Raw genomic sequence first — 144,179 nt, forward strand, 5'->3', positions numbered from 1 at the left:
ATGGGAGAGACTCACCTGGTGGCTTTGAGTTGGTCCCAAGTCTCTCAATATCTCCTCTTCTTGAATCCTGAGTCCTGGAGCAACATGAAATGCAGCCACCCTCTAGTCAGCCATCTTGAAACCTTGATTCTTGATTCTACTTCTGCTGCAGAAGTCTTGTTAAGGAAGTCAGGTTCTAAACTAACATGATGAAGATTTGGGCCTACTTTTACTTTTGTTAATATGCAGGGTCTCTGGTCTATTCCTAGGTCCTTGATCCACTTTGAGTTGAGTTTAGTACACAGTGAGAGATAGAGATTTAATTTTATTTTGCTCCATATGGATTTCTAGTTTTCCCAGCATCATTTGTTGAACAGGCTGTTGTTTCTACAATTTATGTTTTTGACACCTTTGTCTAATATGAGATAACTGTATTTATGTGGGTTTGTCTCCGTGTCTTCTATTCTGCACCATTGGTCTACCTGTCTATTTTGATGCCAATACTATCCCTTTTTTGTTAATATAGATCTGTAGTATAGTTTACGGTCTGGGATTGTGATGCCTCCTGCTTCACTCTTCTTGCTACGTATTGCTTTGGCTAGTCTAGGTCTCTTATTTTTCCAAATGAATTTCAAAATTGCTTTCTCTATTTCTATGAGAGAAGACAATGGGAGTTTAATTGGAATTGCATTGACTCTATAGAACACTTGGTTGCATGGCCATTTTGACAGTATTAATTCTGCCTATCCAAGCGCATGGGAGATCTTTCCATCTTCTAAGGTTTTCACTAATTTCTTTCTTTAGTGTTCCATAGTTTTCGTTGGAACACTATGGAAGAGTAGAGGTCTTCCACTTCTTTTATTAGATTTAGTCCCAAGTATTTTATTTTTGTTGAGGCTATTGTGAATGTGGGGTAGTTTTCCTAATTTCTCTTGCAGTGGACTCATCACTGATGTATAGAAATACATCAGACTTATGGGTATAGATTTTATATCCTGCTACTTTGCTAAATTCATTTATGAGTTGTAGAAGTTTTCTGGTGGACTTTTTTGGATCTTCTAAATATAGAATTGTGTTCTTGGCAAAAAGTGATAGTTTGAGTTCTTCTCGTATGTATCCTTTTAGTTTCTTTGGTCTGTCTAATTGCTCTGGCTAGAGTTTCAAGGGCTATGTTGAATAAAAGCAGTGAAAGAGGACATCCCTGTCTTGTTCCAGTTTTTAGGGGGAATGCTTTCAATTTTCTCCATTTAGAATGATGTTGGCCTTGGGCTTAGCATAGATAGTTTTTACAATGTTGAGGTATGGTCCTACTATCCCTAGTTTTTCTAGTGTTTTGAACATAAACTGGAGCTATATTTTGTCAAGTGCCTTCTCTGTGTCTCTTGAGATAATTATATGACTCTTTAAGTATGTTGATGTGGTGAATTATGTTTATTGATTTCTATATATTGAACCAAACTTGCATCCTGGGGATGACCCCTAGTTAATGATGGTGTACTATCTTTTTAATACATTTTTTATGCAGTTTGCCAGAATTTTGTGAAGAATTTTTGCATCTGTGTTCATCAGGGATATTGGTCTGAATTTTTCATTCCTCAACATGTCTTTATCTGGTTTTGGTATCATGATATTGGCTTCAAAGAGAAGTTTGGTAGGGTTCCCTCCTTTTCTATTTCATGGACTATTTTGAGGAGTAGTAGTATTAGTTCTTCTTTGTAGGTCTCGTAGAACTTGGTTGGGAATCCATCTGGTCCTGGACTTTTCTTTGTTGGTAAGCTTTTGATGGTGCTTTGTATTTCAATGCTTGAAAATGATGTGTTTAAATTGTGTATGTCTTCCTGATTCAGTTTGGGTAGTTCATATGACACTAGAAATTTGTCAATGTCTTCAAGGTTTTCTCTTTTGTTGAAGTACAAATATTCTAAATAGTTTCTAATTATCTTCTGTATTTCAGTGGTGCTGACATGATATTTTCTTTTTCATCATGAATTTTAGTAATTTGAGTTTTCTCTCTCCTCTTCATTAGTGTGGCTAGGGGTTTATCAATTTTATTTACAGTTTCAAAACACCAACTTTTTGTCAATTTTTTCAATTGTTTCTTTTGTTTCAATATCATTGATTTCAGCTCTGATTTTAATTATTTCTTCTCTCCTACTATGTTTGGTGTTGATTTGTTCTTCTTTTTCTAGCACTTTGTTAGGTCATTTATTTGTTGACTTTTAAATATTTTCTGAATGGGTTCAATGCAATGAACTTTCCTCTTAGCACTACCTTCATAGTGTCCCAGAGTTGTGACATGTTGTATCAGTATTCTCATTTATCTCTAAATTTTTTTAATCTCCTCCTGGATGTCTTCTGTTATCCATGCATCATTCAATAGTGCATTATTTAGTCTCCTGGTGTTGAAGTAGTTTCCTTTTTTATTTTATAATTGATTTCTAATTTTATTCCATTATTATCTGATGGAATGCAGGGTAGTACCTCTATTTTTTGGTATTCGCTGAGAGTTTTTTTGTGGCATAACATATGTTCTAATTTGGAATAGGATCTATGTGTTGCTAAGAGAAAAGTATATTTGCTTGTTGATGGATGGAATATTCTATATATGTCTGTTAAGTCTAAGTTATTGATTTATTGTTGAGTTCTATAGTTTTTTTGTCTAGTTTGTTTTTAGAAGATCTATCCAATGTTGAGAGTGTTAAATTCACCCAGTATTATTGTGTTGTGTGTGGTCTATTTGAGTCTTGAAATTGAAAAATCTTTGTTTGATGTATATAGATGCTCCATTGTTTGAGGAATAAATATTTATGATTATTATGTCTTATTGATGTCTGATTCTCTTACATGAAATGTAAAGGAAACATCCTTTCTTATCCCTTCTAACTTTGGTTTGAAGTCCACTTTGTCTGATATGAGGATGGAAACCCCTTCTTTTTTACCCAGTCCATGAGAATGATATGTTTTTTCCCATCCTTTCACTTTTGGTCTAGATGTCTTTTCCTGTGAGATGGGTTTCTTGAAGGTAGCATATTGTTGAGTCTTTTTTTCTTTTTAAATTCTATCTGCCAGTCTATGTCTTCTGATTAATGTGTTCATACTGTTAACATTCAGGGTTACTATTGAGATATGATTTGTATTTTCAGTCATTTTGGTTTATTTTTTGTTTTTAACATGACTTGGTATCTCCTTTGATGGGCTTTTCCTTTAGTGTACTTCCCTCCTTTGCTGTCTTTGTTCATTTTCATTTCTTCCTCATGGAATATTTTGCTGAGAATGTTCTGAGTGCAGGCTTTCTATTTGTAAATTCTTTTAGCTTTTGTTTACCATGGAAGGTGTTTATTTCCTTATCAAATATGAAACTTAATCTTGCTGGATATAAGATTCTTGGTTGGCATTAATTTTCTTTCAGAGCTTGATATATGTTGTTCCAGGACCTCCTGGCTTTGAGGGTCTGAGTTGAGGAATCTGCTGAGATTCAAATTGGTCTCCCCCTATATGTAATCTGATGCTTTACTCATACAGTCTTTAAAATTCTATATTTTGTACTGTAGGCATTTTCATTATCATGAGCCTTGGTGTGGGTCTATTATAACTTTGTATATTTGATGTCCTATATGCCTCTCATATTTGATTTTCCATTTCATTCTTCAAGTTTGGAACATTTTCTAATGTTACTTTTTAAAATATTGTGCATTCCTTTGGTTTTGTTTCTGTGCCTTCCTCTACCCTAATAATTCTTAAATTTGGTCTTTTCATGTTATCCCATATTTCTTGGAGTTTCTGTTTATGGTGCCATCTGCACTGTGTGGTTGACTTTATTTTCAAGATTATGTATTTTGTCTTCATTGCCTCTGGTTTTGTCTTCCAAGTGGTCTAGTCTATTTATGATGCTTTCTATTGAGTTTTTACTTCTGTTTATTGTTTATTTCCTTCATTTCAAGGATTTCTGGTTTTTTTTTTCAGAATCTCTATTTCTTTATTGAAGTAATCTTTTGCTTCCTGCATTTGCTCTCATAGTTCTTTATTGAAGTGATCTTTTGTTACCTGCATTTGCTCTCTCATATCATCCTTTACTTTCCAAATCATTTTAATTATGTACATTCTGAACTCTTTCTCTGACATTTCTTCTACTGTGCTGTCAATGGATTCTATTATTGTAGCCTCTTGGTTTGTTTGGGGCACTTTCTTTTTTTTTATGTTGTTCCTGTGTCTTCTCCTCTACCAGTGTGGATCCAAAGAATCTAGTTTCTACCCTATAGATTTATAGTGTCCCTGCAGGTTTCTAATACCTTGCCTTTAAGAGGAAGATAAGTGTTAACAGCACCCAATGCAAACAATATGCAGCCTTAAATAGCTCCTATTAAGAAGTTTACAGTTTTGTCACAATAAACAGAAATGATATGTTTGGTTATTATCTACAATACAAACAGTAGGTTGACAATAATGTCTACAGCTTCTAATGGTGGACAAAGAGAGAACAGTATGGTGTATGGTGTGATGTTTATGGCGTAGGAGGGACTCTCCGGTGTAATGAAGCCTGGAGGGACCTTGGTGATGGTCTTCCAGGTCCTGGCTAGATGGAAGCAGCCATGTTTGTAGTTGGCAGTGGCAGCATCAAACCTGTAGGTACCTTGGTGTTTATATTTGTTTTTCCCAGAAAACTTGAAAATTTCATGATTGGTGTGGCTCTACAACATTATTTTATATTGCAGTGGAAAGAATTTTCTGTATTTCTGATAGGGCAGGTCTAATGATCTTTTTGAGTATTTGTATATCTTGAGAGTCCATTTTTTTCATTCTCGAATGATAGTTTTGCTGAATACGTTATTTGTGCTAGGTAATTTTTGTCTTTCAGCCCTTTGACTGTATTTCTCATTCCATTCTGGATTGCAAGGTTTCTACTGAGAAATCCACTGATAATCATGCAAGGCAACCCTCATAGATGATACACCACTTTTTTCCTGCTGCTCAAAAGGTTCTCTTTATGGTTTTTGAAACTTTAGATATAATGCTCTTCATTTTTTATGTCTTCATTTTTATCCCATTTGGGGATCATTAAGCTTCATAAATTTTATATATGTTTCATTCTTAATGTTTCTAATTTGTCAATCTTTATTTCTTATTGAATTCTTTAGGTCTGAATTTCTGCTTGCTCCTATTTGCTATTTTCATCTCTGTGTTCATATTCTCACTTTACTGATTTAATTCAGTTTTTCTGTTTTCTGTAGGCTCATGAAACATTTTCAAATGGTGATTTAAGAGTTCTGCAGTTAATTCATAAATCTCTGTTTTGAAATAGTAAATTACTATGGCTTTATTTTGTCCCTTTGATTTAGCCATTTTCCATTTTTCTCTATATGCTGTATAGTCTCATTTAGATTTGTCCATTTAAAACTCAACCAACAATAGATTAGCAAAGTCATTGTGGAAAAGAGTACAAAAGTTAGTAAATTAAAATGGAGTGATCATAGAACCCAATAATTCATCTAAAGGAAGTATATTGAACACTTAAAGCACTAAAAGCAATGTAAGTTTACACTGTATTTTAAACTGATAAAGCATTCACTTCTATTCCATATGAAAATTCTGTCTTCATATTTCCTCTGAATATTACATTATTGATATCACAGCTCTTTTTATATTGTATAAACATTAGCAGGGTTCTAAGATGCTTTTTATTCTTTCATATTTCAAATTTTACATAACCAAAGGAGATAAAATCAATATATTGAGGAGATATTCCAATCACCATGGTCAGTGAAGCATTGTTTATATTAGTCAAAGTACGGAACATCTTAAGAGCCCATCAATGAATGAATAAATTTAAAAATATGGGAGTTTTATATATATGTGTATATAGTTTGTGTGTGCATATGTGTGTATACATATAAACATATACAATGAATTATTATTTATCCATATAAATTAAAATCTTGTCTTTTAAAGCAATAATGGTTAACATATAGGATTTTACATTATGTGATATAAGGTAGACACAGAAAGCCATTTACTATGTTTCACATGTAAAATCTGAAAAAGTTTAACACAAATGTAGAGTGAAATGACACTCACTATGGCCTCATTTGTTGGAGTGTAGGAATAATGGTCAAGGACTACAAAATTTGAATTTCACATGCATAAGAAGGTAAGAGTCCTTATAGCATGAGAATATTTACAATTGTTCTACTCATAAAAGCTAATATAATAGATAAAAATGTACAAGAATGATAATTATGTCCAATAATTTACATATTATTTAGCTGTATATAGTCATTGCATTGCAAATATATACTTTAAAAATTCTTATGTATGTGGCAAACACAAAATTTAATTTTTCAATGAAATCAATCAATAAATAACAATAAAAAAGTTTAAAAATTTTTTAAGACTGTTATTTGTCCCAATCACTGTATTGGCTGCATCCAGGCATTACTGACAGCATTCAGATATGCTAGAGACTATTGAAATCCCTCAAATCTGTTTTCAGGATATCTTCTCTGCATTGTCTTTGCATTCCTTAGTTTTAAAAGATTGCTTATATTTTATATATCTGTGGAAAAATGTTGTCCTTGTATTTACTACTCTATCTCATCCTACTGATATCCCTACTATCTAATTACATTCATCATATTTACCAAATGTATTTACCTGAATCTTGTGAGATAATTTAGTATTTTTATTTCTTTCAGTTTTATCTTCTGATTGTACTGAAGGCTTTTCAGCAAATCAAGGTGTAAAGTATTTATTACAAAAAGGGACAAAATGAAGATTTGGAAATTGCAGCCTCGAAAATTTACCCAAAAATGGGAAAGTGTGGGTGAGTGTGATGATCAGAGAGTTTAATGGAAACAACAAATGTATGCCAACAATCCTTGCAAAATACTTAACTATAAACAAAGAACGAGAACATATAACATATAAGAAAAAACTCAATATGTGCTAGTCACTTTTGAAGAACCATGCATTTCTATATGCAAATATCCACAGAAATTTTTTAAATACAACTTTTCTCTTAAAGAAAAATTGGAAAACATAAAAAGAGGTTTAGATCATGTTTCAGTTAACAAATTGAACAATTTCAAATGAAACATTGAGTTAAAGTTTCACTCAAATTTTTTTAAGTACAGGAGATTTAAAAGTAAAGGACATTTCTATGTTTCATAAATTTGAGAGTTCCTTTACAAAAAGTTTATTATTCTGTAATCAACAGATAATTCCTCTCTATGCCAAAATATGTAATACTATTGCATGTGGTAAATTACACATTATTGCCTAATCAAAATGCAGATATAGATATTTGTATTTATTTGTATATATATATATATATATTTGTATATATATATAAAATGAAGGTATGAATACTTGTAGCAAAGTCTGTAGCCACAATAAATACTGGTGTATATATATGGTGTAGAAGCATATGAATGCAATGTAACTCATAACAACTTTTACCATGACTTAGATTCTCATAAACATCAGTATACTTATTTTCAAGACCTCCTTTGCAATTAAAAGAAAATGTGGAAAAGTCTTTCTCAATGTTCAAAACATAACATCCACCAAATATATATATATTCAAGACAAGCCTTGCAAACCTAAAGAATGTGTATACCTTAAGCCTTACTCAACATTGCAAAATTATTACTCGAGAGAAAACCTACAAATGTAAACAGTATGTTCCAGTCTTTGAGAATTATTCAGGCCTTGATAAACACCAGAGAGTTCATACTGAATGTGTCAGAGTTTTTAGTCAAATTTCAAATCTTAAACAACATCAAAAAATTTATACTGGAGAGATACCCTACAGATAGAAACAATGTGTCAGAACCTTTAAGAATAGTTCAGCCCTTTCTAAACACCAGAGAATTCATACTGGAGAAAAACCCTACAAGTGTAATGAATGTGGCAAAACTTTTAATCAAAACCCAAGCCTTAGCATCAGAGAATTCATAGTGGAGAGAAATCCTACAAATGTAAAGAATGTGACAAAGCTTTTAGTCAGATTTCAAGTCTTAAACAACATCAAAGAATTCATAGTGGAGAGAGACCCTACAGATGTAAACAATGTGTCAAAACCTTTAAGGATTGTTCAGTTCTTTCTGAACATCAGAAAATTCATATGGGAGAAAAATCCTACAACTGTAAAGAATGTGGCAAAGCTTTCAATCAAATCCCAAGTCTTATTCAGCATCAGAGAATTCATACTGGAGAGAGACCCTACACATGTAAACTATGTGTCAAAACCTTTAAGGATTGTTCAGCTCTTTCTAAAGACCAGAGAATTCATACTGGAGAAAAACCCTATAAGTGTAAAGAATGTGGCAATGCTTTTAATCAAATCCCAAGTCTTATTCAGCATCAGAGAATTCATACTGGAGAGAGACCCTACAGATGTAAACAATGTGTTAAAACCTTTAAAGACTGTGCAGCCCTTGCTACACACCACAGAATTCATACAGGAGAGACACTCTACAAATGTGAAAAATGTGGCAAAGCTTTTAATCAAAGTTCAAACCTTAAAAAACATCAAAGAGTTCATACTGGAATAAGGCCCTACAAATGTAAACAATGTGGTAAAACTTTTAAGCAAACCTCAGCCTTTACTCAACATCAGAGAATTCATACTGGTGAGAAACTGTACATACGTAAACAATGTGTTAAAACATTTAAGGGTCACTCAGCCCTTTCTAAACATCAGAGAATTCATACTGAAGAGAGACCTTACAAGTGTAAAAAATGTAACAAGGCTTTTAATCAAATTTCAACTTACTCAACATAAGAGAACTCATACTAGAGAAAGACCTTACAAATTTAAACAATATTAAAACCTTTAAGGATTGTTCAACACTATCTAAGCACCAAAGAATTCATAGTTGAGAGAAATGCCACAAAGTAAAAATTGTGGCAAAAATTTTAACAATTAATCAAGCTTTATTCAACACCAGAAAATTCATAGTTCAGAGAAGCCCTTAAAATATAAAGAATATGGTAAAGACTGTATTCAAATTTTAAACCTTCTCCAACATCAGGTAATGGATCCTATATAGAAATCTCATGTGTAATGAATGAAAAGAAAATTTTCTGAAGTGTACACCTCAGAGAACAGCAAAAATATTTATGCTATAGGAAAAAATATAGTTTTTAAGGGTGTATCAAATAATTTATCTGTACATTATATACATGTACAAGTGTTACTGATGGAAAATCCTGTAGACAATGTAGCAATAGCTTTAAATTTTCATTAAGGTTTGCTGGTCATCATTATTTGATATGGTATAAATTTTACAAATATGGAGTATAGTGCAGATAGCTCATCTCAGAAGAGATATAGATTCATTATAAATTCAAGCTTAATAACCTTATTCTTGAAGCCTGGAGAACAAAATTCTTACATCTTGTATGACTTAGCATCATGTCAGAAGAATAAAGTTCATTCCTGAAATTCTTTAGTCTGCATTGTTTCCAGTGACTTTACAGTGAATATTGGAATATATTCTTCTGATTATACATAATTTTTTACTAAGTATAAGTCAGTGTTTTCTATTATGTAACACTTTGTATCTTGAAGGATAGATTATTCTATTTCACATAAGGCTATAGTTAATGGTACTATACTATTAGGTAGATTAGAAGTAAGATCACTATTAATCCTTTTCCCCAGTGTTAAAAAATTTCAAATTATTTGGAGAACTGTTACCATGTTATATTTTTATTTCTTCACCATTGTGTAGTTACTGAGAGATTGATAGTTCTTAGGTGTTATAGGAACATGGTGGTAAGCCCCAGATTTCTAAATTTCATATTCTAAAATTTTACTGTACATTGTTTTTCACAGGCCACCATTTTGGGCCTACAAAATATGAAAAATAAATAAATATATTAATAAAATCCCAAACCAGACTTTGGTTGTGATTTACATAGACTGAAATATATATTTATATAGTTTTTGGTTCTTTTATTATACATGACAAGATTCAATTTTATATATTTAAACAATCATGGAATATATGTTCTAGTTTGGACCCCATTCTTATGAATGTACATGATGGTGAGATTCACTATAGTGTATTCATACAAGTACATATGAAAATTATAAAATATACATTTTTTTAGTGCTAGGTATTGAAACTGAGGATGCTCTACCACTGAGTTACAGACCCAAGCCTTTTTATTTTGCAACAGATTCTAGCTAAGTTGACGAGACTGAGCCACAAAGTTGTAGTCCTCTGGCCTAAGCCTCCTGTGTCACTGAGATTACAGGCATGCAACTAAATTCCTTGTGAAATATACAAGTATTACAATCTGGTGAAAACTTAGGGTTAATTGAACTATGGGTGTAATAAATGTCATGCATGCATATGTGTATATGTGTTATCTGCATGCATGTTTGCATATATATATATATATATATATAGTGCTGGGGATCAAACCCAGGGCCTTGTGCTTACAAGGCAAGCACTCTACTGACTGAGCTATCTCCCCACCCCCTATGCATCTATATATTGAGAAGAAAAGAGATTTGAACTGAAAAAATTTTTAAATTGCTAATAATTTATGAGAAAACTAATAAACTAATGAAAAGTCTACTTTATGGACATTGAACTTATTCCTACCTCAGTTCCTTGTTTAAAATCTCACTATCCCAATTTTGTCATTTTTTACTTGCTTCTTACTCATGTAAGTTCTAATATATGACTTATTCATTGAAAGTATTATTTATGACTTCATAAGAATGACTTTTATGACATTATGTATTCAGATATTGACTTGTAGATACAATTCTGCAATGAGAATATTGATACATTTTACATTAGTAGTATATTACATTATTTCCTTCTGAATGGGAAAACATTAATTTTTTATTTATAATGATATGTGATATCACAAAATTTAAAAAATTTTCTAAGCCAATTCATTCAGGTGAAAACTGGGTAGACCAGTTCTCATGAGACTGTCTTGACATTTGTATAGAGGGGAAAGTTGTGAAAAAAAATTGCTAGGAATACAATAGACTCTCCATAATTATGAGCAAAATATTCTTATTAAAATGAGGTTGATGTTTCATATAAGAGAATTAACTATTGAAGTAAAGAAATTATGTTTTTTTCTGTGTTTAAAAAATCTATATTTTTTATTGTAAACAAATGGGATACATGTTGTTTCTCTGTTTGTACATGGCGTAAAGGCCATTTGTGTAATCATAAATTTACATAGGGTAATGTTGTTTGATTCATTCTGTTATTTTTCCCTTCCCCCCACCTCTCCCACCCCTCTTTTCCCTTTATACAGTCCTTCCTTCCTCCATTCTTGCCCCCCTCCCTAACCCTAACTCTAACCCTAACACTAACCCCTCCCAAGAAATTATTTTAATTCTGCATATGATGCAAGGACATTTCTTCCAGAACTATATGAATTACTCATTCTAAATTTAGGAAGAAGAATATTTTTATTTTATAATTATCTCATTTCTCATTGACTTCAGATTTGTCTTCAGTTATGTAGGCATCACAGCAATTATCCTTCATGGGTTATGTTTTAGTTCTTCATTTCTTAATTTTCTATACATTTCATGTCATACAGGAATTTTTTATCTCTGGTGAATTGTTTGGAATTTAATGTGAAGATAAATGTTGTTTTGGTAATATGTTTGGAGGTTTTGCTCTAGTTTATTTTATGTATAATTAATATTTTGTGTGAATTCACAAAATATGTATATATTATGAATTAATATTATCAGTTCAAATATCATTTCTATTTTTTCTTTGCCTGTGGTTGCTTTTATTCTTTCTTTTTTATTTTATTTTATTTATTTTTTAAATTTTTTACAGACTGCATTTTGATTCATTTTATACAAATGGGGTATATCATTTCATTTCTATGGTTATGCATGATGTATATTTCTTGTGAGAACATTCAGAATACTTTTTTCTATCTACTGTGGGGAGTTTTCCATGTCCCGCATGGATGAGGAGAAGAGTTTCTGTCAGAGGATGATGGTGCTGGCGATCAATTACTAATAAACTTACCTAATCAATAAACTCAAGAGTCAATACTCTTTTCAAATGGAAGGGGATGTGACAGATTGGGCCATACTAGATCTGGCCTCCAACAAGATGGAGGACCCCACCTTCACCTTTATTTATAGTTACATAGGTAAAGGGGCCCAGACTGGGAGGGGCTTTGGTGAGGAACAGGATGGGGTGGAGTTAGGGAAGTCATTTTCTTAGAGAATTAGCATTTCCTCAGGGGTGAGCCACCTCTGTACAGGGCCACTTACTCCCTGGCTGTCTGAAACAGTCTCTCATGACTGCCAGTTCCTGGGAGTCAGACCTCTGTATCCCATGGCTCAGCCAAGCCTGATTCGGCTAAGCATGGATGGCTCCCTGTATATTCCCCTTTTCCTCTTTTTAGAAACACAAATGATGGGCAGCTACTCTGAGGTTCCAGATCTTGGTTCTGAGAGCTGCTTCGAGATCCTGGATCTTGGTTCTGAGGGTATGGCAACATATTATCTTGATACAAAAAAGAATTAGAAGCAAACATGTCATTACAATAATATACCATTCAATTTAGGAAATATTTGATCAGCTAGAGATGCAGAGTCCATGAGATTAATTCTGCTTTCTGGAATATCCTGGATGTGGCAATGTGATTTTATAAGATCCAGGTTATTATTATTGATATGTCAAATATCCATTAGATGATTCCTAATTATCTCTTAGTCCCATTGGAAAGTGTGATATTTAGTTGTAGCAATACAGACATGCTTTCAGTCATTATGGCATTTAAGCCTTTGTTCAAATCAGAGAGTAAAAAGCTCATCACTGATATTTATAATAGCTGTTAAAGTATTTAATTTGATCTCAATCATTTTATTAATAACTTTCAGAGACCATAGCATCTTGACAGAGTAGATATAGATATAATGCATGTGGGAAGAGATAGAAACCTAAAAGAATACATTAAAATATATAGGACCCAAATTAGCAAATCAGAAATAACTGTTAGAATATAAATTGAATTACTCATCTTTCTAATGAAATATTAATCAAGTTTTTGGATTCTAATTTGGTATTTATTACATTCTTACCAGCAGTGCAAAGTAATATCCAAACAATAGAGTAATAGTCAGAAGCACATGGAGTTTCAAAAATCAGAATGATTATATATCTAATCTTATTTTGTATTCTGAAAATAGTTTTAAATAATTCAATTATTTGCCTAGTTTCTTAGACCTTCCATTATATAAAAAATTTAGTTTAAATATGGTTGCTTGTAAATTATTTTCAAGAAGAAGTAAAAACAAAATATTTTTAGTGGCAATGTTGCCACGTTAGGCCTTTCTGGCTTTGAAACTTCTAGAGGAAGATATTTTGATATAACTGTCTTTTATCAATTTTTGAAGATCAATCCAAAAACATATCCACCACCTTTAGAGATAAAGGTAGTATTGACAAGACATTTGTATATTTCATTCATTTAGGAAAGGTGCCAGATTCTATTGCAGAACAATTAAGGCAGTAAGATGTTGGTGAGTATGTCATAGAAATGATAGACTTTTTATGAGAAAGTCCCATCCTAATAACTGTTTGAACATATAATCTTAAATTCCATGGGCCAGTATAATTGTCTGGCCTAGGTATTCCTTATGTTGTCTTTTCCTCAAAGGTTACCTTTAGACAACCAGAGTGTCTACCAGGGGACCAGCATATAGATAAATTTCCACTGTAGCCAGTATAATTAAATCCAGTCACATGGAAGGTGTAATGTGAGTATCTGTGAAACCTCCCATCATATGACTATCATCAATAAGTACTGGGATTGATTCTCCAGCCTACATTGCTGGGTGTATTAAAGGTTAATCCAGGAAATGGCCCATCAGATTTCCCATGTATTTCACTTACCTGAGAGCTCAATAGAGCTCATACAAATATTTTGGTTGGAGATTTAAGATCTCATTATTGTAAAATCTGGTGCATTTTATTACTCAATGTGTCACTCAGCAGTGGTTAGACTCCTAATATAATTTTTAGAAAATTTTTTGAAATTAAGTAGGTTCACATAGGGTTCTGTTTTCCCCTTTTTATTGTTTTTTAATTGTAGAAAAATATTGATAGAAACTGGAGTATTATTGGCCTTAAATTGTAGACAATGCCCTAGCATTGTACAAGTATTCAAACCATAAGAAGTGACAATAAATATTTCTATTTGACCAGGAAAATTAATAAAATTTACCTATTGTTAAAGTCAATGTTGTTGAGTTGAAGAAGGCATTACAGTAAAATAAGGCCTAGTTTTTAACCAAATATGTTTTTATTTTGTCTCTAGTAGTGGGCTGAGTTACAAAGTTATAAAATGGAGTCAGTACAGACATAGAAAAATCAGTCTCATGACCTGTTTATTCTATAGGTAATGACTTTACTATTTTACATTAACTTATTAGAATTCAGGATAGTGATTCAATAAGTTATTTTAAAAGTCTTAGAATTTATGTCATTGATCTATCAATCATATTCTAAGGGATGTATGCAAAGATAATCTTTATGCATAAAGATATAGTTGTATGAATATCTTCAATAACCTTGGTTTTAAGGTAGCAAAAATAATCCAAATGTCCAATATAGGGTTTTGGATAAATAAAGTGTATGATAAAAAAAATCTGGCATTAAAAGTAATGTAAAAGAATATTTATTATGTGCAATCTAAATCTTACTAGCTTTAAAATTAACAATATGATTCTATGTGTATAAAATAGGTATATCCCCTGGCTCATTTATGGAAAGCAATTTAGAAAGTTATTTACTAAATGTTAATAATAGTTGCTTATGGATGATAGAACCTCAAAAGAGTCTTATATGTACTTAAATTTTTCTAAGTGGGTTTCCTGACAAAATTCAAGTAAGTTACTTAATCTTGAAACCATCTTTAGCCTCTTATCTGAATATTATTTCATAAAACCTCCATATATAATTATTTGGATTAATAAAAATTAGGTAGCATAATTCAGTATCACATCTGAAACATGAAACAGATAAGTCAAGAGAACTTCCATCCCCTCTTGGGGAAAGGTGTAAAAATATTTCTATATCTCGTATGTTAACCTTTAAATAAGCCAGTATCTCCTGAATGTCACTAGGAATATAGTTTACTTCTTAGTGTAGAGAGTAACATAAAAATTGTATAACATGTTTATTTAATTTTAAAATATTAAATGACATAATTTTTAAATTAATTTGTTATTATTATATAAGTTTTTAAGTAAACATTATTGAAAAAGCTTTAGTTTGGAGAGCATTGACTTAGTAAAATGTTCCTTCAAATCTTATATTTTAAAGACTTCTTTATCTAGAAAACTAGGATACAACTAGCATAATAAGTCAGCACTGATTACAATAGTTAATTAAAATATAGTCATTGATATTTTATATTAATCAAATTTGACTTTTAAAGAGAAATTTGGAATATAAGGTGGTATTTTTAAAATAAGTTATTGTTTCATCAAATTGTATAAGTTATAATTTCTTTGAAATTAGATTTTTAAATAATAAAAAGTCAACAGACATAAGAAATTATTTTATTGGAATGAGAGATTAATGTTTTAGGTACTTCCTTTTTCTTCTACCCTTAAGTTAGAAGGTCTAATTAATAGGGGTTTGTGAAAAGATCTTATCCATATTTGTAGATAGCCTTTATGATAGAAACAGTAGATTTTAAAGAATAAAAAGCTTTAAATAATCTTAGCTGATTGTGTTAATTATATAAAGTCAATTTAATTATATATAAGCCTTTTGAAAATTATTTTGTACAAATTTTGTTTTAATTTATTCAAATATGTTACAGTCTTCTATTTTACCAGGTGAAAAAAAAATTTTTTAGACCCTTATATATCACATCTGATAGTTTAAGTCCTAGCATCTTGGTTCTCAATGAGAACAAAGAAAATAAAGGAATTTTAAACCTTCTTTATATTAATCAGTTTGCAAATACATCTAATGTTTAAATATTTTTTAGTTAAGAGTATCTGATGTTTTTATATTTAGTAGACATTTTTGTATCCAGTGATGATCTGTTAGCATTTCATCCTTGTAAATCATTAAGTATAATAATAATTATACTTAATTATTATACCTATAACAAAAATTTGTATAATTAATCCCATTTACCTCAAATTAGATTTCTTTATTCTTAACTGCAAAAGTCAAGACATCAAACAAATGTAGATATTAATATTAGTCATCTCTTTCCTGTTGAAGAAAACTGTTTGAAACAAGAGATATAGGGATTAGCAATTTTATTATTTATTTGACCACCTAGAAAAATGTGAGTTTATAAAGAAACCTTTTTATTTTTAGTTGTTCACACAATATAAATTAAACTTTACTAATTTACATGAATTAAAGGTATATGTATCCATTTTTAAATTTTAATTCATGAGTTCTCATCTATAGGCCAATTTTGAAATCATGTACATGATATATGGATGCACACATATAGACAGACAATATAATACGCACATAACACAAAAGCAAAGACCTTGTAGCTTTTTATAGGTGAATCTCCATTGTAATGTACCAGATGTTCAAAAACTCTAGTTGAATAAAAATAGGGCTGATCAGAAAAACATTAAAATTATGAGCTCAAAAATAGAGAATTTAAGGAAAACACAAGAGTTCTGGAAAAAATGATATGGACATTAATTATTTTAGTAAAGCACCATACAATTTACTTTTTGCTTATATTAGCCAAAGTTCAGGTAAAAAATATTTTTTTCCCTTTTTTTTGGCAGGGGAGGGGGTCAGTGTCTAAGACTTGTCTTCTGCTGAGTCTGCAGTCTTCTTCCATTTACATCTCAATGTGAGCCTTGACTGAGATTTGGAAGGAGCTGAAGGAAATTATTGGTCTGAACAGAAACTTCATGCCTAGGGTATTTTAATTATTTTTTTTCCAGTTGGTAATCACACAAGTTTGGATGTCAAAGAAAATTATGAGACCTTATTTTATTTTATTTTATTTATTTTATTTTTCCCAGAAAATTGTTACTCAGGAAAGTAGAAGACTAACTAAGTAGAAGATTAAGATTTAATTTGCCTTTTCTTCTGTAGAATTAAGAAGAATTAGCATTCAAGTGCAGCAAACCAAGGGGAGGGTCTAGAAATAAGCCCATGAAAACCATGCAGATCTGCCATGTTTTCTCCAAATTCTTTACAGTTTGGAGCTAGGTGGGTCACTGGAGCAGGACTGTTGAAATGCAAATTACAGAGGTCCCATGCTAACTCATCTTCCTCTGACTCTGAATGCTCTCCAGTCTTTTACATAGAGATCCTGTCCCCATTCTCCAGTATCACTTTGTGTAAGGGAACCTGCCTAGAGCTAACTTCAATTTTCGAAAAATTTTTTTTTTTACTTAACACATTCCCAGAAGACAAAGATGTCCTTGAGGATTAATATTCCTGACTCTTAGATCTAAATATCTTAACAGCATTTCTAAGTCCTGTGATCAAATCTTCTGAAGTCTGTTAATCAATATCTTGGTCCAAGTACAAGGAAATTTTCCTCAGAAAATGATGGACAAACTTCCTGAATTGCCTTTAAGAACAATATGAGCTCTTGTACATAGTGTCCCTTCTGTTTTAAGATAGTTTTCAAGATATCTAAGTAACTTTTCCTCCCTTAAGTTAGAGATTTTCCCTGAATTCCTGATTAGGATCTTTTCTTCCCAGGATTCTAAACTTTGGCACCTAACTCACCCAAGTTGGGTCTCAGTCTTGAACAAAGTCACACAGTGAAGCTTCACAGCACTGCAGGAGAGAGATGCAGGCAGACCTGTGAGATTAAAAATGACCAGGTCTGCTGGAAGTTATGTTCTTTCCACTGAATTTTTATTCTGGCTAAGTATTGAATGTGACAGAATAGATTTGTGTTTTTATTTCTCTCTCTAGAGTTGAATTCCCCAGGCTTAATATCACACAATAAAAAATTCCTTTCTCTTCCTATTAATAAGCTATTCACATGCACATGTTTCTAGGAGAAAGGACCAGACACCTGCCTTAATTTCTTTCTTCTAAAATCCTCTCGAACTCTCTGTGTTTTGGGCACCAACTGTGGGGGATTTTTCTCATCCCACATGGATGAGGGGAAGAGTTTCCGTCAGAGAATGATGCTTGTGATCAATTAACTACTAATAAACTTAACTAATCAATAAACACAAGTCAATACTCTTTTCAAATGGAAGGGGGTGTGACAGATTGGGCTATACCAGATCTGGCCTCCAGCAAAATGGAGGACCCCACCACCTTTATTTATAGTTACATAGGTAAAAGGATGAGGAACAGGATGGGATGGAGTTAGGGAAACCATTTGCTTAGAGAATTAGCATTTCCTCAGGGGTAAACAAGATCTGTATAGGGCCACCTATCCACTGGCTGTCTGAAACAGTCTGTCATGACTGCCAGTTCCTGGGAGTCAGACCTCAGTATCCCATTGCTCAGTCAAGCCTGATTCTGCTAAACATGAATGGCTCCCCACATACTGCCTTATAATATCAATACATTATTTTTTTTCTGAATAAGTAGAGAGAGGATCCCTATTCCCATCCCAAAAGCAGAAGGATATTATTTACAGTAGGGAGAAGGGTGGGTCTGAAGGCTCCAAACCAGTATTATTAAAGGACTGGACTTCTCATTTGGGTTAGTTGTTTTCTATTTGTCCTGCTTGCTTTTCCTCCCCCACCATTTAATGTTCTGACCTGTCCTGCTCTGTGCCCAGGAGGCTGGACTTTCCCAAACACATTTCCCTTGTTTACCTGCTGACCGTATTCTAGGTGGGTTTGGCCAACAAGCGGCAGTGGCAGGACAGGAGAAAGAGATTGAGGTAGTCTTTTCCTGTGTTTACTCTGCTTTCCTGGCAGCAGCTGGGCCCTACCATAAGGATGGTCTGCTGAATTCTTTCTCCAGACCTGATTCAGCTCTCATAGGTGCTTTGGGTGGTGATGATTTCTCACTATTCTAGTTGAGTCTGTGGGTGCCTTGTTTCCCAAATGCTGCCCTCCCCTCCACTACAAGTCCTTTCACTAATCTTTCTGTCTGGAGCATCTGCAGTAAATGTCTTTATTGCCAATTGGCATCACAATATCCAAAGCCAAGACCAGGAGCTTTCTAAGCAAAGGCTTAACAGTCTTTGCTTAGTAAGCAAGACTTCCTAAGACACCCGTGGCCCAAGCCCTGCCTTAGGGGTTGATGGTAAAAGCAGTCTGGAGAAGAAAACTCCAGGTCTCTTTTCTGAAACTACTCACAGTCAAGTGTTGTGGTTGATCTTCATTTTAGAAATTTAAGAAATAAGTTTGATACATCTACTGATAATACATTATTAACTACTGTCACCCTAGGATGTAATAAAACACTAGAACTGCCAGCATTACGGAACATTCTCAGCAAAATATTCCATGAGGAAGAGATGAAAAACAAACAAGCAAATCAGCAAAGGGAGAAATTATCCTAAAAGAATTGTCAAATAAAGGAAGAACCAAGTGGTGTCAAATAAATAAATGAATAAATAAATAAATAAATAAAATAAATGAACCAAATGACTGGGAATACAAATAATATCTCAATAATAACCCTGAATGTTAGTGGCCTGAATTCATCAATCAAAAGATATAGACTGGCAGATTGGATTAAAAAGAAAGATCCAAAAATATGTTGCCTGCAAGAGACTCACCTCACAGAAAAAGATACCCACAGACTAAAGGTGAAAGGATGGGAAAAAACATACCATGCACACGGACACAGCAAAAAAGCTGGAGTATCCACCTTCATTTCAGATAATATGGACTTCAAACCAAAACTGATCAGAAGGAATAAAGAAGGACATTACATACTGCTTAAGGGAAGCATAAATCAGCAAGACATAAAAATCATAAACATCTATGCCCCAATCAGTGGCTCATCCATGTATGTCAAACAAATCCTTCTCAATTTCAGAAACCAAATAGACCATAACACAATAAGACTAGGTAATTTTAACACACCTCTCTCACCACTGGACAGCTCTTCCAAACAAAAATTGAACAAAGAAACCATAGATCTCAATAACACAATCAATAATTTAGACTTAAAAGACATTTATAGAGTATACCATCCAATCAAGAGCAAATACACTTTCTTCTCAGCAGCATATGGATCCTTTTCTAAAATAGACCATATACTATGCCACAAAGCTAATGTTAGCAAATACAAGAAGATAGACATACTACCTTGTATTCTATCAGGTCATAATGGATTGAAGTTAGAAATAAATGAAAGAGTAAAAAAAAAGAAACCACTCCAACACCTGGAGATTAAACAATATGCTATCATGTGGTGAATGGATAACAGAAGATATTAGGAAGGAAATTTAAAAATTCTTAGAGGTAAATGAGAACAAAGACACATCATATCAAAATCTCTGGGACACTATGAAAGCAGTACGTAGAGAAAAATTTATTTCATGGAGTGCATTTAATAAAAGAAGTAAAACTCAACAAATAAACAACCTAACACTACAGCTCAAAGCCCTAGAAAAAGAAGAACAGACCAGCACCAAAATAGTAGAAGACAGGAAATAGTTAAACTCAGAACAGAAATCAACAAAATTGAAACAAAAGAAACAATTGAAAAAATTGACAAAATAAATAGTTGGTTCTTCGAAAAAATAAACAAAATTGATAAACCTTTAGCCACACTAACAAAGAGAAGACGAGAGAAAACCCAAATCATTAAAATTCGGAATGAACAAGGAAATATAACAACAGTCACAAGTGAAATACAAAACATAATTAGAAGCTATTTTGAAAATCTATACACAAAAACAACAGGAAATTTCAAAGACATCAACAGGTTTCTAGAGACATATGAATTGCCTAAACTGAAGGAGGAGGACACACACAATTTAAATAGACCAATTTCAAGTAATGAAATAGAAGAAGTCATCAAAAGCCTACCAACAAAGAAAACTCCGGGACCAGATGCATTCTCAGCCGAGTTCTACAAAACCTTTAAAGAAGAGCTCATTCCAATACTTCTCAAAGTATTCCATAGAATAGAAGAGGAGGGAACCCTCTCAAACTCACTCTATGAGGCCAATATCACATTGATACCTAAACCAGACAGAGACACATCGAGGAAAGAAAATTTCAGACCAATATCCTTAATGAACATTGACACAAAAATTCTCAACAAAATTTTACCAAATTGCATACAAAAACATATTAAAAAAATAGTGCACCATTATCAAGTGGGTTTCATCCCAGGGATGCAAGGTTGGTTCAACCTCAGGAAATCAATAAATGTAATTCACCATATCAATAGACTTAAAGTCAAGAATCACATGATTATTTCAATAGATGCAGAAAAAGCATTTGAAAAAATACAGCACCCCTTCATGCTCAAAACACTAGAAAAAATAGGGATAGTGGGAACATTCCTTAACATTGTAAAGGCCATCTATGCTAAGCCCATGGCTAATGTCATTCTAAATGTTGAAAAACTGAAAGCATTCCCCCTAAAAACTGGAACAAGGCAGGGATGCCCTCTTTCACCACTTCTATTCAATATCGTCCTTGAAACTCTAGCCAGAGCAATTAGACAAACCAAAGAAATTAAAGGGATATATGAATAGGAAAAGAAGAACTCAAACTATTCCTATTTGCTGATGATATGATTATATACTTAGAGGAACCAGGAAATTCCACCAGAAAACTTTTAGAACTCATAAGTGAATTCAGTAAAGTAGTGGGATATAACATCAATGCACATAAATCTAATGCATTTTTATACATAAGTGATGAATCTTTGAAAAGAATAATTAGGAAATCTACCCCATTCACAATAGCCTCCAAGAAAATAAAATACTTTGGAATCAATCTCACAAAAGAGGTGAAAGACCTCTACAATGAGAACTACAGAACACTAAGGAAAGAAATCGAAGAAAACCTTAGACGATGGAAAGATCTCTCATGTTCTTGGATAGAAAGAATTAATATTGCCAAAATGGCCATACTACCTAAAGTGCTATACAGATTCAATGCAATTCCAATTAAAATTCCAATGACGTACCTTACAGAACTAGAGCAAGCAATCATGAAATTCATCTGGAAGAATAAGAAACCCAGAATAGCTAAAGCAATCCTTAGCAGGAAGAGTGAAACAGCGAGTATCGCAATACCAGATCTTCAACTCTACTACAAAGCAATAGTAACAAAAATGGCATGGTATTGGTACCAAAATAGAAAGGTAGGTCAATGGTACAGAATAGAGGACATGGACACAAACCCAAATAAATACAATTTTCTCATACTAGACAAAGGGGCCCAAAATATGCAATAGAGAACAGATAGCCTCTTCAACAAATGGTGCTGGGAGAATTGGAAATCCATATGCAACAGAATGAAACTAAACCCATATCTCCCACCATGCACGAAACTAAACTCAAAATGGATTAAGGACCTTGGAATCAGCTCAGAGACCCTGAATCTTATAGAAGAAAAACTAGGTCTAGATCTTCAGCATGTCGGCTTAGGATCAGACTTCCTCATCAGGACTCCCATAGCACAAGAAATAAAAGCAAGAATCAATAACTGGGATAGATTCAAACTAAAAAGCTTTCTCTCAGGAAAGGAAACTATCAGCAATGCGAAGAAAGAGCCTACACACTGGGAGAAAATCTTTGCCAATCATACTTCAGATAGAGCGCTAATATCCCAAATCTATAAAGAACTCAAAAAACTCTACACCAAGAATGCAAATAATCCAGTTGACAAATGGGCTAAGGAAATGAATAGACACTTCACAGATAAGATCTACAAGCAATCAACAAACATATGGAAAAATGTTCAACATCTCTAGTAATAAGAGAACTGCAAATCAAAACTACCCTAATATTCCATCTCACCCCAATTAGAATGGCGATTATCAAGAACACAAGCAACAACAGGTGTTGGTGAGGATGTGGGGAGAAAGGTACACTCATACATTGCTGGTGGGACTGCAAATTAGTGCAGCCACTCTGGAAAGCAGTGTGGAGATTCCTTAGAAATCTTGGAATGGAACCACCATTTGACCCAGCTATCCCACTCCTTGGCCTATAGCCAAAGGACTTAAAATCAGCATACTACAGAGATACAGCCACATCAATGTTCATAGCTGCTCAATTCACAATAGCCAGACTGTGGAATCAACCTAGATGTCTTTCAATTGATGAATGGATAAAGAAACTGTGGTATATATATATACAATGGAATATTACTCAGCTATAAAGAATGATAAAGTTATGACATTTGCAGGCAAATGGATGAAATTGGAGAATATCATGCTAAGTGAGATAAGCCAATCTCAAAAAACCAAAGGATGAATGATCTGGCTGATAAGTGGATGATGACACATAATGGGGGGTTGGATGTAGTTAGTGGTCAGGTTAAAATTAGGGTTAGGGAGGAGGCAAGAATGGAGGTAGGAAGGACTGTATAGAGGGAAAAGAGGGGTGGGAGGAGTGGGGGGAAGGGAAAAATAACAGAATGAATCAAACAATATTACCCTATGTAAATTTATGGTTACACAAATGGTATGCCTTTATGCCATGTAGAAACAGAGAAACAATATGTGTCCCATCTGTGTACAATAAAAAAAAAAACAGTAGAACTTATTGTTTCTATATAGCTGTTATTATCAATACCTCCCTGTCCTTCCATACCTCCCTCAGGTATAACCACAGTTCTGCTCTCTACTTCTCTGAGATCAACTTTTTTAGATTTTATACATTGGAGCATAGTGTTTTTTATTCCACATCTACCTTTTTTTCACTTACCACTAAGTTCAATAGGTTCACCTACTTTGCTGAAAATGACAGAATTTTATCCTTTTGTTACTGAGTTATATTCCATTTTATGTGTTTATGTGGGTGTATCTTTTTCCATTTATATGTGTATGGGTACTTGATTTTATTCCATATCATGACTGTTGTAAATAGTGCTATAACAAGCACTTAGCATGACATGTTTGGCAATACAAAATGACAACAACTCTTCATGGCATACGCTAGATGTTACTGATATCTCAACCTCTTGTGTCTTCATTTCAGCTTCAGTTTCATTATCAGCTCACAAGTCATCCCCTCAGGAATGCCCATAGGGATTGTGACACTGCTACAGTCTTGTTAGCTTCACAGGACTTTCTTTGAATATCAGTGGAAGCCCCTGTGACCCCAAAGAACTCTACATTTTTGCAGAACCAGAATCACCAGGACGATGCCAAGGACTGTTGCTGGCTTGAGTAGTAGCAGGGTCCCCATGGGCATGGCTGCAATAGCCTTTGCATGCATGGTCAACTAAGAACAGTAAAATAGATCCTGGGGAAAGGACTTCCTGGACTTCCTCCTGCAACCAATGTGCACCCAGTCTCTTAACATAAGCTTTCATTTTTACACTTTAATATGGTATTGCTGATTGCTTAGATGCCCTCAAAGCACATTTTCTGTTGTCTCTTTGCAAAGCATTTGCTTCCCTTGTACTAATCTCTTGAACAATCACATCTTTCTTAACACCAATTTTACAGGCAATGTTCAGGCTAACCTGCAAGTTTTTAAAATTATTTCACTCTGCTTTTTGCTTCTGATTATCACATTCAACCTGACTTAAAGCAGTCATCAATACCTGTACTTCTTTCTGAATGCTGTAGTGTTATGATTTTTTTCCCCACAACATTAAGTGAGTCATTGATTTTAAATTTGGCTTGACAGATTTGCAGTTCATGGATAAAGTGGAGACAGATTATTTGGCAGAATATAGCATGTGGCTTCTAGTTCAATTCCCAATAGAGTCTCTTTCACTCAGAACTATCATAAGCATAGTCTTTACATTCCTATCATCCATCTGGTTCTCTGAGCTCATTCAAGAATAATCTGTTATGCTCTGCTTACATTATAAGGCTTTTGCAGTCTGCATTTCAAAAATTTCAAAACTGCTCCCACAAACCAATCCAAAGACTTCTGAACCACATGGTCAGTTTAGTCACACTAACTCCATTTCTGGTACCACTTTCTGTGTTAGCTTTTTATCACTGACCAAAATAACTAACAGGAACAACCTATAGAAGAAAAACTTTAATTTTGGCCTCTTTGTTTCAGAGGTTTTAATCCAGCGATGGGCTGACTCCAGGGCTCTAGACCCAAGGTAATGCAGAACATAATGGCAGAATGGTATGGAGGAGGGAAGTTACTCAGTTCCTCACAGCTGGGAAGCAGAGAAAGCCACTGGTGACAAAACATAAACTCCAAAGGCACACTCATTGACTTGCTCCAGCCATACCCTGTCTACCTACAGTTACCACCCAGTACAGTAGTCCTTTCAAATCATCAGTTCATCAAATGAATCACTCTAGGTTATAGCACACCTAATCATTTCATCTCTGAATGTTCCTACATTACCTCATATGACCTTCCAAGGGATACTTCATATCCAATCTTTTAAGTTGGCTGGTACAAACCACAATTGTACTCTGGCTTTTTAAAAATTAGTTCCATTAATAATAGGGCCTCAACAGATCCCGTGGTCATCTCGGTGCAGCATGAAACTTGCTTTCACACTTGTTTTCTTTCTTTCTTTCTTTTTTTTTTTTTTTTTTTTTTTTTTTTTTTTTTTTTTTTTTTTGTACTGGCATTTGAATCCAGGATGCTTTACCACTACATCTAAAGCCCTTTTTATTTTTTATTTGGACTCTGTGGGCTCCTAAGTCTGAAGCTTGTTATCACAATGAATGTAGCCATCAAAATCTTTGATCATGACCCCCTGTATACCTCTTCAAAGTCCGTCTAGAGTATATATTGAAGAGTGAAATTGCTAGATCAAATGGGAATGACTGGCTAGATTCTTTGTAAGTGTGCATAGAAGACATGCAGAACTTCTTACAGAATTTTGGATCAGGAATGAGGCAGATGAATCAACAAAGGCAACTCACAAATGCCAAAATAAACAGGAAGCTACCATCAAAACCAGTTCTCCAGTCTTGGACTTTTCAGCCTCCAGAACATTTACATAAAGGGAATGAAGAAAACTGACAAGAGATGAAGTCAAAGGTCATGGCAAGGATTGCAAATATTATTCCACATGCAATGGTGAAATCATGTATCCCTGAATAATCTTGATTCTCTTTGTGACATGAAGACATCTACAAACTGAAGGACCAGGACTCAGGATTCAAAAAGAGGAGGTATTGAGAGACTCAGGACCAACTCAGAGCCACTGGGTGAGTCTATCCCACTGGGTGAGGCTATCCCACTGGGTGAGGCTCCCCGGATGGGGCGGTAGTCCTGGAATGCAGGGAACTTTGTGGAGTAGAGTTGCCCAGCGAGACTCACCTGCTGGAGTGGTGAATCTGGACAGCCAGGAGCATTGTAGAGGAGGGCCTCACAGTGGGAGACTTGGGTGCAAAGTGAGGCTCCCTGACCCGGGCAGCAGGACCAGACCACAGGCAGCTTCTTAGAGGAGGGCCACCAGGCTAGAGACTCACTCACAGGGCAATGCTCCCTGGGCCAGATGGTAGGTCTGGACCCCAGGGAACATTGCACAGGAGGGCTGCCTAGCCCAGATGGTAGTTCTGGACCAAAGGGAAGTTCTCAGAGGAGAGCTGCCCAATGAGACTTCCCCACTGGGTGAATCTTCCCTGCCAGGTGAGGCATTCCCACTAGGGCAATAGAACCAGAGACCCAGGCCCAGAAGAGCCATGACCCAGGACACAGTCTAGTCCTCCTTTGGCTGTCCATTGGTCAACAAGTGGAAGCGCCTCTGCCCACTAGCAGAGAATATACCCCACCTGAAGGCCAGCTAGAGGGGCAGCTTCCTTGTGTATCACTGCATTATCAAGTTCCTCCAAGACCTCAGGCTACTGAAGGCTAGGAGGTGAGTTATTGGAAATGTACAGGGACACTATAAGTCAATAGAGAAAATTTGCAATATCTCAGAGTTTCACTACTAGAGGGGTAGATACCTGAGCAATATGAGAAAACAAAGGAAGAAATTGTCCCAAACAAACCTAGATGCTACAGCAATAAAATCCAATGACAGCTTGACAGAAGAAATGTCAGAAAGGGAGTTCAGAATGTACATAATTAAAATGATCAGAGAAGCAAACGATGAGATGAAAGAGCAAATGCAGGCTTTGAATAATCATATCACCCAACAGTTAAAAGAGCAAATGTGTGAAGCAAAAGATGATTTCATAAAGAGTTAGAAATACTGGAAAAAAAAAACCCATACAGAAATCCTTGAACTGAAGGAAACAATAAACCAAATGATAAACTCCATAGAAATCATAACCAATAGGATAGAACACCTGGAAGACAGAACCTCAGACATTGAAGGCAAAATATTTAATCTTGAAAACAAAGTTGATCGAACAGAGAAGATGGTAAGATATTATAAACAGAATCTACAAGAATTATGGAATATCATGAAAAGGCCAAATTTAAGAATTATTGGGATTGAGGAAAGCACAGAGACACAAACCAAGGGAATGAACAACCTATTCAATGAAATAATATCAGAAAATTTCCCAAACTAGAAGAATGAAATGGAAAATCAAGCACAAGAGGCTAATAGGACTCCAAATATACAAAATTACAGTAGACCCACACCAGACACATTATAATGAAAATACCTAACATACAAAATAAAGACATAATTTTAAAGGCTGTGAGAGAAAAGAACAAAATTACATTCAGAGGGAAACCAATATGGATATCAGCAGATTTTTCAATCCAGACACTAAAAGCTAGAAGGGCCTGGAACAACATTTTTCAAGCTCTGAAAGAAAATGGATGCCAACCAAGAATCTTATACCCAGCAAAACTTACCTTCAGATTTGACGACAAAATAAAATCCTTCCATGAAAAACAAAAGATAAAAGAATATACAAAAAGAAATCGGCACTACAGACATTCTCAGCAAAATATTCCATGAGGAAGAGATGAAAAACTATGATGTAAATCAGAAAAGGGAGGAACTACCCTTAAGAAATAGCCAAATAAAGGAGAAACAAAGTTGTGTCAGAAAACAAATATGAGCCAAATGACCAGGAATACAAATCATATCTCAATAATAACCCTGAAAGTTAATGACCTGAACTCATCAATCAAAAGACATAGACAGGGAGATTATTTAAAAAGAAAGATCGAAAAATATGCTGCCTGCAAGAGACTCATCTCATAGAAAGAGATACCCACAGACTAAAGGTGAAAGGATGGGGGAAAACATACCATGCACATGGACACAGCAATAAAGCCAAAGTATCCATCCTCATATAAGATAATGTGGACTTCAAGCCAAAGTTAGTCAGAAGGGATAAAGAAGGACATTTCATACTGCCTAAGGGAAGCATAAATCAACAAGACATAACAATCATAAATATCTATGCCCCAAACAGTGGCTCATCCATACACATCAAATAAATCCTTCTCAATTCCAGAAATCAAGTAGACCACAACACAATAATACTAGGTGACTTTAACACACCTCTCTCACCACTGGACAGATCTTCCAAACAAAAATTGAACAAAGAAACCATAGATCTCAATAACACAATCAAGAATTTAGACTTAACAGACATATATAGAATATACCATCCAAAAAAGAATGAATACACTTTCTTCTCAGCAGCACATGGATCCTTCTCTAAAATAGACCATAAATTATGCCACAAAGATATTGTTAACTAATACAAGAAGATAGAGATACTACCTTGTATTCTATCAGATCATAATGGATTGAAATTAGAAATAAATGACAGAATAAAAAACAGAAACTACTCCAACACCTGGTAATTAAATAATACACTATTGAATGATGAATGAATAACAGAAGACATCAGGGGGAAATAAAAAAATTCTCAGAGGTAAATGAGAACAAAGAAACATATCAAAATCTTGGGACACTATGAATGCAGTACTTCGAGGAAAATTTATTACATTGAGTGAATTCAATAAAAGAAGAAAAAATCAACAAATAAATGACTTAACACTACAGCTCAAAGCCCTAGAAAAAGAAGAACAAAGCAACACCAAAAGGAGTAGAAGACAAGAAAGAGTTAAAATCAGAGCTGAAATCAATGAAATTGAAACAAAAGAAACAATTGAAAAAATTGACAAAATCAATAGTTTTTATTCTTCAAAAAAATAAACAAAATTGATAAACCCTTAGCCACACTAACATAGAGAAGGAGAGAGAAAACTCACATTACTAAAATCCAGAATGAACAAGGAAATATCACGACAGATACAATTGAAATACAAAACATAATTAGAAGCCATTTTGAATATCTATACTCCAACAAAATAGAAAATCTCAAAGACATCAAAAGATTTCTAGAGACATATGAATTACCTAAACTGAACCAGGAGGACATATACAATTTAAATAGACCAATTTCAAGTAATGAAATAGAAGAAGTTATCAAAAGCCTACCAACAAAGAAAAGTCCAGGACCAGATGGGTTCTCAGTCGAGTTCTACAAAACCTTTAAAGAAGAGCTCATTCCAATACTCCTCAAAGTATTCCATGAAATAAAAGGAGGGAACCCTCCCAAACTCATTCTATGAAGCCAATATCACCCTGATACCTAAACCAGATAGTGACACATCGAGGAAAGAAAATTTCAGACCAATATTCTTAATGAACATTGATGCAAATATTCTCAACAAAATCTTAGCAAATCGCATACAAAAATATATTAAAAAGATAGTGCACCATGATCAAGTGGGTTTTATCCCAGGGATGCAAGGTTGGTCCAACATCTGGAGATTAATAAATGTAATTCACCATATCAACAGTCTTAAAGTCAAGAATCACATGATTATTTCAATAGATGCAGAAAAAGCATTTGATAAAATACAGCATCCCTTCATGCTCAAAACACTAGAGAAATAGGGATAGTGGGAACATCCCTTAACATTGCAAAGGCCATCTATGCTAAGCTCATGGCCAATATCATTCTAAATGTTGAAAAATTGAAAGCATTCCCCTAAAAACTGGAACAAGGCAGGGATGCCCTCTTTCACCACTTCTATTCAACATTGTCCTTGAAACTCTAGCCAGAGCAATTAGACAGACCAAAAAAATTAAGGGGATATGAATAGGAAAAAAAAAAGCTCAAATTATCCTTTTTTACTGATGACATGATTATATATTTAGAGGAACCCGGAAATTCCACCAGAAAACTCTTAGAACTCATAAGTGAATACAGTAAAGTAGGATGTAAGATCAATGCTCATAAATCCAATGCATTTCTATACGTAAGTGATGAATCCTCAGAAAGAGAAGTTAGGAAAACTACCCCATTCACAATAGCCTTGAAAAAATAAAATACTTGGGAATCAATCTAAGAAAAGAGATGAAAGACCTCTACAATAAGAAGTACAGGACACTAAAAAAAGAAATGAAAGAAAACCTTAGAAGATGGAAAGATCTCCCATGCTCTTGGATAGGCAGAATTAATATTGTCACAGTGGCCATACGACTGAAAGTGCTATACAATTCCAATTAAAATCCCAATGACATACCTCACAGAAATAAAGGAAGCAATCATGAAATTCATCTGGAAGAATAAGAAACACAGAATAGCTAAAGCAATCCTTAGCAGGAAGAGTGAACCAGGGAGTATCACAATACCAGAACTTCAACTATACTACAAAGCAATAGTAACAAAAATGGCATGGTTTTAGAACCAAAATAGACAGGGAGATCAATGGTACAGAATAGAGGCCAGAGACACAAACCCAAATAATTAGTTTTCTCATGCTAGACAAATGTGCAAAAACATGCAATGAAGAAAAGATAGCTTCTTCAACAAATGGTGCTGGGACAACTGGAAACCCATATGCAGCAGAATGAAACTAAACCCCTACTCTCACCCTGCAGAAAACTCAACTCTAAATTGATCAAGACCTTGGAATCAGACCAGAGACTCTTCATCTTATAGAAGAAGAAAAAGTAGGTCCAAGTGTTGGCGAGGATGTGGGGATAAAAGTACACTCATACATTGCTGGTAGGGTTGCAAATTAGTGTAGCCATTCTGGAAAGCAGTGTGGAGATTCCTTAGAAAACTTGGAATGGAACCACCATTTGATCCAGCTATCCCACTCCTTGGCCTATACTCAAAGGACTTAAAATCAGCATACTACAGTGATGCAGCCACATCAATGTTCATAGCTGCTCAATTCACAATAGCCAGATTGTGGAACCAACCTAGATGCCCCTCAATTGATGAATGGATAAATAAACTGTGAGATACACACACACACACACACACACACACACACACACACATATATTATAATACAATGAAATATATAATACATTATAATACAATGAAATATTACTCAGCCATAAAGAATAAAATTATGGCATTTGCAGGCAAATGGATGAAATTGGAGAATATTATGCTTAGTGGGTTAAGCCAATCTTAAAAAATCAAAGGATGAATGATCTTGCTGGTAAGCAAATGATGACATATAATGCAGGGTTGGAGGGAAGCAAGAATGGAGGAAGGAGGAACTGTATAGAGAAAAAGAGGGGTAGGATCGGTTGGAGGAGGGAAAAATAACAGAATGAATCAAACACCATTACTTTATGTAAATGTATGATTATACAGAAGATATGCCTCTACTTCATGTACAGAGAGACAAGTTGTGCCCCATTTGTTTACAATAAAAAAAAAGAATAGTGCCTCAGTTTTAAATCATCATAATTCTATCAATGAATAGTCCCTCAGTATATTTCAATTCTGTTTTGTTTTGTTTTGTTTTGTTTTGTTTTTTGACACATTTTGTGTAAACCTGAATATTTTGCATAGATCATTATTTGGATATTAGTCCATAGTAATTGAGGGCCATCTCACCATCATGTAGGCAGACTGTGAAATCTTTGGAGATGCCCTGTACAGACTTGGGACATGCTCCCAACAGGATGCACTTTTTACATCCCATAGCAAGAGGAGTGAGTCAGAGTCTCTCCCTTCACAGAAAGAATGTCCTTAGCCACTACTTGGGAGTTCTTCCTATTTCCTAGTACTTGAGTGAAGAAAAAGGTTAAATTCTGAAGACTTAAGGTTCTAGATAAATCAGTTGCTTCATCTCATATGGCTCAAGAAATAACAAATGAGACAGCCTTCATGTGTTCTCTGATGTTCACAGGATCAGACCCACTTTGAGAAAAGACATTAAACCCTATTTACAGTAAATGCTTCAGAGTAAAGGATTGTAGTAATCAACATTAGGGAAAAAAACTTGATAATATTCTCCTCATTTATATAGTTATAAAATTATATTAATGTTCTCTTTGGTCTGTTGCTTTCACTGCTTCCTTTCTGTAATGTGAAAGCATGGGGGGTTGCTGCCTAGATCCACTCCAATATCTTATTCTCTTCTGTTCCAAGATTTTTTTCAACATCTTTCTTGATTTTATTCTTTATCTAAGCTATTTAATTTCTACATATTTGTATAATTTCTAATTTTTTTTTGCTTATTTGACAAAGATTTATAGTTTTTCTACATTGTGATTGAAAAAGAAAATATAAATTCTACTTTTAAAATGAATACTTGTTTTGTGACCTATCATATGAATCCATCCTCTCCTTTATAGTCTTATTTTATGCAATGCTGGCAATCAAACTTGGGACTTTGCTCACCATATAAATGTGCTCTACCACTGAACCATATCCCCAGGCCTCCTTTAATTTTTAAGAAAAAAATATTTTTAGACAAAACATTCTTGACTGAGAGACTTTTTCAGCATTTTGAATGTGTAGTCAGATGGTCTCTGGCCACTTGACTCTTCTGATGAGGAAAAAGCTGTAATATTTTAGGGAAGAATGACATGATGCGTTATTTCTCTTTTTTCCACTTTCAAGATTGTCTTTGAAGCAGGAGAGATCCAAGATGGGATCTCTCATCCCAGACCAGAGGGAGGCTGCGTTACTTGTTGCTCTATAACTCCGTATTCAAGCAGAGGATATCTGTTTCTTGAGAGGCAGTTTTTGCTGCCTATCAATCCCCTGCTGTTTACCCCATTTGTCTGCTGTGATGACCTGCAGTCTGCCAGCATATCGAAGCCTTTTTTGAGTGCAGATTGCTCACTGTCAGGTGCCTATCATCCGCCATTTGCCTGCCTCTCGCCTGTCCATTGCCTGCCTTACACCTGTCCATCACACAAACAATGAGGTTCACCTCCCAATCTTTGAACAACAGTCAGCAAACTGATTGCCAACCACCAGTGGAGCACCAGCTGCCTGCTGTTGCCTGGAAGTTCTCTGTCACAGTACCTGCAGCTTTGATTACACGTGGCTGCCACCATTCTGAGACAACAGCCAGGCCCCATAGGACCCCTGGCCAGAATGACTGAGCCCCATCTCCAGGATCCCTAGCCCAACTGATCACTCCCTGCCTCTGGGGCACTCACATCAACTGATTGCTCCCTGCCAACAGGACCCCCAGACCAACTGACTGTGCCCTATCACTGGGACCCCAGAGCAACTGATTGCACTCGGCCTCCAGGATCCCACAACCACACCAAAAACATCCGACATACAGGACCCCTGCCTGACCAACCACACCCCGCCTCCAGGATGTCCAGCTGACCACATCCACACCCTGAGCTGCAGCTCCCCATTTGCCAACACATTTCAAAGCCAGAGTGGCCATCTTGGATAATCCTGGAAGATGTAGCTTTGATCTTTAGGTGGGGAAAATCCCATCCTGAGATGCCTGCTAGAGATCTGAAGCACATTGTCAGGTACCTCTCATGCATCAGGCTACTGAAGACTGGGACGTTTCATTACTATATGACTGTTAGACTGTAGATTTTCTTTTTTCTCCTTATTGAAAAATTTAAGTTTTTATTTCTTTACTTTTCTTGCTCTCTTTTCCTTTTGTTTACCTGTTCCCTCAGAGTCTCTTTTTCTCTTTTTGCATGCTAACATCCAATTTCTTTTGATTACACTCTCACCCTTTCTATTATCTAAAACTTCTGTATATTCTTTTCTTATCCCACTAACAGACACATTTTACATGCCTCTGCATCCTCTTTGTCTTCCATTAGAACTTCAGACCTTATTACAAACCTCTTTGTTTTACTGAAGATAATATTTGAACTCATTCTGTTTATTATGACAATACTGTGATTGTCCTCATAGGGGCTATTTGGTCTAGGATTGCATAGTGTCTGAATTGGGCACTGCTAATATTGATCCCCCTTAAAGAAAGGGTTTTGGAAACCTATAGGGCCACTATAAGCCTATAGGGGAAATCTGCAATATCTCAGATCTGTACTGCTAGAGGGGAAGATACATGAACAACATGAGAAAACAAGGGAAGAAAATGATCCAAACAAATCTAGATTCTATATTAATAGGATCAAATGACAGTATGTTAGAAGAAATGTCAGAAAAGGACTTCAGATTATACATGATTAAGATGATTCTCAAAGCAAAGGATGAGATAAGAGAGCAAATGCAGGCAATGATTGATAATACCAATAAGCTGAAAGATCAACTGCAGGAAGCACAAGATCATTTCAACAAAGAGACAGAGATTCTAAAAAAAAATAAAAATAAAAAAATTAAAAAATTAAAAAAAAAAACCAAAGGGAAATCCTTGAAATGAGGGAAACAATAAACCAAATAAAAAAAAAATAAAAAACTCAATGGAAAGCATCACCAAAAGACTAGACCACTCAGAAGACAGAACCTCAGACAATAAAGACAAAATATTTAATCTTGAAAATAAAGTTGCCCAAAGAGAGAAGATGGTAAGAAATCATGAACAGAATCTCTGAGAACTATGGTACATCATGAAAACAACAAATTTAAGAATAATTGGGATTAAGGAAGGCACAGAGATACAAACCAAAGGAATGAATAACCTATTCAATGAAATAATATCAGAAAATTTCCCAAACCCAAAGAATGAAATGGAAAATAAAATACAAGAGGCTTACAGAACACCAAATGCACAAAATCACAACAGGTCCATACCAAGGCACATTATAATGAAAATGTCTAACATTCAAAATAAAGATAGAATTTTGAAGGCCCAGAGAGAAAACCTTCAGATTACACATAGGGGGAAATCAATACAGATAGCAGCAGACTTCTCAACCCAACTCTAAAAACTAGAAGGGCCTGGAACAACATATTTCAAGCTCTGAAAGAACATGGTTGCCAACCAAGAATCCTATACCCAGCAAAACTCACCTTCAGATTTGAAGATGAAATAAAATTCTTTCTGATAAACAAAACTTAAAGGAATTTACAAATAGAAAGCCTGTGCTACAGAATATTCTCAACAAACTATTCCATGAGGAGGACATGAAAAACAACAATTTAGGTCAGCAAAGGGAGGAACAACCTTAAAGAACAACCACTCAAAGGAGAAACCAAGCCAACTTAAAAACCAAAAATAAGCCAAATGACTGGGAATACAGATCATATCTCTATAATAACCCTGAAGGTTAATGGCCTAAATTCATCAATCAAAAGACATACCCAGGGAGATTATTTAAAAAGAAAGACCCAACAATATGCTGCCTGCAAGAGACTCATTTCATAGAATGAGATACCCACAGACTAAAGGTGAAAGGATGGGGAAAAGCATATCACTGAGATACATAACATAATAAGAAGCTACTTCTAAAATCTGTACTCCAATAAAATAGAAACTACCGAAGAAATTGACAAATTTCTAGAGACATATGCTCCTCTCAAACTGAACCAGGAGGACATACACAATTTAAACAGATCAATATCAAGCAATTAAATAAAAGAAGCCACTAAAAATCTACCATCCAAGAAAAGCCCAGGACCAGATGGATTCTCAGCCAAGTTCTACAAGACCTTCAAAGAAGAACTCATTCCAATATCTCAAAGTTTTCCAGGAAATACAAAAGGAGCGTGCCTACCAAACTCATTCTATGAAGATAATATCACCCTCATACCCAAAACAGGAAAAGACACATCAAGGAAAGAAAATTTTAGAACAATATCCTTGATGAATATAGATGCAAAGACCCTTCACAAAATATTGGCAAACCGTATCCAAAAACATGTTAAAAATATGCACCATGATCAAGTGGGGTTCATCCCTGGAATGCAAGGATGGTTTAACATCCGTAAATCAATAAATGTCATCCATCATGTCAATAGACTTAAGGATAAGAATCATATGGTTATTTCAATTGATGCAGAAAAAGCATTTCACAAAATACAACACCCCTTCATGCTCAAAACACTAAAAAAAATAGGGATAGTAGGAACATACCTGAACATGGAAAAGGCTGTTTATGCTAAGCCCATGGCAAACATCATCTTAGTGGAGAAAAACTGAAACCATTCCCTTTAAAAACAGGAGCAAGACAGGGATGTCCTCTGTCACCACTTCTATTCAACATTGTCCTCGAAACTCTAGCCAGAGCAATTAGGCAGACTAAAGAAATTAAAGGGATAGGAACAGGAAAAGAGAAACTTAAGCTGAAACTATTTGCTGATGCTATGATTCTATATTTAAAGGATCCAAAAATCTTCTCCAGAAAACTTCTAGACCACATCAATGAATTCAGCAAAATAGCAGGCTATAAAATCAACACACATAAGTCTAAAGCATTTTTATATGCAAGCAATGTAACAACTGAAAGGGAAATGAGGAAAACAACTCCATTTGCAATAGCCTCAAAAAAATAAAATACTTGGGAATCAATCTAAACAAAGAGGTAAATGATCTCTACAATGAAAACTACAAAACATTGAAAAGAAATTGAGGAAGAGCTTAGAAGATGGAAAGATCTCTCATGTTCTTGGATAGGCAGAATTAATATTGTCAAAATGGCCATACTACCTAAAGTGTTATACAGATTCAATGCAATTCCAATTAAAATCCCAATGACCTACCTTAAAGAAATAGAACAAGCAATCATGAAATTCATCTGGAAGAATAAGAAACCCAGAAGAGTTAAAGCAATCCTTAGCAGGAAGAATGAAACAGGGGGTATCACAATACCAGAACTTCAACTATACTACAAAGCAATAGTAACAAAAATGGCATGGTTTTGGCACCAAAACAGACAGGTAGATCAATGGTACAGAAGAGAGGACATGGACACAAACCCAAATAAATACAATTTTCTCATACTAGACAAAGGTACCAAAAATATGCAATGGAGAAAAGATAGCCTTTTCAACAAATGGTTCTGGGAAACTGGAAATCCGTATGCAACAGAATGAAACTAAACCTCTATCTCTCACCCTGCACAAAACTCAACTCACAATGGATCAAGGACCTTGAAATCAGACCAGAGACCCTGCAGATTATAGAAGAAAAAGATAGGTCCAGATCTTCAACATGTTGGCTTAGGACAAGACTTCCTTAACAGGACTCCCATAGTACAAGAAATAAAAGCTAGAATCAATAACTGGGATATATTCAAACTAAATAGCTTTCTCTCAGCAAAAGAAACTATCAGCAATGTGAAGAGAGAGCCTACATAGTGGGAGAAAATCTTTGCCTCTCATACTTCAGATAGAGCGCTAATTTCCAGAATCTATAAAGAACTCAAAAAGCTCTACACCAAGATTACAAATAACCCAATAAACAAATGGGCTAGGGATATGAACAGATGCTTCACAGAAGAAGATCTACAAGCAATCCACAAACATATGAAAAAATGTCCACCATCTTTAGTAATAAGAGAAATGCAAATCAAAACTACACTAAGATTCCATCTCACCTCAATTAGAATGGCGATTATCAAGAACACAAGCAACAATAGGTGTTGGAGAGGATGTTGGGAAACAGGTACACTCATACATTGCTGGTGGGACTGCAGATTAGTGCAGCCACTCTGGAAAGCAGTGTGGAGATTCCTTAGAAAATTTGGAGTGGACCCACCATTTGACCCAGCTATCCCTCTTCTCGGCCTATACCCAAAGGACTTAAAATCAGCATACTACAGAGATACAGCCACATGAATGTTCATAGCTGCTCAATTCACAATAGCCAGATTGTGGAACAAAGCTAGATGCCCCTCAATTGATGAATGGATAAAGAATCCATTACATATATATACAATGGAATATTACTCAGCCATAAAGAATAATAAAATTATGGCATTTGCAGGCAAATGGATGAAATCGGAGAATATCATGCTAAGTGAGATAAGCCAATCTCAAAAAACCAAAGGACGAATGATCTGGCTGATAAGTGGATTATGACACATAATGGAGAGTGGGAGGGGGGCAAGACTGGAGGAATGAGGGACTCTATAGAGGGAAAAGAGGGGTGGAAGGGGTGGGGGGAAGGAAAAGATAACAGAATGAATCAAACATTATTACCCTATGTAAATGGATGATTACACAAATGGTATGCTGTTACTCCATGTACAAACAGAAATAACATGTATCCCATTTGTTTACAATAAAAATAAATTTTAAAAAAGATTGTCTTTCAGTTTGATTATCATGTGTCTAAACACTTTTAAGTTTATCATACTTGAATTTGTTGATATTGGATATGGAAATACATATGTTTAATTAAATTTGGGAGATTTTCTGATGTTTCTTCAACTATTCTTCCCATTCCTTTTTCTCTCTGATTCTGTAACTCTAGAATTATGTTTGTGTTGTTCCACTTGATGGTGCTCTATAAACACTGAAGCATTTTCATTTCCCTTTTTTTCTTTGTGATTCCAGACTGTTGCTGCCCGCCACAACAATCTCGTGGTAATTTATCGGAGGTGGGCTGGAACTGAACTATTTCTATTACTTTATCTGGGCTACTTCCTTGCTTGTTTGCTTGTTTGCTAGTTTATAGAGGAAGAAAGGGTTTGCTTACTTTTAGTTTTAGAGGAAGAGAGGCTTTGAGAGGAAGAAAGACTTTGCTTAGAGGAAAAGAGACTTTGCTTAGAGGAAAAGAGACTGCTTAATTTTAGAGAATGCTACTCTTTCAGAGAGGCTATGCTTATCAAAGGTCTACTGCTTCTTAAAGGTGTGTTGCTTCTTGGATGTGCGGCATGCAGCATGTGGCATGCAGCCTATGTCCTACAACCTGTGACCCCTGCGTTCTGTGATCTATCAGAGGTGCTGCTTATCCGAGGTGCTTCCTATAGGTGCGTGTCTTATATACCTAAAGCAGCTAATCAGCTTAGAATTAGCACAATTGAAGCATGCCCCTCGGTACCAATCAAGAAAGAATGAGGAATATCTGTTGACCACTAGCGCAGAGGAGACATTAACTAATCAGGCAAAAGTAGATCACGCCATGTTAACACTAATTATGCGCCACCTCTTGGCTCAATACCAGCCACATTCTAGGGTTACCCAAACATATCTCTGCACCAGACAGTATTCTAATTCTATTTTTGCCTGCTTAAATCTGTTTTTTAAACTCTCTTATGGATTTTTTATTTTAGTTATTTTACTTTTAACCTTCAGTATTTCTATTATATATGCATATGTTATATTTCTCATTAAGGTTCAGAAATATCCAGCAAGGTACATAAGAATTTTATTTTTAAACGGAGTCAGAAAGATTACATAAAATGCTTTGGTTACACAAAAAGTAAGTGGAAGAGAGGGAGGTGATTTAATACCAAACATGCCAGACTCTGCCCAAATTTTGACCACCCTATCTAACCTCTCTGGAACCAAGTCTCCCCAAAAATAAAATGAACCTAATATGTTGTATCTTAATGTTGTTATAAAAATGTTAAATGGGGGAGAGGGGAAGGAAACATAGTGATCTGAGACAAATATCACTACCCTATGTACATGTATGATTAAATGAATGATATTAATCTATATGATGTACAAGCATATAAATGAAAAAATTTACCCCATTTGTGTACAAAGAACCTAAATGCAGTCTGTAAAAAAAAAAGTTTAAAAAACAAAATATGTTAGATAAACTATAAGGTACATCACAAAGTGCAAATAGCAAATGGCATGGATTAAATAAATGTCACTTGTACTCTGTCACTCCTTCCTCTATACTGTTTGTGAGGGAAGCTCAGAGATATGAGGATTATAGGCATGAGAAAACACTGTTCTTTGTCTAAAGAATCAAATAATGCATTTTAGGAGACAAAATGAACATAAAACTAAGACAACAATATAAAACAGTAGAGAACTAGCATGGCAGAGGCTTCTGAGTGTACTAGAAAATGTTTTCAAGTGATGGTGTGGGAGAGGGATTTGAGAAAAAAGTACAATTAGAATAGCTAGCTTCCGCCCCGCTGCCAGCTCCGGCCCGCCTGCAGGTTGCTTCAGAGACCAGCACAGGGTGCCAGGGACTCCTGCAAGCAGCCCATCCCCCTCCAGCAGGAAGCGCCTCTCTAGGCTAGCTTCCTGGGGCAGACCACCCAGTGAGAGCCTCCCGATGCAGAGCCAGCCACGGGTCCCCAAGCCAGCGGAGACCTAGACACGCAAGCAGCTTCTGGGACCAGGACTGGGCAGCCAGAGACCTCTCCAGGCAGCATTGTCCCCCTCCAGCTGCATGCTTTTTCCATGGGGCGATCCAAGATGGCGGACTAGAGGGTGACTGCATCTCCAGTTGCCCCAGAACCCAGGATTCAAGAAGGGGAGGCATTGAGAGACTCGGACTAAAATAGAACCATGGGGTGAGTCTCCCCCACCCAGCAAAGCTCACCTGGGTGACACCCGGATTCGAGTGGCTTATTAGAGTGGGACAGGGCAGATAGTGTCTCCCCCAGGCAGCTCTGTGCAGTCTGGTAGTGGGCTCCTCCCACAGGGACAGATCCTCCAGCCTCTCAGAACAGGCCCCCAGTGAGAGCCCTTCTGCACAGAAGCAGCGCGGCCAGCTCCAGCCCACCCCGGCCAGCTCCGGCCCACCCCGCTGCCAGCTCCAGCCCACCTGCAGGTTGCTTCAGTGACCAGCAAAGGGCGCCAGGGACTTCCCCAAGCAGCCCAGCCCCCTCCAGTGGGAAGTGCCTCTCTAGACTAGCTTATCAGGGCAAACCGCCCAGTGAGATCCTGTCTACACAGAGCCAGCCACAAGTTTCCAAGCCAGTGGAGACCTCCGACATACAACCAGCCTCTGGGACCAGGGCTGAGCAGCAAGAGAACTCTCCAGGTCTCCCTCCCTGGAACCAGTAGCGGGCTAGGGGCAGCGATCTTCGGAAGCACTGCATTATCAAATTAATCCAAGACTTCTGGCTACTGAAGGCCGGTAGGTGATGCACTGGAAATCTACAGGGTCACTATAAGCCAATAGAGGAAATCTACAATATCACAGAGTCCCATTGACATCTGACCAATATGAGAAAACAAGGGAAGAAAATGTCCGAAACAAACCTAGATACTATATCAATAAAACCCAATGACAGCAGAGCAGAAGAAATGTCCGAAAGGGAGTTCAGAATGTACATAATTAAAACAATCAGGGAAGCAAATGAGGAGATGAAAGAACAAATGCAGGCATTAAATGAACACACCAATCAACAGTTAAAAGAGCAAATAAAGGAAGCAAAAGAGCATTTCAATAAAGAGTTAGAGATACTGAAAAAAAAAAAACAAATGGAAATCCTTGAAATGAAGGAAACAATAATCCAAGTTAAAAACGCCATAGAAAGCAAAAACAATAGGATAGAACACCTGGAAGACAGAACCTCAGATATTGAAGACAAAATATTTAATCTTGAAAACAAGGTTGACCAAACAGAGAAGATGGTAAGAAATCATGAACAGAATCTACAAGAATTATGGGATATCATGAAGAGGCCAAATTTAAGAATTATTGGGATTGAGGAAGGCTTAGAGAAACAAACCAAAGGAATGAACAATCTATTCAATGAAATAATATCAGAAAATTTTCCAAATCTGAAGAATGAAATGGAAAACCAAGTACAAGAGGCTTATAGGACTCCAAATATGCAAAATTACAACAGACCTACACCAAGGCACAATATTATGAAAATACCTAACATTCAAAATAAAGACAGAATTTTAAAGGGCACAAGAGAAAAGAATCAGATTACATTCAGGGGGGAACCAATAAGAATATCAGCAGATTTTTCAATCCAGACCCTAAAAGCTAGAAGGGCCGGGAAGAACATTTACCAAGCCCTGAAAGAAAATGGATGCCAACCAAGAATTTTATACCCAGCAAAACTTACTTTCAGATTTGACGATGAGATAAGATCCTTCCATGATAAACAAAAGCTAAAGGATTTTACAAAAAGAAAGTCAGCATTAAAGAACATTCTCAGAAAAATATTCCATGAGGAAGAGATGAAAAACAACGATGCAAATCAGCAATGGGAGGAACTAGCCTAAAGGAATAGCCAAATAAAGGAGAAACCAAATCATGTCAAAAAACAAAAATGAGTTCAATGACTAGGAATACAAATCGTATCACAATAATAACTGTGAATGTTAATGGCCTGAACTCATCAATCAAAAGACATAGACTGGAAGATTGGATTAAAAAGAAAATTCCAACAATGTGCTGCCTGCAAGAGACCCATCTCATAGAAAGAGATACCCATAGACTAAAGGTGAAAGGATGGGAAAAAACATACCATGCACACGGACACAGCAAAAAAGCTGGAGTATCCATCCTCATTGCAGATAATGTGGACTTCAAGCCAAAACTAGTCAGAAGGGATAAAGAAGGACATTACATACTGCTTAAGGGAAGCATAAATCAGCAAGACATAACAATCATAAACATCTATGCCCCAAACATTGGCTCATCCATGTATGTCAAACAAATCCTTCTCAATTCCAGAAATCAAATAGACCACAACACAATAACACCTCTCTCACCGCTGGATAGATCGTCCAAACAAAAATTGAATAAAGAAACCATAGATATCAATAACACAATCAACAATTTAGATTTAACTGACTTATATAGAATATACAATCCAATAAAGTACGAATACACTTTCTTCTCAGCAGCACATGGATCCTTCTCTAAAATAGACCATGTTTTATGCCACAAAGCTACTGTAAGCAAATACAAGAAGATAGAGATACGACCTTGTACTCTATCAGATCATAATGGACTGAAATTAGAAATAAATGACAGAATAAAAAACAGAAACTTCTCCAATACTTGGAGATTAAATAATACACTATTATACGATGAATGGATAACAGAAGACATCAGGAGGGAAATTTAAAAATTCTTAAGTAAATGAGAACAAAGACACATCATATCAAAATCTCTGGGACACTATGAAAGCATTACTGAGAGGACGATTTATTTCATGGGGCATATTCAACAAAAGAAGTAGAAATCAACAAATAAACGATTTAACATTACTGCTCAAAGCCCTAGAAAAAGAAGAGCAGACCAACACCAAAAGTAGTAGAAGACAGGAAATAGTTAAAATCAGAGCCAAAATCAACGAAATTGAAACCAAAGAAACAATTGGAAAAATTAACAAAATAAATAGTTGGTCCTTTGAAAAAATAAACAAATTGATAAACCCTTAGCCACGCGAACAAAGAGAAAGAGGGAGAAAACTCAAATTACTAAAATTTGGAATGAACAAGGAAATATCACAACAGAAACTAGTGAAATACAAAACATAATTAGAAGCTATTTTGAAAATCTATTCTCCAACAAAACAGAAAACCTCGAACACACCAACAAGTTTCTAGAGACATATGAATTACCTAAACTGAATGAGGAAGACGTACACAACTTAAATAAATCAATTTCAAGCAATGAAATAGAAGAGGTCATCAAAAGCCTACCAACAAAGATAAGTCCGGGACCAGATGGGTTCTCAGTTGAGTTCTACAAAATCTTTAAAGATGAGCTCATTCCAATACTTCTCAAAGTATTCCATAAAATAGAAGAGGAGGGAACCCTCCCAAACTCATTCTATGAAGCCAATATCACCTTGATACCTAAACCAGACAGAGACACATCGAGGAAAGAAAATTTCAGACCAATATCCTTAATGAACATCGACGCAAAAATTCTCAACAAAATTTTAGCAAATCGCATACAAAAATATATTAAAAAGATAGTGCACCTTGATCAAGTGGGTTTTATCCCAGGGATGCAAGGTTGGTTCAACATCCAGAAATCAATATATGTCATTCACCATATCAACAGACTAAAAGTTAAGAATCACATAATTATTTCAATAGATGCAGAAAAAGCATTCGATAAAATACAGCATCCCATCCTGCTCAAAACACTAGAGAAAATTGGGGTAGTGGGAACATGCCTTAACATTGTGAAGGCCATCTATGCTAAGCCCATGGCCAATATCATTCTAAATGGTGAAAAACTGAAAGCATTCCCCCCAAAACTAGAACAAGTCAGGGATGCCCTCTTTCACCACTTCTATTGAACATTGTTCTTGAGACTCTAGCCAGAGCAATTAGACAGACCAAAGAAATTAAAGGGATACGAATTGGAAAAGAGGAACTCAAACTATCCCTGTTCACTGATGACATGATTATATATTTAGAGGAACCTGGAAATTCCACCAGAAAACTCTTAGAACTCATAAGTGAATTTAGTAAAGTAGCAGGTTACAAGATCAATGCTCATAAATCCAATGCATTTCTATACGTAAGTGATGAATCTTCAGAAAGAGAAATTAGGAAAACTACCCCATTCACAATAGCATCAAAATAAAATAAAACAAAATACTTGGGAATCAATCTCACAAAAGAGGGGAAAGACCTCTACAATGAGAACTACAGAACACTAAAGAAAGAAATTAAAGAAAATCTTAGAAGATGAAAAGATCTCCCATGTTCTTGGATAGGAAGAATTAATATTGCCAAAATGGCCATACTACCAAAAGTGATATACAGATTCAATGCAATTCCAATTAAAATCCCAATGATGTACCTTACAGAAATAGAGCAAGCAATTATGAAATTCATCTGGAAGAATAAGAAACCCAGAATAGCTAAAGCAATCTTTAGCAGAAAGAGTGAAACAGGGGGTATTGCAATACCAGATCTTCAACTCTACTACAAAGCAATAGTAACAAAAACGGCATGGTATTGGCACCAAAACAGACAGGTAGATCAATGGTACAGAATAGAGGACAAGGACACAAACCCAAATAAACACAATTTTCTCATACTAGACAAAGGGGCCAAAAATATGCAATGGAGAAAAGATAGCCTCTTCAACAAATAGTGCTGGGAAAACTGGAAATCCATATGCAACAGAATGAAACGATATTCCTATCTCTCACCCTGCACAAAACTCAACTCACAATGGATCAAGGACCTTGGAATCAGACCAGAGACCCTGCATCTTATAGAAGAAAAAGTAGGTCCAAATCTTCAACTTGTTGGCTTAAGAGCAGACTTCCTTAACAGGACAGCCATAGCACAAGAAATAAAAGCAAGAATCAATAACTGGGATAGATTCAAACTAAAAAGCTTTCTCTCAGGAAAGGAAACTATCAGCAATGAGAAGAAAGGGCCTACGGAGTGGGAGAAAATCTTTGCCAATCATACTTCAGAGAGAGCACTAATCGCCAGAATCTATAAAGAACTCAAAAAAGTCTACACCAAGAATGCAAATAATCCAATCGACTAATGGACTAAGGAAATGAACAGACACTTCACAGAAGAAGATCTACAAGCAATCAATAAACATATGGAAAAATGTTCAACATCTCTAGTAATAAGAGAAATGCAAATCAAAACTATCCTAAGATTTCATCTCACCCCAATTAGAATGGCGATTATCAAGAACATAAGCAACAATAGGTGTTGGCGAGGATGTGGGGAAAAAGGTACACTCATACATTGCTGGTGGGGTTGCAAACTAGTGCAGCCACTCTGGAAAGCAATATGGAGATTCCTCAGAAAGCTTGGAATGGAACCACCATTTGACCCAGCTATCCCACTCCTTGGCCTATACCCAAAGGACTTAAAATCAGCATACTACAGAGATACAGCCACATCAATGTTCATAGCTGCTCAATTCACTATAGCCAGATTGTGGAACCAACCCAGATGCCCTTAAGTTGATGAATGGATAAAGAAGCTGTGGCATATATATACAATGGAATATTACTCCGCCATGAGGAATGACAAAATTATGGCATTCGCAGGCAAATGGATGAAATTGGAGGATATCATGCTAAGTGAGATAAGCCAATCTCAAAAAACTAAAGGACGAATGATCTAGCTGATAAGCGGATGAGGACATATGGGGGGTGGGTAGGAGGAGAAATCAGATTTCTCTCATCATTGTGTTATTTTCCTTCTTACATTATTGTCTTTATTTCTAAGTGTTCTGTTAATCTTTGCTTGTTAAGCTAGCTATTCTTTTTTATTTTTACATTTTTTATTTGTTCTTTATATATATATGTGACAGTAGAATGTATTTTTTTATTTTAATTAAAAATCATAAATTTACATAGGGCAATGTTGTTTGATTCATTCTGTTATTTTTTCCCCTTCCCCCTCCCCTCCCACCCCTCTTTTCCCTCCGTACATTCCTTCCTTCCTCCATTCTTACCACCCTCCTTATCTCTAACCCTAAACCTAACCCTAACCCTAATGCTAACCGCTCCTATCCCCCCTTATATGTCTTCTTCCACTTATCAGTGAGATCATTCATCCTTTAGTTTTTTGAGATTGGCTTATATCACATAGATGCAGGGTCTCTGGTCTGATTCCAAGGTCCTTGATCCATTTTGAGTTGAGTTTTGTGCAGGGTGAGAGATAGGGATTTCGTTTCATTTTGTTGCATATGGTTTTCCAGTTTTCCCAGCACTATTTGTTGAAGAGGCTATCTTTTCTCCATTGCATATTTTTGGCCCCTTTGTCTAGTATGAGAAAATTGTATTTATTTGGGTTTGTGTCCATGTCCTCTATTCTGTACCATTGACCTACCTGTCTGTTTTGGTACCAATACCATGCTGTTTTTGTTACTATTGCTTTGTAATAGAGTTGAAGATATGGTTTTGCAATACCCCTGCTTTGCTCTTTCTACTGAGGATTGCTTTAGCTATTCTGGGTTTTCTATTCTTCCAGATGAATTTCATGATTGCTTGTTCTATTTCTTTAAGGTAGGTCATTGGGATTTTAATTGTAATTGCATTGACTCTCTATAGCACTTTAGGTAGTATGGCCATTTTGACAATATTAATTCTTCCTATCCATGAACATGGGAGATCTTTTCATCTTCTAAGATTTTCTTTAATTTCTTTCTTTAGTGTTCTGTAGTTCTCATTGTAGAGGTCTTTCCCCTCTTTTGTGAGATTGATTCCCAAGTATTTTGTTTTATTTTTTTTTTTGATGCTATTGTGAATGGGGTAGTTTTCCTAATTTCTCTTTCTGAAGATTCATCACTTACGTATAGAAATGCATTGGATTTATGAGCATTGATCTTGTAACCTGCTACTTTACTAAATTCACTTATGAGTTCTAAGAGTTTTCTGGTGGAATTTCCAGGTTCCTCTAAATATATAATCATGTCATCAGTGAACAGGGATAGTTTGAGTTCCTCTTTTCCAATTCGTATCCCTTTAATTTCTTTGGTCTGTCTAATTGCTCTGGCTAGAGTCTCAAGAACAATGTTCAATAGAAGTGGTGAAAGAGGGCATCCCTGACTTGTTCTAGTTTTGGGGGGAATGCTTTCAGTTTTTCACCATTTAGAATGATATTGGCCATGGGCTTAGCATAGATGGCCTTCACAATGTTAAGGCATGTTCCCACTACCCCAATTTTCTCTAGTGTTTTGAGCAGGATGGGATGCTGTATTTTATCGAATGCTTTTTCTGCATCTATTGAAATAATTATGTGATTCTTAACTTTTAGTCTGTTGATATGGTGAATGACATATATTGATTTCTGGATGTTGAACCAACCTTGCATCCCTGGGATAAAACCCACTTGATCAAGGTGCACTATCTTTTTAATATATTTTTGTATGCGATTTGCTAAAATTTTGTTGAGAATTTTTGCGTCGATGTTCATTAAGGATATTGGTCTGAAATTTTCTTTCCTCGATGTGTCTCTGTCTGGTTTAGGTATCAAGGTGATATTGGCTTCATAGAATGAGTTTGGGAGGGTTCCCTCCTCTTCTATTTTATGGAATACTTTGAGAAGTATTGGAATGAGCTCGTCTTTAAAGATTTTGTAGAACTCAGCTGAGAACCCATCTGGTCCCGGACTTATCTTTGTTGGTAGGCTTTTGATGACCTCTTCTATTTCATTGCTTGAAATTGATTTATTTAAGTTGTGTACGTCTTCCTCGTTCAGTTTAGGTAATTCATATGTCTCTAGAAACTTGTTGGTGTGTTCGAGGTTTTCTGTTTTGTTGGAGAATAGATTTTCAAAATAGCTTCCAATTATGTTTTGTATTTCACTAGTTTCTGTTGTGATATTTCCTTGTTCATTCCAAATTTTAGTAATTTGAGTTTTCTCCCTCTTTCTCTTTGTTAGTGTGGCTAAGGGTTTATGAATTTCGTTTATTTTTTCTAAAAAATAACTATTTATTTAGTTAATTTTTCTGATTGTTTCTTTTGTTTCAATTTCGTTGATTTCAGCTCTGATTTTAACTATTTCCTGTCTTCTACTACTTTTGGTGTTGCTCTGCTCTTCTTTTTCTAGGGCTTTGAGCTGTAGTGTTAGGTCGTTTATTTGTTGAATTTTACTTCTTTTGTTGAATGCACCCCATGAAATAAATCTTCCTCTAAGTAATGCTTTCATAGTGTCCCAGAGATTTTGATATGATGTGTCTTTGTTCTTGTTTACTTCTAAAATTTTTTTTTATTTCCCTCCTGATGTCTTCTGTCATCCATTCATCATATAATGGTGTATTATTTAATTTCCAGGTATTGGAGAAGTTTCTGTTTTTTATTCTGTCATTTATTTCTAATTTCAGTCCATTATGATCTGATAGAGTACAAGGTCGTATCTCTATCTTCTTGTATTTGCTAACAGTAGCTTTCTGGCAGAAGACATTTTCTATTTTAGAGAAGGATCCATGTGCTGCTGAGAAGAAAGTGTATTGGTCCTTTGTTGGATGATATATTCTATATAATTTGGTTAAGTCTAAATTGTTGATTGTGTTATTGATATCTATGGTTTCTTTATTCAATTTTTGTTTGGACGATCTATCCAGCGGTGAGAGAGGTGTGTTAAAATTGCCTAGTATTATTGTGTTGTGGTCTATTTGATTTCTGGAATTGAGAAGGATTTGTTTGATGTACATTGATGAGCCAATGTTCAGGGCACATATATTTATGATTGTTATGTCTTGCTGATTTATGCTTCTCTTAAGCAGTATGTAATGTCCTTCTTTATCCCTTCTGACTAGTTTTGGCTTGAAGTCCACATTATCTGCAATGAGGATGGATACTCCAGCTTTTTTGCTGTGTCCGTGTGCATGGTATGTTTTTTCCCATCCTTTCACCTTTAGTCTATGGGTATCTCTTTCTATGAGATGGGTCTCTTGCAGGCAGCACATTGTTGGATTTTTCTTTTTAATCCATTATGCCAGTCTATGTCTTTTGATTGATGAGTTCAGGCCATTAACATTCAGGGTTATTATTGTAATATGATTTGTATTCTCAGTCATTTGACTCATTTTTGGTTTTTGACATGATTTGGTTTCCCCTTTATTTGGCTATTCCTTTAGACTAGTTCCTCCCGTTGCTGATTTCCATCATTGTTTTCATCTCTTCCTCATGGAATATTTTTCTGAGAATGTTCTATAATGCCAGCTTTCTTTTTGTAAATTCCTTTAGCTTTTGTTTATCATGGAAGGATCTTATTTCATCATCAAATCTGAAAGTAAGTTTTGCTGGGTATAAGATTCTTGGTTGGCATCTGTTTTCTTTCAGAGCTTGAAAGATGTTGTTCCCGGCCCTTCTAGCTTTTAGGGTCTGGATTGTAAAATCTGCTGATATCCGTATTGTTTTCCCCCTGAATGTAATTTGTTTTTTTTTTTTTTTTTTCTCTCACAACCTTTAAAATTCTGTCTTTATTTTGTATGTTAGGTATTTTCATAATAATGTGCCTTGGTGTGGGTCTGTTGTAATTTTGCGTATTTGGAGTCCTTATTATAAGCCTCTTGTACTTGGTTTTCCATTTCATTCTTCAGATTTGGGAAATTTTCTGATATTATTTTATTGAGTAGATTGTTCATTCCTTTGGCTTATTTCTCTAAGCCTTCCTCAATCCCAATAATTCTTAAATTTGGCCTTTTCATGATATCCCATAATTCTCTTAGATTCTGTTCATGATTTCTTACCATCTTCTCTGTTTGGTCAACTTTGTTTTCAAGATTAACTATTTTGTCTTCAATATCTGAGTTCTGTCTTCCAGGTGTTCTATCCTATTGGTTATGCTTTCTATGGAGTTTTTAACTTGGATTATTGTTTCCTTCATTTCAAAGATTTCTGTTTGGTTTTTTTTTTTTTTTTTCAATATCTCTAACTCTTTATTGAAATGCTCTTTTGCTTCCTTTATTTGCTCCTTTAACTATTGATTGGTGCAATCATTTAATGCCTGCATTTGCTCTTTCATCTCCTCTTTCAATGCCTGCATTTGCTCTTTTATCTCCTCATTTGCTTCCCTGATTGTTTTAATTATGTACATTTTGAACTCCCTTTCTGACATTTCTTCTGCTGTGCTGTCATTGGGTTTTATTGACATAGTATCTAGGTTTTTTTGGGACATTTTCTTCCCTTATTTTCTCATATTGGTCAGATGTCAGTGGGACTTTGTGATATTGCAGAATTCTTCTATTGGCTTATAGTGTCCTTGTAGATTTCCAATGTATCACCTTCCTGCCTTCAGTAGCCTGAAGTCTTGGAGTAACTTGATAATGCAGTGCTTCCAAGGAAAGTTGCCCCTAGCCTGCTACTGGTTCCAGGACTTGGAGCTGGCTCTGTGTGGAAAGGCTCTCACTGGGGGGCCTGCTCTGAGAAGCTAGCCTGGAAAGGCGCTTCCCACTGGAGGGGGCTGGGCTGCAGGCTGCTTGGGGAAGTCCCTGGCTCTCCTGTCCTGGTCCCTAAGCAACCTGCAGGCAGGAACTCACCACCCTGGTTCAGGGATTTGAAGCTTGGTTCTGGGCAGGAAGGCTCTCACTGGGGGGCCTGCTCCGAGATGCTGGAGAATCTGGCCCTGTGGTAGGAGCCCACCACCAGAGTGCACAGAGCTGCCTGGGGAAGACTCTAGCTGCCCTACCCTACTTTAATAAGCCACCCGAATCCGGGCCTGCCACTGGGCAGCGCTTCACCTGGTGGGGGAGACTCACCCCGTGGCTCTATTTTAGTCTGAGTCTCTCAATGCCCCCTTTCTTGAATCCTGGGTTCTGGAGTGACTGGAGATGCAGTCACCCTGATGTCCACCATCTTGGATCGCCCCGTGGAAAAAGCCTGCGGCCGGGGGTGCCGGGGAGCAGGTCCTCCTGGAGAGGTCTCTGGCTGCCTTGCCCTGATCCCAGAGGCTGCTTGCGGGCTGGAGGTCATCGCTGGCTTGGGGACTTGTGGCTGGCTCTGTGTAGAAAGGTTCTCACTGGGTGGTCTGCTCTGAGAAGCTGGCCTGGAAAGGCGCTTCTCGCTGGAGGGGGCCGGGCTGCGGGCTGCTTGGGGAAATCCCTGGCTGCCCTGTCCTGGTCCCTGAAGCAACCTGTGGGCAGGAACTCACTGCCCTGGTTCAGGGACTTGAAGCTTGGTTCTGTGCAGAAAGGCTCTCACTGGGGGGGCTGCTCCGAGATGCTGGAGAATCTGGCACTGTGGGAGGAGCCCACCACCGGAGTGCGCAGAGCTGCCTGGGGAAGACTCTAGCTGCCCTACCCTACTCTAATAAGCCACCCAAATCCAGGCCTGCCACCCAGGCAGTGCTTCACTGGGTGGGGGATACTCACCCCGTGGCTCTATTTTAGTCCAACTCTCTCAATGCCTCCCTTTCTTGAATCCTGGGTTCTGGAGTGACTGGAGATGCAGTCACCCTCTAGTCCGCCATCTTGGATCGCCCTGTGGATTCATTAACTTTTTAATAGTGATAAATATTTTTTAAAAAATTCTTTTCATGCATGTATATAGGTTAATACTGTTTGTCTCACAATCTACCTCCCCACCTACTTCAACCCTCCCCTCACTTCCCTCTGTACAATCTGAAGTTCCTTCATTCTTCTCTACCCATCCCCTACTACAGATCAGCATCCACTTACCAGAGAAAACATTTGACCTTTGAGTTTTTTGGGAATTGGTTTATTTCACATAGCATTATACTCTCCAGTTCCATCCATTTGCCTGCAAATGTCATAATTTCATTCTTCTTTAAGGCTGAGTAGTATTTCATTGTGTATATGTATGACATTTTATTTATCCATTAATCTGTTGAAGGGCATCTAGGTAGGTTCCATAGTTTTGATATTTGTGAATTGAGCTGCTATAAACATTGACGTGGATGCATCTCTGTAGTATACTAATTTTAAGTCCTTTGGGAGTAAACCAAGTTGTGGGATAGCTGGGACGAATTGTGGTTCCATTACAAGTATTCTGAGGAATCTCCATACTGCTTTCCAAAGTGTTTTCACTAATCTACAGTCCTGCCAACAATGAGGGCAACTTTTCCCCCACATCCTCGCTAACACTTATTATTGCTTGTATTCTCAATAATTGCCATTCTGACTGGAGTGAGATAAAATCTTAGAGTAGTTTTGATTTGCATTTCTCTAATTGCAAAAGATGATGAACTTTTTTCCATATGTTTGTTGATCAATTGTATTTCTTCTTCTTTGAAGTGTCCGTTCATTTCTTTAGCCCATTGATTGGGTTATTTGTTTTTTTGGTATTAAGTTTTTTGAATTCTTTTTATAAATTGGAGATTAGTGCTCCATCTGAGGTGCATGTGGTAAAGATTTTTTCCCATTCTGTATGCTCTCTCTTCAAATAATTGATTGTTTTCCTTACTGAGAAGCTTTTTAGTTTGAATCCATCCCATTTATTGATTCTTAATTTTATTTATTGCATTTTAGGAATCTTGTTAGGAAGCCAGGTCCTAAGCACACATGATGAAGATTTGGGTCTACTTTTTTCTTTTATTAGGCACAGGGTGTCTATTCTAGTGTCTAAGTCTTTGATGCACTTTGAGTTGAGTTTTGTGCGGAGTGAGAGATAGAGGTTTAATTTCATTTTGTTACATATGGATTTCCAGTTTTTCCAACACCATTTGTTGAATAGGTTTATCTTTTCTCTGATGTATGTTTTTGGCTCCTTTGCCTAGTATAAGATAACTGTTTTAATGTGGGTTTGTCTCTGTGTCTTCTATTCTGTACCATTGGTCTATCTGTCTATTTTGGTGCCAATACCATGCTGTTTTTTTTTTTTACTATTGCTCTGTAGTATAGTTCAAGGTCTGGTATTATGATGTCTTCTGCTTCACTCTTCTTGCTAAGGATTTTTTTGGCTATACTGGGTTTCATATTTTTACAAATAGTTTTCATGATTCATTTGTCTATCTCTAAGAAGAATGTCATTGAGATTTTAATAGGAATTGCATTGAATCTATATAACACTTTGGTATTAATTCTGCCTATCCAAGAACAAGGGAGATCTTTCCTTCCTCTAAGGTCTTCTTTATTTTTTTTTTTCTTTAATGTGCTGTAGTTTACACATAGAGGTCTTTCACCTCTTTTGTTAGATTGATTCCCAAGTTCTTTTTTTTTTTTTTTTTTTTTTTTTTGAGGTTATTTTGAATGGGGTAGTTTTCCTAATTTCTCTTGCAGTGGACTCATTGCTGATGTATAGAAATGCATTAGATTTAAGGGTACTGATTATCCTGCTACTTTGCTGAATTCATTTACGAGTTCTAGAAGTTTTCTGGTGGAGTTTTTTTGATCTTCTGAATGTAGAATCATGTCATTAGCAAATAGTGATAATTTGAGTTCTTCTTTTCCTATTCATATCCCTTTCATCTCTTTCATCTAATTACTCTGGCTAGGGTTTCAAGGATGATGTTAAATAGAAGTGGTAAAAGTCCCTGTCTTGTTCCAGTTTTTAGAGGGAATGCTTTTAGTTTTTCTCTACTTAGAATGATGTTGGCCATGGGCTTAGCTTATGTAACTCTTACGATGTTGAGGTATGTTCCTACTATCCTTAGTTTTTCTAGTGTTTTGAAGAGGTGCTAAACTTTGTCAAATGCTTTCTCTGTGTCTATTGAGATAATCATATGATTCTTGTCTTTAAGTCTATTGATGTGATGTACTATGTTTATTGATTTCCCTATGTTGAGCTAACTTTGCATTCCAGGGATGAATCCCACTTGATCATGGTACATTATCTTTTTAATATATTTTTGTATGCGATTTGCCAGAATTTTATTGAGAATTTTTGCACCTATATTTATGAGTAATATTGGTCTAAAGTTTTCTTTCCTTGATGTGTGTTTGTCTGGTTTTGGTAGCAGGGTGAGACTAGCCTTATAGAATGAGTTCAGAAGGGATCCCTCCTTTTCTATTTCATGGAATAATTTGAGGGTTATTGGTGTTAATTCTTTGAAGGTCTTGTAGAACTCAGCTGAGAATCTGTCTGGTTCTGGGCTTTTCTTGGTTGGTAGATATTTGATGGCATCTTCTATTTCTTTGCTTGAAATTGATCTATTTAAATTGTGTATGTCCTCCTCCATCAGTTTGGGTACGTCATATGGCTCTAGAAATTTGTCGATGTCTTCAAGTTTTTCTATTTTATTTGAGGATAAATTTTCAAGATAGTTTCTAATTATCTTCTGTATTTCAGCAGTATCTGTCATGATATTTCCTTTTTTATCACAAATTTAATAATTTGAGTTTTTCTCTTTGTTAGTGTAGCTAAGAGTTTATCAATTTTATTTATTTTTTCAAAGAAACAACTTTTTGTTTTGTCAATTTTTTGAATTGTTTCTTTTGTTTTGTTTTCATTAATTTTATCTCTGACTTCAATTATTTCCTGTCTTTTGCTTTTGGTATTGATTTGTTCTTCTTTTTCTAGGACTTTGAGATGTAATGTTAGGTCATTTATTTGTTGACTTTTTAATCTTTTAATGTATGAGCTCAATGCATTGAAGTTTCCTCTTAGCAGTGCCTTCATAGCATCCCAGAGATTTTGATATGTTGTATTGGTGTTCTCATTTACCTCTAAGTAGTTTTTTTATTTCCTCCTTGATTTCTTCTGCTATCCATTCATCATTCAATAGCATGCTATTTAGTCTCCAAATGTTGGAGTAATTTCTGTTATTTATTTTATCATTAATTTCTAGTTTCATTCCATTATGATCTGATAAAATGCAGGGTAGGATTTCTATTATTTTTTTTTATTATTTGCTGAGAGTTGCTTTGTGGCATAACATATAGTCTGTTTTAGAGAAGGATCCATGTGCTGCTGAGAAGAAAGTGTATTCGCTCCATGATGGACGAAATACTCTATATTAATACTCTGTTTTAAGCCTAAATCATTGATTTTATCAATTAATTCTATACTTTCTTCATCAAAGTACTTTCACAAAAGAGTTTCCTTGTTTCAAAGTTTCCAAAGAAACAAAGAAAAATTGAGTCAATTACTAAATAGCAAGTGTGTTAGTCATCATTAAACTGTCTACCTATCTTTCCAGGAGAGGGGACCTATTCCCAAGTCTGACCCACATGGGAAAAAATAACTCAGATGCTAGGGTTTGCTTTAAGAATGTCACACTTGTCATAATGGGACTGGTGATGTCAACAACATTTGCCTAAATTGTGTTTTAGTTTCAGTTGCTAAAAATGACAAACATAACTATTTCTACATCCAATGTTTCTTTTGATTAAAAGCCCACAATGGGGAGGGAGAGGTTAGGGTTAGGGTTAGGGTTAGGGATAAGGAGGATGATAAGAATGGAGGAAGGAAGGACTGTATAGAGGGAAAAGAGGGGTGGGAGGGGTGGGGGGAAGGGAAAAATAACAGAATGAATCAAACAACATTGCCCTATGTAAATTTATGATTACACAGATGGTATGCCTTGACTCCATGTACAAATGGAGAAACAACATGTACCCCATTTGTTTACAATAAAAATAAAAGCCCACAATGATGGATAGAGTTGGAGAATATCATGCTAAGCAAAATAAGCCAATCCCCCCAAAACAAAGGCCAAATGTTTTCTGTGATATGTGGACGCTAATTCACAATAAGGTGGGGAAGCACTAGAAAAGAATACAGTTACTTTAGAGTAGGTAGAGGGGAGTTAAGGGAGGGAAATGGGTGTGGGGGTAGGAAGGATAGTAGAATGAAACCGACATTACCATCTTATGTACATATAAGACTGCATGGCCAATGTGATTCTACAACATGCACAATTAGAAAAATGAGAAATTATACTCCATTTAAGTATGACATATCAACATGCATAAATGCATTCTACTCTCATGTACAACTAATTAGAACAAATAAAATTTTTTAAAATAAAATCTCACAGTGAGGGGCAATATGACAGCCCCATGGATAAGGTTGGGCAAGCCCCACAGAACCACCCAGGAAAATGGGGAGGAGGAGGCATCCAGGTGGCTAGAGACCCCCTGCCAGCTGTGGGGACCCAGCTGCCAGTGCCATGGGAGGTGTTCACCAGGTCTACAAGGAGTCCTGGAGGTGGTGGGCATAGGAAGCCTGGCCCCAGGTGAGGGAGCATCCCCTCACGGCTGTGCATTAAACAAGCAAGTCCACAGATAATTTATGAAAACTGAATATACCCCCTTAAAATAGAATGTGGACCTAAACATCCAGAAGCACCCCTGTTCATAAGATTCATAACAAAAATTAGTATGGAGTTAATAATTCTAATGGAGTGTTGAAACTGAGAGCCTTATCAGTGCTAGCAAAATGCCAGAATTCATATAGCATCAAAGTTGTTCAGCAAGAGCTGTAGCACTTAAAAATGTCTAAAGAAAATGTGAAACCCCCTCAGCTGCCAGAAGGACAGTGTTAGAGCAATTAATTAAAAAAAAAATCCATAGCCACCATTCCCACCCCACCCCCCGCATTTGATTTAAGCAGTCTTAATTTTCCACCATAGTAAATTTTCTAGATAAGTCTTACAGACCTCAAAGTACTGGAAAGAAAGTTTCCATTCAAGGGCAATATATCTTAAGATACTGAAAATGATACTAGTTGTTTTACATTCGAAATATATAAGTTGTTCTATAACAAATCATTCTGTCAAGTGTAACCAGCATACACATGCAGTTGAACTTCTGGAATTGAGAAAATCTATTTAAATTGATTCCCATCATGACAGTGGGGCACATCTAACTCAACTGTGAACAGACACATCACACAATCACCTTGCTGCTAATTACTTGGCCTGGGGGATCTGGCCTGACTCCTCCCACCCTGGGACAGCCCTCAAGTGAGAGGCCTGCTAGAATAGAGCAAAGGTTTCAGGTTGCACCCTGAGGACAACTGCTGGGTGTGGGGATGTTGTGCTTATGCCCTGGTTACATTTTTAAGTCTTAAATGATGCTGCATCCAAGTCATCATCCTGTCCCAGTTTCCTCCACTCCCATTCTTGGCTGAAGCATAGATTGCAACCCTCCACCATCTTTGAAATTGACCTTCATGAGAAATTCAGGGCTTTTCCCCCTCCCCTCTCCCCACCTGATCCTGGCGTGCTGCTCTCCCCCGCCCCCTTCAACTCCCTTGTCCACTGTCTCTACCCAGGACTTTCTCCACCCTTCTTTGCTTTGGTCAGAATCCATCAGGTTTGGTTGAAAAGTCTCTGATCTCCCTCTTTAACTTTTGGAACCATGTTCATTCACTTTCCACCAGGATGGGAAATGAGTTTTGGTGCCGCCGTCTAGTGGGACATAAAGACACGTACACCTCAGATTGTCATGAAGGAACTTTTTTTTTTTTTTAATTCGGATAACACCCTCTATATATAAGCAGTCTCATGCAGAAGCAATTTTGATCAGATACGTCCACAAAATCCTGTTAAAGGTCAAGCAATCATGAGCTCAAGCATACATGTAGCCAATTGTAAAAGCTTCCTCTTTTTCTCCAGGCATACCAAGCATGCCCTTTGGCTCCCTGCCAGCCCACATCTCCCCCTGTTTGTTTATAAAAAGACCGTGCCCATCTTAGGTTGTCCATGACAGAGCAACATCCTTACCCATCATCGGAAAATGAAGCTTATATCTTCATTCCCTGTCTTAGGTTGGTATGAGCTCTTCACAAATCTTACCCGTCTCTGACTACCAGTCTAGCATAGCCAAACTTGGGGGGAGGTTCCCACATAACCTGCTAAGTCGTAGGAGCCATTTGGGAAGGGTGCTAAGTCAGGAGAAAAGGGTACAGTAGGTAACCCTAATGTGGAATTAGTGGTAAGAATAGGAGGATATAGATTGGAAGAGTTAGTAAGGGGCAAAGGGCAAGGCCACTCCTTTACTATCCCCCACAGGTAATGCATGGCTCCTCCATTAACATGGTGAGGGATCATCAACAACAGCAGTTGGAGGAACTTCCACATCTTCTTGTTGTTCTTGGTTTTCTATTGAGGAAGCCTTGACCAGTCTTTCAGGCACCCAAATTGGCGATTGTGCGTCCTGCGGGAAAACACAAACAGATCCTCGGGTCCAGATTAATACCGGATCCCGGCCTTTCCATTGTCCCGATAGAATGTCCTCCCAGAGCACTTGAGGTAGATGTTTTTTTATTAGGCTCTGAATGACAGTCAGCAGCCGATTGGCCCTCAGAATCAAGATTTAAAAAATTTAAAATGAACAAGGCAACAGATAATTTGTCTTTTGGGGATCTGTATGATGCCCCTATTCCCCCTTTTTGTTTATAAAGCATGTTTTTAAGTGTTAAATGGGCATGCTCAACAATGCTCTGTCCAGTAGGATTATAGGGAATTCCAAGACATGTTGAATACCAAAGGTGGAACAAAATTGTTTAAAGGCCTGGGACATATATCCAGGACCATTATCTGTTTTAATTTGTTTGGGGACCCCTAGGATGGAGAAAGAATGTAAACAGTGTTATTACATCTTTGTTTTTTTTCTCCAGCATGAGCAGAGGCCATAATAAATCCTGAAAAGGTATCTATTGACACATGAATGAATTGTAGTTTTCCAAATTCTGAATAATGAGTTACATCCATTCGCCAAATATGATTGGGCTGAAGCCCTTTTGGATTTACTCCTAACAAGGGGTTAGGAATAACTGTAGCACATTTAGCACAAGACTTGACTATGTCCTGAGCTGTTGCCTTAGTAATCTGATAGTGTAAACGTAGAGTAGAAGCATTTACGTGAAATTTGGAATGAAAATTTTTTGCATTTTCAAGTGCATCAAAGATATGTGGGTCTCTGGTGGCCATGTCTGTTAAATCATTGTGTAAACTTAGAGGACCTGGAAGGCCAGTATGAGCCTGAACACGCCCAATAAAAAAAAGGGCTTTTTCTATCCCAAATAAGTTTTTGTAAAGATTGTAAATAGTGATGGTGGAAGTGAGGGAGAGCAGACCAGTTAATTCTAAATTTTGAATAGCATTAACAACATATTTGCTATTAGAGAATAGGTTAAAGGGCTCATGGTGGGTTCTGAATACTTCTATAGCTATTAATAGTTCTGTTTGTTGTGCAGATAGAGTATTAAACAGCAATGTTTCTGTAACATTATTTACAGTAATAGCACCTGAACCATTTTTTTATCCATCAGTAAATATAAGGGTAGCTCCTATAACAGGTTATTTTTGGGTGACTTTGGGGAAAATTATAGGATGTTGACTCCAAAATTGGAGAAGAGGATCAGATGGCAAATGATTATCAAACACAGCAGAAGTTCTAGTAAAGACTATAGCCCATGAATTTGAATTATTAATAAGATATTGTATCTGATCAGTAGTATAAGGAGTAGTTATTGTCAAGGGATGTGACCCAAAGGTGGAAAGAAATACTTTTAATGCCCTAAGGATTAATTCTGCCACAGATTCAGTAAACAAGGGTAAGACCTTGTTAGGGGCATAATTCATGTGAACCCATAGAATAGGACCCTTTTGCCAAAACACTCCTGTGGGTAACTTATTTGTGGCCAAGACAATGAATGATAAAGGCTTAGCTAGATCAATACGATCAAGATGAACCTTTTCCATAGCTGTTTCAACAACTGTTTGAGCCTTAGGGGTAAGCACCCACTTAGAAAGGGGATCAGAATCACCTTTAAGAGTGTCAAACAGTGGGGCCCAAACTTGAGGTGGGTAAGTGAAGGTAAGGTCTAATCCAGTTAATGTCACCTAATAGCTTTTGAAAGTCATTCAAAGTCTGAAGTTGGTCTACTCAAATACTAATTTTTGTGGGTTTAACCATAGTTGAATTTATGATAGATCCCAGGAATTTTTTGGTGTCTGTCATTTGTGCCTTATCAATGGCAATATGTAAGCCCCACCTTTTTAGTGACTTTATTAAGAAACTATAACAATTTTCCAAGACAGTTTTTTTTCTTTATGAGCTAACAAAATATCATCCATATAATGACAGATTAAAAGTTGAGGCTTTGCTAGGCGTATGGGTTCAATGGCCTTGTTTACATATATTTGACACATAGTGGGGCTATTGACCATGTCTTGTGGGAGAACTATCCATTTATATCATTTATTAGGAGAACTGTTATTAAGTGAGGGCACAGTAAATGCAAACCTTTTGGTGTCCGAGGGATGTAATGGAATGGAAAAGAAGCAATCTTTTATGTCAATTACAATGGAGGGCCAATTAACTGGAATAGTCGATAAAGAAGGTAATCCTAATTGAGTAGGTCCTGTGGGCTCCATTATAGAATTTACTACTCTTAGGTCATGTAATAGCCTACATTTTCCTGATTTCTTTTTTATTATGAATATTGGTGTGTTGAAAGGAGAAGTGGATTGTTTGATGTGTCCAGCCTCTAGTTGTTCTTTAACCAATTGTTGGACCGCTTCTAATTTGTCTTTTGAGAGGGGCCACTGAGGGACCCAGACAGGTTTATCAGATTTCCATGTTATTTTAATTGCTTCAGTGGCCCCTAATGAAAATCCAATCCTTTCTATCTTGTTTTGGAGTAACTAAAATGGGTGAAGTAGGTCCTTGATTATTTTTCCCCAAGACCTTTTCCCCATATGTGTCCTTGGGCTAACATCATTTGATTAGCTTTTAGATTACTGTATGGGATCTCGGATGTGAGATGTAAATCCATCTGTTCCACGATATCTCTCCCCCACAAGTTTACCGGGAGATGTTCAAGGACGTAAGGTTGGACGGTACCACTATGACCTTCTTCATCCTTCCATTTCAATATGGCTGTGCTTTTGTTAGGATTGGAAGCTATACCCAATCCCCTTAATGTCTGATCTGCCTGTTGAAGCGGCCAGGCTTTGGGCCATTCTGTAATTTTGATAATACTTTTGTCAGCCCCAGAATCTAATAAACCCTCAAAACTTTTGCCTTCTATCACTAACTTTGTCATAGGTCTATCTTTTAAATCCAATGTTAACATGACCATATTTTGGCCAGTAGAAACTAATCCTTTATTTCCCCTAATAATATTCTTTGATGGATATTGATCATGGCAGCTGGGTAAGACCAACAATTGTGCTATGTGATCACCCTGAGCTATTATTGCTACACCTCTTGGTGAAGAAGCAAGGATTTTTATTTCTCCTATAAAATCAGGGTCTATAACTCCAGGGACAATATTTAATCTTTTTAAAGCAGAAGAACTCCTCCCCAGAACTAGTCCCACTGTTCCTTTAGGTAATGGGCCGACAACCAAAGTTGGTATTGGTTGTACTCCCATCTCTGGAGTTAATACTGCTCTGGCGGAGGCACAGAGGTCCAATCCTGTGCTTCCTCTTGTTTGTCTAGTTGGGGAGTCAAGGGGAAATGGGTCTGAGGTACGGACTGGATATTCCCGTATATTTGTGGGCCCCGAGGCTGGGGGCCCTGATTCCCATTTTTTGGAGGTAAAGGGTTACCATCTTTGTCTCTAGTTGATTTGCAGTCACTTGCTCAGTGTTTCCCTTTTTTACACCGGGGACATAATTTTGGCACAGGACCCTGGGGACAGTCCTTTTTATGTGTCCATATTGTTTACACCGATAACACTGTTGGCCTGGGCGGGAGTTGGCATTGCCTCTAAGACCCTGTGGAAGCGCTGCAGCCATCACCTGACCTTGAATAAAAGCCTCATTAATATCCCTACAAGCCTTTAAATAGGCTCCAAGGTCTTTGTTTTTCCAAGGTCTTATTGCTTCTTTACACCATTTATTTGCTTGCCCATATGCAAGCTGTTTGAGTAAAGGCATAGCCTGGTCTACATCTCCAAATATACGTCCTGCTGTTTGAATCAATCTGTCTACAAAATCGGCATAGTGTTCATTGTTGCCTTGAATAACCTTAGATAATTTTCCCTGAAGATCGCCAGCACCTGAAAGCTTTTTCCAAGCTTTAGTGGCAGCAGCACTAATTTGTTGATACACACCGGGGAGGAAATTAATCTGATTACCTTGCCCTTCATATGGTCTTTGGCCTGTCAGCATGTCTAGATTCCATTGAGGATTGCCCACAACTGCATTACATCGGGCAGTATCAGAACATAACTCCTGGTGGCCACCTTCCACATAAGATATTGTCCCCCAGATAAACATGCTTTTGCTAAATTACCCCAATCAGTCGGAGTAAGATTTTGACTTTCAACATTCTCTAATAAAGAAATGGCAAATGCAGCTTGTACTCCATAGGACATAACTGCCTCTTTTAACTGTTTCACTAATTTTATATCTAATATTTGATGATATCTCTGTTTTGATCTTCAAATACCAGGAATATTGGGAACACTGATCAAGATTCTACATCAGCCCACTGTCTGGGGGCTGCCCCTGTGCAGCAAGCACATGCACCCGTACAACTTGGAAAAGAGTGGTGACCTGGATTATATGCCAGAGGACACAGTGAGGTAGGGGCTAAATGCCACTGAGATAACTTCTTTCTAGCTCTGTCTCAGATAGTTCCTGTTCTTCAGAGTCACATCCCTGTTCTGAGTCTGAACATCTACTTTCTCTTTCAGAACATTGACTTGATTGTTCTTCTTTTACAGTTTCTAATATCTCTTCCCCTTCTGTACATACTATTGCCACTTCTTTGCCCGGCTGCTCCAAGTGGCTCTGCAGCCGCTTCTCTTACAGCCCGACCAGCGGGACGAAAGACACGTACACTTCAGAGGTTCATGAAGCAGCTTCCCCTTTTGCAAATAACACCCTCAATATATAAGCAGCCTCATGCATAAGCAATTGTAACCAGATATGTCCATCCAATCCTGTTAAAGGTCAAGTAATCACTCGCTCGAGCATACATGTAAAGTATATCTGTCCACGTGCTAGGCGGCAGAACTGATTATCATACAGCCAATTGTAAACACTTCCTGCCTCTCTCCAGGCATAATCAGGATACCGTTTGCTCTCTGCCAGTTGCCATCTTTAGATGCACGTGGCGTAACCCTGGGCCCTGGGTTTCACCCACCACACTTCTCTTAGCTGTTCTTGAAATTTTGGTTTTTTGGAAGTCAGACAGAAACAAACTAATGTCCATATAGGCAAAGTACCAAGAGGGAGAGGCATTTTTTCATTTTGTTTATGGAGGTCCTTTCCCAAATGCTCCCACTGAGGGACAGTAAAGAGCCCTTCTATTAAGAACCAAGGACAGGATTCTTCTATAGTTTTAAGGAACGTCTGCGCAGTTTTAGACTTTAACGGAGTTAAATTTTCTCTTAACAATGCCTTTAGAGCAAAACCTGTTTGTTTTACTGAAGATAATATTTGAACTCATTATGTTTATTATGACAATTTTGTTATTGTCCTCATAGGGGCTATTTGGTCTAGGATTGCATAGTGTCTGAATTGGGCACTGCTAATATTGATCCCCCTTAAAGAGGGTTTTGGAAACCTATAGGGCCACTATAAGCCTATGGGGGGAAATCTGCAATACCTCAGATCTGTACTGCTAGAGGGGAAGATACATGAACAACATGAGAAAACAAGGGAAGAAAATGATCCAAACAAATCTAGATTCCATATTAATAGAATCCACTGACATTATGTTAGAAGAAATGTCAGAAAAGGACTTCAGACTATACATGATTAAGAAGATTTGCAAAGCAAAGGATGAGATAAGAAAGCAAATGCAGGCAATGAATAATAATACCAATAAGCTGAAAGAGCAAGTGCAGGAAGCAAAAGATCATTTCAACAAAGAGATAGAGACTCTCAAAAAAAAAAAAAAAGAAAGAAAAGAGAAGAAACAGAAATCCTTGAAATGAAGGAAACAATAAACCAAATAAAAAACTCAATGGAAAACTCAATAGACCACTTGGAAGACAGAATCTCAGACAATGAAGACAAAATATTTAATCTTGAAAATAAAGTAGCTCAAACAGATGATGGTAAGAAATCATGAATAGAATCTCCAAGAACTATGGGACATCATGAAAACAACAAATTTAAAAATTATTGGGATTAAGGAAGGCACAGAGATACAAACCAAAGGAATGAACAACCTATTCAATGAAATAATATCAGAAAAATTCCCAAACCCAAAAAATGAAATGGAAAATCAAATACAAGAGGCTTACAGAACACCAAATGCACAAAATCACAACAGGTCCATACCAAGGCACATTATAATGAAAATGTCTAACATTCAAAATAAAGATATGATTTTGAAGGCTGCAAGAGAAAAGCATCAGATTACATATAGGGAGAGACCAATACAGATAGCAGCTGACTTCTCAATCCAGACTCTAAAAGCTAGAAGGGCCTGGAACAACATATTTCAAGCTCTGAAAGAACATGGTTGCCAACCAAGAATTCTATACCCAGCAAAACTTACCTTCAGATTTGAAGATGAAATAAAATCCTTCCTAATAAACAAAAGTTAAAAGAATTTACAAATAGAAAGCCTGTGCTACAGAACGTGCTCAACAAAATATTCCATGAGGAGGAAATGAAAAAGAACATTGGAGGTCAGCAAAGGGAGGAACTACCTTAAGAAAAACCACTCAAAGGAGAAACTGAGCCAAGTTCAAAACCAAAAATAAGCCAAATGACTGGGAATACAAATCATATCTCAATAATAACCCTGAACGTTAATGGCCTAAACTCATCAATCAAAAGACATAGACTGGCAGAATGGATTAAAAAGAAAGACCCAACAATATGCTGCCTGCAAGAGACTCATCTCATAGAAAAAGACATCCACAGACTAAAGGTGAAAGGATGGGAAAAAACCTACCACGCACATGGACTCAGTAAAAAAGTGGGAGTTTCCATCCTTGTATCAGATAAAGTTGACTTCAAGCCAAAGTTAGTTAGAAGGGATGCAGAAGGACATTTCATACTGCTTAAGGGAACTATAAATCAGGAAGACATAACAATAGTAAATATTTGTGCCCCAAACAATGGTGCATCCCTGTACATCAAACAAATCCTTCTCAATTTCAGGAATCACATAGACCACAACACAATAATTCTGGGTAACTTTAACACACCGCTGTCACCACTAGATAGATCTTCCAAAAAAAAAAAAAAAAAACCAACCAAAGAAACCATAGAACTCAATAACACAATCAAGAACTTAGACTTAATAGACATATATAGAATATCCCAACCATCAACGAGCGGATTCACTTTCTTCTCAGCAGCACATGGAACTATTTCGAAAATACACCATATGTTATGCCACAAAGCAGCCATTTGGAAATGCAAAAAAATAGAGATACTGCCTTGTGTTCTATCAGATCACAATGGACTAAGAGTAGATATCACTGACAAAGTAAAAACCAGAAATTACTCCAATACCTTGAGACTAAATAATATGCTATTGAATGAAACATGGATAACAGAAAACATCAGGGAGGAGATTAAAAAATTCTTAGAGGTTAATGAGAACGATGATACAACATATCAAAATCTCTGGGACACTATGAAAGCGGTACTAAGAGGAAAATTCATTGCATGGAGTGCATTCAAGAAAAGAACGAAAAGTCAACATCTAAATGACCTAACATTACAGCTCAAAGCCCTAGAAAAAGAAGAACAGAATAACAGCAAAAGTAGTAGAAGACAGGAAATAATTAAAATCAGAGCTGAAATCAATGAAATTGAAACAAAAGAAACAATTCAAAAGATTGACAAAACAAAAAGTTGGTTCTTTGAGAAAGTAAACAAAATAGACAAACCCTTAGCCACACTAACAAAGAGAAGGAGAGAGGAAACTCAAATTACTAAAATTTGTGATGAAAAATGAAATATCACGACAGACACCACTAAGATACAGAACATAATGAGAAGCTACTTTGAAAATCTGTATTCCAACAAAATAGAAACTACTGAAGACATTGACCAATTTCTAGAGACATATTCTCCTCCCAAACTGAACCAAGAGGACATACACAATTTAAACAGATCAATATCAAGCAATTAAATAGAAGAAACCATTAAAAATCTACCACCCAAAAAAAGCCCAGGACCAGATGGATTCTCAGCTGAGTTCGACAAGACCTTCAAAGAAGAACTCATTCCAATACTTCTCAAAGTATTCCAGGAAATAGAAAAGGAGGGTACCCTACCAAACTCATTGTATGAAGATAATATCACCCTCATACCCAAAACAGGAAAAGACACATCAAGGAAAGAAAATTTTAGAACAATATCCTTGATGAATATAGATGCAAAGATCCTTCACAAAATATTGGCAAACCGTATCCAAAAGCATATTAAGAAAATTGTGCACTGCCATCAAGTGGGGTTCATCCCTGGAATGCAAGGATGGTTTAACATCTGTAAATCAATAAACGTCATCCATCATGTCAACAGACTTAAGGATAAGAATCATATGGTTATTTCAATTGATGCAGAAAAAGCGTTCAACAAAATACAACACCCCTTCATGCTCAAAACACTAGAAAAAATAGGGATAGTAGGAACATACCTGAACATGGTAAAGGCTACTTATGCTAAGCCCATGGCAAACATCATTCTTAATGGAGAAAAACTGAAACCATTCCCTTTAAAAACAGGAGCAAGACAGGGATGTCCTCTGTCACCACTTCTATTCAACATTGTCCTCGAAACTCTAGCCAGAGCAATTAGGCAGACTAAAGAAATTAAAGGGATAGGAATAGGAAAAGAGGAACTTAAGCTGTCACTATTTGCTGATGACATGCTTCTATATTTAAAGGATCCAAAAATCTTCTCCAGAAAACTTCTAGACCTCATCAATGAATTCAGCAAAATATCAGGCTATAAAATCAACACATATTAATCTAAAGCATTTTTATATGCAAGTAATGTAACAGCTGAAAGGGAAATGAGGAAAACAACTCCATTTGCAATAGCCTCAAAAAAAAAAAATACTTGGGAATCAATCTAAACAAAGAGGTAAAAAATCTCTACAATGAAAATTATAAAACACTGAAGAAAGAAATTGAGGAAGAATTTAGAAGGTGGAAAGATCTCCCATGTTCTTGGATAGGCAGAATTAATATTGTCAAAATGGACATACTACCAAAAGTGCTATACATTTTTGATGCAATTCCAATTAAAATCCCAATAGTAGTACCTTACAGAAATAGAGCAAGCAATCATGAAATTCATCTGGAAGAATAAGAAACCCAGAATACCTAAAGCAATCCTTAGCAGGAAGAATGAAACAGGGGGTATCACAATACCAGAACTTCAACTCTACTACAAAGCAATAGTAACAAAAACAGCATGGTATTAGCACCAAAACAGACAGGTAGATCAATGGTACAGAAGAGAGGACACGGACACAAACCCAAATAAATACAATTTTCTCAGACTAGACAAAGGTACTAAAAATATGCAATGGAGAAAAGATAGCCTCTTCAACAAATAGTGCTGGGAAAACTGGAAATCCATAGGCAACAGAATGAAACTAAACCCCTATCTCTCACCCTGCACAAAAATCAACTCACAATGGTTCAAGGACCTTGAAATCAGACCAGAGACCCTGCATCTTATAGAAGAAAAAGGACGTCCAAATCTTCAACTTGTTGGCTTAGGATCAGACTTCCTTAACAGGACTTCCATAGCCCAAAAAATAAAAGCAAGAATCAATAACTGGGATAGATTCAAACTAAATAGCTTTCTCTCAGCAAAGAAAACTATCAGCAATGCGAAGAGATAGCCTACAGAGTAGGAGAATATCTTTGCCACTCATACTTCAGATAGAGCACTAATTTCCAGAATCTATAAAGAACTCAAAAAACTCTATAGCAAGAATACAAATAGCCCAATCAACAAATGGGCTAAGGATATGAACAGACGCTTCACAGAAGAAGATGTACAAGCAATCAACAAACATATGAAAAAATATTCAACATCTCTAGTAATAAGAGAAATGCAAATCAAAACCACCCTAAGATTCCATCTCACCCAAATTAGAATGGTGATTATCAAGAATACAAGCAACAATACTTGTTGGCGAGGATGTGGGGAAAAAGGTACACTCATACATTGCTGGTGGGTCTGCAAATTAGTGAAGCCACACTGGAAAGCAGTATGGAGATTCCTTAGAAAACTTGGAATGGAACCACCATTTGACCCTGCTATCTCACTCCTTGGCCTATACCCAGAGGACTTAAAATCAGCATACTACAGAGATACAGCCACATCAATTGTTCATAGCTGCTCAATTCACAGTAGCCAGATTGTGGTACCAACCTAGATGTCCTTCAATTGATGAATGGATAAAGAAACTGTGGTATACATGTACAATGGAATATTACTCAGCCATAAAAAATGATAAAACTATGGCATTTGTAGGCAAATGGATGAAATTGGAGAATATCATGCTAAGTGAGATAAGCCAATCTCAAAAATTCAAAGGATGAATGATCTCGCTGATAAGTGGATGATGACACATAATGGTTGGTGTGAGGGGTTAGTGTTAGGGTTAGAATTACGGTTGGGGAGGGGGGCAAGAATGGTGGAAGGAAGGACTGTATAGAGGTAAAAGAGGGGTGGGAGGAGTGGGAGGAAGGGAAAAAATAACAGAATGAATCCTACATTACCCTATGTAAATTTATGATTACACAAATGGTATGCCTTTACTCCATGTACAAACAGAGAAACAACATGTATCCCATTTGTTTACAATAAAAAAAAATGTTCAACGCTGCTCAATTCACAATAGCCAGACTAGGGAATCAACCTAGATGCCCTTCAATTGATGACTGGATAATGAAACTGTGGTGTATATATATATATATATATATATATATATATATATATATATATAATGGAATATTACTCAACTATAAAGAATAATAAAATTATGGCATTTTCAGGCAAATGGATGAAATTGGAGAATATCCTGCTAAGTGAGATAAGCCAATCTCAAAAATGCAAAGGACAAATGATCTCACTGGTAAGCAGATGATGACACATAATGGGGGTTGGGAGGGGCGCAAGAATGGAGGGACTGTATAGTGGTAAAAGGGGGGTAGGAGGGGTGGGGGGAAGGAAAAAATAACAGAATAATTCAAACATCATTCCCTATGTAAATGTATGATTACACAAGTGGTATGCTGTTACTCTATGTACAAACAAAAACAATATGCATCCCATTTGTTTACAGTAAAATAAATTTAAAAATAATAAATAAATAAATAAATAAATATTTAAAAAAATAAAAATAAAAAATAAAGAGATAGAGATCCTGAAAAAATAAACAAACAGAAATCCTTGAATTCAAGAAAACAGTAAACCAAATTAAAAAGTCAATAGAAAGCATAACCAACAGACTCAATCACCTGGAAGACAGAACCTCAGACAATGAAGACAAAATATTTAACCTTGAAAGCAAAGTTGGCCAAACAGAAAAGATGGTAAGAAATCATGAACAGAATATCCAAGAAATATGGGATATCATAAAAAGACCATATGTAAGAATTATTTGGATTAAGGAAGGCACAGAGATACAAACCAAAGGAATTAATAATCTATTCAATGAAATAATATCAGAAAATTTTCCATATCTGAAAAATAAAATGGAAAATCAAATACAAGAGACTTACAGGACACCAAATGTACAAAATTACAATAGACACACACCAAGGCACATTGTAATGAAAATACCTAGCACACAAAATAAAGATAGAATTTTAAAGACTACAAGAGAAAAGCATCAGATTACATATAGGGGGAAACCAATACAGATATCAGCAGATTTCTTAACCCAGACCCTAAAAACTAGAAGGGCCTGGGACAACATATTTCAAGCTCTGAAAGAAAATGGATGCCAACCAAGAATTTTTACCCAGCAAAACTTACCTTCAGATTTGATGACAAAATAAAATCCTTTCATGCTAAACAAAAGTTAAAATAATTTACAAATAGGAAGACTGCACTACCGAACATTCTCAGCAAAATATTCCATGTTAAAGAAATGAAAAACAACAATGTAAGTCAGCAAAGGGAGAAACTATCCTAAAGGAATAGCCAATTAAAGGAGATTCCAAGTCAATTTAAAAACCAAAAATAAGCCAAAATGACCGGGAATACTATTCATATCTCAATAATAACCCTGAATGTTAATGGCCTAAAATTCTTCAATCAAAAGACATAGACTGGTAGATTGGATTTTTTAAAAGGACCCACAATACACTGCCTTCAAAAAACTCATCTCATAGAAAATACATCCACAGACTAAAGGTGAAAGGATGGGAAAAAAATACCACACACACAGACACAGTAAAAAAGCAAGGGTTTCCATCCTCATATCAGATAAAGCAGACTTCAAAGTTAGTCAGAAGGGATAAAGAAGGACATTTCATACTGTGTAAGGGAAGCACAAATCAGCAAGACATAATGATTACTAATATTTATGCCCCAAACAATGGCACATACATGTACGTCAAATAAATCCTTCTCAATTCTTGGAACCAAATAGACCACAACACATAGTAGGTGACTTTAACACACTTCTCTTCCCACTGGATAGATCTTCCAAACAAAAAATGAACAAAGAAATCATAAAACTCAATAACACAATCAATAATTTAGACTTAACAGACATATGTACAATATTCCATCCATCAATGAGTCAATACACTTTCTTTTCAGCAGCACATGAATCCTTCTCTAAAATAGACCATATGTTTTGCCACAGAGCTACTCTTAGCAAATGCAAAAAAATAGAGATACTACCCTGCATTCCATCAGATCGTAATGGAATAAAATTAGAAATCAATGATAAAATAATAAAACAGAAACTACTCCAACACCTATAGACTAAATAATATGTTATTTAATGATGCATGGATAGCAGAAGACATCAGGAAGGAGATAAAACATTCTTAGAGGTAAACAAGAACAACGATGCACCATATCAAAATCTCTATGATGTTATGAAAGCAGGACAAAGAGGAAAATTCATTGCATTGAGTGCATTCAATAAAAGAAGAAAAAGTCAACAAATAAATGACCTAACATGATGACTCGAAGCCATAGAAAAAGAAGAACAGAATAACAGCAAAAGTAGTGGAAGACGGGAAATAATTAAAATCAGAGGTGAAATCAATGAAATTGAAAGAAACAATTCAAAAAGTGGACAAAACAAAGAGTCGGTTCTTTGAAAAAATAAAAAAATTGATAAACCCTTAGCCATACTAACAAAGAGGAGAGAAAAAACTCAAATTACTAAAATTTGTAATGAAAAAGGAAATATCATGACAGATACTATTGAAATACAAAACATAATTAGAAGCTATTTTGAAAATCTATACTCCAACAAAATAGAAAATCTCAAAGACATAGACAGGTTTCTAGAGATATGTGATCCATTCAATCTGAATCAGGAGGACATGCACAATTTAAATAGATCAATTTCAAGCAATGAATTAGAAGAAGCCATCAGAAGCCTACCAAGCAAGAAAAGTCCGGGACCAGACAGATTCTCAGCAGAGTTCTATAAGACCTTCAAAGAAGAGCTCATTTCTGTGCTCACTTCGGCAGCACATATACTAAAATTGGAACGATTTTAGTATATGAGAAGATTAGTATTAGTATATATTAGATTTAGTATATAGAGAAGATTAGCATGGCCCCTGTGCAAGGATGACACACAAATTCGTGAAGCCTTTCATATTTTTGAAAATTTAAATTTTTTTTTTTAAGAAAATAACTTAGATCTAGAGTACGCTCTGGGGCAGGTGTAACATTTAATTAGATATGAGAACCATTTTTTTAAGTTGCTATATTTAATAACAGATTTTAAGATCCTTGCTTTAGAAAGGATCTATGGACTGGGGGATGTCACTTGGTGGTAGAACACTTGCCTGCCATGCTTGTGGCCCTGGGTTTCGACTCCAGCACCATAAAATATACAGAAAGCATCTTGTACCTTTACAGTTGGAAAAAACCATAAATGTCGTGTGGTGGCACACATATACTTGCATTTTTCTCAAAAAAATGTCGGAACCTGGAGAATATTACCAGACTGAAAGCTTGGGAGCAAAGGAAACTGAAAATGGCCCTTCAGCTATGCTAGGTCTATAATGGGAAGTGTCACACTTCCATATTTCTGTTATGGGTGCCTCTTTACATCTGTGACCTGGACAGTTTTGCTCTTTGTTTACTTTAACTTCAGTGAAGTGACTCAGCCACTTAAGAATGTGCCCATCAAGGGGTCTGGGCCCCACGGACCATTTCCCAAAAAATTCTACTCCTGTTTCATGCGAGGTCCAAGTCAGGTGTTAGAGCCACAGTTCAAAGCAAACAGAATTGGCGATGTGCTGGGTAATCACATTGAAGAGCCAGAAAAAGGCCACCCGAAATTCTCTTCTGAATTTGTAGAGACATGTTTAAGTAGCTCTAAGATGGCGGCTGGCATTGGGCCAAGAGGTGGCGCACAATTAGTGTTAACAAGGCGCGATCTCTCGTGACCTTTTGCCTGATTGGTTGATGTCTCTTCAGGACTCATGGTCAACACATGTTCCTCATTCTTTCTTAATTGATACCTTGGCACGTGCTCCTATCGTGCTACTTAATCCTAAACTGATTGGCTGCCTTAGTGGATATAAGACATTCCCTTCCTCTAAGAAGCAAGAAAGTGAAAAACAGAAAGCAAAATAAGAAAGCAATCAGAGAAAAATAAAGAAGTTGTTCATTCCCAGTCCACCTCCAATTCCTTCCCACGGTCTCCTTGCTGCAGGCGGCAACAGAATTGGGTATGATTTTCAGTGAGCGTGATCAGGAGCTGAGAGACTTGGGCTATCAGAAACACGCCTTTAACATGCTCATTTCCAACCACCTGGGCTACCACAGAGATGTGCCTGACAGCAGGGACGCTGCATGTAAAGAAAAGTCTTACCCAGTTGACCTGCCAATCGCTAGTGTTGTCATTTGTTTCTACAATGAAGCTTTTTCTGCCTTGCTCCGGACAGTGCACAGTGTGGTGGACCGCACGCCAACACACCTTCTGCATGAAATCATCCTCTTGGACGATGACAGCGACTTTTATGATTTAAAAGGAGAATTAGATGACTATGTTCAGAAATACCTCCCTGGAAAAATTAAAGTCATAAGAAATACAAAACGCGAGGGACTGATTCGAGGGCAGATGATCGGTGCAGCACAGGCCACAGGAGAAGTGCTTGTGTTCTTGGACAGCCACTGTGAAGTCAATGTGATGTGGCTGCAGCCCTTGCTGGCTATCATCCGCGGGGACCCACACACTGTGGTTTGCCCGGTGATTGACATCATCACTGCAGACACACTCGCTTACAGCTTGTCCCTGGTGGTGCGTGGAGGGTTCAACTAGGGCCTGCATTTCAAATGGGATCTGATCCCCCTTGCTGAACTGGGCGGGGCAGATGGAGCCACTGCACTAACAAGGTCGCCTACAATGGCAGGAGGATTGTTTGCCATGAACAGACGGTACTTCAATGAGCTTGGACAGTATGACACTTCCAAACTCATTCTATGAAGCTAATATAACTCTGATACTAAAGTCAGAAAAAGACACATCAAAAGAAAACTTCAGATCAATATCTCTAGTGAACACAGAGCAAAAATTCTTAACAAAATTCTAGCAAATTGCATACAAAAACATAACAAAATGATAGTGTACCACGATCAAGTGGGTTTCATCTGGAAAGTTTGGTTCAACATCCAGAAATCAATAAATGTAACTCACCACATCAGTAGACTTAAAGATAAAAATCATATGATCATTTCAATATATGCAGAAAAGCATTTAATAAAACATAGTACCTCTTCATGCTCAAAACCCTAGGAAAAATAGGGATAGTAGAAACATACCTCAACGTTGTCAAGGCTCTCTATGATAAGCCCATGGACAACATCAAAAATGGAGGAAAACTGAAACCATTCCCTCTAAAAACTGGAACAAGGCAGGGATTCCCTCTTTCACCACTTCTATTCAACATTGTACTTGAAATTCTAGTCAGAGCAATTAGACAGACCAAAGAAATAAAAGGAATACAAATAGGAAAAGAAGAACTCAAACTATCCCTATTTGCTGACAACATGAGTCTATATTTAGAGGGGCCAAAAAATTCCACCAGAAAACTTCTAGAACTAATAAATGAATTCAACAAAGGAGCGAGAGATAAAAAAAATCAATACTCATAAATATAATGCATTTCTATTCATAAGTGATAAATTCTCTGAAAGAGAAATTAGGAAAACCACCACATTCACAATAGCCTCAACAAATAAGATACCTGAGTATCAATCTAACAAAAGAGGTGAAAGACCTCTACAATAAGAACTACAGAACACTAAAGAAAGAAATTAAAGAAAACCTTAGAATATGGAAAGATCTCCCATGTTCTTGAGTAGGCAGAATTAATAATGCCAAAATGGTCATACTACCGAAAGCACTACAAATTCAATGCAATTCCAATTAAAATCCCAATGACATACCTCATGAAATTCATTTAGAAGAATGAGAGACCCAGAATAGCCAAAGCAATTCCTAGCAAGAAGAAGGAAGCAGGAGGTATCACAATACCAGACCTTCAACTATACTACAGAACAATAGTAACAAAACCAGCATGGTATGGGCACCAAAATAGACACATAAACCAATGGTACAGAATAGAAGGCACAGAGACAAACCCACATAAATACAATTATCTCATACTAGACAAAGGAGTAAAAAACATACAGTGGAGAAAAGATAGCCTGTTCAAAAAATGGAGCTGGGAAAACTGGAAATCCATATACAGCAAAATGAAATTAAACCCCTATTTCTCACTCTGCACAAAACTCTACTCAAAATGGATCAAGGAACTAAGAATTAGACCCAAGAAATTGCATCTAATAGAAGAAAAAGTAGGCCCAAATCTTCATCATGTTGGCCTAGGACCAGACTTCCTTAACATGACCCCCAAAGCAAAAGAAATAAAAGCAGGAATCAATAAACTTGATAGATTCAAACTAAAAAGCTTTTTCTCAGCAAAGGAAACAATCAACATGTGAAGAGAGAGCCTACAGAGTGGGAGAAAATCTTTATCACACACACTTTGGATACAGCATTAATCTCCAGAATGTATAAAGAACTCAAAAAACTCTACACCAAGAATACAAATAACCCAATCGACAAATGGGTTAAGGTAAAAAATAGACACTTCACAGAAGACCTACAAGCAATCAACAGATATATGAAAAAGTGTTCAACATCCCTAGTAATAAGAGAAATGCAAATCAAAACTACCCTAAGATTTCATCTCACCCAAATTGGAATGGCTATTATCAAAAATACAAGGAACAATAGGTGTTGACGAGGATGTGGGGATAAAAGTACACTCAGACGTTGCTGGTGGGCTTGCAAATTGGTGCAGCCACTCTGGAAAGCAGTGTGGAGATTCCTTAGAAAATGTGGAATGGAACCACCATTTGACCCAGCTATCCCACTCCTTGGCCTATACCCAAAGGACTTAAAATCAGCATAGTACAGAGATACAGCCACATCAATGTTCATAGCTGCTCAATTCACAAGAGCCAGATTGTGGAACCAACCTTGATGCCCTTCAATAGATGAGTGGATAAAGAAACTGTGGTATATATACACAAAGGAATATTATTCAGTCATAAAGAAGGATAATATTATGGCATTTGCAGGTTTATGGATGGAGTTGGAGAATATCATGCTAAGTGAAATAAGTCAATCCCCAAAATCCAAATGATTTCTCTGATAAGTGGATAGTAGATAGAGGATAGATAATGGGGGGGGGGGGGAAGGCAAGAATGGAGGAAGGCTGGATTGTGTAGAGGAAAATGAAGAGTGGGAAGGCAGAGGGGGAAGGAAAGATAATAGAATGAGACAAACATCACTACCCTACGTGCATGTATGATTACACAAATGGTGTGACTCTATTTCATGTACAACCAGAGAAGTGAAAATTGTATCCCATTTGTGAACAATGAATCAAAATAATAAGAAAGAAAAAGAAAGAAAGAAAGAAAGAAGAAAAGAAAGAAAGAAAGAAAGAAAGAAAGAAAGAAAGAAAGAAAGAAAGAAAGAAAGAAAGAAAGAAAGAAAGAAAAGAAAATCAGTCAATCCTAATTGTGTAAAGTTCCACTGGACAAGGCAGACATTCTGTAGAATCTGCAGCTAGAAAACCTCCCTATAAAACATTAAATCAACACAGCCTCTCTCTAGCCTTCAGATAGCAACAAATAAAAACAGGGAATAACTCTGAAATGGGTTGTCTCAATAATTCATCTAAAAATAACTTATAAAGGAATTTCTAATGAAAGGAATTTTTACTGAAACCCCCTCCTGCTCACTGCAGATGAGGGAATTCCAAGCCTTGAGACAAAATATATAATCTTGAAAATAAGGTCGACAATAAGAAAAGATTGTTCAGAGGCCATGGCATGTAAAGAATTAACTTAGAAAATACAGGACGTGAAAGATCGTTTCAATCAAGAGATAGATGGAGTTTCTGAAAAACAGTCAAATAGAAATCCTGGATTTTAAAGACTCAAGAAAAAATAAAAATTCAATTGCAAACATTAATAGATTAGATCACTCTGAAGACAGATTCTCCAACCTGAAGGCAAATTAAAATAAAGTGAACAATAAAAGACATTAACAGACCATGAACAGAATATTCAAGAAATCTAAGATAACATTGAAGCCAAATTTAAGAAGCACTGAGGTAAATAAAGCCTCCGAAGTATGAACTAAAGGAACTTCTACTGACTTCTCAGTCCAGGACCTGAAGCACAGGAGGTCTTAGAATAATGCAGACCAGGCCCTGAAAGATAAAGGATGCCCAACAAGATCGCTATACGCAGAAAAACACCTTTTAAAGTTGAAGATGAAATAAAAACCTTCTGTGGTTAGCAGAACCTAAAAGAACTCATAACTGCTAGCCAGCATTACAAAATCTACTAAATAAAATATTTCATGCAGAAGAAATGACAAAGAAATATCAGAGCCAGCATACGGATAAATCTCACTAGAGGAATCATCAATTAAAGGAAAATAAAGTCTGAATAAAGCAGTACAAACAAAAATGTCAGGAAATAAAAATCATCTCTCTATAATAACACTGAGTGTAAAAGATCTAAATTCTCCAATCAAAACACGTAGATGGTAAAATGCATTAAAAAAAAAAAAACAAGTAAACCATATGTTGTTGACTTTCAGACAGAGACATCCACAGGCTCACAGTAAAAGAATGGGAAAAGATAGACCATGAAAATAGAGACAAAAGGCAAGCAAGGATAATTACTTTCAGATTAGACAAAGTAGACTTCAAACCAAAATTAATCAGAAGAGACAAAAAATGTCACTTGATACTGGTGAAGGGAATCATCCAATAAGAAGATAATAATGATTATAAGTATTTAGGCTCCAAACATCAGTACACCTATCTACATAAAACAAACCCTTCTGTATGTGAAGAATCAAATAGACCACAGAAGAGCAATATCCTCTCTCACCATTAGATAGGTCATATGGACATAAACAAAAAATACTAGTAATCAAATGGATCCAACAGACATCAAGAAAACATCGCATATATCAAGTGAATTCACTTTCTTCTCAGCAGTACATGGAATATTCTATAAATCAGTTCATATTTTAGAGCACAGAGCATGGCTTAGCAACTGGAAAGATATGATAGAAATGATTTCTTGAATTCTGGAAAATCGTAATAGAATAAAATCAGAAATCAGTAACAATATTTTTAAAAGAAACAATTTTCTCTGCGTGTGATGGTGCACATCTAAAATCCTAGCAGCTCAGGAGGCTGAGGCAGGAGGAATGCAAGTTCAAAACCAGCCTCACAATTTAGCAAGGCCCTCTGCAACTTAGCAATCTCAAAATAAAATACCTGGGTTCAATCCCTGGCACAAAAAAGAAGAAGAAGGAGGAGGAGGAGAAGGAAGAGGAGGAGGAGGAGGAGGACGAGGACGAGGAGGACGAGGAGGAGGAGGAGGAGGAGGAGGAGGAAAGGGGGGAGGAGGAGGAAAGGGGGGAGGAGGAGAGGAGGGGGAGGAGGAGGAGGAGAAAAGATAAGAAAGGGAAAAAACGATTTTAAAATAATACACTATTGAATTATGAATGGATCATGGAAGAATGTCTTACAAACAAATGAGAAGAGATATTGCATATCAAAATCTCTCAGACAGTAGTAAGGCAATTCTAAAAGGAAAGTTTATAGCACTGAGTTCCTACAATAAAAAAGTAGAAAAATACCAAATAAATAATCTATTGAGACCCTAGAAAAAGAACACACTAGTAGCAAAATCAGGAGAAGACAATAAATTAGTCAAAATCAATGGAATTGAGAACAATAAAAACAATACAAAGGATCAATGAAACAAAGAGGTGTTTTTTTGAAAAGAAAAACAAGATCAATAAATAGCTAAATTAACCAAAAGAACATGACAAACTATATCAACAAATTAGAGACAAAATAGTAGATATCACACAGACCCTTCTGAAATCCAGGGTATCACTAAAAATTATTTTGAAAGTTTATATTCCAATTAACTGGGAAATCTAGAAAATATTGATAGATCTCTAGACACATATGAAGTACCAAAATTGAACTTATATAAAACAAACAGACCAATTTCAACGAATGTGATTGAAGCAGAAATTAAAAGTTTTCCAAAAACAAAAAGCCCAAGGTTAGATTCTTTTTTCTTTTCTTTTCTTTTCTTCTTTCTTTCTTTCTTTTTGGTTCATTTTAGTTATAAATAACATTAGAATTCATTTTTACATAATTTTTAAAATTATTTTTATTTTTTATAATTGGTTATACATGGCAGTAGAATGAAATTATACACTTTGATGTGTCATACATAAATGGAGTATAATTTCTCATTTTTCTGATTGTACATGTTGTAGGATCACAGTGGTCATGCAGTCATATACATGTACATGAGGTAATAATGTCTGTTTCACTCTACTATCCTTCCTACCACCATACCCCTTCCCCTTCCTTTGCTCCCCTCTACCTAGAGTAACTCTATTCTTCCCTACAGCCCCCATCTTATTGTGAATAAGCACCTGCATATAAGAGAAAACATTTGGCCTTTGGTTTTTTGGATTTGGTTTATTTTGCTTAGCACAATATTCTCCAACTCCATCTATTTACCAGCAAATGCCATAATTTCATTCTTCTTTAAAGCTGAGTAATATTCCATCATATAGATCACATTTTCTTTATCCATTCATCTATTGAAGGATGCCTAGGTTGGTTCCACAACATAGCTATTGTGAGTTGTGCTGCTATAAATGTCGATGTGACTACATCACTGGTAGTACACTAATTTTCAGTCCTTTGAATATAAACCAAGGAGTGGGATAGCTGGGTCAAATGGTTGTTCCATTCCAAGTCTTCTGAGGAATCTCCACACTGCTTTCCACAATGGTTGCATCAATCTGCAGTCCCACCAGCAATGTATGAGTGGACGTTTTTCCCCTCATCTTCACCAACATTTATTGTTGCTTGTATTCTTGATAATTGCCATGACTAGAGTGAGATGAAATCTTAGAGTAGTTTTGATTTGCATTTCTCTGATTTTACATAATTTTAAAAGCATGGAATATAATTTGCTCTAATTCAGTCCCCAGTGCTTCCCCTTTCCTTCCTCTCCTCCCTTACCCTGATCCCTTTCCTCTACTGATCTGTTTTTCATTTATAGATTTTTTTTTTAAAGATCATTTTCTCGTGGCTGTATGTGAAAGTGAGATTCACTATGGTATATTCATATTTATACATGAGAAGATTAGGTCAGATTCATTCCACTGTACTTCCCTTATTGCATCACTTCTCCCTCCCACTCAATCCCCTTTCTTCCCCATCCACATATTTTCTTTTTTCTTGTTTTTGACTAGCTTTCACATATCAGAAAAAAATGGACCACTAACTTTCTGGGTCTGGCTTATTTCCCATAACATGATAGACTTCAGTTCCATCTGTTTACTGGCAAATGCCATAATTTCATTCTTCTTTATCACTAAATAATGCTCCATTGTGCACATATAACACATTTGCATTATCTATTCATCTGTTGGAAGGGCACTAGGTTGGTTCCATAGCTTGGCTATTGTAAATTTTGCTGCTATAAACACTGATGTGACGGACTCTATACAGTATGCTGATTTTAGATCTTTTGTATTTATACCAAGGAGAAAAATATCTGTCATATGGTGTTTCCATTCCTAGTTTTTTGAGTAATATCCATACTGTTTTCCAGAGTGGTTTCACTAATTTGCTGTTACACCAAAAATAGTATGAGTGTGCCTTATTTTTCACATCCTCACCAATTGTATTGTTATTTGTATTCTTAATAATTGCCATTCTGACTGAAGTGAGATGAAATTTCAATAAAGTTTTAATTGCATTTCCCTAAGTGCTAGAGATGTGAACATTTTTTCATATATTTGTTGACCATTTGCATTTCAAATCTTGAGAAGTATCTGTTTAGTTTGTTTGCCCATTTATTAATTGGGTTATTTGGCTTTGGGGTGTTAATTTTTTTGAGTTTCTTATTATGGATATTGATGCCCTATCTGAGGAGCAGTGGCAAAGATCTTCTCACATGCTGTAGGCTCTCCATGCTCTTTCTTGCTTGTGTCCTTGCCTGTGCACAAGCTTTTTAAAATGATACCACCCCACCTATTCATCTTCAGTTTTAGTTCTGCTTTAGGAATCTAGTTAAGGAAGCCAGTTCCTATATCAACACATTGTTTTCTTCTAGCAGTTATAGAGTTTCTGGTCTAATTCCTAGGTCTTGGGTCCACTTTGAGTTGATTTTTGCACAGGGTGAGAGGTAGTGGTCAAGCATCAGTCTTCTACATCATGATATCCAGTTTTCCTAATACCATTTGTTTAAAATACTATATTTTCTCCAATGTATGTATTTGGCACCTTTATTTAGTATCAAATAACATTATTTACGTAGAATTGTCTCTATCCCTTCTGTTCTATTGCAGTGGTCTTTGTGTCTGTTTTGGTCCCTGAACCATGTTGTCTTTGTTACTATAGCCCTGTAAGTATAATTTGAGGTGCAGCTTTATGACACCTCCAGTGTCCCTCCTTTTGCTTAGGATTACTTTGGTGATTCTGGGTCTCTTATTTTTCCAAGTGAATTTTAGAACCGCTTTTTCCAGTTTTGTGAATAATGTCATTTGCATTTTGTTGGGGTTTGGATTGAATCCATACAATGCTTTTGTTAGTATGGCTATTTTCACAATACTAATTCTGCCTATCCAAGAACATTTGAGGTCTGTTCATCTTCTAAGGTCTTCTTCATTTCTTTCTTTTGTATTCTACAGTTTTCATTGTAGAAGGACCAGATGAAATTCCTAGCTGAGTTTTAGCAAGCCTTTAAAGAAGAATGAATGCCAATCCTCCTCGAATTATTTTATGAAAAGGGAGGGAAAATGGACACATTCATTCTATGATGCCTGTATAACCCTGCTGCCAAACCAAAGATCTATTAAGTAAAGGAAACTTCAGTCCACTATCCCTGATGAACATGGATGCAAAATTTCTCAAGAAAATATTGGCAAACCACACTTAAAACACATTAAAATAGTACAACATGATCAAGTGGGTTTCATCCCAGGGATGTGAGCTTGGTAAACCATACACAAATCAAGAACTGTAATTCACCACATAAGTAGAGTTAAGGACAAGAACCACATGATGATCTCAATGGGTACAGAAAAAGTGTTAAACAAAATTTAGTATGCATTGAGGTTAAAAACTTTGGAGAAACTAGGGTTATAAGGAACTTACCTAAAAAATTTAAAGGGTATATATGAAAAACCCAACTCAACTTCAGACTTAATGGAGGAAAACTGAAAACATTTTATCTAAAAGCAGAAACAACAGAAGGATGTACTATCCCATCACTCCTAATAAACATAGTTCTTGCAACTCTAGCCGGAGCAATCAGGCAAAAGAAAGAAAATAAATGGAAAACATGGGGAATGAACAGTAAAATTATCTGTTTGCAGATAATGATCCTACACTTGAAGACTCAGAAGACTTCACTAGAAGACTTCTAGCGCTAACAAGCAAATTCAGCAAACTGTCAGAATACAAGATCAGTTTTTGTCTTATTTTTCAATAAAGAAACTGCTGAGAAAAAAAAATCAGGAAAATCAATTCATTCACACCACCCCCCCCCCCCAAAAAAAAAAAAAACCTCTGTAGTGCAAACTAAAGAACTCTGAAGAAAAATTGATAAAGACCTTAGAAGATGGAAAAAAAACTTTTATGTTTTTGGATAAGCAGAATTAATATTGTAATAGATATTCTACAAAAAGTTTTATGTCAACTCAATGTATAAAGAACACAATGACGGCGCGCGAGGCCGGAGCCTCGGTCGGACCAGCGAAAGTGGAACCTGGCGGGCGGAGGCCTGGCTGCTGAGGTACTGGGGAGGAGCCGCTGCCGAAGGAGCTGAGCTTGTCGGCAACTCGAGCCAAGAAAGTGAAGATGGCCACGGAATCATGCTCCGAGGGTGACCAGCAGGTTCCTGTTGCATGTAAATCATGTCCCTGTGGTTACATATTTATTAGCAGAAAACTTTTAAATGCAAAACACTCAGAGAAATCACCATCTTCTACAGAAATCAAGCATGAAGCCAACAGGAGGCCAACAGAGAGAATTAGGAGAGAGAAGATAAGTCCTACAGTAAATAAAGAATTAGGAAACAAAGAGGTCTCCAAGTAACAGCCATTCAGATCCTATCAGACGAGGAAGAGGAAGACCTAAAAGTGCATCTGCCAAAAACATGAGGAAGAAAGAGAGAAACAGGAAAAGGAAATTGACATCTGTGCTAACCTCTCTGATGAGAAGGCTCTCGTGTTTTCAGTCGCCTTGGCAGAAATAAATAGAAAGATGTCAGTAAAGACTATTCTCTGATACAAGTATCAAGGTATTCTCTGATACAAGCTTTTGAAACTTTCTTTAGGATTATAGCAGCAAATTCTCAAACAGTTGTGGACTCTCAGGAGCATTCTGACTGCACCAATAAGGCCTTTTTTTTTTTTTTTTTTTTTTTTTTTTTTTTTTTTTTTTTTTCCCTTTCTATAGGTTTGTACTATTTTGGGATTGTTTATCAAGGAGAATTACCAGTGTTTTGTGTTGGCATATAAGCAAAATCAAACAAAAGTGCTGGATGGCTGTTAAAAGGATAAAAAGGGGTAGGACTAACTGCTGAAGTATGAAAACTAGGGAAATCAAATGCTTGATAGCTTTCAGGTGTGCCACCAGAGAGGCAATGTTTCCAATACTGTCAGAAAGAGTGACTTTTAAATAGATATAGTTCAGATTTTCAGCACTAACGAACTGCACATATACAGTCCATTTACTTTTAATAAATTGGCAATTGATATTTTATTGAATGGGAAATTAAGAATATAAACTAAATTTTGTCTTAAGTTGATTTTTTTCTTGGCCATTATTTTTATGACGTAAGGTATGAGTTATATTTTAGGAGATACTTTCCAGACAGTTTGGAAGTTTGGGTGCTATATAAAGAAAAACATTTAAGGATATATCATACTTCAGATATAAACACCTCTTTTTCTAAAAGGTAAATTTATTTATTGGTTTTAGAAAACACTTTTCTGCTCTCAAGATGGTGCCTATTAACCTAAACATAAAATATATTTATTACATGCAAAATATTTCTTAGATAGCCACTTTTAAGCAGTAATGTTTTATCTGAGTGGATGTTCATTCATACATCCTGATGATGTATGATGTAGAAAACAGGCATAAATCCATAATAGAAAGTCATCTCATACTTCACAAAGCTACCGAAAATATGTTAAAGAAAAGATAGACTTTTTAATAAATGGTGCTGGGAAGAATGGATATTCATACATAAAAGAATGAAATTCAGATCCTTATCTTTACCCTGCAGAAAAGCCAATGCAAAGTGGATCAAAGACCTGGGATTTAGACTGGAAATTCGGAAACTACTAGAAGTAAACTATAGCTCAACACTTCAGCTTATTAGCATGCAGCTATTTTCTTAAAATGACTAATAAAGCACAAGAAATAAACCTGAGAGTCATAAGTGGGACAGTATCAAATTAAAAAGCTGACTAGCAAAGGAAACAGGAGTGTGAAGATGGGTGTGCAGAACGGCAGACCTTTGCTAGCTGCCCCGTGGAGAGGGGATTAATATGCAGAACGCATGGAAGAACTCAAAAAAAAGCCATAAAATACCAAATAACCTAATTTTAAAATGTGCAGAAGACATGGACATTTCTCAAAAGAAGATATACAAATGACCGACAAATACATAAAAAATTATCAACATCCCTAACAATCAGGAAAATGCAAATCAAAACTACATTGAGATTTCATCTCACTCCAGTCAGAATGGCAATGATCAAGAATACAAATATAATATAATAATATTATTCATGAGGATATTGAGGAACGGTATACTCATACATTTGTTGATGTGACTACAAATTAGTATAACCACTCTAAAAGAAATTATGGAGATTTCTCAAAAGAGGAAAATAAAAAGCAGGAATGGGTCTACCACATGATCCAGCTATTCCACTCATTGTTATTTTCTTTCTTTAATCTTTAGGGTGTTCTTTCTTTTTTATTTTAATTTGTTGTTTTTAGATATACATCACAGCAGGGTAAAATTTTGACATGTTGTACATTCAAGGGGTGCAACCCATTACAATTTTAATTCCATCCTTGTGGTTTATCATGATGTGGAGTTACACTGGTCATGTATTTATATATGAGCATAGGAACATTATGTCAGATTCATTCTACTGTCTTTCCTGTTCCCATCCCCCATCTCTTGCCTTCATTCCCCTTTGCCTAATCCAATGAACTTCTTCTATACTTTCCCTCTCTACCCTCCCTTGTTATGGGTTAGTATTAACATATTGGAGAGAACATTCAACCTTTGGTTTTTTGGGACTGGCTTATTTCACTTAGCATGATATTCTCCAGTTCCATCCACTTATTGACTAATGCCATAATTTCATTCTTCTTTATAGCTCAGTAATAAATATTCCATTGTGTATATAATAACACATTTTCTTTATCCACTCATCTGTTGAGTGGCATTTAGGTTAGTTCCATAGCTTAGCAATTGTGAACTGAGCTACTGTAAACATTGATGTGACTGTGTCACTGTAGAATGCTGATTTTAAGTCCTTTGGGTATAAGCCAAAGAGTAGGATAACTGGGTCAAATGGTGGTTTCATTCCAAATTTTCTATGGAATCTCCATACTGCTTTCCATACTGGGTTGCACCAATTTGCAGTCCTACCAGCAATATATGAGTGAACTTTTCTCCCCACATCCTCCCAACATTGTTACTTACATTCTTGATAATGGCCATTCTGACTGAAGCGAGGCGAAATCTGAGTGTGGCTTTAATTTTCATTTCTCTAATTGCTAGAGATATTGAACATTTTTTCATATATTCTTTGACATATGTATTTCTTCTGTGAAGTGCCTGTTCAGTTCCTTAGTTCATTTATTGATTGGTTATCTGTTTATTGGTGTTAAGTTTTTTGAGTTCTTTGTATATCCTGGACATTAATGTTCTTTCTGAGGTGCAGATGGGTAAAAATTTTCTCTAATTCTGTAGGCCTTCTGCTCATATTTTTGATTCTTTCCTTTGCTGAAAAGAATCTTTTTAGTTTTATGCCATCCAATTTATTGACTCTACTTCTTGCACTTTAGGAGTATTATTTAGGAAGTCTGTTCCTGAGCTGATATGATGGAGAGTTGGGCCTACTCTTTTCCTAGTATACACAGGGTCTCTGGTTTAATGCCAAGGGTCTTGATCTATTTTGAGTTGAGTTTTGTGCAGGGTGATATATATGGGTTCAATTTCAATCTACTACATATGGATCTTTAGTTTTCCCAGCACAATTTGTTGAAAAGGCTATCTTTTCTCCAATGTATATTTATGGCAGCTTTATCTAGTATGAAATAACTATATTTATGTGGATATGTTTCCGTGTCTTCTATTCTGTTCCATTGATCTTCATGTCTGTTTGTGTGCCAATACCATGCCGTTGTTACTGTAGCTGTATAGTATAATTTAAGATCTGGTATTGTGATGCCTACTTCAATACTTTCCTTGATAAGCATTGCTTTGGCTATTCAGGGCCTCTTATTTTTCCAAATAAATTTCATGACTGCTTTTTCTATTTCTATGAAGAACATCATTGGAATTTTAATGGGAATTGCATTAAAATTGTATAACACTTTTGGTAGTATGGCCATTTTTACAATATTAATTCTCCCTATCCAAGAACAGGGGAGGTATTTCCATTTTCTAAGTTCTTCTTCAATTTCTTAATTTAATGTTCCATAGTTTTCATTGTAGAGATCTTTTACCTCTTGTTAGAAGGGTTCCCAAGGGTTTATTTTATTTTATTATTTTATTTTATTTTTATTTATTTGTTTTATTTTATTCTATTTTATCATTTTAGAAGTGGTGAAAGAGGGCATCCCTGTCTTGTTCCAGGTTTTAGCGGGAATGCTTCAAATTTTTCTCCATTTGGGATGATGTTAGCCTTGGTTTAGCACATGCAGCTTTTACAATGTTGAGGTATGTTCCTACTATCCCAACACGAATGGATGCCGAATTTTGTCAAATGATTTTTCTGCATCCATTGAGATAATCATGTGGTTCTTGTCTTTAAGTCTGTTGACATGATGAATTACATTTATTAATTTCCATATATTGAACCAATCATGTATCCCTGGGATGAATCCCACTTGATCATGGTGCACTATCTTTTTAATATGTTTTTGTATATGATTTGCCAGGATTTTATTAAGAATTTTTCCATCTATGTTCATCAGGGATATTGGACTGAAGTTTTCTTTCCTTGATGTGTCTTTTTCTGGTTTTGGTATCAGGGTGATATTAGCTTCATAGAATGAACTTGGAAGTGTTCCCTCCTTTTCTATTTTATGGAATAATTTGAGGATTGTTGGTGTTAATTCTTCTTTGAAGGTCTGGTAGAGCTTGGCTGAGAATCCATCTGGTCCTGGACTTTTCTTTGTTAGTAGGCTTTTGATGGCATCTTCAAATTCATTGCTTGAAATTAATTTATTTTAGTTTTCTATGTCCCCTTCATTCAAATTGGGTAGTTCACATGCCTCTAGAAATTTGTTGATGTCCTCAAGATTTCTACTCCTATTTTATTGGTGTATAGATTTTTAAAGTAGCTTCTGATTATCATCTATATTTCAGTGGTGTCTGTGATAGTATTTCCTTTTTCATTGCAAATTTTAGTGATTTGGGTTTTCTCTTTTTCTTTGTTAGTTTGGCTAAGGATTTATCATTTTTGATTATTTTTCAAAGAACCAACTTTTTGTTTCATCTATTTTTGAATTTTTTTGTTTCAATTTCATTCATTTCAGTTCTGATTTTTATTATTTCCTGTCTTCTACTGCTTTTGGTGCTGATTTGTTCTTTTTCTAAGGCTTTGAGATGTAAAGTTAGGTTATTTATTTGGTGACTTCCTGTTCTTTTAATAAATAAACTCAATGCAATGAACTTTCCTCTTAGAACTGCCTTCATAGTGTCCCAGGGATTTTGATGTGTTACTTTGCTATCCTCATTTACCTCTAAGTATTTTCTTATTTCCTCCCTGATTTCTTCAGCTATTCATTGGTCATTCAATAATGTGTTATTCAGTCTCCAGGTGTTGGAGTAGCTTTTATTTTTTATTTTATCATTAATTTCTAATTTCATTCCATTATGATCTGATAGAATGCAAGGTATTATCTCTGCTTTCTGTATTTGCTGAGAGTTGCTTTGCAGACTAGGATGTGGTCTGTTTTAAAGAACGTTCCAAGTGCAGCTGAAAAGAAAGTGTATTCATTAATTGATAGATGAAATATTTGATGTGTCTATTGTCTAAATTATTAATTATATTTTTAGTTCTGTGGCTTCTTTAGTTTTTGATTTTATGATCTATCCAGTGGTGAGAGAGGTGTGTTGAAGTCACTCAGTATTATTTTGTTGTGATCTATTTGATTCTTGAAGTTAGAAGGGTTTGTTTTATGTATGTAGATGAGTCATTTTTTGGAGCATAAATAATTAAGATTGTTATGTCTTGTTGATATATAGTTTCCTTAAGTAGTATAAAATGGCTTTCTCTGTCTTTTCTGATTAATTTTGACTTGAAGTCCACTTTTATTAGATAAAAGGATAGAAATCCCTGCTTGTTTGTGTGATCCACATGAGTGATATTTTTTTTTCCTATCCTTTCAGAGAAAAGTTCCGTTTCTTACACCTGCCACCACATTACCAATGTACCCTGTCACTGGTCAGGCAGGCAGATTCTGTACTTTTGTTTTGTTTTGTTTTGCTATTGGCCTGGCCATCCTAATAAACAGAAAAACAAAAGCAAAAGTTTTGCTGTTTTCCCATCCATTTATCTTTCCCCTGATAGAGTACTTTAATGGCTATTTTAAAGTATGTTGCCTAAAAAAATGAAGTATATACAGCATTTTATTTTTAATGTGCTCATTTACAAAACTACAATGTTACATACATGGTAGAAAGATGCATAACTTTCTTTAACTTCAGGGCTAGATTTTCTTTGATTAACACTTATATCTATCAGTGTATGTCTGTGTATATATTTTTACTGAGGAATCTTGCAAGGAATCTTTAGTAAAATGACTGGGTGTTTCTTTTTATAAGTTATTTCACATTGGCTTATATAGGGGTTCCATTCCACTCCTCCATAGATTTTATATATTAGCCATATGCTTTTCACTCATTTTTCCATTCTTCTAGCTTTGAAGGGTTGTTCACTATCATTCTGATCAACCAACTATCTTTATAACATTGGTTGAAAAGTCCTGGGTTTTCTGCAAGTGCTTCCTCAAACTTTAATCACTTACTCTGATAGAGAATGGCCTTTGCTGGCAGCTTTCACACTTTGTCAATCACCAAATTAATCTTGCTTTTTGAATTTTGTCCCAGATTCAAGCAGACTACAGGAAATACATCCCAAAATTTCCTATGAAAAATTGGTGATTCCCACTGTTACAGTCCACATCATCTCCCAAAGTTTTCCAGGCAATATTGCCAATCCCCACTGTCCCAATACCATTTCCTCATGTTATTCATTCACTTTCCTCTGTGACTTTAGGTAAAGAGGGCAAATCCTTATTCCCCAAGGGACATAGGCAGTGTGCAGAAGGCACCCAGCCTGAGCAGGGTACAGACAATAGCCCTAAAACTCCTGGTTGTGTCTAGGGTGTTGTTAGAGTACCCAGAATCACCTGAAGCACCTGGGCCTGGTTCCCTGTTCTTCAATAGGAAGACTCATTATTCCCAAAGTGCAAACTTTATCTTGATCAGCTTTCCACAAACCAAATAAAAATATGAAACTTTTAATGTTTTTAATTTCCACATGCTGTCTTTTACTGTTGTGACCAAAGTAGGAAAATGTTTGCAATCAACAAAGATTTGCCCTTCTGGTTATGAATGTATGCTCTTTGTTTTTACAAATTAATCATTTACTAATAGCCAAATAAGTAGAACAGAAACACCCAAATATCAGTTAGAATTTAGAAGTATAGCACTGCTCACATTTCATATGAGTAGGAACAGAAGAATTATTCATGAATAAAATGGCTTTTACCTGGTTGGAAAACATTAGCTGCATTTTTCTTGTTGCTATTGCATAATGGGGATTGAACCCAGGGTCCTTCACCACTAAACTATATCACCAGTCCTTTTATTTGTTATTTTAACAAGGGTCTTGCTGAGTGGCCTATTCTGACCTGGAACTTGCCATTCTGCTGCCTGAACATCACAATACCTGGGATCACAAGTGTGTGCCACCATGCTCAGAAACTAGTTACATTTTTATGTCAAGACCTAAAGTGCATGTTAAAACATTTAAATTTTTCAATAATGCAAAATGACAAAAGTATCAGAAGCAAACAAAATGCCTACTTATACATATTATGTTGGTAAAGACTTAGCTAAAAATGACTTGAAAAGCAAGTTGGTCATTGTTTTTCCTCTTCTTTTTTGGGGTGCTGGACATTAAACCCAGGGCCTGGCATACTAAACCCACACTCTACCTTGGAGTCATACACTCAGCCTAATCAAGCATTTTGAAGTTCAGTTTATCAAAATAAAAACCAAAACCCCCTGTATATCAGAAAAAGTTAACAAAATCAAAGACAATATATACACAAAATATTTACGATGTATATAGTTTAGATGGAAATGTGTATTTTATAAAGGTTTTTTTAAGATAAATGAAGAAAGCACTGAACTATAGATTTTTGGTACTGGGAATCAAACCCAAAGATCTCATTCCTGCTAGGCAAGCATCCTGGCTACTGAGTTATATCCCAAAAACCCTAAGCCCAATTTAATTTGGGTTAAGTTCTCTTTGGCATATCTCTAAGTAATCAATGAGCAGAGGAAAAAATATTTAGCATCCTTAGTAAGGGAAGAAATTTATCTTAAAAGACAGATGAAATGATTTTTCAGTCACAAAGTGACTTGAGGGTAAGGAGTAGTGGTTTTTATATTGCCGCTTAAAGTTTAAATTGTTTATGCCTTTTCAAACAGACAATTTGATGGTGAGTACTGTACTACATTTTTAAAATGTCTAATGTCTCTACACATCAGTTTCATTAATTATAAAAGATCATTCGGAAATAATGATAGATATATACAATTTGTTTTTCTCAGCACTGCTTCAAATAGTAATGTATTAAGAAGAAACATTCAACTTTATAAATAAATTGCAATGCAACAATATGATGGAATAATGTGTGACCACTGAAAGTAGCACAGATATGTATATGTGGGAAGATGTCCTCTGGTATAGAAAATTAGAAAAATAAAGCAGATTTTATCATACTACATGCAAGTAGTCTGTGATCTTGTATCACCAAAAATATATACAAAACATTTAAAAATAATCATTTTTCAGACATTTAAATTACAAATGAAAATTTTTCCTCTATTATTTAAAAGTTTCTTATTTTATATCCACTGTTTATGCTCTATTTTGTTTATAATATAGTTTCATGGCCTCCAGAAAGTATACCAAGTTATTTAACTTTTTATTTATGCATTATAATTGTACATAATAGTTGAGTTTATTGTGACATTTGTACCTGCACATAAGTCAACTTCATTCTTTAGTACTTCCCCTTTCCCTCCCCCAACCCCCATTTCATCTACTGTACCGGTCCCTTCTAATTTCATGAGATTTTCCCTAGCTTCCACACATAAGAGAAAACATATGACTTGACTTTCTGCATCTGGCTTACTTCACTTAACCTAATGTCCTCAAGTTCCATCCAATTTCCAACATCTTTATGTAATATTGTTCTTCTTTATGGCTGAGTAAAACTATATTATGTGTATATATACTAGTTTCTTTATTCATTCATCTGTTCATGGTCACCTAGGTTGGTTCCATAATTTGGCTATTATAAATTATGCTACTTTAAACATGGGTATTCATGTATTATCATATGATGTGGACTTTAATTCTTCTGGATAAATACTAAGAAATGGTATAACTGTATCATATAAGAGACTAGATTCTATTCCTAATCTTTGAGGAATCTCCATAATGATTTTCATAGTGGTTGCATAAATTTATGATTCTGCCCTGTGTAAGTGTCTTTTCCTACATCCTTGCCAGAATTTATTATTAGCAGTAGTAGTAGTAATAGGGATTGAACCTGAGGTGTCATACTACTGAGCTACATGCCCAGCCCTTTTTATTTTTTATTTTGAGGCCTGGTCTCACTAAATTGCTGAGACTGGCCTTGAACTTATGATCCTCCTGCCTCAGGCTTCTGGGTATCTGGCTTATAGGCATACAACCCATGCCTAGCTATTATTTATATTCTTGATGATTGGTATTATAAATGGATTGAGGTGAAATCTTAGTGAAGTTTCAACTTATATTTCTATGATTGCTAAAGATGTTGAAGACTTTTTTATATATCTGCTGGCCATTTTGCATTTCTTCTTTTCAGTCTGTTTAGTTCATTAGGTCAACTGATTTTCAACCAAAATGCCAAGAACAATGGGGAAATGATGGTCTTCAAAAAATGGTGTTAGAAAAACTGGATCTCCACATAAAAAACTAAAAGTGGACACTTATCTCACCATTTATTGTTGGGGTCTTAAACCCCCTTGTTCTTCTCCACCAGCGGCAAGGGAAGGGGACACTCCCCAACAAGGTCAGACCGGGATAGGTAAGGCCGACTGACCTCCCGCTCCCAGCCCTCCATGCGGAGGACAATCAGACAGTCAGGGAGACCAGTCACAGCAGGAACTCGTTTATTGAGGAAGTCACACAGCTTTTATGTAGGGTGGGGGCTAGGCGGGAACCAATCAGCTTAAAGGTCAGCAAGGCATGGGGTGTTCACGCAGGCAAGAGTCCCATAAGACTATATGGCAAGCACGAGCTGATCACGTTGCGGAACTATTGTTAACCAATCCCTGACAATGGTCCAATTCGTCATTAACTATTTAAACTGCCTTTGAGGCCTTGATCTTGCTCACTTGGCAGGGAGTAAGGAGTCAGCCTGAGTTAGTTAACGTGTCATTAGTCCCAACAATTTATACAAGAATTAGGCTCAAAATGGAGTAAAGACTAAGATCCAAAACTAAAAAACTACTAAGAAAACATAGGGGGGAATCTCTATGATATCAGCCAGAGGCTTCTTGGATATGTACCCAAATATAAGCAATGGGATTGCATTAAAAAAAAAAAAAAAAAAAAAAAAAAACTTCTGCAGCACAAAGGCAACAATAGAGCAAAAAGACAACCCACAGTCTGGAGAAAATATTTGCAAATCATGAATGAGATAAGGAGTTAATATCAAAAGTATTCAAGAAACTCAAACTACTCAATAACAAGATAATAAATATCCTTTCTCAAAAATGAGCAAAAGATCTGCATCAATATTGCTCAAAATATACACAAATAAATGGTAAACAGATACATGAAAAAAATGTCCAACATCTGCAATCAGAGAAGTGAAAATCAAAACAAAAATATCATTCCAGAACTACTAGATTTGCTACAATCAATGAATAATTCATTGAATTTTTTTAAACTATGAAGGCATTTTGGCATGACCATTTTATTATGTGCAATTATTTTTTGTAAAAAATATTTTTGAAAAGACATCAGACATAGAGTGATTTTTCAACCAATCATATCATATGATATGATAAAAGTAACAGTGAAGTTAATTGATTCATTGTTGGGGTTTTGTTTATTTTTGTTTTTTTCTTTTCTGTACAGTTATCCCTTGGTAATTTCTCATAAACCAGGACCCCATCAGATACTAAAATCCATGAGCACTAAAGTCCCTTATATAACATGCTATAGTATTTGCTTATAAGTTAGGAACATCCATGCAAATACCACAAATCATCTCTAGTTTACTTATAATGCTATTATAAAATCAATGCCATCTAATTAGTAATATTGTATCATTTAGGAAGAATAACTATAAAATAAGTCTCAACTTATAATAGTTTTTCAAATATTTTTCATCTCTGGTTGGTTGAATCCATGGATGTGGAACATGTGAATATGGAGGGCTGACTGCATTAAGAGAAACACCCTAAAGCTTGTAGGGTTTCCTGTTGCCAGGTAACAGGGAAAGGAGAGAGTATATTTGGCTGTCAGGGTACCTCATGGTAATTGGCATATGTATAGTTGTAATTTACATTCCAGTTATTTAAACTGAGATGTTGTTGTTCAGGTTGAACAGATTGTGAGTAAAGATCTCTTTTTTAGGTTCTTTTTAGTTATAAATAATAAGATTTGTTTTGACAAAATTTTAAAAGCATGGGATATAATTTGTTCTAATTCAGTCCCCAGTACTTCCCCTTTCTCTCTCCTCCTCCCTCCCCGTTTCCTTCCCTTTACTGTATTGATCTTTCTCTTTACCAAAGAGTTGAGATGAGATGGAGAGTGTCTTTTGAGAATGGCATAGCTGAGCTGGTAGGTGAGCTTTCTCCAGATTTTGGTGATATCCCCAGTCCTTCCATAACTCCTCAAGGCTCTGGACATTTTCTGGTAAGTCATGGTCTTCTGATTGCCCTTCAGTTTTCCCCAAAGTTCAGCAAGTGTTTCTTTGTTTTTTGGCAAAAACTGAAAGATGCCTTTGGTTTTATCTTCCCTTGGAATACAAGATGCCATCTTGGGATTGCACAGGGACTCATGAAGATATTCGAATAACCAGAGTTTCTTCCTACCTTTTCCTCTCTTTTGCTGGAAGACAAGTTGTACCAACTGATTTTCAGTTACATTCTGCAGAGGCTAATGTTTCCTTCAAAGTAGAAGTCTGACACGCTGATCATTTTAGTTCTCCAATTATAGACAGGTTCCTCTGTAGGAAGCACTCCATAGCAGCTGGAATTTCCTCTGATGTGAGGACAATGGTTAAAGGAAGCCAGGCAAGCTTTATAATCTAGGGAATACTCACAATCTCCAGTTGAAAACTGCCTCAGTATCTCAAAAACAACTTCAAATGCTTGACCCAGCTTCTCTTGTTCAATAGAAATCTATGTAGAAGAATCTAATGTAGCATACACTTATGAGAGATGGAAGTTGCCTTACCCTCTTCTGAAACATATGCGAATCATCCCAGTATACTGAGTATTAGCTCAACTGTTCTCTTAATCTTGTTGGGTCTTGCTTTTTGACCTGGCCCATGGTTAATTTTGGTTAAACTTCCCTGCGTACCTCTACATGTTCTTTCTCTTATCTGTGATTTCTACAATGAACAAATTCAAAAGTTGTACTAAAGGTATATTGTTAATTAAATAGCATTTGAGAAATAAGGGAAAACAAATCTTGCACATAAAATTTTTCCATGTGGTGTGTGTGTGTGTGTGTGTGTGTGTGTGTGTGTGTATGTGTGTGTGTGTTGGTATCTTCTGCCAACTTTTATTCTCCTCTGAAGTAAAGAAAATCTTACCTGTGCTTGTAGATTTTAATGTGGATGATACATTTTAATATATGTACATGCTTTATTATATTCTAATGTATTACATATGTGAAGTCTATTATACAGTGATTATTTTATTTTAGTTTCATCCTTATGAAAATAGAAGATAAGAAATATAAATGATAATTACTATTTCAAGTCTTGCTTTTCTTTAGAAAAGTTTTCCTGCCTGGCACAGTGGCACATGCCAGCAGCTCAGAACACTGAGGCAAGAGAATCACAGGTTTGAAACCAGCCTCAGCAACTTATCAAGGACCTAAGCAAATAAGTGAGACCCTGTCTCAAAATAAAGTATAAAATATAAAAATAACTATAAAAAGGGCTGGGATATGGTTCAGTGATTAAGTGCCACTAAACTAAAAGTTTCCTTAAAATATTAAATTCTATTTAATATTAATATTAATATTTTAACATTAAGCTCTATTTTTCTTTTATTTTGATTCATTTATTCACCAGAAATAATATGAACACTTATTACATAACAGACAAATTACTATGTCTTAGGACCCTTCTATCTTTAAAAAGTTGTTACCCTGCCCCATTTAGCAAATGAGAGATTTAAAATGAAGGAATAGAACACAATTTCCATTGAAGTTTTTCCTCTTCCTTTTAAAAAAAGACATTTCTGAAGGAAGGTAATTATAAAAGATAAAATATAAGTTACATCTTGAAATTTTCTAACAGTGTTAAAGACTGATATTAAGCCTGGAAATATCTAATTTCTATATATCCTATAAATCTGAATATTGAATAAAATGAGTCATACTTAATCTGAATCTTGAGTTTCCTTTAGCTTCAAGTTTCCTGAAAATCCAAGTAAAATTTCCTTTGTTTTTAACTTGTGCTGTTGTCATTGTTATTCAACTCTCTTTACCCATAGTACTTTTCCTTTTTTGAAGAGGACAGATTGTGAAATTTATTCAGTATTAAATAAAAGAGTGTTAACAAAAGTTGTTCTGGCAGTATTACAGAAAAGTCAGGTTTTTGTAAGAGACAATTTTTGCTATCATGATTCTAGTCTTCTTCTGGTAGCTTTGTTTACTAGATACTCCTCTTGCCTCTATCATTTCCTCACCAGAAACATTGATCATTTTGCTCCATGTGGTACCAGCTTTCCTGAATTGGTCATGAATGGAGATTAAGACAATCTTTTCTCTCTCTTCTCTCTTCCTCCCCCTCCCCCTCCTCCTCCTTCTTCTTCTCTCCTCTCTCTCTGTCTCTCTCCATCACCAGGGCTTGGCTATCCAATCCCTTATAGTACAGTTATGGGATTACAGATAACAGATAAGTTAAATCTTCACAGATGGCAGATGGCATTTTAGAAGTCTCAATACATATTTTTCATTAATCCAAAGAGAAAAGTTCCATATACTCCAGCAGAAGAGTAGGAAGAATATACTTCTCTGATGCTACCAAACAATGACTTGGGTGAGACTCCACCCACTCTCCAAGTTCCAGGATCCTCCACTCTTCTGAGAATTCTTGGAGTTAATGTCGTATTTTAGTTAAAGAACATGAAGTTCTTTGGCAAAGATATCCTGTCAGGTTATTATAATTTGAGCTTTCAGCCCCTTTCTAAACATCTTTGAATCCCTATGTAAGAAAATCACGACAGAATTTTTTCCAAGCTTCTTTGACTTGCTGGAAGTTAGGCTCACTCAGAACTTGAAACTGTGGAACTTTTCTCCATACATTGGGTCCCTACTCTTTTCTTAAAGAAAACTTGAGAGTCCTGATTCCTACGATTTTCCCAGAATTGGAAACATGTTGAAGCTTCACAAAACAATAACAACAAAAAAGCATGTCCCAGGATGTCCCTAAATTCTTCAGAGATAATTTGATTCCTCAGAACTTTTTCGGGCTACTTACAAAACCATTTTCCTGGTAAGATTTTTCAATTCAAAATCCTTCTTCATAGTCACCCAACTGAAGTGAATATATGGCTCTTAGGAACTATAAGTTAAACATTGATAGCCAGCTTAGTTTGTGTTGGGATTGAGATTCAAATCTGTATTGAAGCCTTTTAGAACAGATTTTGCATTTTGATTGGATTTTATTTCCTTTTCCTTAAATATAAATATTTGAGTAAGGTTGGTGGTTCTTTACAAGGCCTGGCAATATTTGGAAGACTGAATGTAATTAATTAACTAAGAAAAATATTGTGTCCACCCCTCCCCAACATAAGGCTTACTACTAGAATGAGATCACATTTTTTAAACTTGCGGAAGAATTAACTTTTCAAAAGAGTACATAGATTAAACAACATCTATTTTCTCTAGCATAAATAATTTCAGAAGGATTATTTAGCATAATTCATAAACAGATATAGTTCTAAAATAACTAGAAATGGAGTCATGTAATTTCTTGAAAGTTATCTTGGAAAGAAGCAAATCTGAAGAATGATGGACATCTTTAGGTCCCAAATCCCAGTGAAATCCAAACCAAGACTCAATAAAAGTTTCCTTTACCTTATCATGTTTTCTATAAATAGCTCTAACATCAACTTTGATTATTTATTTGCATTCTTCATTTTACCCTAGTGTTTGATATCATTCCCACAACCCATTTGATTTTCTTCTAATTTGATACTTCTTCTAATGTTTTAAAACATTTACTGGAATCATTCTATCTTTGCTTTCCTAGCTCAGGTTTACACTTATTCTTTTCCCTCTTACATTATCTGCTACTGCTTCAGATTCCCCCTATCCATCTTTTTTGTCTTTTTACCTTGGTGTGTATTATTCTTTTCTATCTTTTCTTTCTTTTTTTCCTCTCTTCTCATGCCAAATTTTTCTCCCCTCCCCTTTTCAGTCCCTATCTTATATCAATTTTACTACATTGAATAAATATTTTTTCAACCTATCCCAAAAATTTGCAAGTTTGTAGCTGGATTAGAGGAACTATGGAGAACAATATCAATAAGTTGTTGGGTTTTCCTAAGATTGTATAGTATGTGGCAATCTGAAGTGATTGTAGTAAATAGGGTTCAATGTCATCTTTCAAATTGGTACTGATACTGGGTGGAACAACAGAGCACACACGTTGTATCTTGAAGAAAAACAGGCACACTGGTGCATTTAATTCAGAAAGCTGAGACAAGAAGTTTGCAAGTTTAAGGCCAGCCTGCCTCAACTTCATGAGACCCTCAGCAACTTATCAAGATTTTGCCTCAAAATTAAAAATAATAAGGGCTGGGCATGAATCTTGGTAATAAAGAACTCCAGGTTCAATTTCCAGTATACCTGCACCCCAAAATTACTACATACAAATTGACTCTCTTAGACTGGAGGACAGTTCAGTAGTTCAGTGCAATGCTTAGCATGTGTGGGCACTCAGTTCAATCCTGCATCAAAAAAAAAAATTGCTTCTGTGACCAAACAGAATAAAACCTTTTGTATTTAACACCTCCTTTTTTTAGTAAATCAATGCTTTCTTCAATCCCTCAAACTTCTAGAGTTGCATATATCAGAATATAGTTTGAGTTTTCCTTTTTTTCTTTTTTTAATTTTTTGAACCATACTGTACAATCCCAGAATGCAGGAACAGTATCATTTATATTTGATTCTATAGTATTTGGCACTTTGGCATGCAGTAGGAGTTCAATAAATGCAGACAAATAAATAAATAAATAAATACTAACTAACCATAATACAAATTTTCAGGGAAAAGAGAGAGAACATAAGGTTATAAAATCTCTCAAATTTATACTTACTATCAATATAGCTACACCAAAGCCACTTGTTTCAGACTACAGAGTTTGATTCCCACCACTGCTCCCCAAAAAGAAATTTGTTTTTTTTCAATGTTTAATAGAGGGTACAAAGTGCTCAAGCAGTTTTTGATTCAATCAAGTGTATTTTAAAAGATTCAGTGTTTTTATTCTGTGATAACATATATACTTTACAACTCTTTATACTAACAAAGAAAACATTTAGGTACCAGATTAAAGCATATGAAGGGTAGAGTTTCAGACATTTTTTTGGGTACTAAGTAAAATAGATTCCAGAACATTGATTTTCAAACTCAGGTGTGCACTACAATCTCCTGGAGCACTTGCTAGAGCGCAGATCCCGTCTCCAAATTTCTCATTAATTGATCTAGGGCAAGTTCTGGGAATTTACATTTTTCATCAGTTCCCTGACATTTCTGCTGTTGCTTGCCCACACTTCAAGAACCACCACTCTGTAATGATTAGCCTACATTCAGTTGACTATACTCAAAATGTAGGTGCTGTCCTAACTTTTCTCCTCCCACATCCTTCACATAGAATCATCTATCCAGGCTTTCCCATTCGTTCCACGTGACAGATAACCAGCTGGTGCAGACACTTCTCTCCATCACTTCTTCCCTTACTCTAATGAAGAGCCCTCTTCATTTTAACTGGATTACCCAACACCCAGCCACAGACTAACACACACCTGCTCTGAACCTCCAACTACCTTCTGTTATGTTTAAGATGCAAAACCTCAGACTGGGATGTAGCTCAGTGGTAGTACCCGTATTCAGCATGTGCAAAGCCCAGGTTCAATCTCTAAAACCAAAAGTAGAGATACAAATCCAAATATCTATGTCTTTCATCCTCTGCTGATCTGCGTTTCAACACAGTACAATTTCTCATCCTCCCACTCCAAGCAATCTAAGTCATTATTAACTACATATATACTGGATACAATGCTTTTTAAAAAATTCTTTTAAATGCAGAGTCTCACCAGTAGTGTAATCAAACATGTATATAGAGCAATAATGTCTATCATATTTTAGCATCCTTCCCATCCCCACTGACATACCCTCCCCTCATTCCCCTCTCCATACTCCAAAGTTCCTTTGTTCTTCCCTATCCACCTCCCACTATAGATCAGCATCCACTTATCAGAGAAAACATTCAGCGTTTGGTTTCTTGGGATTGACTTATTTAACTTAGCTTGATATTCTCTGGTTCCATCCATTTACCTGCAAATGCCATAATTTCATTCTTCTTTAAGGTTGAGTAATGTTCCATTGTATATATGTACCACATTTTCTTTATTCTCTCATCTGTTGAAGATTGGTTCCATAGTTTCACTATTGTGAATTGAGAGGTTGTTAACAATGATGTGGCTGTATCACTGTAGTATGCGGATTTTAACTCCTTTGAGTATAAACCGAGGAGTGGGATAGCTGGGTCAAATGGTGGTCCCATTCCCAGTTTTCTGAGGAATCTCCATACTGCTTTCCATAGTGGTCACACCAATCTGCAGTCCCACCAACAATATATGATCTTGCCCCCCACATCCTTGCCGACACTTACTACTTGTATTCTTGATAATTGCCATTCTGACTGGAGTTGCATTCATCCTTTGTATTATTGTTTTTTTAAATTTCACTGTTTGACTCTGATATGGTCTTCTACTGATTTGGGCATTAGATTATTTTGCTTTTCTAGGGCTTTGAGGTATAATATTTATTATTTATTGGGATCTTTCTATTTTTTAATGTAGGCACTCAATGTTATAAAATTTCCTCTTAGAACTGACTAAATGTTTCCCCACAGGTTTGCTTATATCATGTCTCCTGTTATTTGTTTCTAAGATTTTTTAAAAATTTATCTCCTGATTTCTTCTCTGATCAATTCCTCATTCAAAAGTGTAGTATTTAATCTCCAGGTTTTAAAAATATTTCTGTTTTTAATCTTATTATTGAATTCTAATTGTATTCCATTATGATCTGTTTGGATGCCAGGAATTAGCTCTACTTTTTTTTTTTTTTTTTTTTTTTTTTTTTTTTTTTTTGCAGTGCTGGGGATCAAACCCAGGGCCTTGTGCTTACAAGGGAAGCACTCTACTGACTGAGCTATCTTCCCAGCCCATTATCTCTATTTTTTTTTTTCCTCATACTTACTAAGATTTGCTTTCTGTCCTAAAACATGAACTATTTTAGAGAAGGTTCAATGTATTGCTGAAAAGAAATTGAATTTGGTTGTTGATTGCTACTATATTCTATAGATATGTTAGGTTTACTTGATTAATAGTTTTTTAAAAAACTTTTAGTATTAAAGATTCCCTAATTTATATCTGGATGACCTATCTATTGGTGAGAGATACATGTTGAAATCACCCAGTATTATTTTATAATAGCTTATTTGAGTCTTTTAAAATATTTCTATTAGTTGTTGATGAACTTTTATTTTATTTACCTAATTATATGTGCTGTTGAGAATTGAACCCAGCACCTCACACATGCTAAGCAAATGCTCTACCAGCCCCCTATTTGAGTCTTTATATTGATTAGAATTTAAGTATGTAGGTGCACTGATGTTTGAAGCACCTGTAATCATTTATCCTGCTGTTGAATGATTCCCTTAAGCAGTATGAAGTGGCCTTCTTTGTCTCTTCTGATATTTTTTTTCTTGAAGTTTACATTGTCTGATATGAGAGTAACTGTGCCTGCTTGCTTTCCATCTCTATTTATCTGGTATATCTTTTCCCACTCTTTCACCTTGAGCCTGTGGACTTTGTCTGAAAGGTGAGTCTCTTGTGAACATTTGCTGATGTTTAGTTTTTGATCCATTCTGTGAATCATGGGAGAGTTTAGACCTTTTATATTCAGTGTTATTATGGAGAGATGATTTTTATTTCCTGCCATTTTGGTTTATTTCTACTGCTTAATTCAGATTTTATTTTCCTGTAATTGACTACTCTTCTAGTGAGATTCATTCATATACTGGCTTTGATTTTTATTTGTCACTTCTTTGGCATGAAATATTTAACTTAGTAAGTTTTGTAGTGCTGACTTGGTGGTCATGAATTTTTTTAGGTTCTGCTTATCATGAAAGGTTTCTATTTCATCTTCAATTTTAAAGGGTGTTTTTCTAGGTATTGTAATCTAGTTTGGTGCCCATTATCTTCTAGGGCTTGGTATATATTATTCCAAACCCTCCTGTGCATTAGGGCCTAGATTGAGAAGTCAGTAGAAATTCTAGTTGGGTTATCTCTCAATGTGACCTACTGTTTCTCTCTTTCAGCTTTTAAAATTCTATCCTTGTTCTGTGTATCAGTCATTTTAATTAAATTGTGTTTTGAAGAGGATCTTTTTTATCTTCCCTATTTGGGATTCTAAATGCCTTTTGTATTTAGATTTCTTTCTCATTCCTTACATCTTCTTTTAGCCCATTTAACATTTAATTGTGAACTTTCTAAATTCTTTCTCCAACATTTCCTTCACTGTGATGTCAGTGGGATTACTTATTGAAGTATTGTGGCCTCTTTGGAATGACTTGTTTCCTTGCTTTTTCATGTCATTTATATGTCTACCCATCTGCTAGGATGATTATTACTTCTACATTTATGCAAGTGTCTATTTAGTGAACCTATATTCTCTTAGGTTTGGCAAATATCCAGGTATTGATGCTTCCACTAGACGCAGAATGTTTTAATTTTATTCCATCCCATTTATTAATTCTTTGTTTTATTTACTGAGCAATCTGGTTTCTATTGAGGAAGCTTTTGCTTGTACCTTACAGGCTGGAGTTTTGACCTTATGTTTTCTTCAGCAGTTGAAAGTCTATGAAATAATTCATAGGTCTTTGAGAAATTTTTAATGACATTCGTAGAATCAGGTATATGAATATACTTTCATTTTTCTACATTTGGATATATATTTTTCCAACATCATTTGATAAAGAAACTTTTTTCCTGATATGTTTTTGATATCTTTAACAAGGAACAGATGACTGCATATCTGTGGGTTTGTCTCTATGACTTTTTTCCTGTCCCCTTCATCAGTGTGTTTTTCTGCAGTGAGATGCAGTTTTTATACCTAGAACTGTACGGTATAATTTAAATTTGGATATTGTGATGACTCCAGCTTTGATTTTATTTTCCCTTAAAATTGCTTTGTCAATTCTTGATTTTTAATTTTTCCACTTGAATTTTAGGACCATTTTTTGTAGTTCTGTGAAAAATGTTCATTGGTGTTTTGATTGGGATTGCACTGAATCTGTAGATCATTTTCGGTAATATGGCCATCTGAACTATATTAATTCTGCCATGAATGTGGGAGGTCTTTTCATCTTCTAGTGTCATTTGCAATTTCTTTCTCCAGTGTTTCATAATTTTCATTGTAGCGATCCTTTACCTCCTTGGCTAGATTAATTCATCTGTGTTTTTCGAGGCTATCGTGAATCAATTTTGTTTTATGTATGTGTGTGATTTCTTTTACGGTGAATTCATTATTGATGGGTATGAAGGCTATTTACCTTAGCATATAGATTTTGTATCCTACAATTAGCTGAGCTTATTTATGAACTCTGGAAATCTGCTGGAGCTTTTTGGGTCTTCTAAGTTTAAGATCACATTATCTGTAAACAATGATAATTTGGCTTCTTCCTTTTGCCTTTGTTTTCCTTTTATTTCCTTTTCTTTTCTGCTTACTCTGGCTAAGATTTCCATTGCTATATCAAAGAGGTGTGGTGAGAGGGGACCTTCCTGTTCCAGATTTTAGAAGAAATGCTTTCAGTCTTTCCCAATTCAGTATGATGGCGACTTCAGGATTGTTGTATATAAGCTTTATGATGTTGATATAAGTTCTTTCTATTCTAAGTTTCTTCTGTTTTTGTTTTTTTGGTTTTTTTTACTATGAATTAATGCTGGATTTTGCCAAAGACTTTTTATTCACCTATTGAGATGATTATGCAATTTTTGTCCTTAATTCTCTTTATGTGGAGAATTACATGTATTGATTTGCCTGTATTGAACCATCTTTGCAGCCCTAGAAGGAACCAACTTGATCATGTTGTACGATCTTTTTAATGTGTCACTGAATATAATTTGCTGATATTTTTCTTAATGATTTTAGAATCTGTGTTCATCAACATATTGGTCTTCATTTTGCTTTCCATGATGTGTCCTCATCTGATTTCAGTGTTAGGGAAGTATTGACTTCACAGAATAATTTGGAGGTGTTCCACATTTTTCTACTCCTTAGAATAATTTGGGGGTCATTGGTATTAATTATTTTTTAGAAGTCTAGTATAATTTACTTGAGAATATAGCTAGCATAGGGCTTTTCTTTGTTGGAAGGCTTCTATTGCTGTTTTAATCTTATTGCTTAATATTGATCTATTTAGGTTTTATATATCCTCTGTACAAATTTGGTAAGTCATATGGGTCTAGAAATATATCCATTTAATCTAGATTTTTCTACTTAATTAGAGTATAAGCTTTCAAAATAGTCTCTAATGATCCTGTGGATTTATGTGATGCCTATAGTTTGTCCTCTTTTTCATCTCTAATTTTACTTGTTTGGGTCTTCTCTTTCTTTTGGTTTGTTTGGCTAAGACTTTTCAATCTTGTTAATCTTTCCAAAGGAGTAACTTCATTTCATTGATCTTTTGCTTCTTTAATTCTCCATTTTATTAATTTTGACTCTGTATCTTTTTAAACATGCCAATATGCTTTATTTTTATTTTTATTTTTCTGTATATTCATTAGTGCATTATAGTTTCAAATAATGGTAGAATATGTTGATATGTGTTTGTACATGCATGCAATAAAACTATATATTTTGGTCAATATCATTCCCTGGTATTTCCCCTTTCCCTTCTCTCCTTTCTCCTCCTGGTCCCTTTACTCTACTCTACTATTCTCCCTTCAATTTTTGTGAGATCTCCCACCTTTATTTTCCATTTTTCTTTCTACCTTCCATAAATAAGAGAAAAAAAATGATCCTTGACTTTCTCAGTTTGGCTTGTTTCACTTAAAACAATGTTCTCAAGTTCCATCCATATTCATTCAAAAGTCATAAGTTCATTCTTTTTTCATTGCTGAATATGACTCCATTGTTCATGTATGCCACATTTTCTTTATCCATTCATCTAAGGATGGACACCTAGGCTGGTTTCTAGTTTGACTATTTTTGATTCACGCTACTATAATCAGTGGTGGGCATATATCACTATGGTATGATGACTTTCATTCTTCATGATCAATACTGAGAAGTGGCATAACTGGGTCATATGGTGGTTCCATTCCTAGTTTTTGAGAAAGCTTCATAGTGCTTTCCAGAGTGGTGGTACTAAAGTATAATCCTACCAACAGTATAAAAGCATTCCTTTTTTCTCCACTTTCTCTCCAGCATTTGTTATTGTTTTTATTCTTGATGGCTGGCAATTTTGACTAGTGAGATGAAATCTTAGTCTAGTTCTGATTTGCATTTCCCTAATTGCCAGTGATGTTGAACTTCTTTTTCCATATATTTGTTGACCATTTGCCAACACTTTTGATAAGTGTCTGTATAGTTCATTTGCCCATTCATTAATGTTTTTGGGGGGTTGATAAGTTTTTGGAATTATTTTTATAGTCTGGATATTAATCTGTCAAAGAGTAGCTAACTATATCTTTTTCCCATTCTGTAAGTTCTCACTTGACATTCTTATTTCATTTGCTGTGCAGACACTTTTAAATTTGATGCTAACTCATTTAATAACTCTTGGTATTATTTCCTCCACTTTAGGGGTCCTATTGAGAAAATCATTGCCTGTGCCCATCTACTGGATTATTGATCCTACATTTTCCTCTAGGAGTTGCATGATTTCTGTTTAATTCCCAGGTCTTTAATTCCTTTTGTGTTGATTTTTGTGCAGGGTAAGAGAAAAGTGTGTAGTCTCATTCTTCTACACATGAATAACCAGTCTCTCTAGCACCATTGTTAAAAAAACAGTCTTTTCTCTGATGTGAGTTTTGGGCATATTTGTCAAGGATCATATGACTGTATCTGTGTGGGGTTTTTTTGTTTGTTTGTTTTGTTTTGTTTTGTTTTTTGTATCTTCCATTCTGTACAATTGGTCTATGTGTCAGTTTTAGTATAAAAATTAGTATAAGTACCACACAGATTTTTTTTTTTTTTTTACAATAGCTTTGTAGTATAAGTTACAGTTAGGAATTGGGTTGTTGTCAGAATTCATTTTTTAACTTAGAATTGCTTTGGCTATTCTGGGTCTTTTTATTCTCATAAATGAAGTTTAGGATTTTTTTTTTTTTTTGGTAGTTCTGGGAATAATGTCATTTTGTTGGATATTAAATTGAATCTATATAATGCTTTTGGTAGTATGGCCATCCTAGCAACATTAATTCTGCCTATCCATGAACACAAGAGGCCTTTACATCTTTTGTCTTCTTCAATTTCTTTTCAGTTTTCTATAGTTTTCATTGTAGAGGTCTTTCACCTTCTTGGTTAAATTTATTCCTAGCTTTCTTTGTTTGCTTGTTTGCTTTTTAATAATGTGAATGTTTTTTTTTTTCTTGATTTCTTTGTATACATTATTGGTGTATAGAAAATTTACTGATATTTTTGTGTGTTGATTTTGTAACCTGCTAGTTTCCTGATTTGTTTATTGGCTCCAGCTAGTTTCTGGTGGAGCTTTTTGGATATTTTAAGTATAGGATTATAGTCCAGAGTTACCAGCACCCTGGTAAAGCAGATTCCTGCTTGGAGGTGTGAACCAGCTAGGAAAATAAAAGTCTGAAAATAATCAGTAAGGAATAAAAGACAAAGTCAGAAATTAGATTTAAAAGCTGGGGGGGAACAAATGAAAAGAGCACCAATGTTTATTTAAGGGGAAACACGGAAACACATCAAATGTTTCAGTGTGGCAGGCTTCTTGAGGAAAACTGAATAAGAGTGGGAAAAACTAGTTGTTTGGTGTGTGACAGGTTATGTCCATCTCAGGTGACTGCATTTGAACCTAGTGCTATAAAGTGGGGTACCGGTGTGCTCTGGGCTTTCTCAAACCAGAGAATTTTACCCAGCAGCTTCCCTACCTTATGATGGCTCAAACAAAATCCAGAGTTCACACACAGCTTTCAACAAGATTATATCATCTGCACACAGTAATAATTTGACTCCTTTATTTTCTATTTTTATCACATTTATTTCATTTTCTTGCTCAATTGCTCTGGCTAGAATTTCTAGCACTATTTTAAATAGGGTAGTGAGAGGGAACATCCCTGTCTTGTTTCAGATTTTCAAGGAAATACTTTCAGGTTTTCCTCATTTACTATGAGGTAGGTTTTGGGTTTTTCATATATAGCCTTTTATGAGGTTGAGATTCCTTCTGTTCATAGTTTCTTCAAATTTTTTTGTATAATGAAAGGATGCTGGATATTGTCAAAGACTTTCTCTGTATCTATTGAGATTACTAAGTGATTTCTGTCCTTAATTCTATTTATGTGATAAATTACATATATCGATTTGTACATGTTAAACCATACTTGCATCCTTGATTAAAACCAACTTGGTCATGATGTACAATCTCTTGATTGTACAATTTACTATTTTTTTTAAAGGTTTTGTATCTAAATTCATCAGGGATATTGTTCTGTGGTTTTCTTTCCTTGATGTGTCCTTTTTGGTTTTGGTATGAGTGTGATACTGGCTTCATAGAATGAATTTGAAGTGTTCCATTACTTTCTATTTCATAGAATAATTAGAAAAGCAGTCACATTATTTATTCTTCAAAGGTCTGGTAGAAGTCAGCTGAGACTCCATCTTGTCCTCAGTTTTTCTTTGTTGAAAGGCTTTTTATTACTGCTTCTATTTCATTGCTTGTTGTTGGTTTGTTTGGTTTTCTGTGTCCTTTCCATTCAATATCAGCAGGTCTATGTATCTAGAAGTGTATCCATTTTTGTTTTTTTAGATTTTACAATTTATTGGAGTACAAATGTTCCAAATAGTCCCTAATGATTCACTGAATTTCTTTAATATATGTGGTGATTTCTCCTTTGTCATCTCTAATATTATTAATTTGTGCCTCTCTTTTTTCTTTGATTAATTTATCTAAGGACTTACTAATCTTGATTATCTTTTCAAGAACCATCTGTTTGTTTCATCAATCCTTTGTATTATTTTTTATTCTTAATTTATTTGATTTCAGCACTAGTATTAATTCTTTCTTTCCTTCTACTGGTTTTGTATTTGTTTTGTTCTTTATTTTTAATTGTTTTGGGATGCATTGTTAGGTTATTTTGGGGGGATTCTTCTGATATTCTTATGTAGGCACTCATAGCTATAGACTTTCCTCTTAGAACTGCCTTTATAGTGTCCCAGATGTTCTGATACATTGTATCACTATCCCCATTTGATTTTAAGAATTTTTTTTTAAGTTACTAAATAATTTCTTTTTTTTTTTTTTTATTGTAAACAAATGGGATACATGTTGTTTCTCTGTTTGTACATGGCGTAAAGGCATACCATTTGTGTAATCATAAATTTACATAGAGCAATGTTGTTTGATTCATTCTGTTATTTTTTTCCCTTCCCCCCACCCCTCCCACCCGTCTTTACCCTCTATACAGTAGTTCCTTCCTCCATACTTGCCCCCCTCCCTAACCCTAACTCTAACCCTTCCCTCCCCCCCATTATGTGTCAACCTCCACTTATTAGCGATATCATTCGTCCTTTGGCTTTTTGAGATTGGCTTATCTCACTTAGCATGATATTCTCCAATTTCATCCATTTGCCTGCAAATGTCATAATTTTATCATTCTTTATGGCTGAGTAATATTCCATAGTATATATATACCACAGTTTCTTTATCCACTCATCAATTGAAGGGCATCTAGGTTGGTTCCACAGTCTGGCTATTGTGAATTGAGCAGCTATGAACATTGATGTGGCTGTATTTCTGTAGTATGCAGATTTTAAGTCCTTTGGGTATAGGCCAAGGAGTGGGATAGCTGGGTCAAATGGTGGTTCCATTCCAAGTTTTCTAAGGAATCTCCACACTGCTTTCCATAGTGGCTGCACTAATTTGCAGCCCCACCAGCAGTGTATGAGTGTACTTTTCTCCCCACATCCCCGCCAACACCTGTTGTTGCTCGTATTCTTGATAATCGCCATTCTAATTGGGGTGAGATGGAATCTTAGGGTGGTTTTGATTTGCATTTCTCTTATTACTAGAGATGTTGAACATTTTTCCATATGTTTGTTGATTGCTTGTAGATCTTCTTCTGTGAAGTGTCTATTCATTTCCTTAGCCCATTTGTTGACTGGACTGTTTGAATTCTTGGAGTAGAGTTTTTTGAGTTCTTTATAGATTCTGGAGATTAGTGCTCTATCTGAAGTATGATTGGCAAAGATTTTCTCCCACTCTGTAGGCTCTTTCTTCGCATTGCTGATAGTTTCCTTTGCTGAGAGAAAGCTTTTTAGTTTGAATCTATCCCAGTGGTTGATTCTAGCTTTTATTTTTTGTGCTATGGGAGTCCTGTTAAGGAAGTCTGGTCCTAGACCAACAAGGTGAAGATTTGGACCTACTTTTTCTTCTATAATCTGCAGGGTTTCTGGTCTGATTCCGGGGTCCTTAATCCATTTTGAGTTTAGTTTCGTGCATGGTGAGAGATATGGGTTTAGTTTCATTCTGTTGCATATGGATTTCCAATTCTCCCAGCACCATTTGTTGAAGAGGCTATCTTTTCTCCATTGCATATTTTTGGCACCTTTGTCTAGTATGAGAAAATTGTATTTATTTGGGTTTGTGTCCGTGTCCTCTATTCTGTACCATTGATCTACCTTTCTATTTTGGTACCAATACCATGCCGTTTTTGTTACTATTGCTTTGTAGTAGAGTTGAAGATCTGGTATTGCAATACCCCCTGTTTCACTCTTCCTGCTAAGGATTGCTTTAGCTATTCTGGGTTTCTTATTCTTCCAGATGAATTTCATAATTGCCTGCTCTATTTCTGTAAGGTACGTCATTGGGATTTTAATTGGAATTGCATTGAATTTGTATAGCACTTTAGGTAGTATGGCCATTTTGACAATATTAATTCTTCCTATCCAAGACCATGGAAGATCTTTCCATCTTCTAAGGTGTTCTTTCATTTCTTTCTTTAGTGTTGTATAGTTCTCATTGTAGAGGTCTTTCACCTCTTTTGTGAGATGGATTCCCAAGTATTTTATTTTTTTCGAGGCTACTGTGAATGGGGTAGTTTTCCTAATTTCTCTTTCTGAAGATTCATCACTTATGTATAAAAATGCGTTGATTTATGGGCATTGATCTTGTAACCTGCTACTTTACTGAAATCACTTATGAGTTCTAAGAGTTTTCTGGTGGAATTTCCAGGTTCCTCTAAATATATAATCATGTCATCAGCGAACAGGGATAGTTTGAGTTCTTCTTTTCCAATTCGTATCCCTTTAATTTCTTTGGTTTGTCTAATTGCTCTGGCCAGAGTCTCAAGAACGATGTTGAATAGAAGTGGTGAAAGAGGGCATCCCTGCCTTGTTCCAGTTTTTAGGGGGAATGCTTTCAGTTTTTCACCATTTAGAATGATATTAGCCATGGGCTTAGCATAAATGGCCTTTACAATATTAAGGAATGTTCCCACTATCCCTATTTTTTCTAGTGTTTTGAGCATGAAGGGGTGCTGTATTTTATCAAATGCTTTTTCTGCATCTATTGAAATAATCATGTGATTCTTGACTTTAAGTCTATTAATATGGTAAATTACGTTTATTGATTTCCTGATGTTGAACCAACCTTGCATCCCTGGGATGAAACCCACTTGATCATGGTGCACTATCTTTTTAATATGTTTTTGTATGCGATTTGCTAAAATTTTGTTGAGAATTTTTGCGTCGATGTTCATTAAGGATATTGGTCTGAAATTTTCTTTCCTTGATGAGTCTCTGTCTGGTTTAGGTATCAGTGTGATATTGGCTTCATAGAATGAGTTTGGGAGGGTTCCCTCCTCTTCTATTTTATGGAATACTTTGAGAAGTATTGGAATGAGCTCTTCCTTAAAGGTTTTGTAGAACTCGGCTGAGAACCCATCTGGTCCCGGACTTTTCTTTGTTGGTAGGCTTTTGATGACTTCTTCTATTTCAGTACTTCAAATTGGTCTATTTAAATTGTTTATGTCCTCCTCATTCAGTTTAGGCAATTCATATGTCTCTAGAAACCTGTTGATGTCTTCGAAATTTTCTATTTTGTTGGAGTATAGATTTTCAAAATAGCTTCTAATTATGTTTTGTATTTCCATCCTGTCTGTTGTGATATTTCCTTGTTCATTCCGAATTTTAGTGATTTGGGTTTTCTCTCGTCTTCTCTTTGTTAGTGTGGCTAAAGGTTTATCAATTTTGTTTATTTTTTCGAAGAACCAACTATTTATTTTGTCAATTTTTTGTATTGTTTCTTTTGTTTCAATTTCATTGATTTCAGCTCTGAGTTTAACTATTTCCTGTCTTCTACTACTTTTGGTGCTGTTCTGTTCTTCTTTTTCTAGGGCTTTGAGCTGTAGTGTTAGGTTGTTTATTTGTTGAGTTTTACTTCTTTTATTAAATGCGCTCCATGAAATAAATTTCCCTCTAAGTACTGCTTTCATAGTGTCCCAGAGATTTTGATATGATGTTTCTTTGTTCTCATTTACCTCTAAGAATTTTTTAATTTCCTTCCTAATATCTTCTGTTATCCATTCATCATATAATAGCATATTGTTTAATCTCCAGATGTTGGAATAGTTTCTGTGTTTTACTCTTTCATTTATTTCTAACTTCAATCCATTATGATCTGATAGAATACATGCTAGTGTCTCTATCTTCTTGTATTTGCTAACATTAGCTTTGTGGCATAATATATGGTCTATTTTAGAGAAGGATCCATGTGCTGCTGAGAAGAAAGTGTATTCACTCTTGGTTGGATGGAATATTCTATAAATGTCCGTTAAGTCTAAATTATTGATTGTGTTGTTGAGATCTATGGTTTCTTTGTTCAATTTTTGTCTGGAAGATCTGTCCAGTGGTGAGAGCGGCGTGTTAAAATCACCTAGTATTATTGTGTTGTGGTCTATTTGGTTTCTGAAATTGAGAAGGATTTGTTTGACATACATAGATGAGCCACTGTTTGGGGCATAGATGTTTATGATTGTTATATCTTGCTGATTTATGCTTCCCTTAAGCAGTATGAAATGACCTTCTTTATCCCTTCTGACTAACTTTGGCTTGAAGTCCACATTATCGGAAATGAGGATGGATACTCCAGCTTTTTTGCTGAGTCCATGTGCATGGTATATTTTTCCCCATCCTTTCACCTTTAATCTATGGGTATCTTTTTCTATGAGGTGAGTCTCTTGCAGGCAACATATTGTTGGATCTTTCTTTTTAATCCAGTCTGCCAGTCTATGTCTTTTGATTGATGAATTCAGGCCATTAACATTCAGGGTTATTATAGAGAAATGATTTGGTTTCCCGGTCATTTGGTTCATTTTTAAAATTTTGTTTATTTATTTGTTTGACACAACTTGTTTCCTCCTTTATTTGACAATTCCTTTAGGATAATTCCTCCCTTTGCTGATTTGCTTCTTTGTTTTTCATCTCTTCCTCATGGAATATTTTGTTGAGAATGTTCTGTAATGCTGGCTTTCTTTTTGTAAATTGTTTTAGCTTTTGTTTATCATGGAAGGATTTTATTTCATCGTCAAATCTGAAGGTAAGTTTTGCTGGGTATAAGATTCTTGGTTGGCATCCATTTTCTTTCAGGGCTTGAAAAATGTTGTTCCAGGACCTTCTAGCTTTTAGGGTCTGGATTGAAAAATCTGCTGATATGCGTATTGGTTTCCCCCTGAATGTAATTTGGTTCTTTTCTCTCACAGCCTTTAAAATTCTGTCTTTATTTTGTATGTTAGGTATTTTCATTATAATGTGCCTTGGTGTGGGTCTGTTGTAATTTTGTGTATTTGGAGTCCTGTAAGCCTCTTGAACTTGATTTTCCATTTCATTCTTCAGATTTGGGAAATTTTCTGATATTATTTCATTGAATAGGTTGTTCATTCCTTTGGCTTGTTTCTCTAGGCCTTCCTCAATCCCAATAATTCTTAAATTTGGCCTTTTCATGATATCCCATAGTTCTTGTAGATTCTGTTCATGATTTCTTACCATCTTCTCTGTTTGTTCAGCTTTGTTTTCAAGGTTAAATATTTTGTCTTCAATGTCTGAGGTTCTGTCTTCCAGGTGTTCTATCCTATTGGATATGCTTTCTATGGAGTTCTTAATTTGGTTTATTGTTTCCTTCATGTCAAGGATTTCTGTTTGGTTTTTTTTCAATATCTCTAACTCTTTATTGAAATGATCTTTTGCTTCCTGTATTTGCTCTTTTAACTGTCGATTGGTGCGATCAATCAATGCTTGCATTTGCTCTTTCATCTCATCATTCAATGCTTGCATTTGCTCTTTCATCTCCTCGTTTGCTTCTCTGATCATTTTAATTATGTACATTCTGAACTCCTTTTCTGTCATTTCTTCTGCCATGCTGTCATTGGGTTTTATTGATGTAACATCTAGATTTGTTTGCAGCATTTTCTTTCCTTGTTTTCTCATGTTGTTCAGATATCAGTGGACCGCTGAGATATTGCAGATTTCCTCTGTTGATTTACAATGACCCTGAAGATTTCTATATATATCCCCTCTTAGCCTTCAGTAGGCTGAAGTCTTGGGTGAGGTTGATAATGCGGTGCTCCACAAGGAAGCTGCCTCTCTAGGAGTGGTGGCCTTCAGGTGGGGTATATTCCCTGCTAGTGGGCAGAGGTGCCTCCACTTGTTGACCAATGGTCATCCAAAGGGGACCTAGGCTGTGGGCTGAGGCAAGGCCTGTTTGGGCCTGTGTCTCTGGTTTTACCGTCCTTGTGGGGAAACCTCACCAGGCAGGGAAGACTCACCCAGTGGGGAGGTCTCGCTGGTCAGTTTCCTCCTAGAGGTTCCCCTCAATTTACACCTACTGCCTGGGCTGGGCTGCCTTCCTCTGCAAAGTTTCCAGGGGCCCGGCCCTACCTCCTGGGCCTGGGAGCCTCACCCTTCGCAGATGAATCTCCTTAGGCTGCCCCTCCTCAGAGAATTTGCCCATAGGCCTGGAACCTTCGCTCCGCCCTAAGCCTGTCTCTGTGCGGCTCTTCCACCCAGAAGCCTCCTAGATCCTGGGACCCTGTTCTGCACCTAATCGCCTGGCTGCGTGGCCCCTCCTCTGAGCAGCCACCTGTGGCCCCGAACAATCGCTCTGAGTCCCAGAGACCCGCCACAGGCCTCTTCCTCCAGACAGCCGCCCAGTATGCCGGTGCGGTCACTAGGAGTCCAAGAAACTCACTTCGTGCCTCCTCCTCCCACCAACCACCCGTAGCCCGGGGCAATCAATCACTCCGAGTCGAAGTGACCCTCCCCGTTCCTCCTCCTTCTCCAGATAACCCCCCGGGTGTTCAGGAGCAGTCCCTCTGAGTGGCTCTGAATCCACGTGACCCGCTGCACGGGTCCTCTGGGCACCGCCCGGAGCTCTGGTGTGGCCCCTCAAGACCAAGCGTCCCACCACGCTTCTCCTCCAGGCAGCCCCCCTGTGTTCAGGAGCTGTCACTTTAAGACCAAACAACTCACCACTTGCCTTCTCCTCTGAGCAGCCGCCTGGAGCGCTAATGCAGTCACTGCGAGTCCAAAGGACCCGCCGTGCTCCTTCTCCTCCTTCTCCTACTCCTCCGGGCAGGCCCCGGGGTTCAGAAGTGGTCAGAGTCCAAACAGCTCGCCATGCAGCCCCTTCTCTGGCAACCGCCTGTAGTCACCCGAATCCAAGCGGCCGCTCCTCTTCCTCCTTGTCCTCAGGGCAGGCCCCGGTGTTCAGAAGCGTCGTTCTGATTCCAAACAGCTCGCCGCGCAGCTTCTCCTCTGGCAACCGCCTGTAGCTCTCGTGCAGTCTCTCCGAATCCAAGTGGCCACGCTCCTCCACCTCCTCCTCAGGGCAGGCCCCGGTGTCCTGAGTCCACACAGTTCTCCCCGCCTCTCCTCCCCCGGGCAGCCGCCGGAGCCCCAGTGGCTGCTCCGAGTCCCAGCGCTGTGCCGAGCGGCCTCCTCTACGGCGCTCCCAGCTATCCGAGTTCACTGCTCCAGCGGGGGGAGGGGCGTTTCGCCGGCAGTTCTACTTCACAAAGTTTCCTGCGTTCCGGGACCCCCGTCCCATCCGGGATGCCCCCCCAGGGGGTGAGAGTCACCCGGCTACTTTGAGTTGGTCCCAAGCGTCTCAATATCTCCTCTCTTGAATCCTGAGTTCTGGAGCAACACGTAATGCAGCCACCCTCTAGGCCGCCATCTTCTAAATAATCAAGAATTTTTAAAAATTTTCTTTCCTGATTTCTTCTATCACTGATTCATTATTCACAAATGTATTGTTAAATCTCCATGTGTTCATGTAATTTCTGTATTGTTCTTTAGTATTGATTTCTAATTTCATTTCATTATGATCTGATAAGATGCAAGGAAGCATATTAATTTTTTAATATTTGCTAAGAGTTGCTTTATGGTTTAAAATATGGTCTATTTTGTAGAAGGTTTCAGGAGCCATGAGAAGAATGCATATTCAACTGTTGTTGATGAAATATTCTATAGATGTCTATAAAATTCATTCGATTTATAATATTTTCATGTACAAAGAGTCTTTATTGAGTTTATGTCTGAATGACATATCTAATGGAAGGAGAGTGTGTTGAAATCACCCAGCATTATTGTACTAGAGATCTACCTGAGGATTTAACAAAAATTGTTTCTCTTTTATGTTATTAGTTGCACCAAGGTTTAGAACATAAATATTTACTATTATATATATTTTTATTGTTCCCTTTACCAGTATGTCTCTTCTCATTAATTTTGCTTTGAAATCAGTTTTTCAGATATGGGAAGAGTTATTCCTGCTTGTTTTTGGACTCCATTCACATGGTATATCAATTTCTATCCTTTCACTTCCAACCCATGGCTGTCTTTGCCTATAGGGTGAGTCTCTTGCAATCAACATATAGTTGGGTCTTATTTTTAATGCATTCTGCCAGCCTGTGTCTTTTAATTGAAGAGTTGAGATCATTTAATTCAATGTTATTATAGAGAGATGTTTAGTAATTCCTTTCACTTTGATTTATTTTTAACTTGGTACTTTTTCTCATTTGATTAGGGACTCATCAAATGTGATGTGTTAATTTGTAATATCTGGGGTTTGTTTCTTATTTATTCTGTGTGAAATATTTGTTTAAGTATGTTCTGTAGAGCTGATTCAGTTTTCATGAATTCTTTTAGTTTCTGCTTGTCTTGCAAGGTTTTCCTTATCAATACTAAAATACAGCTTTGCTGGATGTAGCAGTATTGGTTGACTTTTTTTTTCCAGACTTGGGACATTATTTCCAACGTTCCTGCTTTTATAATTTGTGCTGAGAAATCAGAAGTAATAATGATTGGCTTGCCTCTAAATGTGACCTGATATTTTTCTTTCAAGGCCTTTAAAATTCTATCCTTTTTATTTTTTTTTTCTGTCCAATTTTTTTTTTTTTTTTTTTTTTTTTTTTTTTTGGCATTCTGAGGGCTGATTTATTCTCTGAAACATTAACAAGTATTTGCAAAAGGGCACAGTGTTCTGTGGATAAATAATTTGGGAGAACACAAGGATGAAAACAGTTTGAAATGTTTCTTTCCTACAAGACATCTCAGGGCTTTTAATAAGCTAATATACTTCATTCATCTTCAAGAGAGAAATCATAGCACTCCACAGCATTTCCAAAACGGCTCTGGCTATAGAACAGTTTTTGAGTCATCTACACGTGACCAAGATTCTGAGGAACACATTCTGGGAATAGCTCCTCCTTTTTCTTATATTAGGCATTTTAATTATAATATATTGTGGAGACGGTCTTTTTTTAATCTTCTCTACTTGAGTTTCTGAATGTGTCCCATATCTGGATGTCCATCTTATTCTCAAGGTTTGGAAATTTTTATGTCATTATTTCTCTGAAGAGATTGTCTTTTTAATTAGTCTTCATCTCACAAATCTCATCAATTCCAATGATTTTTAAAATTGTTTTTATTTACCGGCAAATGTCACAGAGTCACCCACAAGACTGAGATCCTAATTATAATCGGATATACTACATCTTTGTACAAATATGTCAAAACAGACTATACTGTCATGTATAACTAAAAAGAACAAGAACAAAAGAGCAAAACAAAAGAAAAAGAAAGTTGGTTTTTTAATGTTGTCCAAGAATACTTGTATATACTGACATGATTACTTATTTTATTTTCTTTAATAATGTCTGAATGTTCAAGTCTGGCCACTTTGTTTTCCAAACTGAGATTCCCTCTTTTAGTATGGTATACTCTATTAGAGAGACTTTCAACGATCTTTTTATTTCATTTCTTGTGTTTTTCATTTTCAACGTTTATGTTTGGTACTTTTTCAGTATCTCTATCTCCTTATTAAATTTCTCATTCATATCTGGAACTGACTTTCTTAATTCATTCGTCTTTGTGTGTTCTCTTGGAATTAATTGATTATTTCATAACAATTTCTTTGAATTATTTATCTGATATTTCATCCATTTCAATATCTTTGGAATCAGTTCTGGATGAGTTATGATCTTTGGAGACATTGTGTCACTGCTTTTTTCATATTTCTTGTATTCCTGTGTTGGGTTTTATTGCATCTGTTGGGATGGATTTCCCTTCCACTTTTATGTTTAGACATTTTTAAGGTAAATCTTCTCTTACAAAGTATCCTATTGTGATCTAGTTTGAGACCCTTTCATAGATGTTAAATTCACAACCTTTTTCCTAAGTCTCTCTGCTTTTATCTAAAGGAATCAATGTCCATGAGTGGTACCAGAGGATCCACCACCATCCATTACTACTTGAGACTTTGGATATTTTGCCTCTTCTGTTCTCTTTATTAAATTACAGTTGAAGTTCAAATATAGTTAATAAGTGTATGGAACAAGGTGTGCAGTCTTTTGGCATGATTTTTTCAGCAGCAGTTTCAATTCTGGGAATTTGTGGTACCCCTGTAGTTTCCCAGAACCTCACAGAAAAGAGTGAAACACAAAAGCAACAACCAAACAAACAATATACAACATTAAAATAAATACCTGGTGCCTACTATAACATACACAACACTAATTACCAAGAAAATGGCAATGATGGGATCTGCAAGTAAAATAGCAAAAACAATAAACAAGTGAACAGCAGATGTAAACTATGCCATCCAAAGCACTAATGAAAACAGCAACATGAATGGTGGGGGGCAACAAACACAATGATAGGACTGTCCCCAAACAAGGATTAATAATCCTAATGCCAAAGTCCAGGGGGTACAAAACCCAGCACAGGCCAGTGAGCAACGATTTCAAAGATGGTTGAAACTTTAAGGTCCAAGAGAAACTTCTCTGTTATAAGGTCTCCTTTAGTTCTAGGAAAGTTCATTTTTCAGGAGACATAGACAAAAGAAGAGAGCAATGGTAGGAGTCAGACTTGGTGCTAAGCCCCCCTTCAATTAATCAGAGAGCATGGGAGTCTATTAGTGTGAGAAGAGTCTTAAAGTATAACCCAGGAGACAGGAAAAAAACCAAAACTCCAGATGCAAATCACAGGTTTATAGAGGGGCCTGAAGCTCCAGGGGTCATGAATACCACAGCCTTCAGGCATCAAAATCAAAGTCAAATGCTTACTTTCACAGACTAGGTCCTAAAGGACACCAAGCTTCATTCTCATTAGTTCAAGAACTGGCCAGGACCAAATATGCATCTTAGCAGAGGTGAGGCAAGCAGAGGCCAAAGGAAGTCTCTGGTTCTATAGGCCTCTAAGTTACTTTTCACTCTGACTCAGAAAGAATTTTTCAAATGATATCGCTAATAAGTGGATGAGGACACATAATGGGGGGAGGGAGGGGTTAGTGTTAGGGTTAGAGTTAGGGTTAGGGAGGGGGGCAAGAATGGAGGAAGGAAGGACTGTATAGAGGGAAAAGAGGGGTGGGAAGGGTGGGGGGAAGGGAAAAAATAACAGAATGAATCAAACAACATTACCCTATGTAAATTTATGATTACACAAATGGTATGCCTTTACGCCATGTACAAACACATGTACAAACAGAGAAACAACATGTATCCCATTTGTTTACAATAAAAAAAAAGAAAAAAAGAAAGAATTTTTCAGGTGTTCATAGACATTTGAAACCCCAAAGTGTTTGAAGATGACCTTGTAGGAACTTTACTCCTGGGCATATTGAGGCATTATTCTTTCCTTCTTAGATGGTGACTGAACCCAACTTAGCTGTGTACAGAGTCAACTAATTTGAGTTGAATGTTCAATGTAGTGCAGAAAATATCCAGGCTATGGATATATTCAGAATATCCTGAAAATATCCAGGTCATTGCTAGAGCATTTGCACTAGCTTATACAAGTTCCTGAGTCCCATTCTTAGCACTGCAAAAAAAAATAAAATAAAATAAGGAAGCATCTACAATACAGGAAATCTGTGCCAAATGTGCCATTTTTTCATACAAAAATTTATTTAATTTTTTAACAAAAAAATTGTTTAATTTCAAATTTATTTCTTTGTTTTGCTTAGTTTTTGACTTGTTAATTAGCTTGCAGATTTTGGTGTGTGTATGTGTGCGCACACATAGGGTTTTGAATGGCAAGAGCACCAGATCAAGGAAAAACAGCTTTATGGTTAGAATGAAATGTAGTTCAAATACCCTATGCCCACTAACCCTTCTAAGATTCATTTTTTTCTGCTAATGTACCATGCCCCCAAGAGGCTTTGTTTAAACAAAAACACTTTTGATTAACTGAATAAAATTGTCACTATACTTTGAGCAATTTTGTACATGTCAGGCATTTTTAATCGCAATGTAATATCTGTACATATTTATGGCATATAATATAATTCAATCACACATAATACATAATGATCAAATCAGGATACTTAGCATTTTAGCACCTCAAATTTTTTCATTCCCACATTTTGAGAACCTTCAAACTTTTCTCCTCTACTTATTTGTAGAATATGATTAATTGGTGTAGACTATAGTTATCCTACTGTTCACATTTGTACATTAAAACTACTATCCCCTCCAACTATACCCACTATCTACTGTCCTACTATCTCCCCTTCCCACTACCCTATGTGTTCAGGTTTTTCAGCTTTTTTATCTTCCACAAATGAGTAGAACATGTGGTATTCTATTAAGTGAAATACACCCAGCACACAAAGGCATTTTATTTAATATTTACTATGTCTCAAATTTTTTGGGAGGTACCAGGAATTGAACTCAGGGGCAATGGACCACTGATCTACATCCCCAGCCCTATTTTGTACTTTATTTAGAGGCAGGGTCTCACTGAGTTGCTTAGCACCATGCTCTTGCCAAGGCTGTCTTTGAACTTGTGATCCTCCTGCCTCAGCCTCCCGAGCTGCTGGGATTACAGGCGTGCACCACCATGCCCAGCTTATGTCTCCAATTTACAGATGAGAAAGTTGAGTCTTAGATGTTATGTTTACATGGATCATAAAGTTAGTAAAGAGTTGAGCTGGAATGAGGAGCAGTCTTAGTCACCTAGAAAAAACCCCTTTCTAGTTGAACAACTGTTAGTCATTTACATCTTTCTATGGCTTGGTTTGGGACAAGTTAATGTATTTTATTTATTTATTTTTATGTGGTGCAGAGGCTCGAACCCAGTGGCTTATGTGTGCTAGGCAAGTGGTCCACCACTGAGCTACAACTCCAGGGGTGGGGGAGCTACAACTCCAGCCCCTAGCTAATGTATTTGAGGACACTAAATACACACATTTTAATGGGAGGCGGAGGAGGACTGTGAAAGAGATGGCAAACCAGGGCTGTGGGCTGGCTGTGAACTGTGCTCCTTTAAAGCAAGGGCGTTGGATTTACACCCACCTAGATTAGGATCACAATTGCTCCTCTTCAAGTTCTCACCTTGCCTAAATCACACATTTTTCTCTGATTCTACATAAACCAGAGGGATTTGTTGCAGATGATTTTTTATTTGACAAGGATCTATGATGAAAAAATCAGGTACCAGAGGATACAGTTGGCAGGAAGATTCTGGAATCTAAGCTTACCAGAGCAGGTCATGAAAAGAAGGTGGCAACATGATTCCAAGTAGGCAAAACTGGAAGAAGAGTTCTGGGACCCAGCAACATTAAGGACAGACAAGAAGAAGCAAAGGCCAAGCAGTTACCAACGATCGAATATCTGCATAGATCAGTGGATAGAATTAACATACTGGGATGAAAACCTGAGGACCAGAGGTGGCTATTCACCAACATGACTCTTGATGGCCAGGCTGGTGTCCAGCTGGTCCATTCTGATGTGTCAGTGCCCAGGAACCACCAGAGCCTGTGCTTAATGCCTGTTCCCAACTGATCAGGGAATGTTTTTAACATGGACTGATAAGACTGGAGTGTGAGCTCTTTCCAGAAAAAAGAAAACTCCAGAGCCCCTGTTTGACATGTCTCTTGGTGCAGCACTCTGGTTGTATTTAGTAAGCACCCAGCAATTATGGGCTGCCGGCACGAATACAGCTGGAACGCACCAGGAGTTTTAAGGCATTTTCTGAGTGATGCTGCCTTACACGCCTAACAAAATTCTGTGCTATTAGTAAAAAAATAGCGGGGCTGGGGAGATAGCCCAGTCGGTAGAGTACTTGCCTTGTAAGCACAAGGCCCTGGGTTGGATCCCCAGCATCAAAAAAAAAAAAAAAAAAAAAAAAAATAGCAATGGCCATCATAAACTTATTCTTTAAATGGTTTTATTCTGATAATTTTTTATTGAATAATAATGAGTGGCCAGGTAACAGAAATGACATAATCAGTTTTTATTACAAAACTTGATCAATAATTGAATTTGATCCTATCACATACTGAAGTCTGAAGTCTTAAATAATACACTTCAACATAGTTAATGTCTAGGTCTTTTTCCTGTCCCTCGTCCCAATTCCCACCTACAGCTTCAAGACCCTTCCACAGCGTAGCACTAAAGATGTAGTATTACCCTGCTTCTTGACCAGCTCCCATCGGGAGCTCCACCAGGTAGAGGGGTTCATCTAATTCACCTTTATATCTCTAGTGTTCTCTATGCTGGACACTAGAGGTTGTCCAGCAATCTCTAGTCATGGTAGGTGCTCATGGCAGGTCATGAGAGGTGCTCGATAAAAATTGACTAAATGAAAGAATGAAGATTATCCGAAATTAACAGTCACATTATTGACCTTTACATATGCAATATTTTAGTGCCATGATATAATAAAGTTTCGATATTACCATCACTAAGAGGGATGGAATTCTTATGGTGAATGGAGTGAGACAGGGTTGTGTAAAATTCCCTCAAGTATTGTGGAAAAAATAATTGGTAGTTTTTGAAAATGTACTTAGATTTTAATAACAATTTTATTCTAGAAAGCTTTGATGTATTAGTGATTTTCTTTACCTAATAAAGCAAACTTGGAAAGATCTGTTCTGAGTATATTAATATTCAAAGTTTTGCTTTCAAGTTGGAAGAAATTCCTATACCAGAAAGATATATTCACAGTGGAATTTTTAAATAAAAGAAAGTGGGCTGGGGATGTGTCTCAGTGGTAGAATATTCACCTGGCATTCATGAGGGCCTGCATTCCATATCAAGTACTTCAAAATGAAAATATTTCAAAATTAAGCAAATAAAAGGAAACACATCACTAGAAATAATCTATATAAATATTTTGGTCTATATTAATATCCTCTTTTTGCTTCTTTATATTTCTATTTTTCTCTCTCTCCCTCATGACATGACAAATGGGGGAGGAGCTCCTTAACCCCCACCCCACACACATATTTGTACATGAAAATTTGTGTCAAATATAGCTCTACTCTCATGTCCTCACTGTAGACATAGGAAATGAGTTTGCAATGAAGTTGTGCATAAAGGAAATATTAGCTGTCAGTATGTGACTGACTTGAAATTTATATTAGGATTAGGTCTTCAAATGTATATACTGTATCCCACTAAAGAAAATGTTATTTGCAAATTTTATATTATTTTAGAACCTTTACTATTTCAACTGAAATTATTTCAAATTTTACTTCAAGAATTGCTCCTCATGGAATATTTGCAAGCAGAATCTCCAAGGGATTTGAAGATTAAAGATCCAAGCCATTTCACATGTTTGGTCTCTAGGTGGCAGCAATCACCAACACACAGCTATACAACCCACCGGCAGATCAGATGGAAAAAAAATTTTTTTTTCTCTGTAAAATTTTGCAGCAGAGAATTTCTAAAGTAATGAAACTCTGCTCATCATTACATAACAATGTAATTTGTAAATTCATCATTTGTCCCACTATTTTAGACTCTTCCAGGTCCTTTTAAAACTTTTGAGTAAATTGGGTAAATACCCCCATAATTCTGCAGACTATTTGTGCATTCTTCCTTCATCTTCAGGAATAAGAATGTTTTGAAGGGAACTAATCTGAAGCTCTGTAATGTGCAGCATTAATGTTGGATAACATCATACTTTCGAGCACATACTTCACTTTGTAGCTACTTGTACTACTTTGGCCAGTTTAGATCCTGGCCAAAATAAAAGCTCACTTCATTCTTTTAATTTCGGGAAATGATATTCTCCAAAGATACTACGCCTCAGAACATTTCGTATATATATAATATATACATATCTCTATACATACATATATGTATACACACACATTATATATACACACAAATATGTATACATAAAAACATGCATTATACATATATACTTATATATTTATATATCATATATTCCCTCTATATATAATATATTCATAGTAAGCAGTATATACAAAATAAAAATGTAAAGGGCTGGGGGGTTGTAGCTCAGTAGTAGTCCCAGCTATTTAGGAGACTGAGGCAGAATTACTTAAGCCTAGGAGTTCTAGGACAGCCTGAGCATCATAGTGAGACTCCATTTTAGTTGTCTTTTACACTGTGTGGCAAATATACCCAACTAGAATGATTTAGAGTAGGAAAAGTTTATTTGGGATTCGTGGTTTCAGAGGTCTTTGTCCACAGGCAGCCAACTCCATTACTCTGGGTCCAAGGTTCCCCTCGCTGAGAACATCTCACTTTCAGGAAGCAGAGAAGGGAAGGAGAAGAGGCCACAGAGAAGATGCACCCTTCCAGAGGTCACCCACAGAGACCCATGTCCTCCAGTCATGCCCCATCTGCCCATTGCTACCACCCAGTCAATCCATTAAAACTAGGATGGACTGACTAGGTTACAGCTCTTATAATCTAATCATTCTACCTCTGAATATTCCTGAATTACCAGGAGATTTTGGGGAACACCTCACATCCAAACCATAGCAGACACTATCCAAAAAATGAATCCTATTTTGGCTTTGGGGTTGGAATTGAATGGGAGAGTGCTTGCCTAGGATATGTGAAACCCTGAGTTTTATCCCCAGCACCACCAAAAAGATAAATAATATAATTTAGTTGCTTGTCTGTTACATTGTGGTTTCAAAACCTACCACAATGTTGCACAATATTGATGAACATTTTTCAACCATTTTTTAAAACAAATTATTCTCCCACTTTTATGCATCTGACACTGGAAAAGATGAGGTTTGGGATAAATAGATCCAACCTGAAACTAAGGAGCCATCTCACACACTAACTCATCTGGACTTCACAGTCCCAAATACCCTGTGAGTAACATCTAAACTTCTAAAATAGACAGAAAATAACTCAAGAGTCAGCACCGAGTAGGCAATTTTTCTTTTATGATCTAGCCTGAAAGTGTGTGTGTGTGTGTGTGTGTGTGTGTGTGTGTGTGTGTGTGTGTGTGAGCACTTGCCTGGAAGATAGGAAAAGTGAATACTATACTCTGATACACTGGTTCTAATCAGCTAAAGCTGCTCAATAATAATGAAGTTGGAATTATACTGGTATACCAGGTCCTGGATGCACTTAACTCAAGTCTCTTTCCTCATCAGTGAATGGTGACAATAAATATAAAAATGTTCAACCCATTAGTAAAAAACTCTGGATTACTGCCTTCCTATTCAGAGTGATGGTATCTCTTCTGCTTGGTTTGTTTATTTATTTGCTTGTTTTTTTTTTTTTATCATGCTAGGCAGGTGTTCTATCCCCAGGTCCAGAGTGCTGGTTTGCAAACCTCAATCACCATCATCTCAATGGAGACCCTTTCTTACCTATTAAAAGCCCTTCTTGACTTTTCCTTCCTGCAAACCACTGAGTGAATTTATTCCCTGCAGTGCATTTCCTTGACTGGCAAAATGATTAGTTCCCATTTGGCTTTTGTTTTGAGGGCTGTTGTTGCTGGGTTGTTTTGTTGTTGTTATTATTGTTCTTTTTTGTTGTTCTAACCTCATTGGCTTTTGTTTGATGTCAGGGATGCTCGCCTCTGAGGACCCATGGAGGCGCCCTGGCCTGATCTTCAAGATGGCGCCTGGCTTGGTGCCAGAAAAAGTTTGCAGCTGTTAACAAGTTTCAGGAAGTACTCCTGATTGGCTGATGTACCTTGTGCTTGGCTTGTGTGCAGTGCATGTTTTAGGCGTTTACTTGATATGTCCAGGCATTCGCCACAGGAACAACTTTCTGATTGGTCCCTGTATTCTTTATAACCTGGAGTAGTTCCGCATTGAGAAGCCTTTTGACCGCATTAAGGAAAAGAAGCTTCACTGCACCAAAAAAGGCCTACGTGTTATCATTTCCTCCGCAGGCGGTGGGAAGTGATAGTTTGACACTTCCTTATCCCTAACAAACACTGTAATGTTCATACATTCTTCTTCTCTATACTTAAACCATTGCTTTAAATTTTAAGTGCTTTTGGCCTTTCCAACCCTTATAAATGATGCTATTATAAAAACAGTATGCCTCTACTTCATGTACAAACAGAGAAACAAGATGTATCCCATCTGAGAATAAGCTTTGAAAAAATATAGCAATTTGGAAGTAATTTTATGTTTGTTTCTCATGATTATAAACTTATGGACATTAAAAAAATTAGAATGGAAAAAAATAGCACCTACAATATGTTATCCTCTGTATTTGAGCTCTGTTATGTACATTGCCTCATTTCATCATCACTAAAGATCTAGGGTGTCAGTGGAATAAATTACATCTGCTTTTTTTTTTTTTTTTTTTTTTGCCTGGGTGATCCTCCCCACCCCTTTGCTTATATTGGGAGAATCCCCCTTTCAGGTGAGTTGTTACAACACTCCTGGTGTTTTCTTCCACTCTAGGAAACAAAAAGGGGTCACTTCCCTTCCCCCGCTGCCTCCAGGGCATAGCCACTGAGGCCTCTGTATGGCACTTTTCATCTTGCAAAGTGCAAAGATGTACCTATTATACTGTTTGATTTCTGGTGACTTAGTCCTCAGATAACTGCAGTGTGTAACTGTGGCAGATGGAATGTTGCATCAGAGGGATGAGTTGCATTGTTCTAATGCCTACAACTTCCTTTCACCTAGTCCATCATCTAAGCTTAGTTCTTCAACTTCACTGTCTATTTTGTAGATTACTGACATCTTCCAATAAGATCTTTTATATGTAAGTTATCTGGAGCCATTTTCTTTTGTTTTAAGTTGAGGAATCTGACACAGAAAATGAGACTATGTTCTGAGTCGTTAGCAATAGCCAACCATTTGGGAGAATTAGGGGGAATCTGAGACTTGTCTGACTACCTGGAGGCTGAAGGCAGTGAACACCAGGCATGAGTCTTTGATGGTTCACGGTGTATTAAGTGACAAAACAACTAATTATTTTATACCTATGGTCATCTGAAATAACATGTTTGCTACACACATGCATTGGGGGATCACACTGAGTTATCAATAAAACAGGGAGTAATGAGAAAAAGTCAAAGTTTAGAGTTTGTCTAAATATAACAGACTGGAAAGCTTAAGCAAAGGGAATAGTGAGTGCAAATCCTTAAGTTCTTCCTTGAGATAGATAAAAATCTGTCAATTTTAGATCATTGTCCTAATAGCATTGATTTCTGGTAGCCCAAATGCTATAGTTTAAAATGTCTCTCAAAGCCCCATATGTTAAAAACTTGGTCTCCAGGCTATGGTGCTTTGGGGAGGTGGTGGAATCTTTAAGATATAGGGTCTAATGGAAGAAATTTCAGTCACTGGAGATATGCCCTTGAAGGTCCCTTCCTATTTCTCTCTTCTGCTTCCTGGATACTATGAGGCAAATAGATTTATTTCATCATGTAATTACTGAGACACTATAGGTCCAGAGCAAGAGGTCCACACAACCATGAGCTCAGGTCTCTGACACCATGAACCAAAATAAACATTTTCACTTACTAAGTTGATTATCTCTGATATTTTGTCATAGTAAAAGAAAGCTGATTGACAGGGTAGTCAAAAACTAAACTCATATTTATTATAGCAGATTCTTAAGTATATAAATTGATCTTATAGGTCCTCTTTGTGCTTTGGACAAGTTACTCACAATAGAAGTGAGGTCTGCATACCTGCCCTTTTTGCTGTCAGAGACATGATCTTTATTATCCTGGAAATTAAGCAATCTCTCTGGAGGGGAGACATGTCTCTCTAGTTTTCCTATTAAGGAATAAAAATAAATTCATTCAGGAAAAAGTCACTGTATCTTTCCAGGGCTTCCTATTTACAAAAGACATTCCAGGAAAGATAGAACTGGTGGTCAATATTTAAATATCTAGAAACTTACATAAGAGATTCATAGAGAAATGTCTCTAAAGAATTTACAGTACTGAAGTCCTACATTTAAAAAGAAAGGAAAGAAATACAAAAAGATTGCAAATCAATCACCTCAATTTCCACTGTAAAAATAGAAGAGTATTCTCATTGTTTACAGAACTGGCTAGGATCTTTGAAGATTTCCACTACAAACTTAACAATCCTGGGAAGAAGAGGAAGTGACAGTTCTCTTAATGGCCCCTGCAGCAAGCGGTGCCCCTCGTATGAGAGCTGAGCCCAGGCCAGCACATCTACAGTGGGCTCCCCAGTGTTTCATCCCACAGTCAGTTATGTGGCTCAGGTGGCATTTCCTAAAGCTTGCATGGCTATGGGCTCTGCTTTCAGGCACACACTAAGTCATGCCATCACTGCAAGCTTCTGTGGAAGAAGTGATGCTGAGCCCTCAAACCCTGATGTCACTTACCAGGATCCTTAGGGAGCCCAGTCACTGCAGCAGCAATTTGGTGACTCTTGCTTTTATAAAAGTTTTTGGCGTGTGCCCCAAATTCCGTGAATCAGGGACGGAAACAGTTCAGACTTGCAAATGAATTAGTCTAATTAAATTGAAGAAATGAAAATCAGCTCTCATGACCAAGTTACTTTAGCATAACAACTTAATTGATAGTGAAAGCATAACATGTAAAGCCATCAGTTAAACCTCTTCCATGGAAGAAGGTCTTCTGACTAGAGAAGCTCACTTCGGTATAGAATTCAGGGTGATCAAATTGATGTGGTCTCCTTAAACCATTTATTGCAATGTTATTTTTGTAAGCTAATTAGAATGAAATAATTTTCTTCCAGAAACTAAAAATAGAAAAAGAACAAAATGTAAAGTAGGCAGAAAAAAGACAATAGTAAATATCAGAGAAGAGGGCAATCAAGTTGAAAACAAAGAAACAACAGAAGAAAATTAACAAAGCAAAACCCTTGTTTTTTAAGAGTATCAATCTTCAGTCAAAGTGATCAGGAGAGACAAAGCAAGAATTGCCAATATCAAGCATGAGAAATATGACATCTCTACAGATTCTGCAGATATTAAAAATAAAATTAAAGAAAACTATGACAATTTTATGCTAGTAAATTACACAATTTGGAGGAAATAGACAAATTTTTTAAAAGATACTTTGGTGAAAATAAGTTGAGTAGCTAGGAGCAGTAGTGTACACCTATAATCCCAGCTACATGGAATGCTCAAACAGAAGAATTACTTGAGTCCAGGAGGTGGAGGCCAGACTGAATAATAGAGTAAGATCTTGTCTCAAAAAAAAAAAAATAAATAGAAAATAAAAAAAAATAAACTTAGGCACACTAAAATTTGGGAGAAATTATTTAAGCAGAGAGCAATTCATGAATCAAGCAGCACCAATTAGCAAGCAATTTAGGCTCCACTAAATAGGGCACCAGGGATAAATATTTATGGATCAAGTCAAAGAAAATATTTGACGGATTAAACTGGAAAGTCTGTAGTCAGATGTTAGTTGGTTTCTGAGTTGGATTTAGAGGTTGGTAAAGTCTTTCATTAAAGATTAGTTGGTGGTTTCTAATTGAACAAGTTTAAGTTTCATTTTGTCATTTACATTGGGTTAGGTTTAGGTGTCAGTCGCTTAAGTAGGAACCCAGGACACTGAAACCGTCTCACCCTAGTGACCTCCCATCATTTGTTTGTTTGGTACCAGGGATTGAATCCCGGGACACTTAACCACTGAGCCACATACCTGGCTCCTTTTTCATATTTTGTTTTGAGATGGAACATCATTAAGTTGCTGAGGGCCTTGCTAAATTGCTGAGGCTGGCTTGAGGAAGCAGGTTACTGGGAGCATACCCTTGGGGATTATATTATCCCTACTCAAGTTCTCTCTGCTTCCTGGCTGTAAAGAACTGAGTGTCTTTCCTCCATCATGCCCTTCCACCATGATGCTCTGACTCACCTTGGGCTCAGAGCTATGAAGTCAGTCAACCATGGAACCATGAGCCAAAATAAATTCTTCCTTCTGTAAGTTGTTCTTGTCAGGTCTGTGGGTCACAGTGATGAAGAGATGACTAACACACCCTCGTTTTTACTTTATGTTTAAATAATAGATCCAAGTTGGGTGAGGTAGCACATGCCTATAATTTCAGTTACTTAGGAGATTCAGAATGGAGGATCACTTGAACTCAGAAGTTGGATACCAGCCTGGGTAATAGAACATGATCCCATAAATAAATAAATAAGTCCACGCTCAGGGATGAAGCATATTAAAAAGTAAAGTCCACGCTGGATGTGGTAGAGCATGCCTACAGTCTCAATTACTTGGGAGGCTGAGGCAAAGAATCACTTGAACCCAGGAGTTCAGGGCTAGCCTGGGCAACAAAGAAGACACTGTTGAAGAAGAAGAAGGAGAAGGAGAACAAGATGGAAAAGGAAGGGGAAAAAAAGAAAATTCTAGATGAAACTAATAATCCATGCTGTCCTGATCAGTGAACAGTAGGACTCAATGTGCTCCTGCTCATGAACTCTTTTCTCTTCTCCAGAGTCTAGTTTTCAATGCGTAATTAGCATAAGCACAAACTCCTTCTTTCTCATAGTTAAAGAATCCTGACCTTTCCGAGTAAGTAAATTTATTTTTTGGTTTTCTATTCCCTTGCCTAGTAAGTTTATGAAATCAGCTTTATTTTGTTAGTGTCATTGTTTTGGCTGTTGTGATATTGGTTTAAAACATTGACAATCCTATTTGTCAATGTAACCATGACAGTGCCATTCCTGTCATATCAGATACTTTCTCAGTCTCACAGTTTTGCCCAACATACAAGAACTAATAAACAATGGGGACCAGTTGGGAAATTTCTGATCATATTTTTCCTCCCTAATAGGGAAAACTCTTTTTCCCACACCCATCTGTCAATTGTAAGGCAACAACAGGAGAGCAGAAAGCCTACAAACTAAGGAAGATGAATTAGAAGGATCCAGAGAACCTAGGTTCTTTATGACACCCTCAAAATTTGAAGTCAACCATAACACAAAGCTAAAAAAAAAAAAAAAAAGTCTTGGATTGAATTAAGATGTTATTCCAAACAGACCCTAAAATAAAGAAGTGAATGAGTGAAGGAGGTAAGGAGGTATAACAGGATAGTGAGAACTCAAATATTCCAGGCTGATAATATTGGCAAATATTCCTTGATCCTGTGTTTCAGGAAAGTCCTAGAAGAGAGATTCAAATAAAGAGACTGGTGACTGAAAGAAAACAGTTTTATTAAAAAGTGGCATTCAAGCCAGGTGTGGTGGTACACACCAGTTATGTAGGAGACTGAGGCAGAAGGATCACAAATTTGAGACCAGCCTGGGCAACTAAGTGAGACCCTTTCTCAAAATAAAATTTAAAAAGGGACGAGGAGTATAGCTTAGTGACAGAGGACTTGTCTAGCTTGTGCTGGTATTGTTTTTAATCTCCAGTGCTGAAAAAAAGAAGGGTGTCATTTACCTGGGATATATCTCAGCAGTAGAGTACATGCCTAGCACTTGAGATGCCCTGGTTTCAATTCCTATCGGAGTAAAAAAAGAAGAAGAGGAAAAAAAAAGGAGAAATTCCTATTGATTTTTTGACCTGGTAGCACACAACTGTAATCCCAACTCTTGGGAGGCTGAAGCAGGAGGATCCCTTGAGTCCAGGAGTTCCAGACCAGCCTGAGTAACATAGCAAGACTTAAAGAGGAAAAAAAAAAAAGGAAAAGAAAAGGTGTTCATTGTAATCTGTAGTATAAATTGAATGATGTGCCATAATTTGAAATCCCACTGGACTGGAAAAATGAATTTCAATACCCAAGCTAAACCAAATTTTAGTAGAGAAATAATAGATTAATAAGAAATAGTATTTACAAGTCTGGAGCTCTAACTCTGTTAGAAGATATCTTTTTTTTAATTTCCTTGTGGTGTGGGATTAAACCTAGGGCTCCTGCATGCTATTAAGAGGACTTTGAGAGGCAAAAAATAAAATAAAATAAAATAGAATTTCCAGAAAAATCATTTTCTAGTGTCTCTTAAAATTATCTCAGATCAGAGACCATTGAGTAGCCTCAATATCAATAATGCACTTAGTAAATTAGAATATTCTGATTTAAAAACCGTGTATAATCTGGGTTTAGCAGAGTATGCTTGTGATCTCATCTACCCTGGAGGTTGAGGCAAGAGGATCACTTGAGCCAGATGTTCAAGGCCAGCCTTGACAACAAAGCAGGACCCCATCTTAATACAAGCAAACTATGTGAAGACAAAACCTTTATTGTGATTATTAGGACATGGAACTACCTAGAATCAAATAGAAAAACTTTTAGTTTTTGAAAGAACTGTATTGTGACAAAAACATGAGGCCTGTCTAGATTTTGCATGTGACTGTTCAACTCCTAAGGCAATCCTGGGTTTCAGAACTTAAACCAAGTAGCTTTCATGCACCAGAAATAACCTCCTACCAGTATGTGCCTGTGAGGTCATGGATGACCCTGGAAAATAAGCATTCTCCTAAAGATCTGAAATAAACACTGATACATTAGATTGTCCAATTGGGGAATTTAATACACTGCAAAGGGTATGTACTGTTGGACAGGACTGCGACAGATCATGAAGCAAAAGGGGAACTCACCAGAGGCACAAGTTTAAGTAACAGGAGTAAAACACTCAATAATTAAGATAAATAGGAGAGAAAATGAAAGATTAGAGGATAGGTGTATTTCCCAGCAGTTGCCTCGATCGAGATTTAAAAAGCAAGAAGTTCACTCCTTGGTGAGGTAGATAACTAAGGGAACTCACTGAAATCCAATACTGGAAGGTAGAAGAAATCATAGAGACACAGAAAGTCAGAAACTCTGAACATAATATAAAAAATAATATAGATGTGCACAGTAGTCATGGGTGCTAAGAGGAGAGAAACACAGGCAAGAGAGAGTAAAGTGTGGTGTGTGGTGAAAAAAGTTAACTTGGGGAACTTGTGAAATAGATAGGTAGACTGATTTTTGTGGACACAGCATTAGTGGGGAAAGTGGTTGAGTGAAAAGCACAAAAATCATTCTGCCCGTGGATGAATAGTTTAGTAGGAGCTACATCCCTAGAACAGGAACCATTTATTAGTGCTGTGTGGCCATGAGCAGGGCCAGAAGATTAGGAACTCATAAAGAAAGTTGCCACAATGATCCAGCAGCCACCTATTATGGCCCCAGAGTTGCCTGGACCAGTGTGACTGAAACAGGCACAAAGAAAATTATGAACAGGTCATCCAGGCTTCAGTCATCAAGGACAGAGAGAGAGAGAGAGAGAGAGATTCTTGTTGCTGGTATCCCATAAGATCTGTTGGGAAGACAGGAGCATCTTTACTCCAGGTCTGATCCTGGGTAATTCACATTCATAGCAGTGAATGCAAAACTTGTGGAGGTTTAGACTTTGCAACCTAAAAGTGGAATGTACAGGAGGCCCCTGAGGCCAAGGCATGAGGCAGAGATCAGCTCCTCCCCAGCAACAGGGAGTATGGATCAAATCTCCAATAATCACCAGAGCTCCAAAGTTCAGCCAAGACTAGATCCCAACTACTACAACTTCCAATTTAGGGTTCTACACCATCCCTGCTACAGGAATACACAATTTATCAGCACTCCCCAATCTATACCATGCTATCATGGGAGATAAGAAACTGAGAACTACTTCAATCAGATTTGGCTCCTAGCCACAATTGGCAGCTCGGTGAGGAATACAAAGATGTTGAACTTAAATATCCCCAGCTCTTGCTTGACACAAGAGTTACAGAGCCCAAAAATAAACACAAAGAATGAAAATTCATCATTGCCAAACAAATAGAGGATTGTTTCACCTCAGCAGAAACAATCCTTTATTTCTCATCGAAAATTTTTTCCTTTTTTTTATATTCCCCGTGTTTTAACTTTTTTATTTTAATTTTTAAATTTTTTCAAATTTAATTTTATTTATGGAAAAAAGTTTTTTTTCCTTTCTGTATGATTGTGTGCATGTGTGTTGAGGGGTGTTCTTACTATACAAATTATATATATATATAAAGAATGGACCTTTTTCAAGCTGTCTGTTTTATCTCAACTCCCTAAGGTCTCCCTCCCAGTGATGGGAACAAAGCCCTTAAAGCTGTTCCAGGAAACAGCCCCAAACAGAGAGTGAAAGAGTAAATTGAGCCAGATAGTGCTCAGACAGTAAGATTACCAGAAACTGTTGACCAGAATCTACGCCCTGTTGTAAAACATTGTGAAACATGTTGTATGTTACCAGCAAACCCAGACCCACTTTGGAATTTCCCGGCGGCTTTGTTCCCCTTTTTTTCCCCTTTCATGTGCGACCCCTCCCGATGTGTGGTTTCTGCCTTTATAAACTTGTAAGATTTTCTGCTAGGGACTCGACTCCTAGACTCCTGCGTGAGTCACAAGTTGGGTCCCAGCGCGCTGGAATAAAAGCCTCTTGAGGTTTGCATCAAGTGACGCCTCCTGCGGTTGATTGGGGTTGCCAACGATCCGTGGGACAGAGTTGGGGTCTCCTTTTTGGGAGTCTTACGATATATGTATACATGTTCATATATATACATGTATATTTCTTACCATTTTACCTTCTTTTTAAGTGCTTTTATCTTCAACCATAATTATTTAGACTAGAGTTGACTTAGGTGGGATAATAATAATAATAAAAAATAATATGTATGTTTAAGTTATAATGATCTTATATTTGTTGTTTGTTAATACCTTAATTTTTGTTCCTCTTATTGCTTCTTCACTCTTTCCTCACTAACAGCCAAATTCTCTTTTTCCCTCTTGCCCTCTTTTGCATTTCATTACTTTTAGTTAGTTTTTACTCTTTCTTATTTATAACCATCATCTGCTACCTATCTCCTATCTGTCTTCTGCTCACTTTTAAATATTTCAAACATTCTCTTTCCTCCATACCCTGTTTTCACTTAAGAAACTTCAATTCCTCAGAGCTGGGGTTGTGGCTCAGTGGTAGAGTGCTTGCCTTGAGCATGTGAGGCACTGTGCTTGATTCTCAGCACCACATAAAAATAAATAAATAAAATAAGGTATTGTGTCCATCTACAACTAAAAATGTTTTTTTAAATAAGGAAACTGTAATTCCACCATCAGAATAGTATAGTTTGTGTAATTACTACCCCATTCATGTTGCGATTATTAATACAATGGATGAAATAGTAGACAGCTGTTGTTTAATGCCTGATCTAGTTCATGGCTGTTTATTGTTGGTGCTAGTGTTAAACGATGACTCACTGTCCTTACACAGATGATAATTAGTGTGTAAATGTCAAAGTAGACCCTGGAAATTTATCTTAAGGCTGTATACTCCTTGCTAACATTATTGCTATTCCTGGGTCCCCACTTTTACTGGCTGGAAAATGATTCCGACACCTCAAGATCACAGAGTGGAGATCCTGCCGCTGAGCAAAATTCACAACTCAGTCAAGCAACAGCAAATCTCTCTCCAAACATGATCTAGCCCCAGTCAAGTCTCAACAATACTTCAACACATAAAATAGGGGACACGAAAACCTCAAAACAACAACCAGACCCCAAATAAGAATAACAGAAAGGGTCCTCAGGACCCATGCTTGAAATTCTAATCATACATCAAAAACAGAGAGAAGACCCAGAATAAAGGTGATATCTGCACCTAAAGGACAAGGGGAATCCATCTCAACTAATGCACACGTTCAAGGCCTCTGAAAACTTAAGGAAACAGGCAGACAAATCTCCCTCTAAAATGTATAATTCCCAAACAAAAGATAGAAACGTATAGAAGTGGATAAAATTCCAGAGAATGACTATAAAAATCCTATTATTAAAATGTTCAGTGAACCAAAAGAAATTAATAACAAAATAAATCAAATTATAAATTCAATGAAAACCATCACCAACAGAGTAGATTGCTTTAAAAATAGAACTTTGGGCCTAGAAGTTAGAACTTTGGGCCTCGAAAACAGGATATATAAACTTGAATACTCAGTATTCAATAAAGAAATAAAAATGAAAGTCCATGATGGAATATATAAGAACTCTGGGACAGTAACAAGAGAACAAATCTGAGAGTCATGGGGATAGAAGAGAACTGGAAATACAAGGTAAAAGCTAATGCCTATTCTTAATAGAATGCCTTCAGTGAGATAGTAGTAGAATTTTCCCCCTATTTTAAAAAAGAGATAGATGCCCACATACAAGAGAACCCCCAATAGACAAGATCAGAACAAATGCTTCCAAGACACTTCACAATCAAAATTCCTAACATAGAAAATAATAAAATAATACTAAAATCTTTAAGAGAAAAATGTCAGGTCACATTTGGATCAAATCAGTAAGGCTCACTCCTGATCTGTCCCTAAAATCAAGGAGGGTCTGGAGTAAGATATACCAAGCTCTAAAAGAAAACATTTGCCAGCCAAGGCCTACTATATATACAGAGGAATCCAAAAACAAAACCCAAATGTCCCAAACAGGAATTTCATTAGAAGAATAGACAATTAAATGAAAACAAGACAGTATTAAATATAGCAATCAAACCAAAATGGGGGAAAACTACAAAGAGGTCCATAATAACATAATGTAAATAGTCTTAACTACTCAATTAAAAGATACATTAGAAGAATGGATTAAAAAACAAGTTCAAACTATATGCTATTTGCCAGAAACTCATCTGACAGGTAAAAATATTCACAGGAATGAGAGTAAAAGGATAAAAAAATACATTTTATGCAAATGAAATCCAAAAGCAAGAAGGAGTAGCTGACAAAGCAGATTTCAAGCAAAAAATAAGAGACAAAGATCTCTACATCCTGATTAAGGGAAGACTCCAACAAGAAGATACTATGTACTAAATATATATGCCCCAAATGTCAGTGCACCTAATTACATAGAAAAAAATTCTTTGATATTAAATTCAGACAGGTCTCAAAACAAAAATATTGGGTGATTTTAACACACCCTTATTACCAATATGCAGTTTATCCAAACATAAAATCAATAAGGATATTCCCATCCTAAATAATACTATTAAACAAAAGGGCCTAGTATACCTCTATAGAATATTTCACTCCAAAACAGCTGAACTTACTGCCTTCTCAGCAGCACACAGAACCTTTTCCAAAATAGACCATATTCTAGGTCACAATGTATCAGTAAAGACAAAAAAATTATATAATTGCATGCATTCTACCAGATCATAATGGAATTAAACTAAAAATAAACAGGAAAAATAATAATAAAACCTAAACACATGAAAAGTGAACAGTGCTCTCCTAATTGAAAAATGGATCATATAAGAAGTCAAGAAATTCTTAGCAACAAATGAGAACATAGATACAGTATATCAAAATCTTTGAGACAGTAAAAAAGCAATTTTAGGAGGAAAAATTATAGCACTGAGTGCCTACATTAAAAAATTAGAGTGAGTTTGTTGGGATGAATCCAACTATTATGTGTAACTCTAAAGTTGTAATTAAAAAAAAAAAAAAAACAGAACCAAAATAAACCTTTTCTCTTTAAAAGAGAGAGAGAGAGATCCCCAAATAAACAAGCTTATGCTCCAACTCAAGCACTTATAAAAGGAAAAAAAAAAAAAATGAATCCCCAAATCATTAGAAGGCAGGAAATAATTAAGAGATAAAAGCAATGAATTTTAAAATATAAAAAATTCTAAACCCATATGAGTTGCCCAAATTGAACCAGGAAAATATAGAAAACCTTGAAAAACACATGCAAAATAATGAAAGTGAAACAACACTTACAAGTCTTCAAACAAAGAAAAGGCTAGGACCAGACATATTCTCATCTGAGTTCTACCAGACCTTTAAAAAAGAACTAAACCAGTCTTTCTAAAATTATTCCATAAAATTGAAAGGGTGGGAACACTCTGAAATACATTCTGTGAAGCCAGTATAACCCCAATTCCAAAATCAGACAAAGACACATCAATCAAGGAAAGAAAACTATAGACCAATATCCCTATGAACAAAAATAGAAAAATTCTTTAAAAATATTAGCAAACCACATTTGAAAACACATCAAGAGGATGATATACCATGATCAAGTGGATTTCATCCCAGGAATGCAAGGTTGGTTCAACATATTAAAATCAGTAAAAGTAATTTGCCACATAAAGATAACTAAAGATGAGAATCATATGTTCATCTCAATAGATGTAGTAAAGGTCTTGATAAAATCAAGCAGTCATTCATGTTAAAAACTCTGGAGAAACTAGAGAGTGAAGAAAATTACCTCAACATTTTAAAGGCTATATATGAAAAACCCAATGCCAACATCATACTGAAGGTACAAAAACTGAAAGCATTTCCTCTAAACTCAGGAACAAGACAGGATATCCACTCTCACTAGTTCTATTCAATATTGTTCTCAAAACTCTAGCCACAGCAATTAAATAAGAAAAGGAAATTAAATTGATATAAATAGAAAAAACAGAAGTCAAACTATCTCTATTTGCTGATAACATGATTTTACATCCATAAAGCCAATAAAACTCCATTAGATTTCTAGAGTTGATAAATGAATTCAGTCAAGCAGCATGATACAAGATCAACATTCATAAATCAAGAGCTTTCTTGTGCTTCAACAGTGATTATGCTGTGAAAGAAATCAGGAAAACTACCCCATTAACAATAACTTCAAAAAAATAAAATAAAATTGTTGGGAATTAAACTAACCAAGGAACTAAAAGATCTCTACAATAAAAATTACAGAACACTAAAGAAAGAAATTGAAGAAGACACAAGAAGATGGAAAGACCTCCCATGTTCTTGGAGAGGCAGAATTAATATTGTCCAAATGCCCATATTATCAAAAATGTTACACAGATTCAATATGATCCCCATCAAAATCCCAATGACATTTCCCACAGAATTAGAAAAAATGTCTCTAAAATTCATCTGGAATAATAAGAAACAGAGTAGCCAAAGCTACTTGGATCAAGAAGAGCAATGCATTAGGCATCACAATACCTGATCTCAAATTATACTGCAAAGCTAAAGTAACAAAGCCAGCATGATATTAGCATCAAAATAGACATGAGAGCTAATGGAATAAAATAGAAAACAGAGACAAACCCCCATAGATACAGTTATCTGATAATAACAACGCTGCCAAAAGCATAGAGAAAAGATAGTCTTTTTAACAAATGATGCTGAGAAAACTGACTATATATAGAACAATGAAACTAGATTCCTATCTCCAACTCTGCACAAAAGTTAAATCAAAGTGAATTGAAGATTACTATCTCTATTTGCTGATCACATGATCTTATATCTGGAAAACCCATAATACTCCACTAGATTACTAGAGCTGAGAAATGAATTCAGCAAAGTAGCATGATACAAGATCAACATTCATAAATCAAGAACTTTCTTATATTTCAACAGTGATTATGATTAATATACAAAACACTCAAAAGCTTAACACCAAAACAACAGCAACAACAACAAAAATAACCCAATCAATAAATGGGCAGAAGTCCTAGAAAGACATTCCTCAAAAGAAGGGAGGTGAATAGCCAACAAATACATAAAAAAATGTTCAGCATCTATACATGTCAGGGAAATGTAAATACAAACTACATTCACTCCAATCAGAATGACAATTATCAAGAATACAAATAATATATGTATATCTAAAAAGAACAAATAAAAATAAAAAGGAACAGAAATAATAATAAATACTGGCAAGAATATAGGGGAAAGGGTACATTGCTGGAGAGCAAATTAGTACGACACTGACTGTGGAAAGTAGTATGGAAATTCTTCAAAAAACTAGGAATGGAACCACCATATGACCCTCCTTTCTCACTTCTTGGTATTTATCCAAAAGAACTAAAATCAACATACTGTAGTGACAAAGCCACATCAGTGTTTATAACAGCACAATTCACAATAGCCAAATTATGGAACCAGCCTAGCTGTTCATCAGTAGATGAACAGATTAAGAAAATGTGGTATGTTTATATAGGGGAGTTTTACTCTTCCATAGAGAAGAAAAAAATTATGGCATTTGCTGAAAAATGGATGGAACTGAAGAACAGCATGTTAACTGAAATAAACCTGAGAGAAAATAAAGGATTGAACATTTTCTCTCATAAACATAAACTAGAGCAAAATAAGGGGAAAAGTAGGGAGGAGATCATATATCATAAATACATCAGGAAGATCAGTTGAGTAGAAGATTGAGAGTTAGAGAGGGGGAATAGTAAAGGGGAGAAAATGCAGACTGAATTTAACAAAATCACACTATGTATCACACAGTGAATTACCCCTGTATGGATATGTATAAAGTGCCAATCAGAAATAAAATAATAACAAGTGAAAGGAAGAGCAGTAGTTGAGGAAGGAGAATAGGAGGAGGAGGTGGGAGGAATGGAGGCCACTGGGGACTGAAATGTAGGAAATCATCCCATGCAGTTATGATTTTATCAAAATAAACCCAACTATTATGTGTAACTATTGTTAAGGTTTGGATGTGCAAAAGCTCATGTGTGAGTCAATGCAAGAAAATTCAGGGGAGAATTGATTGGGTTATGGGATTCTTAAAACAATCAATGAATTAATCCCCTGATGGGATCAACTGAGTGATGACTGAAGGTGGATAGGGCATGGCTAGAGGAGGTGGGTCATCCAGAGCACGCCTTTGGGGTACATATTTTGTATCTGTTGAATGAAGTTTCTCTCTCTCTCTCTCTCCTTCCTGATCATCTTGTGAGCCACACACTCTTCCATCATGGTGTTCTGCCTCACCTTGAGCCCTGAGGGATGGAGCTGGCTGTGTATGGACTGAGACCATGAGCCCCCAAATAAACTTTTCTTCCTCTAAAATTGCTCTTTTTGGGTCTTTCAGTCATGGCAGCAAGAAGACTGACTGAAACAACGTATCGTCGTTTATATGCTGTAACAAAATAAATTCATTAAAAATAATTAAGGGGGATGGAAGAATGGAAGTTCATTGGATCAGACAAAGGGAAATGAAGGGAAGGGACTGGGGATGGGAATAGGAAAGATAGTAGAATGAATCAGACATAACTTTTCTATGTTCATATATGAATATACAACCAGTATAACTCCACATTGTGTACAACCACAAGAATGGGAAGTTATACTCCATATATGTATAACATATCAAAATACAATTCTAGTGTCATGTATAACTAAAAAGAACAAATTAAAAAATTTAATTAAAAAATATAGTATAGTAGAATAACTGTGGTTTACAACAATAAATTGAACAATATATTGTTGAACAAATAAATTGTGAATAATACTGCTAAAAACACAGACTTTTAATAATTTGGGGTATGTACCCAGAAATGGAATAATTTGGTATAGATAATATGGTAAATCTATTTCTACTTTTTGAGAAACTGCCACACTGTTTCCTATAGTGACTGTATCATTTTAAAAACATGCCTACCAGCAGTAGTCAAGGGTTCCAATTTCCCCACATTCTTACCAATACTTGTTAGTTTGAGTGCTGCATATTTTTTAATTGACACATAGTAATGTACATATTTGTGGAGTACAGTGTGACATTTGAATACATGTTGACAATATACAATGATCAGATCACAGTAATGGGCATATCTATCACCTCAGACATTGATCTATTCTTTGTGTTGGGAACATACAAAATCCTGTGTACCAGGTATTTTGAAATGCTCAATTTATTGTTGTAAACCATAGTTATTCTACTATACTAGAGAGTATTACAAGTTATTTAAAAAATAATTAAGGTAATAATGTAATATTTTTGTTAGTGGTGTAGCTCAGTGGTAGAGCACGTGCTTAGCATGTAAGAAACCATGGAGTCAATCATCACCAATAAATAAATAAATAAGTACTATTTAATAAAAATTTTAAAAATCTAAGCTAAAACCATAGATATGTGCAAGACAATGTAATTATGTCAATTAACTTTTTTAAACTTAAATATCTAAGTTAAAGCAAAAATTCCATAATAAACAAAATATCAAAATTTTAAATATAGATCATTATTAGTGATTTTTCCTTTTGCTTCATTTTCCATGGCACTACTAAAGTCATCCCTTTGCCAAGAACTTCACAGTGGATCTCATATTTTTCCTATCATTTTATTTTGATTGTATTGTGACAGACAACCTGACCTTTGAAGTATTGGTCACCAAATGTAAGAATTCAAATGTAGACATGGTTTTCTCTTAAAATGTTGAGCTTCAGGCTAAATAGAAATTGGATGAGATTTGGAGGTAGGGCCAAGTTTGCAGGAATTACGGAGAATTGAGGACAAAGTTTTTAGGTGCTACATTAAAAGAAGAGCATACAGACAGCACAGAGATAAAGAAGACACCAGTGGGTGCTTACTCAACAGCAACCTCCAAAGACCACTCCTGGCTATTAGGATACATTCTCTCTTGCCATTTGTACAGGCTTTCCATCCCTGCCTCTGTTGTAGGTAGATGTAGTTATATAACTCAAGCCTAACAGGTAAAGGTAGAAAGTCATGGGAAGGAAGAGCTTCTGAAAATTGTTTTCCTTCCTGGTCAAAGAAAACCTAGTTTCTTTCAATCCTCTAAACCTGCTTTTGAAGAAAATCGCTGTCTAATGCTGTCCGCCGATATCTTAGAATCCACAAGAGATAAGCATGAGGGTGAAATACAACATACTCATAATGGTAAATAGAAGGATGTGAAGAAACGGATACTTGCTGACCTCTGTACTAGATGTTGCTGATACCAAGTCAAATTCTACCAACCAGTGCATTCATCCCTCCATGGAAGCATTAGGGAGTATTAGTGAGGAGAATTCACAACAGTGTTAGGGGGAGAAGACAGTGAGTATTGGGACCCACTACTCTCCAATTAAAAATTTCTCCCAAAATTGTCATCAACCAGAATCCTGGAAGGACTGGAAGTATAAACAGTAGAGTACAGAAGTACATGCTTAGCAAGCACGAGGCCCTGAGTTCAATCCCCAGATTAAAAATAATAATAATAATCCTAGAAAATTTATTTCCCAATGGAAAAGTTATATTGAGGAGAAAATGGGTTTTAGTGATCCAAAGATTAGGACAACATCAGACACTATTGGTACCAGCCCAGATCCCCTTTATTGGGTCAGTGTACCATCCGCTAGCTGCTCTAAGTGCTGAATGCTAACAGCTTACAGGTGCATCCTTCTACAAATCTTATGAACTCACCTGTAAATGGCTTTAAGGTTACAAACTACAACCAATGGCTGTCTGATATGGGAGAAAGGGGCCAAAAGGGTGACTGTCCCCTTTTCCCAGTGTAAAACAATTTTGTAATACCAAGCATGCTCCAGAACTCCCCAGTGAGATAAGCCTAAAGTTCTAGGATCTATTTGTTTCCCTATTGCTTCCCTCGCCCTATCCTGATTTCCCTCACTCCCTTACAATTTCACCTGAGATCACACCCCAGCAAACCACATATACAAGATTTATTTCTAAAGAATCCAACCTAAGACCACATCATTTACTTTAAAATCCTCATACTTTGCTATTGTTATGTAAACAGTAGAGAATGTTGTTTTTAACATGTGCTCTGGTTTTTCCTGATACAGCAGGTCAGGGGGAAAAAATACCAAATGTTAATTAGAGGCTTGTAACTGTTTCAGAAATGAGAAATATGGATTCTACCCATTGTTCTCACCTTATTTTCTCATTTAATCATGTAAATATGTAATTATTTCTATTAAGTTCACTTTTCACATCCTTTCCACACTATTATACATGGTCATGTTTAGTGATGCTTAAATTTGACATTATTCCATAAGTGCAAGAAAAAAAAATAGTATCAGAAACTGAGTGTCTCCAAAGCCAAAGCTGTTAACTTCAGTGCCAATATGCTCTTTCAAGAATTTTAACACCATTTTCTTTTTTCTGGTTTCATAAGAGTAGCATCATTAGTAGAGTGTTAGTTGCCTACTACTATTCTAACAAGGAGCTTAAAACATCACAAATGTATTATTTTAGAGTCCTGGAGGACAAAGGTATGAAATGGATTTCACTGGACTAAAAACAAATTGATTAAGGCTGGAT

At 36.1% G+C, this 144,179-nt stretch overlaps 4 pseudogenes across 4 annotated transcripts; 3 read left to right on the forward strand and 1 right to left on the reverse strand.

Annotated features, from left to right (window-relative positions):
* The first annotated feature begins 6,741 nt into the window (after window positions 1-6,741).
* Window positions 6,742-56,951, forward strand: LOC306641387 (ubiquitin-conjugating enzyme E2 variant 1-like; annotated as a pseudogene). Its single transcript has 3 exons — window positions 6,742-6,796; window positions 12,391-12,474; window positions 56,681-56,951. The product of its transcript is annotated as a ubiquitin-conjugating enzyme E2 variant 1-like (transcript).
* Window positions 56,952-72,530: 15,579 nt separating this feature from the next.
* LOC306641388 (polypeptide N-acetylgalactosaminyltransferase 11-like) lies at window positions 72,531-73,998 on the forward strand (annotated as a pseudogene). The gene is made up of 2 exons: window positions 72,531-72,862; window positions 73,240-73,998. The product of its transcript is annotated as a polypeptide N-acetylgalactosaminyltransferase 11-like (transcript).
* Window positions 73,999-77,316: 3,318 nt separating this feature from the next.
* Window positions 77,317-84,567, forward strand: LOC306641389 (UPF0547 protein C16orf87-like; annotated as a pseudogene). Its single transcript has 3 exons — window positions 77,317-77,386; window positions 82,953-83,424; window positions 84,453-84,567. The product of its transcript is annotated as a UPF0547 protein C16orf87-like (transcript).
* A 9,671-nt stretch (window positions 84,568-94,238) lies between these two features.
* Window positions 94,239-95,193, reverse strand: LOC306641390 (transcription factor Spi-C-like; annotated as a pseudogene). Its single transcript has 3 exons — window positions 95,179-95,193; window positions 94,528-95,123; window positions 94,239-94,334 (listed from the first exon to the last, which is right to left on the reverse strand). The product of its transcript is annotated as a transcription factor Spi-C-like (transcript).
* Window positions 95,194-144,179: the final 48,986 nt, after the last annotated feature.

The sequence above is a fragment of the Sciurus vulgaris genome (genome assembly GCF_902686455.1).
Source record: "Sciurus vulgaris genome assembly, chromosome: 12".
Classification (NCBI taxonomy): domain Eukaryota; kingdom Metazoa; phylum Chordata; class Mammalia; order Rodentia; family Sciuridae; genus Sciurus; species Sciurus vulgaris.